General features: G+C 36.0%; 5 protein-coding genes across 7 annotated transcripts; 3 read left to right on the top strand and 2 right to left on the bottom strand.

The window, feature by feature from the left end:
* Positions 1-56,359: 56,359 nt before the first annotated feature.
* Positions 56,360-66,912, bottom strand: LOC127166671 (regulator of G-protein signaling protein-like). Its single transcript, XM_051112131.1, has 20 exons — positions 66,821-66,912; positions 66,609-66,691; positions 66,443-66,517; positions 66,230-66,356; positions 65,214-65,315; positions 64,855-65,025; positions 62,904-63,751; positions 61,946-62,008; positions 61,656-61,866; positions 61,517-61,576; positions 61,270-61,366; positions 60,139-60,326; positions 59,707-59,824; positions 59,365-59,452; positions 59,130-59,262; positions 58,582-58,729; positions 58,314-58,452; positions 56,788-56,912; positions 56,561-56,694; positions 56,360-56,469 (listed from the first exon to the last, which is right to left on the bottom strand). Exons 1-20 carry the CDS (start codon positions 66,861-66,863, stop codon positions 56,360-56,362), a joined length of 3,063 nt encoding a protein of 1,020 aa, XP_050968088.1. The 5' UTR covers positions 66,864-66,912.
* A 223-nt stretch (positions 66,913-67,135) lies between these two features.
* Positions 67,136-75,529, top strand: prkag1 (protein kinase, AMP-activated, gamma 1 non-catalytic subunit). Of its 2 annotated transcripts, XM_051111989.1 has the most exons (13): positions 67,136-67,311; positions 68,603-68,654; positions 68,929-69,029; positions 70,370-70,451; positions 70,617-70,675; positions 70,786-70,831; positions 70,912-70,966; positions 71,044-71,170; positions 71,405-71,570; positions 71,667-71,704; positions 72,644-72,790; positions 73,056-73,155; positions 73,988-75,529. In XM_051111989.1, exons 1-13 carry the CDS (start codon positions 67,303-67,305, stop codon positions 73,996-73,998), a joined length of 993 nt encoding a protein of 330 aa, XP_050967946.1. In that variant the 5' UTR covers positions 67,136-67,302; the 3' UTR covers positions 73,999-75,529. The 2 variants fall into 2 exon arrangements, with proteins under 2 accessions (XP_050967946.1, XP_050967945.1); XM_051111988.1 differs by lacking the exon at positions 73,988-75,529 and having other exon boundaries at positions 73,056-73,172.
* Positions 75,530-75,991: 462 nt separating this feature from the next.
* On the bottom strand, positions 75,992-95,678 carry acvr1bb (activin A receptor type 1Bb). Its single transcript, XM_051111987.1, has 9 exons — positions 95,548-95,678; positions 85,999-86,244; positions 85,658-85,906; positions 82,005-82,235; positions 81,743-81,910; positions 80,176-80,332; positions 79,901-80,025; positions 79,672-79,802; positions 75,992-78,572 (listed from the first exon to the last, which is right to left on the bottom strand). The coding sequence occupies exons 1-9, from the start codon at positions 95,609-95,611 to the stop codon at positions 78,447-78,449; spliced, it is 1,497 nt and encodes a 498-aa protein (XP_050967944.1). The 5' UTR covers positions 95,612-95,678; the 3' UTR covers positions 75,992-78,446.
* Positions 95,679-100,827: 5,149 nt separating this feature from the next.
* Positions 100,828-113,711, top strand: pxmp4 (peroxisomal membrane protein 4). Of its 2 annotated transcripts, none has more exons than XM_051113471.1 (4): positions 100,828-100,976; positions 101,284-101,346; positions 104,553-104,751; positions 112,365-113,711. In XM_051113471.1, the coding sequence occupies exons 1-4, from the start codon at positions 100,864-100,866 to the stop codon at positions 112,623-112,625; spliced, it is 636 nt and encodes a 211-aa protein (XP_050969428.1). In that variant the 5' UTR covers positions 100,828-100,863; the 3' UTR covers positions 112,626-113,711. The 2 variants fall into 2 exon arrangements, with proteins under 2 accessions (XP_050969428.1, XP_050969430.1); XM_051113473.1 differs by lacking the exon at positions 112,365-113,711 and adding an exon at positions 105,257-105,505.
* Positions 113,712-115,863: 2,152 nt separating this feature from the next.
* On the top strand, positions 115,864-131,681 carry LOC127166670 (protein-glutamine gamma-glutamyltransferase 5-like). Its single transcript, XM_051112130.1, is given in 16 exon segments — positions 115,864-115,954; positions 116,240-116,419; positions 117,513-117,755; positions 118,219-118,337; positions 118,422-118,550; positions 118,647-118,824; positions 118,947-119,082; positions 121,912-122,015; positions 126,979-127,218; positions 127,944-127,994; positions 128,084-128,290; positions 129,091-129,254; positions 129,398-129,466; positions 129,468-129,499; positions 129,501-129,546; positions 131,084-131,681. Coding segments are annotated over 16 exon segments (2,091 nt in total). The 5' UTR covers positions 115,864-115,899; the 3' UTR covers positions 131,222-131,681.
* The last annotated feature ends 12,498 nt before the right edge of the window (positions 131,682-144,179 follow it).

Genomic DNA, 144,179 nt, shown 5'->3' with positions numbered 1-144,179 from the left:
GAATATGGCTTGATTAATTTGTGTTTGAGGGATCTGATCGATAGGTGTGCGGTCAGCTGCCAATACTGCGCTGACTGAGTAATTAGCCAATGGGCTGCTGCGATCGTTGGCAGAGCCGACAGCCAGAACGGAGTCCCGCCCACTGTGGAGGAAAATCCCGTGACTGTCCTTCCAATAAAGCGATGAAAATCAACCTCATGTGAAAATGCAAACTGCAAGAATGACTCTGCTAGACAAAACAACATCATAGACAATATTCAGAGTAATGGCTGAACGATGAGGTTGCATTGTTAATGCATTTCTGAATGCTTGTGGCAACAATCAGATTTGCATGATTGATTCAACTGTTGCGTGATTTGCAATAATGCATCTACTAGTGTCGTAATGATTTCACCTGAAGCACTGCAGTACGGGAGGTTCAAAAAGCACCGAATATTCTCTGTGACTGACCGATAATAGCATCTTGGTTTCAAGCATTTTCTGCTCCAGGAATCACAAAAGATCCATTGTGGCTGCTGATTTGAGTCACAAAGAGAAAATTGAAACTTTCCCTCTTGTTTTCCTGCTCGATTTTCTCCAATTGTCACAAAATCGATAGAGCTGCCCGTCTCCTCAACAAACCCAACAAACAACCGCTGGCGTTTCATGCACAACCCGCTGAGTAAAGTACCAGGGTTAAATGATCGGTAGGCACGCACACAAACACAGTAGAGTATTCATGCACATTTTTACATCAGTTAAACTGGATATTTTGTTTGTATACAACTGACTTCTTCATGAACAAGAGCAGAATCTCTGCTGTAACATCATGAACCACCATAGTTATTGTTGCAGGGTTGTGCACCGTTTAGAATTAGATTTAGATTGACTTTTAAATTCCAGTTCAGTTTGTGAATTTGAAATGAGTGAGCAAACAGGATGCAGAATTTAAATTTGAATTTTTTGATTTGTTTGAAGTTTTTAAATTTGAAATCACATCTAACATTTAAATTCAAATACATTCAGTTCATTGTAATTTTAACTAGAAAAACAAAAGTTTAAAAAGTAATTTTAACTAGAAAAACAATTTTGAAATATTTTTACTACTTAAAATAACTTTTCTATTGGAGTATATGTTAAAATGTAATTTATTTCTGTGATTTCAAAGCTAAATTTTCAGCATCATTACACTGTAAAAAAAAAAAAAAATCCATAAAATTTACGGTAAAAAAACGGCAGCTGTGGTAGCAACATTTTACGGTTTTCACTTCAATTTACAGGTAAATACCGTAACTGATATAATGTTAATGTACAAGCCTATTGAAGTACTAAAATCTATTTTGTACCTTTGTAATACACTGATAACCACCAAAAGCAGGTGGTGATGTGAAAGTCACATGATGAACCAAAGTTCACAAACAGCTTTTAAATATAAACATATATGGAAGGTGCACAGTGTCATTCACACAAACACTAACACACATCAAACTGAAATAATGCAATAAACATTAATTTAACAACATTAGATGTAACATACAACCCTAATGTACAAAACTGCTAAGAAAATACAAAGAAGAAATGGTTAAAAAACATCAAGTTTTTAAAAAAAAAAAAAATGTAACATGAAATTCTGGGATGGTTTATTTACGGTTATTCACTGTAAATTATACAGTCTTTTACCCTTAACCATTTAACAGGTTTTTACTGTAGCATTTTTACAGTTTTTTACCGTTAAATTCACAGTCATTTTTTACAGTGTACTCTAGTCTTCAGTGTTACATGATCCTTCAGAAATCATTCTTATATGTTCAAGAAACATTTATTATTATTATTATTATTATTATTATCAATGTTTAAAACAGTTGAGTAATATTTTCAGGATTCTTTAATAAATAGAAAGATCCAAAGATCAGCATTTATCTGAAATAAAAAAGCTTTTGTAACATTATACACTTTACGATTTTAAAGCCTGGAGTCAGTGTAATTTTTATTTATTTATTTTAGGAAAGAAATTATAGAAATTATTACTTTTATTTAGCAAGGATGCTTTAAATCGATCAAAAGTGATGATAAAGACATTTATAATGTTAGAAAAGATTTATATTTCAAATAAATGCTGTTCTTCTGAACTTTCTATTCATCAAAGAAACCTAAAAAAAAATTTACTCAGCTGTTTTCAACCTTTACAATAATAATACATTTTGAGCAGCAAATCAAAATATTAGAATGATTTCTGAAAGATCATGCGACTGGAGTAATGATGCTAAAAAATCAGCTTTGAAATCACAGGAATAAATTACATTTTAAAATGTATTCAGATAGAAAACAGTTATTTTAAATAGTAAAAATGTTTCAAAATTGTACTGTTTTTGCTGTACTTTGGATTAAATAAATGCAGACTTGGTGAGCAGAAGAGACTTCTTAAAAAACATTAAAAAAACTTTTGACTGGTAGTATAGATAGATAGATAGATAGATAGATAGATAGATAGATAGATAGGGTTAGATAGAAAACAAAACATACATGTTTGGAAAGAGTAACTGATGACAGAATTTCTATTTAAAGCAAAGGTTTGTGATTTTTCATTGGTACGGTTTTGTCTGCTGTAGCTCGACGCATCAGCTCAAGTTAATGCACTCAGGCAGAGAGTGGAGAGCAGTGCTGTTTGGCTAAGTATGGAGCAATTACATGAGCAGGTGATTTAGAGAGAGCCAACGTCCAGCCGCTGGGAATGAAAATGGCTTCTGTAATGGCAGGGGCGACGCACGTCCACTCTGAAAGGACAGACCATTACAGCATGTCAACACAGGGAAGAAAAAGATGAAAACTATGAGTGCTACAATTAAGGAGCGCCGGAGGAACGGCTGAAAGACGGCAGAGGAACCGAAGAGGCCAGAGGACGAGACGGACGGCTTACGTAGGGATTTATGGTCGATTTCACGAACGACCCGCCGCGTGCCGCAGGTTCACGCGTGTAGCGTTAATGGCATCGCTAACCTTAATGAGGTCACTATGAATGTCATTGTGTCAGCGGAGACGTTCATGACCATTACAGTCCGACCTGCTCGGTGACAGTGACCAGCAGGAGAAGAAAACCTCTTAACCTTTGACCTTTAATCATCATGCACACTTTACACAATTACATACGTTCATCTGTTACTGTAAAACCAGAGATCATTTCTTGAAACAAAGACTGCAGTGCAAAATGATGGTAAATGAATACAGCAGGAAAGATCTATAAAAACATAATATATAGAATATAGAAATATAGAAACAAAACAGGGACTGAAAATGATATCTTTATTATTATTATTATTATTGTTTCCACCATGGAATAAAAAATAAAAAAGGTAAATGTGACTTTTTTTCTTGAAATGCTGAGATGGAAAGTCAAAATTGTGAGATAATCTTGCATTCTTTTTTTTTTTTTATTATAATTAATTTTTTATTAAAAATACATATTTATAAATATATTTTTTAGAAAGTCAGGGATTTATATCTTGTGATTCTGGCTTTTTTTCTCAGAATTGTGAGTTTATTTAGCAAATTTATGTTTATATCTCAACTGAATTTATTCAATTTAAATTGTTTGTCACAGAATAAAAATTCAACTGCAAGAAAGTAAGTCAAAATTGTGAAATAAATAAATTGTTATAACCTTTTTTATATTTTTATTCTGTGACAAACTTAAAAAAAACAGAATCGCAAAACGTAAACTCGGATCTGTGAGAAAAGAGAAAATTATAAATATTTATTTTTTAGAAAGTCAGGGATTTGGGTTTTGTGATTCTGGCTTTTTTTCTCAGAATTTTATGTTTATATCTCAATTTATTTTATTCAATTTAAATTGTTTGTCACAGAATAAAAAAAAACAAAACACATAATTTACTTTTGTTTTTTTAGAACTGTGAGAATTATGAGAAAGTTCTCTTTACATTTTTTATTCCATGGTGGAAACAGGCTTCCATACATATTACATAGGTGAAATTTGTGGCTCTAATGTTTAAAACCAAATTCTATCCAAATTATGGATTCAATTTATGAATTTTAACTGAATTTGAATTGCGGTAGCAAACAGAATGCAGAATTAAAAATTAAAAGTAAACTGAAATTAATATCCAGAGAAATTCATATAATTGTAATTACATGAAAAATACTTACAAAAATATTGTTTGTCAAGAAACACATTGAATGTTGGCTTGACTTTGACCTTGAAAGTTTTGCAAAAACATTATTTAAAAAGATTTCTCTCTATATGAGCATCTAATGTTTAAAGAAAAATAGGCCGCCACATAGGATCAAAAATAAATTGCAACCGTAATACTGATCTGTCCTACCCCAGTTTGAGATTGTTTGCACTGATGCTCAGTACAGCGGCAGCTGCGGCATGAGCGTAACTGTAAGCAGTGCAGTGATTTGTGTAATAAATGTAATTTGTGCCCATCCGGCTCTGGGCGACGGGACGCACCTCCAGCCTTCAGCTCAGTCTGCCTCTCATTACCACGCTTGCATCTGAATGCTTTCTGAAAATGAGCCACAGCAATTAGCACAGGATTAATTGGAGTCTTTATCTCATTAGCGCCGATGAGATGTGAGCGTGATTAGGTTTGTGTAGCCTGCCGTTTGTTTAAGCGGAATGCAGTAATTGGTGTCATTATTACGGGCTCTTTAGCGCGCCGTGCGCTGCGGCGTGGGCCTCGTAAACCCCAACGGCGTGTCGTTGGGCTGGGTTTGGTTAACCTTGAGAAAGAGTCCCGTGCCGCGGTCATGAACCGGCAGCTATTAACCCTACCAACAACCCCTCGCCAACGTAAACCCATTAACACGGGCCCACCCCTCAACAACCTGCTTCTGTGATCTGAACTAACTGCTGCTCCGCCTACCCATTAACAAACTTTACAAGTTCTAGTGACTAATCTGATGCTTTCTAAACACCCTGGACATCCATGCGTCATTTACATTTATGCATTTAGCAGACACTTCTATTCAAAGCGACTGACACAAAATGAGACTTAATGCACAACAGATTTCTATAGAGATTGAAGGTAGCATATTTTAAGGCTAACAATAATCTAATAAACATAAATGTGACCCTGTACCACAAAACCAGTCATAAGGGTCAATTTTTTGAAATTTAGATTTATATATCATCCAAAAGCTGAATAAATAAGTGTTCCATTAATGCATCTTTTGCAAGGACAATATTTGTCTGAGATACAACTATTTGAACATCTGAAATCTGAGGATGCAAAAATATTAGAATATTGAGAAAATCGCCTTTAAAGTTGTCTAAACGCATTTCTTAGCAATGCATATTACCAATCAAACATTGAGTTTTGATATACAGTATTTACGGTGCAAAATGTACAAAGTATCTTCATGGAACATGATCTTTACTTAATATCCTAATGATTTTTGGCATAAAAGAAAAAGCGATACTTATGACCCCTACAATGTATTGCTGCCTTTGCTACAAATGTTTTTTGGTCCAGGGTCACAAATATGCATATCCCAGCTAACTTTGGCTAACTGTTTGGTAAGGTTATCTCTAAGTTATGAACAAACATTCTTCCAGGAATGTTCATTCAGAGTCTTATTATTAATTAAATCCATGTTCTTACTGTATGGTTAGGGTTAGGATTAAGGTTTGGCTTATAGGGTTACCTGCATGTAATTATGCATAATTAATTGTTATTATAATGGTAAATACATGTAACATGTAACAAGAACACCTTTAAATAAAGTGTTTATTTTTAAATCATTGTAGCTGGACGTTCATTTATCATTTTTTAAATGTTACAACTTATTTCAGAATGTTCAGAGAACATTCAAAAGTAACATTCCATAATGTTTTCAAAATGAAACAATGGAATGTTTCCTTAACGGTTGCATAACCAATGAGAATTATTTTTAAAAATATTTAAAAACCTGTGTGTTCAGGGAACATTTAGCAATAATGTTTTCATAACTTAATTACAAAATTTTCATTCTTAGAATGCATTGTTGTTAGGTAGGCTGTTGGATGAAGTCAAAGAGAAGTAACATACTTCCTGATATCTCTTTAAATGGGCAAACATGCATACAAATATATAATAAATATTTAAAAAATAAGCTTTTTATATAAAGAAGGATATACTCACACACTGTAAAAAACAATTTGTTGAGTCAACTTAAAATAATTTGTTACCTGGCTGCCTTAAAATTTTAAGTTCAGTCAAAAAGAAAAAAGTTTAGTCAACTTGAAATGTTAACTTAGATATTTGAGTTGATTCAACTAAAAACTTTAAGGCAGCTGGGTAACAAACCCAGATTTTAAGTTGAACAAAGCAAATTTTAGTTTAGTTTGCTCAAATATCTGTTTTCACTTAGTACAGCTTAACATTTCAAGTTGACTAAACTTATTTGAGTTGACTAAACTTAAAATTTTAAGGCAGCAGGGTAACAAATTATTTTAAGTTGACTCAACAAATTGTGTGTGTGTGTTTATATATATATATATATATATATGTGTGTGTGTGTGTGTGTGTGTGTGTGTGTGTGTGTGTGTGATATGGGTGATATATATTATATAGCAAATCTCAACTGCATGATTGCTTGTATCACAAAATGTAAACTATATTGCCCAGCTCTCATCTATTAAATGCAAATATAAGGCATGAGAATATTAAGATATTATGAACATTAAGTTCATGATTTTCATCATGCAACATCATGTAATGCTCTTTTGTGAAACAATATTGTGAAAGGTACTGTGCAAATAAATTTGACTTGAATTTGAATGCAGAAAAGTGTATATTTTTCCCGTCATTTATTAAATTTCTCAGTATGTATCAATTTCATCATGCAATTTTGAGAGAAAATTATTTTCCCCAAAAATGTCTCTAGTGTTGAATAGCACAAAAGAAAGTCATTAAATTAATAATTATTTTGGTAAAATCAATAAAAAAACCCAAAAAACATCTGGAATTACACCATTAGATACTGCTGATTTAAAAAATGTCACTTAAGTTAATTTAATACTGTTCCAAATGTTTTCTCTGCTCAGCTTGTTTTTTAGACATGCCTGCCAATTCAATTTGACTTTAAATTCAATATATAATAAAACTACAGCTTTAGCTTGATCATTAAATATCCATTTTACTGTCCTATTTGAATTTAAGTATAGTAGATGATACAAATTGCATCAAGGCCCTTGAAGGTCAAGTGTTGTTAGCGTTAAAGCCTTAAAATGGCTATTGGCTTTAAAACGCATAAACAATATTCTTTAAGTTGAATTAAAATGAGCATGCCGTCTTTGCGACTACATTTGCGTTAGTCAGGAACTATTTGTACTTCAAAAATAAACATGAAAAAACATACAGACCGACAATTATAAAACAGCGCAGACAAAAATAAAAAATAAAAATATACTGTGTTGACAGTCTCTAACAAAATTCCCTTCACATATATTTGGTGATCTCATTTTTAATTTGCACAGACAGAGCGTCGTGGAGCCGCGCCACAGTAAACACCTGCTTCACCCCATTAAACATAATGTCACGACTTTGCAGCATAAAAACACTCTTCCCTTCACGAGCGATCTCTCTCTGGCGAGGAGACTCCTCTTTATGACAGCTTGTGAGCATCTCTGTTAAGAAAACGAGAAAGCCACAGTCATATAAATTGCACGAGAAACACGAAGCCATTAATCCTGCGGTGGACGAGCTTCTCGCAGACCTTTGTCTTCTCTAAGGGGGACCATCAAGTTTTATATTCTCGTAACTATTTCAGCCCCTTTAGAGTTAACAACTGGACACTGACTAAATGGCAGTGGTTAAACGAGAGCCCTGAGGGGTTCTTGGCAGGCTAAATGGCGAGCGATGGACATCCACACGGCTTTGCAGCACAATAACAGAATAATCCAGGCCTCTAAAACACAGATTTTTGCTAGCTCTTTCCCTGACGTCCTGTCAGCGCGCAGATTTACTGCGTCTGCAGGGGTCAATAGGCCCTGAAGGACTCGCTCCAGGATATTACACAATGGCCGAGGGAACCGTATGTGTGCTGCGCTGACAGGCATCCATCTCGCCTGCTGTTTCCATAGAGCGAGTCCTTTGTCTCAGAGCGGAGGCTTACAGTAGCCTAGCTGGTGTTCGTGGGAATTGTGCAGCAGCAGGAGTTAATAGACATCCTCAGTCGGAACTGTACGTGCGTATCTGATTTGCCTCAAAAATGTTGTCATGAAAAAAGAGAATGATTTTAAAGGTTGTTTACTGGCAGAAACAATATATCTTCTTCGACTGCACGACTTAATCCATTCTAAATTTCACTGCAGTGCAAAATAATATCATTAAAAAAACAGCTATTTTGAATTTCAGTATTTCACAATATGACTGTTTTACTGTATTTTTGATCAAATAAATAAATGCAGCCTTGATGAGCATAGGAAACTTATCTTACAAACCCTAAATCTATATATACACACCCACAACCATATATGTGACCCTTGACCACAAAACCAGTCATAAGGGTCATTTTTTTCAAAATTGAGATTTATACATCATCCGAAAGCTGAATAAATAAGATTTCCATTGATTTCCATTGATTTATTTTGTTAGGACAGAACAATATTTGGCTGAGATACAGCTATTTGAATATCCGGAATCTGAGGGTGCAAAAAAATCAAAATACTGAGAAAATCGCCTTTAAAGTTGTCCAAATAAAGTTATTAATAATGTATATTACTAATAAAAAATTAAGTTCTGGTATATTTACAAAATATCTTCAAGGAACATGATCTTTAATTAATTTCCTATGATATTTGGCATAAAAGAAAAATCAATAATTTGACTCTTACAATGTATTTTTGGCTATTGCTATAAATATACCCCAGCGACTTAAGACTTGTTTTGTGGTTCAGGGTCACATACTATATATGCACTATATGCATACATTATTTTGGCTTAATTTATTGGATTAATAATACAGTAAAAACAGTTTACAATTTAAAAGAACTGTTTTCCATTGTAATATATATATATAAAATATAATTCATTTCTGAGATTAAATCTGAATTTTCAACATTATTACTCTTCATCAGCCTTCAGAAATCATTCTAATATGCTGATTTGCTGCTCGAGAAACATTTCTGATTATTATCAATGTTGAAAATAGTTGTGCTGCTTCATATTTTTGTGGAAACTGTGGTACATTTTATTTTTCAGAATTCTTTGATGAATAGAAAGTTCAAAAGAACAGTGTTTATTTAAAATAGAAATCTTTTGAAACATTATCAATGTCTTTACTGTCACTTTTAATCAATTTGAATTAATCCTTGATGAATCTAAGTATTAATTTGTTTTTCAAATATCAAAGAAATGAAATAAAATACAACTAAATAAGCACATAGCTGCCAAATTACAACAGTTACTTGTTAAAACAGTAAAACTGTGATCATTTGCACCACTCAAGTTTTTTTTTATAAAATGTAATTTAGCATTTTAGCACTCACTACAGTTACCATGGTATATTCTGGCAAGGATATACTTTGTGAAACACAGCATTGATCATCCACAGCACTACAAGATCTAGCAGAAATATTCATGTCGGCGGCCAGCTAGTCGAGAGCCACGCTGCAGCAAAACAAACCCAGAACTGTAAGAATGAGAACAAGAACTTTAGCGATGCTTATAGAATCCAGTCTCTGCTTTCTGCAGCGTTTGAAGTCTCATCTCTGTCACTCTCTGCGTCTTCCTTTCTCATTTATTCAAAGACACAAAGCCATGCAAACGCACTCAGAAGCAATTGCACACACATAAATGCATGTTAACACGCTATACTGTCCCAAACACACACACGCATTTGGCTTTGATTTCGGCCCTCATCTCTTCTATCAGCCCTTTTCTCACAATCTCGCACTATTTCACTGCCTTCTGCTTTTCTCATACACTATTTATCTATTATTTATAAAGAGGAACCGAGCTTCGGCCGCAGCCTCATACATGTAGAACAGCCTGCAGTTTCTTTAAATTTATTTCTATTATTTATGCCGTGCAGCAGCGAACTGACTGCCTGAATAATTCTGCCTGTAAATACTGGAACATTTTATTATACACCAAACCATACTTTGTGATAACGTATGTAGCTCATTGGATAGAATTCATATAGAATGTACAAAAACAATGCATTTGAAATTCATCTCCACAGAAAGCGCAGTGAATGCCGGAGTCTCTCTTTAAAGGCTCGTCTGGGCCTCAGGCCGTCCGTCACTCTACACATGTGAATCATGCAAATGTCAAGTGCAAAGGTCACCAAGGCAACAGGGCTGAGACGACACAACAGACACCAGGAAGATTCAAAGACACACCATCAGACTGAAAAGCAGCATGATAAAGGCATAAGGAGGGTTCATATCCTCCACTGAGTCAGATATTTAAAGAAATAGTTCATCCAAAAGTGAACATTTTCCAAGACGTAGATGAGTTTGTTTATTCATCAGATTTGGAGAAACGTAGCATCACTTGCTCACTATGGATCCTCTGCAGTGATTGGGTGCCATCAGAATGAGAGTCCAAACAGCAGATAAAAGCATCACAATAATCCACAAGTAATCCACACCACTCCAGTCCATCAATTAACATCATAGGAAGTGAAAAACTGCATGTTTGTGAGAAACAAATCCATCAATAAGGCGTTCTAACTAGTGGCGTCAATCGATTTAAAAAAAAACGTAACTAATTAATCGCACATTTTTTCTGAAATTTATCACGATTAATCCTACCTAACATTACAATTTTTAATTATGCTTTTATATTGCAATAATTTTACATTCAATCTTTAAATTAATGTAGAAACAACATAAAGGAAGTATATTTTTGATATTTGTTTAAGCCATCTTTTTTATGACCAAAGGCAAGTATCACTGATACCAACTGATGTCTATTTAACCATTGACTATAGCCATTCAACATCACAGTATAATTGAGAGCTTTCAATTAAACCTTTATTAGACTTGTAATTTAACTGAACTTAAAGGAGAAGTCCACTTCCAAAACAAAGATTCACATATAATGTACTCACCACCGTGTCATCCAAGATGTTCATGTCTTTCTTTCTTAAAGAAATTATGTTTTTTGAGGAAAACATTTCAGCATTTTTCTTCATATAATGGACTGATATGGTGTCCTGATTTTGAACTCCCAAAATGCAGTTTAAATACAGCTTCAAACGATACCAATGCGGTTGTAAACGATCCAAGCCGAGGAAGAAGGGTCTTGTCTAGCGAAACGATCGGTTATTTTCATAAACAAAATACAATTTAAATACTTTTTATTCTCAAACGTTCGTCTTGCCTTGCTCTCGTTGAACTCTGTGTATTCTGGCTCAAGACAGTTAGGGCATGTTGAAAAACTCCAATCGTATTTTCTCCCTCAACTTCAAAAATCATTCGAAAGCATCCTACATCGCTGCAGAAGTACCGGCCCAGTCTTTGCAAAGGGAACATGCAAAGAAGATCAAACACCCCTAATAAAAAAGGTAAAACAGCGATATAGGATGATTTTGAAGTTGAGGGAGAACATGAGATGGGAGTTTTTCGACATACCCTAACTGTCACGAACCGGAACAAAAACAGTTTAGGCAGAGTAAGACAAGACGAGCGTTTGAGATTAAAAAGTATATACATTGTATTATTTTTATGAAAATAACCGATCGTTATGCTAGATAAGATCCTTATTTCTCAGCTGGGATCGTTTACAACCACATTTGGGATCGTTTGAAGCCGCATTTAAACTGCATTTTCAAAAAACATAATTTCTTTAGAACTGAAGAAAGAAAGACATGAACATCTTGGATGACAATGGGGTGAGTACATTATATGTGAGTCTTTGTTTTGGAAGTGGACCTCCTTTAAAACACATCTTCACATAAACCCATTATAATAACATATATAATGTTTATAGTATATATGTATATAGTCATATAGCTACCTGTGCCCTTCAGCAAGAAAACGTAGCCAAATTATTAAAGTTGTCAAACACTAAAATCTAAATTAATTTTGTTCGTTGATTAACAGACATCACAGCAGCTGGTTATTAGGATATTTTAGCTGCTGTTACTTTAAAAGCTGCCGCTGCTGAACTTGAAGCGGATCTGACACTGCTTTAAATGTGACTCTTAAATAAGAAATTTCTCTCCTGTTTCAGATCAGATTAATTTTTCACTGGAGAAAGCAATATTATGGACAGAGAACTCATATTTTAGCTGGAAGCCAAAATGTTTATTACAAACAACTGTCTTAACATATCATTAATTGATGGACTGGAGTGGTGTGGATTACTTATGGATTATTGTGTTTTTATCAGCTGTTTGGACTCTTATTCTGACGGCACCCATTCACTACAGAGGACCCATTGGTGGGCAAGTGATGGAATGCTACAGTTCTCCAAACCTGATGTATAAACAAACTCATCTACATCTTGGATGGCCTGGGGATGAGTACATTTTCATTAAATTTTCATTTTTGCTTTAACTATTTCTTTAAAACAGATAATATTCAATCATTTGAGAGGTTGAGAGTTGTCCTGATCCTGCATCAGGTCTTTCATAAATGTCTCATGAAAAGGAAGAAAATAAAAACCTAATAATAACTACTCCTTGATGGACAATCTAGAACAGATAAGCCAGATCTTCTTCATTTATCACAGCGAGTATACCTTCAGGATTCAATTCACAGGTGCAATTAAATTAAATGCACAGGAGATAACAGAATGACACGTAATAATAATGGATTTAATATAGCCCATTATGCTATTGTGATCCAGCGTCCCTTATACACGCATGGAGAAGCCATTGTGAGCAGCCCCTATATAAGATGTGATTAAATTACTGTTAATGGGATGCTATTTTTATACCCCGACACACTTAAACCCTCCTCGCCTTGTGTGGATGAAGATCCGTGAGCATCGGTGACAGGTTTCATGCTCGCTTATTCAAAGAAAGATGAAAGAAATTCATAGAGAGACATTATGAAGATGGAGAGGTTTGAGCAGGGGCCAAAAATAACACTCGCCAAACAACAAATGTGAATCAAATTGGCTGGTGACTTCAGGAACTGCAATATAATAAAAGGTTTAAATCAAATTGTGAGAAGATGAACCTCACGAATGTAAGTGGCATGGCATCTGATTCTAATTCCAATTCTAAGGGGAAAATATTATATATTATATATTTTAAAGATATACCATTAAAAAGATTTTTTATGTTTTTGAAAGAAGTCTTTTTCCTGCTCCCCGAGGCTGCATTTATTGGATTAAAATTGCAGTAAAAACAGGAATATTATGAAATATTATTACAGTTTAAGAAAACTCTTTTCAATGTGAATACGATATAAAATGTAATTTATTTTTTGTGACCAAAGCTGAATTTTCAGCATCATTACTCCAGTCTTCACTGTCACATGATCCCTCAGAAATCATTCTAATATGCTGATTTGCTGCTCAAGAACATTTCTGATTACCATCATTGTTGAAGACAGTTGTGTTGCTTCATATTTTTTGTGGATTTCAAATGGAAAGTTCAAAGCAGAGCAGAGTTTGTTTTATATATAACAACAGAAAAGCCTTTACTGTCACATTTAATCAATTTAATCTGTCCTTGCTGAATAAAATTTAATTTCTTTTGAAAAAACAACAACAAGACTCGTTGGCAGCTGTAGTGTTTTTTCTTATTCAACAAAACAAAAACAAGCTAGATTTTATAATTCAGCTCATTTGTGGATAAAACGATTAAACGGCGGGGATCTTCAGACATTTGTCGAAAAGAAGCACGGAACTCTTTAGCCCGTCCTAAAATATCACAGTTCTTATTGAGTCTAACACGCATTCACTCAATTTGAGAGATGATTATCTTCATTTGCCGTTTGCCATCAGAACGAGTTCTCCCATGTCATAAAATAAGCCAAATCACACGCTGCTGCTCCTGTTGAGATGCTGTGATGACTGCTGGTGAGATGAACGACTTCTGACACTCACACAGCGAGACCTACCGGTGCAAACATCTTCTGCTTGTTGCTTCATGGCGAATATCTGTAACTCCCTCTGCAGTGACGTGAACGATTGAGAGTTCATGTTGTGCTGCACGATCTATAACCACGACTCCTGCTAGGATTTGCTTGTGTGAACTAGCATTCAATAACAAGCTTTGAGTTTATTTTCTTGTGATTTTTATGAAAACGTCTATTTTAGCTTCCCTTTTCCCTTTTGTTATATTAGGTTGACAAAAGATATTGTAAACTTTATACTTTCACAGATTTTATGTACATTTGTTGTCCCAGACTTTCAGTCTTTAAATATGAAAATTAATCATGAAAATGTTGGTAATTCTTTAAAATAAGGTCCTATTTGTCCCATTAACTAAAAATGAGCAATACACTCAAATGTTGTTTCTTCACATACTTTCGTGTTTAAGGACAACACATTTTGTGTTACATTTAACTCCTGCTAATTTTCTACACACTAATGTGTTATAGTTACATAGGTGCACAAAATGACACAAAACGTGTTAAAATAGTAAACACAAAAAAATGTGTTAAATATTAACACACCCTTTTTGAGAGTGTACATTTGTTACAGTAATATTTGTTAACATTAGTAACTGTTCATTGTTGCTTTGTGATCGCTCAGCTCCCTTAAAAAATATTAACAAATGCAACTTTTGATTAGTAAATGCCAAAATTATATCCAAAATAAAAATGTATACATACTATTTGTGTGTGTACTGTGTATATTTATTATATATTTACACACACATACATGTATATATTAAGGTAAACTATGTTACATTTATATATAAAATATTTATATTTATATGCAATCTAAATTATTAGATTGCATAGATTATTAGATTATTAGAAGTACAAATGTATATACATTTAAATATTGCTTAAAATATATATATATATGTGTGTGCACTTTCATATGCATAATTAATATACACAGTAAACACACATATACTACGTAAACATAAACTTTTATTTTGGATGTGATTAATCGCAATTAATCCGAAATGAACAATAATGTTTTGAAGTATTTTTAGTTCATGTTAACTAATGTTAACAAATGCAACCTTATTGTAAAGTGTTATCAAAATATCACAAACATGATAAACTAAACAAATCATTTAAATATTTATTTATTTTTTAAAAATAGTTTTATAAGAAAAAGTTTTAATTATTTGTTTTAAAAATCAAGATAAATATCACGTGTGATATATTATAAATATTATTGATATTATTTATGAATAGTATGTATTTAAGATACATAAAATAGGCACTTTGACAGCAGTTAAACATATTTTAGTAAGACAAAGGAGCCAAACTTTTTTATTCCACTAATGTTTAAAGCATTTCCACCACAGAATGAAATAAGCCAAATGCAATTTGAGATGTGGTGAAAATTACATTTATTTATGTGTAAAAGGGGGAAAACTGACAGAATTCAATTGTGTGACGCATGTATATCCACAACTGCACACTGGCAGATTAAACAAACCAGTAAAAGTGTATTTTAAGGGTTTCATTTTATGTCCCAAAAACTAAAATAGCCCAAGAAACACCATAGACGGTCAGAGCCGGAGTTGGCGTGCTAGCGTGTCAAACTTCTAGATCACGACAACATGAGTTTACGTCTTCCCAACTTGATCCGCGACAGCTTGCGAGCCAGAGGAAAGGTACGGTACACTTCAGCAGCTATGAGCGTCTTTCCAACAGATGGATCAAAGATGTGTAGTACACAGAAAATCTGGAGATCTTAATAATTCAGCAACTTCTTGTGTGACATGGAGTGTAGTTCAGCTCTCTCTCAAACAGGGCACATATGGAGAAGCAGACGCGCCTCTCGCAGAAAAACGCTAAACTAACAGGAGAAGTCCCCGAAGAGAGGAGCGAGAACGCGAGAGAGGTAAGGATGGACAGAATGCGACTCAACCCCCCTGAGGCCATGCGAGACTTCTACTTTAGCGTGTGCGAGTGTGTGTGTGCAGATGTGAACAGCTTGATACTGTGCACCAAATGCTGTAGGGAGAAATTCCTCCTGTTTCGCACCTTAATTTGTGCCGAAATTAGCCACCAGACTGAAATCTGCCATTCTTCAAATGATTGATTAAACTCACCAAGTTTATCAACTTCACAGAAACTAATCTGTTTTACCCACATCCAGGGAAGTAATTCGAACATGTATGGATTTATTTTGCGATATTAACCGTCATTTTCACCATTTTCACTCACTAAATAAGTATATACGATATAAGTGGACATTAAATATTGAACTTAAAGGAGAACTGAAGAGTTCAGATGCAAAACCAGCCAGTCTTTCTTTAAAAAATGCATTTTTATCAGGCTCAGATGTATAGGTTTCTATGTAAGTACTGGTACTTCTAACTGGGCTGAGGTTGGTATTTTAACGAGCTTGAGGAAAAAGTATTTGATGGACGTATAATATGTGTCAAGAGCATTCACTCAGTATCATTATCTCAATTTTGACCGAGATGGCTTTTAGCTGGTTTTGCATCTTAACTCTTCAACTCCACAATTTACAAAAAATGTACTCACCCCCTTATCATCCAAGATGTTCATGTCTTTCTGTCTTCAGTCGTGAAGAAATTATGGCTTTTGAGAAAAGCATTTAAGGATTTTTCTCAATATAATGGTTATAAATTGGTGCCCCGATTTTGAACTTCCAAAATGTAGTTTAAATGCAGCTTCAAATGGATCTAAACGATCCCATCCGAGGAAGAAGGGTCTTATCTCATGAAACGATCAGTCATTTTTTTTGGAAAATAAAAATTTGTATACTTTTTAAGCACAAAAGCTCGTGTAGCACAGGCTCTGGGATGCACGTTAACGTACTATTGAATCGAACGTGAAGACTAAAAAAGTGCAAGTAGGTCAAACACTGTTTACAAACCAAAAGGAACAACGATGTTGGACGATTCTGAACTTGCAGGAGAAAATAACATGGAGTTTTTCGACATACTCTACCTTTTTCAGCTGGAGTACATAGACAATGAACTTGTGGTGATTCGAATACGTGATTCGTAGTAGTGATGGGAAGTTCGGATCATTTGACCGATTTGGAAAAAACAAACTAATCTTTTTTCGAGTCATTTCGTTCATTTTAGCAAAATCAGCATCATGTGACAGCCCCATAAGATGAATGAATGACTCGAAAAACCCGAAGACTCAAAACAGGTGAACTAGTTCTAGTACAGAACCTAATAGGATGTTGCGCATATGCAACTGAATGAATCACTCCCCCGAGACGACTCGTTCTTCTGAGTCACATTAAAGATTTGTTCAAAATGAACGAAACGTTCAAGGACGACCCGTCGGCGCACATCGCAGAGCCTGTGTTACATGAGTTTTGTGCTGAAAAAGTATACAATTTTTTTTTTCGAAAGCAATGACTGATCATTTCGCTAAATAAGGAAAAACCTCAGCTGGGATCGTTTAGAGCCCTTTGAAGCTGCATTTAAACTACATTTTGGAAGTTCAAATTCGGGGCACCAATGAAGTCCATTATATGCAGAAAAATCCTGAAATACTTTCCTCAAAAACTATAATTTCTTTACGACTGAAGACAGAAAGACATGAACATCTTGGATGACAAGGGGGTGAGTAAATTATTTGTAATTTGTTCTGGAAGTGGACTTCTCCTTTAATCTGTTTTAGAATCTTACCTGTATTCACCTTTTCTTACGCCCCATGATGCTTTGCGAACATGACGAGAGTAACTTTGGTTAACCTGTAACGTTTAACGATCAGCCAAAAGTTTGCTGTGTGAACTCAATAATAAGCATTTTCAAAAACTCGACACAATGGAGTAACATTATCCTACTCATCCTTCAATTATTGAACGTTAAAAGGAAATTTAAAAGTGTAAAAGCATTAACAAATTACTTTAAACATACCACAACCGCTAAGGTTAGGAAATTTAGGAAATTAGGTTTCCACAACAAAACTAACCCCTTTGCTACTTGTTTCAGAGGGTGTGTCCCAGTAAAAATCATATTTAGAGGGTCAAAATACACGTTTTTGGCGGGTTTCTGGTTAAATTTGCAATCCAGGGGCAAATATCATCTTACTGAAGTCGCGAACATGAAAAACAACCTACAACAACAGTGTTAAAGCAGCACAATTCTGCAGAAAAAAACCGCAGATTTGTCAACGCTGTTGCGGGATGACACGATTGATCAATCAGAATCAAATATTCGAGAAAGCAGTGTAATAATATGCAGTAAATTATTAATTGAAATATATATATTTTTAAATCTGGTTATACTATTATTTTACAAAGTAATAAAGCCTAACTACATTTTTATCAAGCCCACTCTCTTTGTATTGCAATAAAATATAGCAATGTTTGACTCTTGTAATATAATATAGATTTTATTATGGTTAAAACATGGTGCAGAGTGGTTACCACCCTCCAGCATGGTACAATAACTTATTGCCTTATGCAGTTTTTTTGCTTTTGTAAGATGGTGATTAAACATTAAACATTGTTTTGGAATATATCTGCTAAATAATATATTTTTTTAAGCTGTTCTCTGTTTATGGTTGATAGCAATTTGGTGCATTAATAGTCTATAGAATTCTATTGATATGTGAGTACATATTGATTATTAAAAAAAAAAGATTCAGCTGACCAGAACTTGGATCCAAAAACAGAATATTTCACATTGCATCTCATTTAAATGTTATTCCCCTTCTGCAGTCGGTGCTGCTTCTTGTTTCTGTTGTCGATCGATACTGCTGTGGGCACAGTGAGATTCTTCATCGCTAGTTGGCATGAATCTCTCAAACGTGTGCCACTGACTCACACAAACACACAGCGATGTCTTCAGGCTCAGCTAGTTAGGTGGGCTGCATTCTTAGGCTCATGGTCTGTCCTCAGGCACACAGTTAGTGTTTAAGAGTAGAGCTGCTGGAGTGAGAGACCGTCTCATTACCTACACACTGGTGCACACACACATGCAAAAAAAACACCAGTGACTGAGCTAATAAGATTTTCTATTTCTGACCCATGAACAGTTTTATATTTTCATTAATGTTTTTTTTTTTTTTTGGTCCCCAAAAAGATAACAAAATCTGATCCACACAAACATATTTTATCATGGTTCAAACCACTCAGTGACTTCTTAAACTGAGCCTAATTATTAAGACTGACTAGATGTTTGATATGTGAAATGAAACATTTTGTTTTATTTTACAATGTAGCTTTTTGAACCAAATGATGTAATGTGATGGATAATTCTTTCTATGTTCATGTGTGATGGGCCACTCTGGAAATTGTGTGGACATCAGAAAGGTCAGGGAATGAAGTTTGCCGCATTGCCTTTTCCTCAGGCTCCATCATATCACTGATCATTAGGCCCAATCCAGAGATTTTTCACGCTCATTTAGCTTCATCTGCTCGATCAGAGTCAAAGACTTTCTCCAACAGCCTCACTACAATCTTACACCAATTTCATGCTGTTTTGTGAAACTTTCCAGACATTTTTTATTAATAACTAACTTAATCAGAGACAACTTTGTCTGACACTGTGTCCTAACCAGACACGATGCCAGAACATGTGATAAAAGGTACTGCTGAAGTCAGAATCTGCAAAATGTTAATTATTTTACCAAAATAAAAGGGATCATACAAAACGCATGTTATTTTTTATTTAGTGCTGACCTGTATAAGATATTTCATATAAATACGTTTACATAGTCCACTAGAAAATAATATTCAAATTTATAAAAATGACCCCGTTTAAAAGTTTACATACACTTGTTTCTTAATACTGTGTTGTTACCTGAAGGATCCACAGCTGTGTTTTTTGTTTGTGATAGTGATAGTTGTTTGTTTGTCCTGAACAGGTAAACTGCCTGCTGTTCTTCAGAAAAAACCTTCAGGTCCCACAAATTCTTTGTTTTTTTAGTTTTTTGTCCATTTGAACCCTTTCCAACAATGACACTATGATTTTGAGACCCATGTTTTCAGACAGAGGACAACTAAGGGGCTCATATGCAACTATTACATAAGGTTCAAAAGCTCACTGATGCTCCAGAAGGGAAATGATGCATTAAGAGCTGGGGTGTAAACTAAAATTAAAAATTATTTTTTCTTCTCGGAAGCATGTAAGTATCTTCTGTAGCTTCTGAAGGGCAGTACTAAATGAAAAAAGAAAAAAGAAAAATAAGAAAAATGAACACACCATTATTTTTGACAATAGGATCATTTTTCAACTCCCCTAGAGTTGAACAGTTGAGTTTTAACTGGTTTTCGAATCCAATCAGTCGATCTCCGGGTCTGGCGGTAGCACTTTTAGCATAGCTTAGCATAGATCATTGAATCTGATTAGACCGTTAGCATCTCACTAAAAAATGACCAAAGAGTTTTGATGTTTTTTCTATTTAAAACTTGACTCTTCTGTAGTGACACATTTTCAAAAATAGTGGTGTGTTCCTTTAATGCATTGTTTTTACATCTGAAGCATCAGTGACCATTTGAATCTTCTGTAATAGTTGTATATGAGTCCCTCAGTTGTCCTCAGTCCTCAAAGAATTTGTGGGACCTGAATGATTTTTTCTGAAGAACAGCAGGCAGTTTAACTGTTCAGGGAAAATAAGGGGCTCATGAACAACTATCACAAAAAAAAAAGAACAGAATCAAGTGTGTGTAAACTTTCGAATGGGGTCAGTTTTATAAATTCAACTATTATTTTCTCTAGTGGACTATATGTAAATGTCTTTTATGTGAAATATCTTATTCAGGTCGGTACTAAATAAAAATAAATAGCATTTTGTATGATCCCTCTTATTTTACTAACAGAATTAACATTTTGCAGATTCTGCAAGGTGTATGTAAACTTTTGACCTCAGCTGTATCTTTTCCATGTTGATCAGAGTTTTTGGGCAAACCAGCCACAACATCAAGATTTTGTTTTAAAAATGGTTTCTATTTCTGCAGTGTCACATGAAGAACAACAATATACAAGTTATGACAATGATGATCTCAGGTACTGATTATGTGCTTTATGTAGTGTTGAAAGGGTCTAATGTGAGTTTGAATATGGATGGTGCACCTCAGAACTTAAAAAAAGGACTCGTAAACGTTAAAACTGTGAACTCAATGTGAACCAAGTTGTGTATTCCATGACAAAAATTGTTATCAGTCACTCAGTGAGTAATTTTAATAATGTTAAAATGGTTTAATCTTGATGTTTTAGATTGTGTAGCTACTTATCCATTTCATTGCAATTGCTTCGAGAGACCCCACCCACACACTCTTCTGATTGGCTGTGATTTTTGATTGACTTTGTCAATCGTCGCATAGCCGTGTCGCCTCTGGAATGGACAGACACATTTCATGTCACTGCAATCTTATATTGTGTCTGGTTAGGACATGTGTCAGATGTTTAATTAGGAGATACAAAATGCTTGTTAATAGCAGCTCTGATCATTCGGTCTTGGAAGAAGTTAATGAGAAATGTTTGTGTTGAGATCTCGCAGACTTTAGTTTCTGGGAAAATCCTTCTCCTTTGAAACTCCTTTTTGTCAGGAGAACATCAAGCAAAAGTCTCCATTACTTTCCATTTCTCATTACTGTCTTGGAGGAGCAACTGAGATTCTAAAGAGATCGAAATGTTTATTGCTCTGCATCTGAAATGACTTTTCAGATGATCTCGCCAAGCACTTTTACTTTTTAACCCCGCCCACTTTTCATGACCCAGTCGATTTCAAATGTATAATGGATGTTTTTCTCATCAAATATCCTGATTCTGTTGGAAGTCGTCAGATTAGGCAAATCCAGCGCATTGCGAATGGCGTTTGATATTGATTTTAATGTCACCGCTGTCCAAGAGAAATAATTGACACATTAAGGGGATTTCGTTTGTAATTTTTCCTGTCTTTATTGTTTCAGGCAGTTCGATTTTGCAGTGCCGCCACTCCATTTGAGCTAAATGCCACGGCAGCAATGCGACGGCGCCGCCTGGTACACAGATCTGCCGTAGAGTCTCCGGTGAACGCTCTCGCTGGCGTGACACAGTCATGTTCTAGTGTTTTATTTACTGCTCCTCGCCGAGCACGACACGCACATACATCACTTTCACATCTGCTGACATCTCTGTGACTGACAGGTGCGTTTGATAAGACACGCTTTTCTCCATTTCGGCGTGTGAGCTGATGACTGTGGGAGCGTACACGTGTAGAGTTAATACCGCCACTGCCGCCCTGCACCGCTGCACAGTAATACTCTCTGATCGCAGAGACGCGCCGAATGTCTCTGTGTCCCCGTGTCGTTCGGGCCTCACACACACACACACACACACACACACACGCGGTCCCGGTGCAGAATGGCTCGGCTCCAGGAATAATTGAATGGTTGGATTCTTCTCTGCGCGCTGGTGCTGAGAGGTTGAGAGAGAGAGTTGGAGAGGGACTGACAGGATTCGGGAACTCATATCAACACCGTGTCTCCGGAATAATGCAGCCATGACAGTCAGCACCTCTGCTGTCAGATTAGCTGATCTCTGTGAGTGAGCAGCACAGACTTATGGGAAACATGGTTTTTAATGAGGGTTTACTCTGGATTATGACTTGCACAGCTGGGGCCTTCTGATGAAACTTCAGGCTAACATTATACTAGGTGATATGCAAAAAAGATTAGTGGGCTGAAAGTTGACCGTTATCATTTTTTTAATGCAGAAATCCTTTTTTAATAACCCTGTCGTGTTTTCCAGTAAAATATCTTTAAATATCACAAAAACACATTTTTATTTTATTTTAAATGAATGCTGTTCTTTTAAATTCATCAAATGTATCATGGTTTCTACAAAAATATGAAACCATGAGCAGCAAATCAGCATATTAGAATGATTTCTGAAGAATCATGCGGCAGACTGGAGTAATGATGCTGAAAATTCAACTTTGCGTCACAGGAATAAATTACATCTGAAAATGATAATAATTTTTTATAATATTTCTGTTTTTTTTTTCTACATTTTTGATCAAATAAATGCAACTTTGGTGAGCGTTAGAGCGCAAGAAACTTTTGAAAAGTAGTGTTTCTGATGCCATTTCTCAGGTAAATAAAACAAGTAATTAAGTAAATATATGCAATGAATTAATTGCATTCTTTGCTGAATAAATGTGACCCTGGACCACAAAACCAGTCTCAAGGGTAAATTCTTGAAATTTAGATGTATACATCTTTGAAAGCTGAAATAAATATGCTTTCTGTTGATGTATGGTTTGTTAGGATAGGACAATATTTGGCTGAGATGCTATAAACTATAAAACTGTAAAAATCACCTTTAAAGTTCTTAGCAATGCATATTACTAATCAAAAATTAAGTTTTGATATATTTATGGTAGGAAATTTACAAAATATCTTCATGGAACATGATCTTTACTTAATATCCTAATGATTTTTGACATAAAAGAAAAATCTATAATTTTGACCCATACAATGTATTATTGGCTATTGCTACAAATATACCTGTGTTTCTTTTGTGGTCCAGGGTCACAAAATAATTGCATATATCAAGTTTTTGCACAGAAAGGACCATAAATGAAGATATTTCAAAATTACTGTGGTAGAGAAGTTGCTGTAGAAGTCAGTATGTTGTATTACAGTATTACTCAACATTATACCACAAATTAACATAACTCAAAGACATCAATATATTATTTGTTGTATTTTAGTCTCATTTGTCAGGAGTCTATCACTGGCCTACGGTCCGTTCTGTTAAATTTAAACATTTTTATTTTAAAACCATTAATTGTGCTCAATAAACATGTTAAAATTAGGGCTGTCAGTTTAACGTGTTAAATTAATTAATAAGTTATAAAAAAGTAACGCAATTAAGATATATTAGCGCAGTTAACCCGCTAGCCCTGCCCCCAGACCTGTACATCATCTTATATTTCAATACAGTTGACTATTGACAAATATGATGCAGCAACAACTCCACAAATGCAGTCATGCCCTAAAATTCAGGATATTGGTGCAAAAAATGCCACTGTATTTGTTTTGTCTCATATTTATATATATATTACATATCACACAATATCACACTGGCAGCGAGAGCAATATGACACGAGTGCTGATTTTGTCCCGATCTATCACAGGCCCGTAACACAACAGTTCCGTAAATACGAAGTTGATATTGTGTTGTTTTAAACACTATATTATGTGTTTTGCTTAATTTTGCAGAGAGCATATTACCTTTGAAACCACAGCAGAATTGTCCTGCGTTTTGAATGAGTCATGTATCAATGATTCAAAGGCCCATTCATAAAGAGAGCCATTTACTCCATTTCTTGAATGAATCAGCCGTTTGAACGAACTGAATCGAATCAAATGAATGAATGACTCATAAAGACATTTACCGCTACCTGCTGGCAGATTTAGTCTCTTTTTTAGAGTATCATTTCATTAAAAATAAATAAATAAATTCTGTCATTATTTACTCACCCTCATATCATTTCAAACCTTTCTTTTGTGTAACATAAAAACTTTCATTGTATGAACAAAAAATACTGAGGTGTTTCTCAAATGATCTTCTTTTATGTTCCAGAGTTTACCGTAGGCCGTTGCAGTCTAAATGTTTAGCCTATGTGTAACAAATTTTATGTTGAATCAAATAAAATGTACCTTTCTAAAGCTACAATTTATAATGTCTACTTAATACTTTCTCATTTAACACAAAAATAGCTTTAAAAAAGGGTATTTTTTGTGGGTATTTCCACAGTCAAATTTATTATGTGATTAATTACATTAATTAATCGACGCATTGTGTAATTAATTAGATTAAAAAATGTAATCGACAGACAGCCCTAGTTAAAATTGACAACCCGAGTTAAGTATTTTCATATTTTGATGCAGTTCTGAAACACTTTTTGTACAATCTTTCTCTTCCTCTATGCTTTATCTGTTCCACTTTGCGGTGATATATGTCTCAAGTATTTTTACAGCCAGTTCGATTCCATGCTGTCAATCAGTTTTATCAGATAGCCGCTTTCTCTTTCTCTCCTGCAGGTGCTAAAAGTGCGCAGAAGACAAGAGCCAGACAGATGGCTATGGAACAAATGTAAGCTTCTTCTTGATCACAGTAGGACAAACAAACAAATATCCACATGCATTCATCCGACATATGGGAAAAGATCCAGCTGCAGTCTCGAAATTCAGGCAGTTTCATCTAATCCACTGATAATCTGTTCCGCAGAGACGTGAGCTAGAAATAGCAGCGAAATCCAGGCGAAAAAAGCAGAGTCAAGCATATTTTTCACTCACCCTGCTGACAAGACATCAGGAAGATTGTAAAAAAAAATGACAACAAACTTGAAGAAAAGGCTTGCTGTGCTCGCATTTATCAAACAGGAGGCCTGTCTTACACTGTTTGACATTCAAATAGGGACACACAACTCATGTCCTTAGTCATTCTGACTCTGTAATAAATGCAACTGCTGTAATTGTAAAAAAAGACTTGGATGCAAACAACAAACTGCCTTAAAGTTGCTCCACACAGCTGGTGGGGGGGTAAACAAAAGCACATAAACGTGTAAGAAAACAGCAAAGAGTGTGCGATTAAGTTTGAGCGTGTGTTGGGAGCGGAGGGGTTTGGTAATGTGGCAGTTGGCTGCTCCCCGTGGAGTCGCCCACCTTCACACCAAACTCCTACATAAACAAGGTCGACTCATTTAAAAACAGCTCCGGCCACAAACGAGGCCCCATTATTCAAATTCTATTCAGCCAAAGTTTGTTGCATTGGCAAGGCCATGCAGATTATGCACACCATTGTTGAATAAATTCACCTTTCAAATCTGGTGTGAATATTTTAAGACATGAATTCCAAAAGAAGGACATGAAGCTTTTTAGGGCGCCGAGACTCATGCGACTTTCCAAGTTTTAGTCATTATGATAAATTTGAGTGAGGAATTATCCCTTTTCGCAAAGCTCTGAAATCTTATTTGTGTCTGCGCCAAATTGTTTATGCATCTCATCAGATTTGACATCATTAATTTCAATGTGAGTGCTAAACCAATGTGGCATGCCAGCTCGTACTTTTGGTGTTTTTTTGCTTTTTTTTTTTGACAGGCATGGTCACTGCTGAAAAGAGCTGCTAGTAGTTGCTAGGGTGTTCTGGAAGGTTATTAATTGTAGGTAATAGCTAAGGTGTCTACCCAGGTTACAAATTTAGGTTAGAAGTACGTTGTGGGAAAATTATTTGGAAATGTTTATAAAACTGAAATGTCCAGTTTTGTTGTTGTGATTAGAATATTACTTAAAGATTACAAAAACATTTCTTAAAGCGTTCACCCAAAACACAATGTTGTTTGAACATTTATTTTTAGTATTCAAGAACATTAAAACGTCCATTTTTTTGGTTGTGATTAGAATGTTATGTAAAGCTGAAAAACATTTCTTAAACATTCTACTAATTTTATTTTAACCACATTATAACATCATATTTGTCAATATTTGTAATTTTTATATTCTAAAAATGTTAAAATGACCTTTTTTGTTGTCGTTGTGATTTGAATATTATTTAAAGATTTCAAAACATCTCTTACAACATTCTACTAACTTTATTTTCACCCAAAACATAATGTTATTTGTTACTAAGAACGTTAAAAAATGGCTAGCTTTTTTGTTGTGACTAGAATGTTATGTAACCCTAGTAAAAAAGTAATAGATTTAAAATGCATTTATTTTATACTAAGCATAGTTCAAGTCTGTTAACATATTTACTGACATATCGCTCGAGAACTATTGATATAAAAACTGTAATTCAACTTTATTTGGAGTACTGCTTGTGCACAATGTACATTTCTTAATATTAAGCCTAAAATATGTTTTAATGTCACTATTGATGAGTATTGTATGATCTTTAAATATTATCAGTTTTTAAATGCAAAATATTTAAAGTGTACCTGAAGTATACTTACAATAGTTCCACTTTAGCTCAATCAGATATACTTAATTATATCTTTAGTTGGACGTCAGCACTACTTCCACACAATTAAAGTACAAAATTAGTTATCACAATATAGCAGACCAGTTTAGTATACTAAAAGTACAATTACAAGGTATTTTGATTAAGTCCATAATACGTAAATGTATTTGTAGTATACTTAGTATAAAATAAATGTTTTTAAAATGCATTTTAGTATATTTATTTTTCACTAGGGAAAGATTGCAAAAATTGTTCTTACAACTTTCTACTTTTGTCACCCAAAATATGTTGTCTGAACATTTCTTTTTAATTTTCAAGAACATTGTATTTTAACCAAAATATAGCATTATTTGAACGTTTATTTTTAGTATTCTAAGAATGTTAAAATGTCCAGTTGTAATTCGAACAGTATTTAAAGGTTACAAAAACGTTTCTTAGAACATTCGTCAAGTACAAATAACATCATCAGGAGCTTCTGAGAATGTTGATCTCAGAACATTTTTTCAATGTTTTAAGAACATTCATCAAGTAACAATAACATTATAAGAATGTTCAGAGAATTATGTACTAAAAATGTTTTCTCTCAATGTTATGAGAATGTATATCAAATATTAATAAAGTTTTAAGAATGTCCCTTAAACAAAAATGTTTTGTCTTAACATTTCTATAACTTTTAAAAAACATGATTGTGTTTTTTTTTTTCTCTCCCTCTCTCTCTCTCTCTCCAGTTTATTTTGGAAAAGAACTGCATATGGGAATGATATGAGGGTTAGTAAATCATAACATATTTTTTTATTTCTGAATGAACTATTCCTCAAGATGCAGATTTTTATAGACGGAATATTCTATATTCTTCCTGTTGTAGTTCCGGTTCCTCTCACAGGATACAGGGGAAAACAACAGGAAACATATTGACAAAAGAGCTAATTCTGTTTTTGTTTCATTCTTTTTTTTCTGTACACCTCTTGATGGTGTATTTTCATTTGTTGCTTTATAAATGTTAGCTATACAAACAGTTTAGAGTGTGATTTATCTCCTGAAAGTTTTAGTGCTTAGAACTTCTGGTTTGAACCTGTGACTTGAAGAGAACAGTACAGAAGACTGTGACAAATCTGAAAAATTTTCAAAAAATAAATATGCTTCAATGTCCATGCTGCCTCCATTTCTCTTGATTTGAATATTTTCCATCACTGTTTATTAATGGAAATCGCATGGATTCTTTTCGTGAGAAATTGCATACTGCACAAAGTTAACGTGGTTTGGGCTGAAGTGAATTCAAGTGAATAAACTTTGTGTGTGTGTGTGTGTGTGCTCACAGGCCAAAATAAGCAGCAGAAGTGCACTTCTATTTCCTCTAACTCGGAGTGCAGGGGTGAAAAGTCAGGCGAAGGACAGTATGACAGATCGAGGGAAGGTAAAATAGAGGTCAACGTCGCAGCGGCCATTTCCTGCCTGATCCCTATCTCGCTCTCCATTTCACTACACAACACCTGGGAGAACTACACACACACATTCACACACACATACATACAGCTGTCACGACACAATCAACACATGGAAAACTCCTTACACGCCTGTAAAAATGTCTTCATGTACCTCAGTGCGCCAAATAAAACAGTACATCAATGAAAAATAGTTTTACTTTTTTTAAAATTAAAATTCTGTCATCATTTACTCACACTTATGACATTTCAGACCTGTATGACGTTCTTTTATGAAATACAAAAGTACAAACATACTGTCAAGACATACTGTCTTTTTCAGACTGAATTGACTAGTTTTCATATTTTCATTGTTATCTTGTGTCTAGGACTTTGCTAGATGGTTGCTGTGTTATGTGGGTGGCTGTTAGGCTGTTGCTAGGAGGTTACTTTGCAGTTGTTATATTGTTGCGAGTGACACTAGATCAGGGTGGTTGCTAGTGTTTGGGTGGTTGTTAGGACTTTGCTAGATGGTTTCTGTGTTGTGAGTGATTTCTGGGGTGTTTCTAGGTGGTTGCTACAGTATTTTTGGTGGTATCTAGGGCTTTGCTAGATGGTTGTGGTTTTGTTGTGGGTGGTTGCTAGGCTTGCAGTTGTTATATTGTTGTGTTATATTGTTGTGAGTGGTTAGCATGGTGTTACTAGATGGTTGCTAGTGTTTGGGTGTTTGTTAGGACTTTGCTGGATGGTTGCTGTTTTGTGAGTGATTTCTAGGGTGTTGCTATGGTATTTTGGGTGGTTACTAGGACTTTGCTTGATGGTTGCATTGGTGTTGTGGCTGGTTGCTAAAATGTTCTTTAATATTACTTTTGTAGCTAAGATGTTTGGTTGCCAGGTTGTTTTTGGTGGTGTCTAGGGCTTTGCTAGATGGTTGTGGTTTTGTTGTGGGTGGTTGCCAGGTGGTTACTCTGCATTTATTACAGTATATTGTTGTGGTTGCTAGAGTTGTTTTGGGAGGTTGTTCGGACTTCGCTACATGGTCACTGTGTTGTTGTGGATGATTGCTAGGTTGTTGCTAGGTGGTTACTCTGTAGTTGTAGTATTGTTGTGAGTGGTCACTAGGATGTTTCTAGGCAGTTGCCAGGCTGTTTTGGTGTTTAGGGTTTCAGTACATGGTATTTTGGGATGTTGCTAGGACTCTGCTAGATTGTTGCCATGGTGTTGTGCCTAGTTACTAAGCCATTGCTAAGTAGATGCTATGGTGTTTTGGAAGGCCACTATTGTAGGTAGTCGCTCGGGTGTTCTGAGTTGTTGTCAGGGTGTTTTGGACTTTGCTAGATGGTTGCTAGGTGGTTTGCTTAGTAGTACTCTTGTAACTTACAACAGTATAGCTGTTGTAAGTGATTACTAGGGTGGTTGTTATGGTGTTTTGGAAGGTTACTCTTGTAGGTAGTACTAAGGTGTAGGGATTTGTTATACGGTTGCTGTGTTGTTGTGGGTGGTTACTAGGCTGTTGCTAGTTGATTACTCTGCAGTTGAAGTATTGTTGTGAGTGATTACTAGATTGTTCCTAGGGTGTTTTAGGTGGTGTCTAGGATTGCTAGCCATTGCTAGGTGGTTGCAGCATTGTTGTGAGTGGTTACTAGGGTGGTTCAAGGTAGTTGCCAGGTGTTTAGGGTTTCAGTACATGGTATTTTGGGTTGTTGCTTGGACTTTGCTAGATTGCAAGGCGTCGCTAAGTAATTGCTATGGTGTTTTGGAAGGTCACTACTGTAGGTAGTTGCTAGGGTGGTTGTCAGGTTGTTGTGGGTGGTTGGTAGGTGGTTTGCTTAGTGGATGCTATATTGTTGTGAGTGGTTACTAGGGTGTTCCTATGTAGTTGCTTGGGCGTTTTGTGGTTGTTAGGACTTTGTTAGATAGTTACTGTGGTGTTGTGTCTGGTTGCTAAGGCATTGCTAAATAGTTGCTAGGGTGTTCTGGAAGGTTTCTATGGTGGTTTCCAGTCGGTGTCTGTGTTTTTGTTCATCCATTAGCAAACGCACCTAATAAATTTAAAGTGATTTAAGTCACTCTGTAGAAGAACAGCACTGTTAGCACCCAACAGCCTCTCTCAGCTTCAAACGTGTGTGATTTTTGTCTTTCATAACCTTCATCTGATTGTGTTTTTTCCTGCGGTTTAATCAGAACGGCACAGACAGATTCAATTATCCCGGACACCTGAACACACAAAGCAGCTCGGCCGTGAGCGTGCTCTATTGTTGGTCTAAGCATCAGCCACGCTAATGGGAAATATTGATTCAAATCTTCTCTGGCTTTCGCTTTGGTCCAGAGTTAGCAGATTTGTCTCTCTCACGGCTCGGCTGCTGGTAATAGGCCGATTGGATCTGAATCAGACGTGGAAGGCCGTTATTTCATCCCTGTTTATTTCCCCTGAGACCAAGCAGAGATGGTCTCCGAATGTGATGTTACGATAAAGATGTAAATCAAGCAGCGATTTACAGACTGCGATACACACTTCAAACATTTCACTACTCGTGCGGTTTGGTGTATATGTGAGAAGTGTTTGCTGAGGTGTTTATTGGCATGTTAATGTTGATTATGTATCATCATGAATCTTGGACGCACTGTTAAACAATTCAGATGTAAACAAATGATAGACTCTCTCTCTTTTTCTGTCTCTCTCCCTGTCATTTCAGTTCAGCTGTGCTTGGGTTGACAAAAGCTAAAGTGAATTTCCAAAACATTTGTTAGGACCATAAAGAATTAAACCGTCTCTCTCTCCCGAGTGTGTGTAGATGGCAGTGCAGTATGCGGGCGTCCAGCCAGAGAGAAGTGCAGTAGATTCATCATGATCTTGCCGTGCGCTGTACAGTGTCCACGCAAACGACTGCGGCTCAGATCACTACATAAATCTGCTCTGACTCACTTAATGAAGCTCAATTTCCCCGGACCGACCGAGGCAGCCAGATTTACATGAGCGTTATGACACTCCAAAAGTGTTATCTGTCCCTCTCTCATATCTGTCTGTACAGACATCTTATTCTTCCCTCAACAGGATGGGTTTATCAGCTTTGCCGTCTCTGTTTCTCTCCCAGATCACATCCTGCCAAAGCGAACACTTTTAAATGTTTGTAATTAAGCTATAAGGTTTGAGAAGTCATGTTTTAGTTGATTTATGATGTACAGTCACTCCAGCCATTACTGTTTTCACAATACAGCAGTTTTTCTACAGGCTACATTTTTACACTAGTAGGTGGCAACCTTTATGAGTGATTAATTGACTCATTCAGTCAACCAATTCGCTCAGAAATGATTCACAAAAGAAACAAGTGAGTCATTGAATCATTAATTCAACTGATTTGTTTAGAAAGACTGATTTATTCAGGCACAGTACAAGCTGCCCTCAAATAAATCATTCATTCAACCAGTTTGTTCAAAAACATTGATTCATTCAGAAAGGAAAAAGTAACACTTTATGAGTGAGTCATTAAATCATTAATTCAACTGATTTGTTTAAAAACCTGATACATTTAGGAATAATAAGAATGAGACATTTGAATTGTTCATTCAACCAATTTGTTAAAAACATTGATTCATTCATGAATGAAAAAGTGACAGATGTTATGAGTGAGTCACTGAATCATTACTTCAACTGATTTTTTTAAAAGGCTGATTCATTTAGGAATAATAAGAGTTACTGTACAGTGAGTCATTTGAATCATTCATTCAACCAGTTTGTTCAAAAACATTGATTCATTCAGGATTGAATCAGGTGACTCTTTATGAATGACTCATTAAGTTATCCATTCTGTGGAACATAAACAAATCGTTGTGTTGAGAAATGTCTCAGTGCTACGACCATACAATGGAAATCAATGGTAACCAAAATGGTTTGGTTGCCAACATTTTCCAAAATGTCTTATTTTATGTTCCAGAGAAGAACAAAAGTCACAAACAACATGAGAGTGAGAAAATATAAAAAAATTGGGTGAACTAACATTTTAAATATTCAATACAGAGTTACTTAAATCATTTGGGATGCATTATTAAAAAGTGAAAAAAAAAAGTCATAAAAAAGGTTTTAAAAAGTTTTATATTTTATGAAATAAAGAACCTTCAGAGTTTAAGTCAAAAACATGGACTTTCTCCCCAAAAGTCCCACTTTTTATTACATTTTCTCTATTTTATCTATGTCTTTCACTGTTCTGTTTTATTACACAGCAGGATGTTTCCTGGGATTTTCATGTTTTTGCTGTCCCAGATATTGCTTTCATTTTTTTTAAAGCATAAAAAATCATTCTCTCTTAAATGAAAGGTTCAGCGCAAGTTATGTTTATGTAAGCAAGGTTACCATTACTATTATATTAAAAAAATGTTACATGTTCAACACAACCTACTATTCATTGAAAATTGGCTTGCAATCTAAAAATGATTTAAGTGCTTAAATATTTGCCATCTTTTACATGTCCAGTGTTTACGTACTAAGTCTCTCTCTCTCTCTCTCTCTTTCTGTTCAGCGAAGCGTGCAGTGCCGTCATACCTGCCTCTCCCGTCGAGTCCCATACGGAGAGGGAGAGGTATCTGTGATCTCCCATCATGCATCAGGACAGCCGGTGTAAGATTGATGACACTCTTCGGAAGCAACAGAAGACGGGCCGCCCGTGAGCAGCCGCTTATGAGACCTGATAGACTCGTCTCTTAATAAACAGCACTGATATGTCAGCCACGCCGTGTTTCACCCAAAGCAGCGATGCAGACGAGAGAGAACAAGAAATTGAGTGAAAGAGAGAGAGAGAGAAATAGAGAGGAAAAAAATCTCAGCAGTCTCCCACTGGAGCCGTTTCAGGCACCATGTTATGACCAATGAGCTGCACACCTATACATTAGACACAACATCAATATTCAAATTAAAAACACCATTAGCTTCAGTCAGAGTGCTTGATATAGTGCACAACTAAATGGAGGAACATTGCAATCAGAAGCATTTTGTGTGCAGTATGATGTGAGTGCAAAACGCAATGGTGCTCAATAGCTACTGGCTTGAATCAAAAGATTTTCTATCAGGACAAACTCTAAAGTTGCTTAAAATAATGACCAGGGCTTGTGAACTAAATCTGAAACCATAAAAATATAATTCATGGAATAAAATAAACATTTTAAGCAAAAATCTGACATCACAATCTGATCTAGTTATGACATTTTGATTCTATGATTCAAGGTCAAAATGTTTAGAAAAAATGAACTGATCAGCTGTTCAGAATAAAGTTTATAATATGCATTTGGAATGAATTTTCATTTTACCGACTTTAATAATTAGGCTTTTTTCAAATCTCTAACCATCAGCATGAAAAATAGTTATAGCAGAGACTATAAATACCAAGATGGTTTACTCATATTAGTATGAACTGGAGAAAATGCAATGTACAATACTAAATAAAAGAGCCAGTGACAATTGGTGAAGTTGTTGTGTCACTGGTTGCCATAGAAAAATGCTGAGGCTTGGGACTTTATATGCGCATAGGTTAGACCAACTTTAAATATACACATTTTGAGTGCTACACTCTAAAAAATGCTTAGTTATTTTTTTAACCCAAATGCTGGGTAATTTTATCAGGCTATTTTTACTTTTTTTTTTTTTGCTGGGTAGTTTTTCTGTAACTAATTTGCTGGGTTATGTTTAACGCTGGGTTATTTTTTTCTACCCGACCACTGGGTTGAGCAGTGTTGGGCTACTTTTACATTGTTGCCGTGGGTTGTTTTTCATGTCCATGGGTTGAAGCGACCCCAATAAAATAATATTTAACCCCTGGGATGTGTCAGGATTGTGTTCTGTTTTGTCTTGTTTTTCCTAGTGTTTTTCCCTTGTGTTTCTTGTGTATTTGGTTGTGTCCAGGTTCCCCCCCCTTAGGTTTTAGTTCATTTGGTTTAGTCATGCCCATATTTGTACTTCCCCTCATTATCTCGTTTGTGACCACTCCCCTGTTTTTGTATATTTAAGGTTTGTTTGTTCCACAAGGTCTTGTTGGTGATTATATTGTCTTCACAGTGTTTGTTTGTCGTGGTTGTGGGTTCCCTGTGTTTCCTTGAGTTTGTTCTTTTGGACTGTTTGAAATTAAACGTGCATTGAATGGATCTCCGCTCTCCTGCGTTTCGTTCCCGCACACAACGCACAATCCTGACAGAAATCACCGACCCAGACAACAACATGGATGCCGAGGAGAGGATAATGAACATTCGGCAGGGAATGAGGCCGTTGGAGCGCTATGTGGAGGAATTCTTGGATGTTTGTCATCTGGTGAGTTGGAGTGATGCCATGATTAATACGTGTTTTCTAATGGGGCTAAATGATTCCCAGTTGCTAAGTTCCATACCCTATGAGGATCGCTACAAACCGGTTGCTGAATTTATCAACCATGTCCTCACCCTCAGTCATTCCAATTTCTACGTTGATGTGAAAGATTCCAATCTTTCCCCCATTAGAGAACACGTTGCCGCTCCAGCCCACCATCAGCCAGCTTCCTCCACATACCGTCCCAACCGGCCCGCTCCCTCTGGTCTTCCTGCGCTTCCTCCTGTTCGTTATCCCTCCTCTCTCATCGTCAGTCCGGAGATCGCGACCAGCCCTCCGAGGTCATGGCCAACCTTGATGGCTAGTGTGCTGGACCCACCACTAATGTCAGTATGGGCAGCGAATATCTGAGTGTTAGCCCCAGCGGGCACCCTAGAACCAGAGCCTACACGCAAGATGGCCGCCACGCCAGAGTCTGCTCACAAGATGGCCGCCACGCCAGAGTCTGCTCGCAAGGTGGCCTCCGTTCCTGAGCCCCCGGCCAAGGTGGCCTCCGTTCCTGAGCCCCCGGCCAAGGTGGCCTCCGTTCCTGAGCCCCCGGCCAAGGTGGCCTCCGTTCCTGAGCCCCCGGCCAAGGTGGCCTCCGTTCCTGAGCCCCCGGCCAAGGTGGCCTCCGTTCCTGAGCCCCCGGCCAAGGTGGCCTCCGTTCCTGAGACCCCGGCCAAGGTGGCCTCCGTAACCGAGCTCACTGACCCGCCAGAGCGCCCTCAAGCGACCGCGCCGCCAGAGCGCCCTCAAGCGACCGCACGCTTTGAGCCAAGTCAAGACACCGTGTCACTACCCGACTCAAGCCTAAACACAGCCCCATTTCCTGAGACTCAGTCAAGTCACGTCACAGCCACTGTTCCAGAAGAGTCTAGTCACGTCACTACTGCTGTTCCTGCCCAGTCAAGTTACGTCACAGCTGCCGTTCCCGCAAGGTCAAGTCACGTCACTGAGGTTGTTCCGGCTGAGTCAAGTCAAGCCAAGTTGCAGCTGCGGTTCCTGAGCCAAGTTACACTGCAGCTGCGTCGGCTGAGTCAAGTCAAGTTCCTGGTGCGTCTCATGAGCCAAGACAAGTTCTAGCGCGCACCCTAGAGCCTGAGCATCCTCTAGCGCACCCTCCAGAGGCAGAGCTCACGTCTGCTGTCAAGGCCGATCCAGAGACCACATCTGCCGGAGAAGCTGCGCCTATGCCCCCAGAGGTGTCAGCTCCGGCTGTAGAACCTCCTATGGGGGCGGCGTTCTCCCTTAAATTCTCTGCTTCTCCCTCCTTTTCTGTCCCCTTCTATCCCTGCTCTCCCCAGGTCCCAGGCCGTGACGCAGTTGCCCGCGCTGCCCTGGAAGGCTTCAGCTCATCCTCCAGAGTCTGCGCTGGAGGAGGAGCGCGCGCAGACTCTGGAGGGCGCGCGGGAGGAGGAGCGCGCGCAGACTCTGGAGGGCGCCCTCCAGAGTCGGCTCCTCCTCCAGCGCGCCCTCCAGAGTCGGCTCCTCCTCCAGCGCGCCCTCCAGAGTCGGCTCCTCCTCCAGCGCGCCCTCCAGAGTCGGCTCCTCCTCCAGCGCGCCCTCCAGAGTCGGCTCCTCCTCCAGCGCGCCCTCCTGAGTCGGCTCCTCCTCCAGCGCGCCCTCCTGAGCCAGCACCTCATCCAGCGTTTCCTAGGGCTGGCAGAACCATAAATTCCCCCAAGAAAATTTTGAGGGGGGGCTACTCCCCTGTTCAGCCATGGCCTCCTGAACTGTTTACCCGGCCATGGCTTCCCGAACCCCCGGACCCGCCATGGCCACAAGGACTGTGTGCTTGGCCATGGCTCCCTGAATCCCCAGACCCGCCAAGGCCCTCTGAGCTCCCTGATCTGCCCTGGAGGCCGTCCCTATATCCGGTGTCTCCTGTGTCCCTGCCTACCGGCCTCCAGAGCGCCCACCCTCCCACCCCAGTGTGTGTTACGGCGCGAGTCGTGCCTTGTAAGAGGGGGGGGTAATGTCAGGATTGTGTTCTGTTTTTGTCTTGTTTTTCCCTTGTGTTTCTTGTGTATTTGGTTGTGTCCAGGTTTCCCCCCCTTAGGTTTTAGTTCATTTGGTTTAGTCATGCCCATATTTGTACTTCCCCTCATTATCTCGTTTGTGACCACTCCCCTGTTTTTGTATATTTAAGGTTTGTTTGTTCGTTCCACAAGGTCTTGTCGGTGATTTATATTGTCTTCGCAGTGTTTGTTTGTCGTGGTTGTGGGTTCCCTGTGTTTCCTTGAGTTTGTTCTTTTGGACTGTTTGAAATTAAACGTGCATTGAATGGATCTCCGCTCTCCTGCATTTCGTTCCCGCACACAACGCACAATCCTGACAGGATGCTAATTTGACAAGGGAATTCTCGCCAAAAACGTGTATTTTACCCCCCTGGAATTTTTAACGGAGGACCCCCCTCAATTTAGGGCTAGTTTTGAGTAGCAATTGGGCAGGTTTTGTTGTGAAGACTGACAACTGGTAACAAAACAACCTAGCTTCTGAGTTACAGTCAGTCAGAGCGCTGGCTTTTTGAGACCTCTACATGAGAGACGGTTTATAGCACAGCTGATTTGCACTTCTTCAGCGAAATAAAGGTTTAAATTAATTTATAAATTGTATTATTTTATGCAATACAATATAAGGATGAGATGTCAGTCAGCTGCGTTAGTAGCGGTTGTTTCACAGGATGGAAACACCTTTTGCCTTGCATAAAACAAATAGATTTTATTTGTTATTGTGCTTAGTTTAATCTTGAAATATGTTCTCTAATGTCAGTACTGTTTGTTTGTGGGCAGTTTTTGGAGTCAGTCATGGCATCTTCAGCTATGAGTGTAATGCGAGGCCGTGGTTTGAAGTTCGCAGCTAACCCGGCGCACAGCAGCCCTTCGCCGGCTCAGATTTCCGCAACACACCAGCAGGAGAATTAGCGCAATTTTGTTAAAAAGCGATTACAGAGACTGGTTGTATTCACTAAAATTAAAATTCTGCTTTTAAATCTTACATATTTTATGTCTAAAATGCTTGTTAAATGAGTTTAAGTGTATGTAATATTGTAAATTATGCTGTATTCACACAAATAAATTCGTATTGTATTTTGTCCATGTGTTCTTGCTCAATAAATGTTCATCTTTTGATTATTGCTGTTGCCTTTAATAATTCTGTGTGTGTTTTTATAAGTTCCAGTCTATTTTGAACCAGCAATATAATAAACAATAGTTGACTTAAATAAAATAACCCAGCATGTTTGGTAAAAACATTTAACCCAACAAGCGGGGTCAAAGTAACCCAGCAATATGTACCCAGTGCTGGGTTGCCAAATAACCCAGGTTGGGTTGTTTTTAACGCAGAATTTTTTAGAGTGTATTTGAGCATAATAAACAAATTTATGGGGCAGTTCATGTCAGATTTTTTGTGCTGATTTACATGTATTTATTTAGCAGACACTTTTATCCAAATTACATGTTATTTAAATGTGTGTCTGGACAGCCGTTTTTGAGATTTTAGTATTTCTGCATTCAAGTTGATACGTGTTGGTCTTGCATGCTCAAAATAACTGTGTGGAGGCGTTACGAATATGGTTGCTCAGTGAACAGGCATTCCTCGAAAGGGATTTTGGTGATAGTGGTGCTTAAATAACCAATCTTCAGTATTTCAAATCTTCAAAAGATATGGTATAAAATTAGATGACATACTAATTTGTGAGGATATCTGACTCCAACCTGTTTTAAAAGGAAATAAGTCAACATAGTATAAAAAATACATTCGTTGAAACAATTTCATGGGATCAGGCTGAAATTATCAAGGGACCTTGTTAAGGATAGCCTAAATTCCAGCTTGTTTCTTCAGCTTTACTTGAATCTTCCTCCTCTGCTGGATCCTGCTTCCTTCTTATTACCACACCATGACTGGAAATGCCTAGTTTCTGAACACCAAATGTGTGCGAATGTGTACAGATGTATTTATTCACCATCAGATGTTTGAAGCTGTGGAAGCTGATCAAATAAAAATGATTAATCACGTGATCAGTGAAATATCTGTTTGCAAACTCATCGGAGAAGATCAAGACGAGGCGTCAGACAGTAAAGTGCTCATTTCAAAGAAGTAAAACACGAAAGGAACCATAAGAGCCAGCCAATAACCAATATTGTTTCATGCTGCACAGAGGAAGCGGAGCATCCAAACAGCCAACAAAAGACAGAAAGCTCTGCCACGTTTATGGAGTCTGCTATTTACAATATTCTATATTTTCACGGTAAAAAATGTTGTATCTGTCACAATTCTATCTCCTCGACTCGCCCTCTACAGTGTATAACGCCTTGTTAAAGTCAGTCGTGTGTGAAATGGTGTTTTGAAATAAATGAAACCGACCAGGAAGCACGGGAGAAGCCGAATATTGCGTTGTCAGGCTGACAGGCAGGCAGTGAAAATGTAACAAGAGCCATCATCTAACGGAGAAAACGGGTTAAATAAAAACCCGCCGCATCTCCCGCGCTCATATTGACACGCCGGTGGCGGGGGGCATTTTTCATTGTCTCATCAAGACAAAGCATTATAGGAGATCAATCCAGCTGCGCATCAGATAGGCGGCAGCGGCGCAAAGTGCTAGTTGCACGTTTTCCCATTCTCCTGCTGTATTCTGGAGGAGAGAGTAGGCCTAGCTGTCAGCCGCAGTTTGAAAAGAGAGTTTGTGGAGACTTTCTCTTATGTGAAACGGTATCGAACCTCGCTAAGATGTCTTTTCCGCGGCTGACCTCGAGACCTCCGTATTGTTAATCAGTTAAATTCGTCGATGGCGCCGCCGAAGCTGTGATCAGCGTTTTAGCGGAGCCCTTTGAAGGCGAGCGCCGCTCTTGACACGCCGTTAAATATCACACCGCAGCTAAATGTGACAGTATTGTGAATCAATGCCACGAGAGACAGAATAATTGGACTTCTTCTGTTCAAAAGCCCCTTGAATTGTGGAAATAATTCATTTTCTCCGCCGCACAAAGCCGCCGCGACCATTTTGTCTTTCCTGAAGGAGCTTTCCAACGCGCGGCCTCGTAAGAAACACTAGACTACAAAAACACAATCTCACATTATTCTCGTCATGCAGGGGGAACGGTGGAAGCTGCTCGGCTAAAGGTAATTACCAGAGAAAAATCATATATCACGCCTTTAACCTGGAGAGCTTGTATATCTTTAGGGGTCGTTAATTTTAAAAGAGCGCCATTAACCTGGGGTGAGATGGTAATGACAGACAGAGAGGGCAGCCTTTATAAAACAAACTCATGCAGATGTGACCACAAGGGGAAAGGACTGGTGTGTGTGTGTGTGTGTGTGTGTGTGTGTGTGTGTGTGTATGAGAGACGGAGAGAGGCCTAAAACCCTCATAATAAGCTTTGCAGTAAAAAACATCATCACTGTGGAAAACTGTGGCTTGAACAATCTTTAAAATATTACATTTTATGTTCAGTAAAAGTCATACAGGCTGGTTTTGTCTGTTTTCTGCAGCTCAAGTCTCTTAAAAATGTAGGGTAGCCATTATTTAGACTTATGGGGTGTGAGAAAAAGTGTGCCGGGATCAACAACATCACACCAACGGATCAAATGTGACTCTTTCACTTGCATAAACAAAACCAGCCATGCAAAATGAGACGAGCCGAATGGATACTAAAGAATGTAAAGCTCAGTGGTTCAGAACAATGCAAGCACTAATAGTGACAGTAATTTCAGCTGTGAATGCACTTACAATGGATGTCTATGGACGTTTCTGATCACCAAATGTGGCCGAATGTGTATAAATGTATTCGTTCGCCATCAGATGCCACCACAAAACCAGTCATAAGGGTCGGTTTTATGAAATTGAGATGTATGCATCATATGTAAGCTGAATAAATATGCTTTCCGTTGATGTATGTTTTGTCTGTAATCTGAGGGTGCAAAAAAATCAAAAATTGCTTTTAAAGTTGTCCAATTGAAGTTCTTAGCTATGCATATTACTAATCAAAAATTAGGTTTTGATATATTTACAGTAGGACATTTACAAAATATCTTCATGGAACATGATCTTTACTTAATATCCTAATGATTTTTGGCATAAAAGAAAAATCGATAATTTTGACCCATATAATGTATTGTTGGCTATTGCTACAAATATACCTGTGCTACTTATGACTGGGTCACATTTAGTAGCTCATGGACAAGTGGGAAGTTTTGGGTTCTGAAACATACATGCTTGTGCTTGAAGTGAGCAAATGAAAATGTGATTTTTCACAAACAAAACTAGCCATTCAAAATGAGACGAGCTGAATGGATACTAAACAATGTAAAGCTCAATGGTTCAGAACAATGCAAGCACTAATAGTGAGTAATTAGAGTTTAATAGTGAAATTAGAGTAATTTCAGCTGTGCTTACATGAATGTACTTACAGTGGACGTCTATGGACGTTTCTGTTCACCAAATATGGCCGAATGTGTATAAATGTATTTGTTCGCAATCAGATGTTTGAAGCTGTGGAAGTTCGGACTGATTTGTGACCCTGGACCACAAAACCAGTCATAAGGGTCAGTTTTATGAAATTGAGATTTATCTATCATATGTAAGCTGAATAAATAAGCTTCCCATTGATGTATGGTTTGTCAGGATAGGACAATATTTGGAAGAGATACAATTTAATTAACTGTAATCTGAGGGTGCAAAAAAATCAAAATACTGAGAAAATCGCCTTTAAAGTTGTCTAAATGAAGTTCTTAGCAATGCATATTACTAATCAAAAATTAAGTTTTGATATATTTATGGTAGTAAATGAACAAAAATCTTCATGGAACATGATCTTTACTTAATATCCTAATGATTTCTGGCATAAAAGAAAAATCGATAATTTTGACCCATACAATGTATTGTTGGCTATTATATATACCCGTGTTACTTATGACTGGTTTTGTGGTCCAGGGTCACATATGCTGCTTTGCTGCTCAAGAAACATTTCTGATTATTATCCATGTTGAAAACAGTTGTGCTGCTTTATATTTTTGTGACAGTAAAATATTTTTTACTGTCGTTTTTGATTGGGTTTTGATTAAGTTTTCTTTCGAAAAAAAGTTGTTTAACTCTAGTGCATGACATTTATCCCATGCACATTCATTAATGCCATTTTTGTTTCGAATTCAAAATTGTTGTCTTTGCCAATGCATTGAACCCAGAACATTCTGTTAATGCAACATGTCCGATGCGATGTCTTCACACCAAATCAAGTCTGTTTTTTGAGTAAGTATCATGATAGGAAATGATATGTGCTGAAAGGTTTGGCCACAAACACTGTTCTCAGAGAGAGTCCGGCTCACTGCTTTGTTTCTCTGAGAATATAAATATTTCCCTCTCTGTCCCGTTTCAGCGAGCATGTGGTCTGATTTTTCCCCGGAGTCCCGGGCCCTTTTGCCCAGTGGTGTAAACCATATAGCCCCTCGGGGGAGTTGGCTGAGGGGGCGACACGGAGGCCCTGTTGATTTCTGTTTGGCCTTTCTCTTCCTCAGGCCAGAGCGGCGTGTCACATTAGAAAGGTTTATTTTCCTACATCAGAGCAAAGCACATCATTCTTCACTCGCTGTGCCGAGCAGAACCTGAGAGAAAAACAGAGAGAGAGACTGTGACCGAATGACTCCACAAGCAAAACACCCGCTGCCATCATTCAACGTGAGCACGGCCTCAGATCTGAGCCTTCATGCAAATTACTCTTAGTAACCTAGTAATCTGAAATTTTTATGTGCGAGATGTTTTTTCTTAATTGCAGTTACCATATCAATTTTTACATTACATAAAAAGCCAATTGTGTTTTTTTGGGTGAAATATTGATTTTAATGTTGGGTTTTGTCATCTGTGTATGCCCAAAAATCACTTAAGATCCATTTAATACCACAGTTGCTTTTCCTTGACGGCACTGAGATTAGATGCAGAGCAAATAGAATTTTTTTTGCTGAAGTCTTCTGGTTCTCAGATGTTTCTCAGGTTTAATCTCACATACGTCTCCCCTAGAGTTTCACATGAGATCTCAATGTCTCAATCTGTGCTCAGATTTACCAAGAAATGTATGCAAAATCCAATACCAGTCAACTCAATATGAGCTCAAAAATTTCTCATCAAATTCACATTATTTTTAAAGTTCTACACCACCCTTCAAAGGGTTGTGTTCAGTATTTTTTTTTTTTTTTTTTTTTTTTTTTGATTGCATCTGGCAGTCAAGAAATAATTTAGTATAATTTTTCAAAATATTTCTATTTCTAATAAATGCTGTTCTTTTGATGTTTCTTGAAAAGAAAATCAACATATTAGATGTTACACTAAAGACTGGAATAATGATGGTGAAAATTCAGCTTTGATCACAAGAATAAATTACATTTTAAACTATATTCACATTTCAAATAGCACTTTTGAAATTGTAATAATATTTCAGATTTTTATAGATTTTACTGTATTTTTGATCAAATAAATGCAGCCTCGGTGAGCAGAAGAGACTTCTTTTAAAAGAACAGCCTCTGAGCAATAAGATTTTCCTCGGGGTGAAGAGTGTTTTTGTTGTGCGTTAATATCGTGCTCTTTATTGCTGCGGTCATATCGGGCCGGTGTCTGAGCACACAGTGACCCAGCGGTGGTCTGAGAGGATGGAGTTGTTTGAGGGCCGCGGCCCCTGACTGAACGGCTCTCTGACCACAAATAAACAGAGATCTGGACTGCAGCTCCCTGAGCACAGCGAACACACACTCCGCTAAAGAACAACATCAATCACTGCAGCAGCCAATACACACACACACAGATGCAAAATATCACACACACACAAAGAGATGATACCCTATACACAGCACTATCTCTTCATTCACAGACTATGAATGAGGCACAAACAAAAACAAAAGAGCGCTAATTAGAAAGTAATTAGAAACTTTGTAGATGCAAATGCAAGTAAGAGTAACTCTGCATTACATACAGTATATGTGGTAAATGTGTCAATTTACCACCAACAAAAATATCTAATCTTTTTATTGTGCATATGTAATGGGCATATAAATCACTGTTACTGGACAGATTTATATGATTCTGATGGCTGATCCAGTGCTGTTGGCCACTGTCCTCAATTTCCACTTTGAATTTCACTGTATCAGTTTTCACAGCAACACTGACCCCTGCTGACAGGGCAAAGTAGCAAACCTTCAGATCACATCCATTAACTATTAAATCATTTTTAGCACTAAAAATTGCATTTACACATGTCTAAAGCAGAGCATAGTAACAATGATGATAATAACAACAACAAATAAGTCTTTGGAGGTTTGTATCATGGTTTTTTAGATGCTAGATGCTTTTATCCAAAGTAACTTAGAAATGAGAATAATTTCATCATAGCAGTGTAATTTTAGTATCCATTGAGATACTTTTTACTAATATTATGAAAATACTGTATTCTTATATTTTGTGTTTTCATTTTAATTTTAGTAAAAGCTTTAGTTATTTTGTGATTTTTTCTATATTATTTTTTATTATTGTTAGTAATTTTTATTAATATTTTATTTTTTATTTTAATAGTATTAGTAATTTTAGAACCTCAAATTAAATTGAATAAAAATAAGTATTGTTTTGTTTGTTTGTTTTAATATTTGAATTTATTCAAGTTGTAGTTTATTTTTATTTCAAGTAACACATTTTTTAATAGTTTTAGTTAAAAATAATAACCCTGCATGATAGGAGGCAACAATATTCACAGTACTGAAATGCTCACTTCAGATGATAAAAATAGAGGAGTTGTGTACTATTGCACATATTAAAGAAAATAAACAGAATTGCCGTTAAATGGCAAATTCAGCGCTGTAAATGCACAGCAAAGTCTTGAAACTGCTGAATATTCTGCTTTATTCAGCACTAAATAAACTTGCTGACTTCAACTGACAGCTGTCAATCAGTCAGCTGACAGATCTTCAGGAGCATGACTTGCATGATCTGAAAGAAGAAAATGTAACCATTTATTTTCAACATCACTAAATACAGAAGCACATTCAGTTTCAGAATTCTGAAAAAAGAAACATTTGAAAAAAAAAAGTTGCAAAATAAGTATTTAAAATGCAAGATTTAAAATAAGTATTTAAGTATTTAAAATAAGATTTAAAGATGCAGTGGGTAACTTAGATAAGACAATAAATAAAGCATAAATGTGATGGTGATGATGGAGAATGTGGAATAAATTCTGTAAATTAAAATACTAATAAGAGTGTGCCGCACTGTACAATAGATTGGTTATTAAATTTTCTTTGTTAAATATCAAAATAGCCATAGCACTTTGTCAAAGAGTCATTTTGTGTGACAGTAGACATGGTGTGTTTGACCTAGAAACTGTGAATTGGTAATTAACCCGCAAATGAAAACTGGTTGGAATGCATTAATTAGACTCTCCCCTGCCCGTCTCACGATGAAGAAGCGCTTTGAAAGCTTTCCGTGTAATTGATATTGAGAGAGATCATAAAGTCAGTCTAAATCAAATGAAAACGGCTAATTGGCAGAGTTATTACATTCAGAGTCCATCATTACCAACTACATTCAATAAAAACTCTTTACACTTTCCCTTTCACACAGTAATTGGATTCTTGATGAAGAATGAAGTTTGTAGAAATGGTCTTTTTTTCAATCAGAGCCCTTTAATTGAAAGTAAATCTTTTTTCTCCATCAAAGGGTTCGTATATACATCCCCGCGTAAAGAAATAGGACAGACGTGACATAAAGAGTCGACACGTGTCAAACAAATCATCGTCAGAGTTGGAGAATCACTACTGTTATACAATTTATTGTGTTGTGCATAATTTGATATGAAAGGCATTCAAACTGAACCTGTCAAACCGGCAATGAGATTAAATGGAGCTCAAATGGAGACTTTCCTCAAAAGTTTCCTGCTTCTCAGATGTTTTGGAGATCTCAAAATGAACTCAAACATGTCTCACCCAATTCTCCCAAGCCCATATGGCAAGTAAGCACATAAATAAATATTCAAATGTGGGTGGAATAGCATATATTAAAAATGTATAATTTATAAAATGTATAAAAATTAAAAAAATATATATTATATAAAAAATTAAAAAAAAAAAAAATATATATATATATATATATATATACATATATATAATTTATAATTATAATTATAATATATATATATATATATATATATATATATATAATTTATAATTACTTAATTATGTTTTATATATATATATTGTATTTTGTTTTTACATGGTAAAGTATGTTCCTTGCTGATTTTGATGGGTTTTTCATCAAATGTGACATTTTCTTGGACTGTAATGCATGAAGGGCAAAATACCTTTTTAAATGCTTTTTAAAAATATATTTATATTTTTAAAAATATTGTCAAATATATATATTATATTTGAAAATATATACATATTTTTTTTAAATATTTTTTTTGTCGTATGACGTTATTTAAGCTACTCTGCATTATCTACATTCATTCAACTCTATACTGTACATCAACAAATATCTTTTTTTTTTCTAGATCATTTTAATGTAACATTGATGATGTCATTTTGCACTGGTGGGCGTGTCTAAATTAATATCCAATGAAATGCTGTCTAGAAAGTGAAAACACCGAGTAAATCATGTTAAACACATCAGCTTTATGAAACTAAACACACTGTACTCTGTGTCTCAGGCTGTTTTTTTTTTTGCGTGCGTCTGGTGATCTTTCTGTCCTTGGCAGTGATCTGAGGAAAATCACATCTCAGACCTTCCACAGCGAGTCTCTATTAGCTGGAAGGCTAATAACTGCTCATGGACAAGGCCAGGTGTCACAGCACGCAACAACACGAGCTCAAGATGCGTGATAGAGAGAGACGCGCCACGTCTCACTGAAAAACGCTTCCTCATTTATATCCAAAACAGAGCTTTTTATTTTATATGATAATCAGGGTATAATCACATAAATATGGGTAGTTTGTAGTGGTGTCTGTTACTCACTTAGAAGATGAATTATTGTGCACAAGTCATGTGGTTTATGTTATCTTTTCAGAGCTGGGAAAGAGCAGCATGAATATTTTTCAGAACATATTTTTTGGTTCGCTGTACAAAGAAAATAAAGGTTCCAAAAGGGTGTTTTTGAAGTGATTCCATAGAAGAACCATTTTTGTTACCCAAAGAACCTTTCAGTGAACAGTTCCTAAAATAACCGTTTTGAAGAACATTTAAAAAAATCTAAAGAACCTTTTTTGACTATAAAGAACCTTTTTGTATTTGAACGGTTCCATGGATGCTCGAGGTTCTGCATAGAACCTTTGAAACATTGAAAGAAGTATCACTTTTGGTCTCTTTTTGCATGTGACATAAAGCTTGCATGCATTTTTAAAGACTTATGGCACACTTGACATCTAATCAGGACCATTTTAGTAAGATTCCTTAGAAAGGACAGTAAACACATTTATAATGTTAAAGGGGTCATCGGGTGCTAAGTTGACTTTTTCATGTTGTTTGAACATTAATGTGTGTTGGCAGTGTATGTACACATCTACCCTATAATGATAAAAATCCATGCAGTGGTTTTTAATTAATCTGTAAAAATAATATCCCCTCTTTCAAATCGATCTGTTCTCAGATGCCTGTCGGTGTGCCGTCACACCCACAGAGGCCACTCCCACGATAGTTGATTGACATGAGCGTCTTACCTCAGATCAGCTGTCACAGTCCAGTAACTTTCCATGTTTTGATGCCGGAGCAGGGATGTAAGTTAGACAAGAATATCTCTGATTGAGTGACTGAGGTGTTGTGTTGCTGGATGTAATAATGAACGTAGTGGTCGTCATTTACTCCCGACATCTGAGCCGTTGAAGATGCAGTAGATTACATTTGTTTGTGAATGGAATGCGCCTCCCGATCTACATATATCTGTCTATGTTCACGCGAATCATTCATGATCCAGCTTCACTTACAGCAGAAGTGAGTATAAGCCTTTTTTTATGAATCTTTGCGATCGCCTTTCCCTTTAACGTGGTAGTTAGGAAGTTTAACGGCTAAACGCGGCTAAATGCGGCTAAAGTAAACAAGATGGTCTTTCCACAGAGAGAAGAGAGGGGCGGGGCGAACAGAGCTCATTTGCATTTAAAGGAACAACTCCTTAGAATGAGATGATTTTTGCAGAGCTGATTTTGGCAAGGTCAAAAGGGTGTTGTTTTACAAAACCATTGAGAATTTTTAATCAAAGTATATTAGAGACTTTTTTTATTAAGACCCTAAAGAATCATATCAACTTGTGGAAAATGGGCATCCGATGACCCCTTTAAAAAGAATTTCTATTTCATTAAATGCTGTTCTTTTGAACTTTCTATTCTTCAAAGAATCCTGGAAAATAAAATGTATCATGTTTTCCACAAAAATATGAAGCAACTGTTTTCAACACTCGCAATAATCAGAAGTGTTTCTTGAGCAGAAAATCAGCATATTAGAATGATTTCTGAAGAATCATGAGACACTGAGGACTGGAGTAATGATGCTGAAAATTCAGCTTTGCATCACAGAAATAAATTACATTTTAAAGTATATTACAATACAAAACAGTTTTTTCAAATTGTAATAATTTTCACAATTTTATTGTTTCTTTCAAAACTTTTAAAAAGAGTACTGTAAAAAAAAATTCCTTAAAATTTACTGTAAAAACTGGCAGCTGTGGTTGCTAGAATTTTACCGTAAAAAAATTGGTAGCAACATTAGGTTAGGTTTTACGGATTTAACTTAAATTTGCATTTAAATACTATTAACTGATGTAATATTTAAATATCACCCTATGGAATCTTTGGTCCCTTAAAATGTGAGCGAAAAAGTTATCTTAAAAGGCAGTGCATTCTTGCTGTACATTACAGAACAGCCTTTGCGTGCCTTTGATGCTTAAAATACACATATAGGCGGGTTTTGACTTTAATTTAGTCAATAAACCAAAAACACATTCTTCAGAACGACACAGATATGAAACAAGAAGAGATGTTTCCACTGCACAATAAGCACACAGTCCGCGGGGAACAGCGCAGCTGTAACGCATTGCCGGCGCTGTAACAGAATCACTTTAATAAAGGGTCCGCGATCGGGCCCCTCCGCGGGATTCTGTCAACCTGAGGGCCAAAGCTCCCGCGCAGAGCCGAGGAAGAGTGACAGCATGCAAACGGCAGCAGATAATCACTGCAGAAGGGGGGGACGTAACGAAACAGCCCCCGAAACACGCGGAGCACTTGCATCTGATGCGACATGACTTCTGCTATTCTTAACCGCGTGCTCCTGTGGCGTGTGCCTGTGTGTGTGTGCGTGCGTGCGCGCGGACTGCTGGCGGTGACGTGACGAAGGCATGTCTGACATCGCGTCTTGCTCTCTGATGCGCTCCTGGCTGTGTGAAAGCAAATCTGAGCATCTTCTTCACCCACAGCTGCTTGCAGTGCCGCACCGGCCGTAAACAACGACTTCGCACGGCCAACAGCCTCCCGCGCGCGCTAACATTAGCACGATTCTCACCGCTAACATTAACACTGCTCAGCTCTAGTTAGAGTGAATTGCAGGCGGTTTCGTTTGGTTTGGTGGTAGTGGGTAAGTGTAGCGTATTTATGAGTGCTGGTGTGCGTGTGTGTGTGTGTAGGGTGACAGACAGCTGGAGGTTCCTGAGGGCCACCGGACCCGATGAGTCCCGAAATGTGACAAAACCTCAGGCCTCATGCTGCTAATGTGAGAAAAACGTTATGAGCTAAAACTATAAAAATTCTGTTAATTCAAATGAAGCTGAAACAAAATGCAAGAGCTATATGAAGAAGTAAACTTTAAAGACGTAAAAAAAAAAAAAAAAAAGCAATGTTGCCTTGGATTCTATAAAATATATAATATATAAAAATATAAAATATAATAATAAATGATAAATGATAATCCAAAATATGAATAAATTTTAGCCTGTAATAGTATTAAATACTAAAATAACACGGATTAAGATGAATTCGTGCATCCCAAGCTTTAAATTAAAGGCTTTACAAATAACATGAAAAAAAAAAAAAACAAGTTTTTTATTATATATATATATATATATATATATATATATATATTATATAAATTAAATATATAATTAGTGCTATGCAACCATTAATCGCATCAAAATAAAAGTTTTTGTTTACATAATATATGTGTGTGGCCTGTGTATTTTTATTATGTATACAAATACACACAGTATATATGCACAGTACACAGTATATATTTCGCAAATATTTACATGTATATATTTTTATTGATGTAATTAATATTATATATAAATTTTGTAATATATAAACAACATCGTTTTACATCGTTATATACATAATATACACAGTATACACATACATTATGTAAACAAAAACATTTATTTTAATCTAATCTAATCTAATATAATATAATGTTTCCTTCAAAATATTTGAACACTTAAAAATGTATTATTCTAATTTATGTATTTTATTTTATTTTTTGCATTATGTAACTTACTTTTGCATAATGTAATTTACTCAGATTTTTTTTTTTTTTTTCTCAGAACTGACATCAATTTCTGGGCCATTTTTGCAGTGACTTTTAAATAATAGCACATGCATATTCATCTTTAAATGGTTGCATTACAGAATCTCGCTTTATTATTTATTTTGTTGATTTATAGACATTTGTTATATTTGTTTCACAAACTGGCAGAATGACAGACTTCCTCAGAAAACTCACGTTATAGTCTCACTAATTTTCCACAGTGAGACGCAAAGATGTTGTTTGTGTGAAGAATTCTTGAATCCTTGGAGAATAGTGATGTAAAGGCGTCACATATGTCAGGCAGCTGTTAACCAGATACAGTAAGTCGAGCTGTCGGATGAAAGTCTCGTTAGGCGTGTCGGCAGACAGATGCAGATGATGCTGTGATGGCTCGTTTCAGCAGTGGACACATGGACAAATTACTGTGTGAATTTGGACTTAACACTTCCATCGCTGTATTTAAAGACAAAATTAGTGCGACATTATGTTTGTTTGTGGATAGTCGAACAAGCTGATAGTTAAAAAAAACAGTTCACCAAAAATGGAAATTTGCTGAAAATGTCCTCACTCTCAGGCCATCCAAGATGTAGATGAATTGTGTCTTCATCAAATTTGGAGAAATGTAGCATTACATCACTTGCACACCAATGGATCCTCTGGAGTGAATGGGTGCCATCAGAGTCCAAAGAGCTGATAAAAACATCACAGTAATCCACACACAATCCACACCACTCCAGCCCATCACTTAACATCTTGTGAAACCAAAAGCTGTGTGTTTGTAATAAACAAATCCATCATTAAGACATTTTAACTTTAAAGAGTCACTTGAAGATACTTAAATTTGTAATTGGCAGAGACACAAACCAAGTAACACCACAAAACAGGACAGAATGATAATGGTATTAGTGTTAATATGTATATTTATATTTAATATGACTTAAAATAGTTTAATATTTTATTTAATATAATAAAGCCTAAAAATGTACAAATGAGCTGTGACACATGAAGTGTCTTTTGTATTTATGTTAAGGTCAGTAAATGATCATTTTACTGTTAAAGGTATGAACTCAGAGCGGAGTAAAAAACCTCTGAACTGCAGTTTGTGTGTGTGTGTGTGTGTGTGTGTGTGTGTGTGTGAGCAGAGGTCGGTTCACCCGCGGCTCTGTGAACAGTAATGAACTCCTTCACATGTGGGAATTCTGACACTAGTTCTCGCTCACCATTTTTCAGGACCATTTGTTTAATTAAAAGAGCACTTTTTCGAGAAATTAATTGTCGGCTTCTGCCTCTGGCTCCGCTCTCACACGGGCTGTGCTGTGATGACATTCAGCCCACGGCTCTCTGCGTGTGTGTGTGTGTGTGTGTGTGTGTGTGTGTGAAGCTCAAATCTCTTCTTACAGTGAATTTCAGTGCTGCTGATGTCTAGGATCAGTGATTGTTCGTCCTCTGACCTATGATCCTTCTCTAGCAAAATGAGATTTTGACAGAATCATTCAATGAGCAGCACAAAAATTAAACATGGCAACTGAACAAAATTACAGCATTAAAACATACTTTAATAGTGAAGAGTGAAGTGTTTAAAGCTGAAGTGCTTTTGAACACTTTCTCCTAGTGTGTGTGTGTGTATATATATATATTTATATATGACCCTTAAGTGGTCCATAAATGGGTCAAAATGATTAATTTTTCTTTTATGCTAAAAATCAGATATTAAGTAAAGATCATGTTCCATGAAGATATTTTGTAAATTTTCTACTGTAAATATATTAAAACTTAATTTTTGATTAGTAATATGCATTGTTAGGAACTTCATTTGGACAACTTTAAAGGCAATTTTCTCAATACTACTTTTTTTTTTATTTTTTTTGCATCCTAAGATTTTCAAATAGTTGTATCTCAGCTAAATATTGTCCTTTCCTAACAAACCATACATCAATTTAAAAAATGGACCTTTATGACTGGTTTTGTGGTCCAGGGTCACATACTGTATAATGACTATAATTATATATATATATTATATATAATAAATATAAATAATCCTTTCATAAGATTCATGGAAACCTGTAAGAAAACATTTTTACATTTGATGACACACACTTCAGCTTTGTGTGTGAATAAAAGCCTTTATTCACATGGCTTTAACATTAAAAACAACACACAAGTCGGTGCACTTGTGTGTTGTTTTTAATGTTAAACCCATGTGAATAAAGGTTTATTTTTCCACAATACTTTCGAGTGCCTTGGACTGATGAGTTTTTTTTTTAAACTATGATATTCTTTGAAGATTGAAGTAAATAGTATGGTATATGGATATGATAATCACTCAGAATCATGGTATATGTTAAATTATGTTTAAGATAATACCATATTTTTCAACCATTTTAGGGTAGACTACTATGTAAATACCGTGGTAATTTAATTTGGTAATCATACAGTACCATGTTTTTCAGTAGACTCGGACACTTATTTTACTTACGCAAAAAACAATCCTGACTTTACATAAAACGCACACTGAATGCAAACATTACAAACGCTATTTGCAAACCTGTAATAATGCAATAGTATAACAACTGTCTCCACAATTTTTATCAGCTTTGAAAATTTTAAATGAAAACAATCATTAAAAACAACAGACAGGCTATTAAATAGCACATCATGTGACCTTTTGAAATATATGTCAAATTCCAGTGATTAAATGTTAAATTCAATATTCATACATATGTATTTGTGAAAATTTGATTACTAAATTTGTTCCAGTGATGAATTCTGTCTACTTTCATGGCATATGAATATTTTTAATCATTTAGTGATATAGGTAGTAATTTCTTATTTACTTTTGATTTTGGGATGAAATAAGGCCTGGATCTGTTCTTGACCTGTTCTTTCATTGTTTTTTCCTCCTTGCAGAGCTGCAGTGTGAGTGACGCTGAAGGACAGAAAACACTCTCACTTCATTTTAATTGCTTTTGCCGTGTTTGACAATAGAGTAATTTCAGAATGAACCTCCACACACACAGACGATCCTCCACTGACCTGTCCTACTTATCCCGCCTTACAGAAAGTTGAATTCAAATTACCAGTGTAAATTAATTTTTTGATATGTAAAGCATTGTCCTGCATACTAATATGATATTATATTTTTATACAATAAAGAAAGTTCTTGATACAGTAACTGAAGGGGCCTACCTTCTTTTAATATACAGGGGCATGTAGATGTAATCATGCTTTCTGTACAATAGAGGGAATCATCAGAACTAAAATGCATTAATGGCCTCTTGTTTTTACATATGCCACATTTTACCCTTTATTACTTGAAAAAAAAAAAAAAAAGATTGAAGGTATTGTTGACTAATGGTCTTCTTTTGCTTTTTCTTTCCATTTTTCACTGACTATAAGATCAACAACATCACACAGGTATTTTTTAAAGCAAAACCAGAATAACAAAATGGTTTCTGCATTAATAAATGTGTGGTGCTCAAAATATGTTTTTGAAATACATTTTGTCAATGCTGTCAACTGGCAACATGAAATTATTGATCGAGGTCAAAATTAGTTTAAAAGCATCCTACATGTTCAACTCATTCAGTAAGGTTTGATAATATTAAAAATAAAGATTATTTTAAAAAGGCCATAATATTTTACTATGTGAAGGTGTCAACAACTATTGAGTGATGGACAAGGAGTTCAGTGAGAAAATAAAAGAAACAGGAGATGCACACAAACACCTCTGAACATGCTGAAGCAATTCATCTAAAATAATTATTTTGCACTTCTGTAGTGCAATTAATAGTGCAGTTTCACATGTTAATCACATATGTGCACATGTTAAATTCACATGCCTTTGTTTAATCACATGGAAATAATGTGAAACACTGAGAGCGCATGTGTGGCTTTATTGGGACTTAGCAGAACTAATGGAAATTCCTCTAATGTTACACTGTCATCTAGAGGCAGCAGACAGAACTACAACAGTAAGAAGAACACTTGACTTAAAGGGACAGCTCTTCTAAAAATGAACCATCTGTCATTATTTACTCTAAAGCTGTGTGACTTTTGTTCATACAATGAAAGTAAAATTAAGTTTTTTATTGGCATTCCACCTTTTTTGTGTTCCAGAGAATAAAGCCACACAGATTTGAAACAAAACAGATTTTTTAAATGAACTCTTCCTATATATAAAAAACTGAGTGTGGCTTCTTTAATAAGTTCTGCAGCTTCACCTGTAATTCTTTTACAACAGCATATTTTGACGTGGTCATTAACACATTCCCCAGGTGCCGCAGTGTGAACGAGTGCTAAGGCCTCTGTTTTGCACTTCATACGACTCTTATATTTCATACCATTTTATTTCTCATCATTGCAGGTGAAAGTGTGAAAACAAAACAAGTGGATTCTGTGATTCACTCCACCAAGAGCTGCTGCTCCACATGATGAACATTAGAGGAATCAGACATCTCAATATATGCCATTCCTTACAGAACAATGTTATTTTAGTATCATTCATGCAGTATACTATTATGCTTTTTATTAATAATGTGAATTAGTTTTATTTTTATATTTTCTGTTTTAATTTTCATTTTAGTTACAGTCTGAGTAATTATATTGTTTTCGTCAAAAAGTTCACCAAAAAATAAAAAAATTGCTGAAAATGTCCTCAACCCTCAAGCTATTCAAGATGTAGATGAGTTTGTAGAAATGCTCAGATTTGTAGAAATGTATCATTCCATCACTGTCTCACCGAAGGAGTTCAAACAGCTGATAAAAAAACATCACAATAATCCACAAGTAATCCACACCACTCCAACCCATCAGTTAACTTGAAAAGCCAAAACAAACAAATTCATCATTAAAGGGGTCATCGGATGCCCATTTTCCACAAGTTGGTATGATTCTTTAGGGTCTTAATGAAAAGTCTATAACATGCTTTGGTTAAAATTTCTCAATGGTTTTGTAAAACAACACCCATTTTACCTTTTACCTCTGAAAAAAATCAACCTGTTCTGGTCGAGGTTGCTTTAAATGTTAATGAGCTCTGCTAGCCCCGCCCCTCTCTTCTCTCTGTGGAGTTACAAGCCTGTTTACTTTACCTGCATTTAGCCGCAAAACTTGCTGACTACCACGTTATTAGGAAAGGCGATTGCAAAGATTCATTAAAAAAAACCCTTATACTCACTTCTGCTGTAAGTGAAGCTGGATCACGAATGATTCGCATTTATGTAGATCAGGAGGTGCATTTCCTTCACAAACAAAAGTCATCCACTGCGTCTTCAGATGTCGGGAGAAAAATGATGACTACTATGTTCATTATCACATCCAACAACAGAACATCTCAATTGCTTAGGAGCCATTCTTGTCTACATCCCTGTTGGTTGTGTGTACACACACTGCTAACACACATTTACACACAACATGTAAAAGTGAACTTTGCATCCAATGACCTCTTAAAGACATTTTTAAATTCAAACCGTTGCTTCCAGCTAAAATACAGTCCATAATGCATAATAACACTTCCTCCAGTGAAAAAAAACATCTCCTGCTGTCTCTCACATCAAATCCACCCACATTTGTTCAGAACTGTATTAGCTTCTAAACAGTACTTGATCAGATTTCACTCCTGATTCGGACCAGACCACTTTTTCACTAGAGTAAGTGTTATTATGGATTATGGACTTGTATTTTAGCCAAAAGCAACAGTTTGAATTTAAAATGTCTTAATGATGGATTTGTTTCTTACAAACATCCAGCTTTCAGCTTTACAATACTTTACCTAATAGACTGGAGGGGTGTGGATTATTTGTGGACTATTGTAATGTTTTTATTAGCTGTTTGGAAACTCATTCTGACGGCACCCATTCACTGGAGAGGATCTATTGGTGAGCAAGTGATGGAATGCTACATTTCTCCAAATCTGATAAAGAAACAAACTCGTCCACATCTTTGAGGGCCAGAGGGTATATTTTCAGCGAATTTTCAGTATTATTTTTTTCCATTTTCAGTTTTAGTTAACAATAATAACCCTGCTATGGAGAAACAGCATTATAGCAGAGTCGGGTTCATGGAGTAACTGTCACACAAAAACAAACACAACAACCGTCAGTCTAAAAGTTGTTTTAATGTTTATCTGGCTGAGGGCTGCTGGGAAGGAGTAATGCTGTGGCTGTGTGGCGTCTGCGGCAGCAGCAGTGTGAGGCCGTGTTGGGTGGAGAAACGCAGGATGGCATCTTTAACTAGTCAAACACATGAATACGGGTTAAACCATTCAAACAAAGAAAATGACCGCTCACGGTTTAATACATAATGTTTGATCTCACTGCCCACCTTCATTAGATCTGATCGTCTTAATCTCCTGCAGGATGTTTAAAGGACGCAGTTCCTGCAGATGAGAGGACACTTTCTGATTCCTCAGTGCTTCAGTGGGGTACAGACGCTTCATCACCGTCAGACTACAAAATCTGTCAAAGGGAAGATGCAGTTATTATATATACACTACAGTTATTGTTATATACACTACAATATGTGTGTGTGAAATCACAAGATCTCAGCACTTTTTCCAGCAGAAGACGAGAACTGGAAACACGTCCATCATAGCCGGATAGAAGAGAGTTCGGTCAACCTTCCCAGAGGCAAAGCGCTGCAGTATGGCATCTTTCTGAGCCTCACTGGTGTTGATCTACACACACACACACACACACATGTCTGGTTTATTATCCTTGTGGGGACTCTCCATAGGTGCAATGGTTTTTATACTCTCCACACTGTATTTTCTATCCCCTTACCCTAACCCTACCCCTAAACCTAACCCTTACAGAAAACTTTCTGCATTTTTACTTTCTCAAAAAAACTCATTCTGTATGATTTATAAGCTTTTGTACCCATGGGGACCTCAATTTAGGTCCCCACGGTGACACTAGTCCCCATGAGTCTGTGTGTATTCAGGTTTAGGTCCCCACAAGGATAAAAAAAACAAGTCCACACACACACACACACACACACACACATGAAAATACACACAAACACACAAAAGAGATGCTAATAAATACTGCTGGAGTGATTCAGATTAAAGGTATTGATTGCTCCATGTAACATGAAAGTGTATTATAGTAATATGTTCCAGTGTTAAAAAATTTTAGACTTAAAGAAATGGCCAAAAATTTATAGTATGGTATTATTTGTTCATGCATGAACTAGCAATGAACAATATATTATTTACAGCATTTCACTGATTTATGCTCATTTTAGTTCATAAAAATATAACTATTAATTGTTTATCTATGTTCGCTCACAGTGCATTAATGGATACAACTTTAAAATCAAAAAGTGAAATAAACTTAGATTAAATGCTGTAGAAGCATTGTTAGTTCATGTCAATTAACAAATGAAACCATATCTTAAAGCATTATCAAGAAACTTTCTTTTACTTTCGACAAATTTGATTAAATTATCATATCAATATTTATGGGGGGAAAAAAGCAAACAAAAAACAAAACACAATATTTGCCACATCTGTCCCAGCAATGTCAGTATAAAATGCAATTCCACTGTCATATCAGCCAGAAAAACATAAACAAAACTACTTTATAACAAAAGCTTTTCAAAATCATAATAAAAATTAATGTAAAATAAAACAAAAAAAACCCCATTAAACTAACTAAAAATAATATTGGATAAAAAGAAAAATACGTAAATAAGTAAATAAACAAATAATCAAACAAACAAATAAATAAATTGCAAAACATATATAAATACACCTAACAATACAGTATTGTAGTTTGTAGAAAAAAAAAGTAATTGTCTAATTAATATAATTACATAATGTAATTACCTTATGTAACTAAATATTTCCTAAATAATATTTTAGACATATTTATAATCTTTTTTTTTTTTTTTTTAACAATTTTTAATAATTACATATTTCTAATATATACTGTATTAGAATTTGGGTCTCATACATGAAAATATATAGTTACTTATATATAGCTTTAGGATGGTAGCCCTTCAAATGAGGATGATCATATTTGTAATATAAAAGACTGAAAACCCCTGCCTTTAACAACATTTAAAACAGCTTTACCATGAGCTTTGGAGTGAGATTTGAGTGGAGAAATATGTTGATGATCAGCTCAGCCTTCTGGTGAAGCATGGCATAATCATTCTCGCTATACATGCCTTCTGATGCCATTATATCGCCTGCGTCTGCCAAATGCCTGAACCTACAAACCCAGAACAGATCAATACCACATCCTCAATTTCAGATGCTGCTTTTATAGACACAAACAGAAGATCTTTGTCCTGCAGCTGAATGGTGAATGTAGCACGCCCTCTGCTGGACAGTCCCTGACCTCTCACACTCCATGTAGAAGGAAAGATCATTGACTAAGAACTCCACTGTAACTGTTTTGTTGATAATGCTTCGTATCTTGGGTTTAAACTTCTCTCCATCGCTGCTGATATCGGAGGACTGCTGGGCTTTGGAGCGAACAGTGCAAGCTGGGGAAAAACAACTAATTTTAGACTTTTTAAGACCAAGTAAAGAAAATGTAAGGCATGAATTGCATTGAACACGTCAATATGGTCTCTAAATGTAGATGTCTTGTATCAGCAGTGCTTCAAAGTTTGAACATAGATCTCCAATACTTCTTAATTCATTTTACCAAAAAAAAAAAAAAAAAACATATACATTTTTTGTAGTGCATGCAACATTTAATGCCATGACTTTAATTTTGTATTTAAGACTTTCTGCTCTGATTTAAGACCTTTTAAGGCCTGAATTTGTGAAAATTTGAAATAAGTCTTTTTAAGAGCTGCAGAAACCCTGAAATGGGTTTTGCGTGTGCTGCACTGATCTGATGACATCTGCAGTGAACGGATGGACCGTAGAGAGACTCACGCTGCGAGAAATGCTTGTAGTTGTGTATCAGATAGTCTTCAAACTCATTCCTGAAGTCACGGTCCTCTAGTGCGGATAGAAACTTCGTCACACTGCGGATGAAGCGGCTGAAAACTGTCCACGCATTTGTCTTCTGAAGAAACACAAGAATGAAATGAGCTCAACACTTGTTAAAAAAGGTCTGAAAAGGGTTTTTAATTTATTGTACCATTTTTAATTCTTTAATATATTTTACCAGTTTGTCCAGCAGCAGAGGACCTTTCACATTCGATTCAGATGAAACGGGGGAACAAAAATAAAATGTTTCCTGATACAGTTTGAACCTGTTTGAGATAAAAAAAAAAAAAAAAAAAAAAAAATGTGCAAAGCTGCTTGTGAGAATGCAGTAGGTACTGATATGTACACTTTAGATACCAATATGTACTTTTAATGTACTAATATGTACCGTTTAGGGATAAATAAGGAACAAAGAAGTACTGACACAGTGACAGCTTTGCACTTTTTTTTTTTTTTGCTGAGAGTGCATGAAATAGCAACCTCTGAGCAATTACATTTTCCCATAAGTTTATCACAATACCATGTGGCTTCCAGTGACTTGGCAACCAGGTGCTGAATGGTGAAGATGATTTCTTGAGGAACCACGTCCATCTGCGTCACACTGCTGATGATGTCAGCGCTGCACTGCAGGTACTCCACTGCAGGGGGAGACACCAGAAAATAATGTTATTTCCTTTAATTTTTTAAAGCATTCAATACAAATGCTAATGTTTAAGAAACAGAATCATTTATTCACCCTCGTGTCATTTTTTTTTCTCCATGCAATGCACTTTTATTGTTCTTTTTTGTCAGTTTGAATCTTATATGCTGTAAGGATGCACTGACATTCAGCCAAACATCTTCTCAGTAAGACAATGTGAGGGTGAGTAAATGATGAAAGGTGGTTAATTTTCTGGGTGAACTTTTCCTTTAATATTGAATTTAAAGTGAAATAGCATCACAACAGCAGTACTGGGATCTTGTCGCCTAAAGAATTTGTCTACAATGGCACGGATTTTCGCCTTCTGTCGTTTGGGTTCGACGGTGCGCAAAGATTCTGCTTCCTGTATGAAGAGCAGCGCTCCGTCTGCATTGTGCTCCTGCAGGAATTGTCTGAAATGACCAGTGTACTGAGAAGTTGTGAGGACCTCTTCAAATGACCTGAAATTCAACAGAAGATCCAGACAATTTAGTCTCAGCTTCAGAAATCATTTATCCTGAGATAGCTAGTATGCTTTTAGAAATATCCTTCCCACAAATGTATCTTAGACACATATTTCCAAATCAGAACCTCAGCCAAGACATAGTTTACCCAAAAATAAAAATTTACGCAGGACTTCCAAGATTTGGAGAAATGTGTCATTCCATTACTTGCTCAGCGATAAAACCTTTGCAGTGAATGGGTGCCATCAGAATGAGGGTCCAAACAGCTGATAAAAACATCACAATTAATCCACACCACTCCAGTCCATGATTTAACATCTTGTGAAGTGAAAAGCTGCATGTTTGTAAAAAATATTCCATCATTAAGATGTTTTTAACTTTAAACGGTTGCTTCTGGCAAAAAAAAATGAGTTCTCTATGCAAAAAGTAATCTAGACTGAATCAGGAGAGAAATATGCACAGATCAAGCACTGTTTACAAGTGAATACAGTCAATAATGGTTGAAAACAAATATGTGGGTGAATTTTAATGTGAGAGGACAACCGGCGATAGACATTTTACTGGAGGAAGCGTTATAAATATGGATTACACACTCATATTAGGTACGGAAGCAATGGTTTGACATTAAAAAATCTTAATGATGGATTTGTTTCTTGCAAGCATGCAGCTTTTGGCTTCTCAAGACATTAATTGATGCACTGGAGTGGTGTGGATTACTTGTAGATTACTGTGATATTTTTTGGACTCTCATTCTGACGGCACCCATTCACTACAGAGGATCCATTGGTGAGCAAGTGATGGAATACTACAGTTCTCCAAATCTCATGAAGAAACAAACTATTCTTTATCTTGAATGGCCTGAGGGTGAGTGCATTTTCAGCGAATGTAATTTTAGGGTGAGCTATTCCTTCATTGTCAAGTAATGGAAACATGGGTGAACCTGGGTTTTGTAGATGGCTTTTCAAAAATAATGCTGTCCTTCTTAAGAGTTTTCATCTGGAGATTATCAGGACATTTGGCTTTAGACATGGGCACATCTGGAAGTAAAGCATACAGTGAAGTACTGTACATTTGTATAGTCTGCAAAAACAAACATACACAGCTTAAAAATAAAACGCCATTGAGAACACTATTTAAGAAGCCTTAGTTTGTTCAAGTAATGATGAAATGTTTAACATATACAGTACCTTGAGTGAGGGGTGCTGTAGTATCACTCTCTGTTGTGATCTTTGGCTCCTCAGACGCATCTGCCCAATACAAGCCAGAGAAAGTGAGTCATTTTGAGATGAAACACTCAAGAGAGGCCTGTTTACTGTGTGTTCTCACCTGTGTTGTACTTGTGCAGCAGTGATCCTCCTCTCCGCAGGTCTTGCAGGCCCACTAAAGCCCAGCTGTCCTGAGCCAGAGCGTCGGGGTCGAGACGACTGCAGCATCCTCCACACAACACTAATGCCTCCGTCTGAGTGAAGCAAGCTTCTGTTTCTGTCTCAAAACCACAGAAAATCAGCTGTTCTTCAGACTCCTCACTGTGTGAACTCTGAAAGACATGGGAAATAGTTCCTGAAAACCGCAGTGAAAGCATCCACTGGTTTGAAGCTTTAGTTTAGGTCACTCACCAGGTGAGATACTAGAGCTTTATCCTCTGCATCTAAAAATGAGTCATAAACATCTTGTAGTTCCTGCAAAAAGAACATACGCCAGATCTCATCAATTACCAAACTCACTACTGCTTAAAAGTTTGAAACAAGTCTATTCTGCTTACCAAGGCTGCATTTATTTGATCAAAGATGCAATCAAATTCTGAAATATTAATATAATTTAAAATTGCTGTTTTCTATGTGAATATCTGTTAAAATGTAATTTATTTCTGTGATCAAATCTGAATTTTCAGCATCATTACTCATAAATCATTCTAATATGCTGATTTGCTGCTCAACAAACATTCCTGATTTTTATCAGTGGTGAAAACAGTTGTGCTGCTTCATACTTTTGTGCAGACTGTGATACGTTTTATTTTTCAGGATTCTTTGATGAATGGAAAGTTCACAAGAACAGCATTTATTTTAAATGTTTTCTAACATTATATACATATACTGTAATTTTTTTTTAGCAATCTATTCTTCTTGCTGTTGTTCTTGCTGAATAAAAAGTATTAATTTCTTTCTAAATAAAATGTTACAGAAATTATTTTGAATGGACAATTCATTTTACAATGAAAACGAATGGTGAGCAGTGGCTGTTAAAAGGATTAAGGGAAGATCCTAGAGAATGCATGAATTTAAAAAAAAGAAAAAAAAATTAATGCATTGTAAGATAATTTGGATTAAAATGATCTGTCAAATATAAATGTAAAGTCTTAAGGGATCTTTAGACTTATCTCTATGACAGGTGAGAGATTGGTGACATTTGCCAAGTTTTAAATTGATCCATTTTGATGAATACTTACCACAAACACTTTGGAATAATGTGCACTGATGAATCATACATAATAAAACCAAGAACTTCTTTTAAGATAGTAAATTTTGATTTTATGTTGACTCCTAAGCAAAAACAACTTATTTAACTGACGTTTACCTTGCATATTTCATATTTAGCCCTGTAAATCCATGGAACAGCTGCAGTGGATGGTAAAAGCGAACGCAGATGGTGGCTGGTGTTTGAATCCAGTCCATAGCATGGCATGTTCTCTTTCAGGTACGTCTCTGTTATCCGCTGGGCCATGGTCTGTCTCTGTGTGCAGACTGGATCTTCTCCTTGTGCTTTCAGAACCAGCAGGAGGAAAAAGTCCAGATCCTCCAACAGATCCAGCATCCGCTGCTTTTCCACCAGGTTTTGGGCTCTTAGATAAGACCTAAAAGGACCTCCAGCCAAGGCCTCGGCAGACAGTGCCGGCTGCAGATAGCAGTGAACATCTGATGGTGGAGTATGAACGCTCACGCAGCGGGGAATCTGACACGCCGGGGTTTGGACACATGTGTGATGGACAATAGCTTGGACAGAGGTTTCTGTATGTGCTATATTTGAACACTGGGAACCCTTTAGATCCTCCTGCCTGGTTGGTGGAAGCCACAAGCAGATGCTGTTGGGCTGCGAACGGACTGTGTTTGGTTTATATGAACTCCAAAGGTGCCATTTGCTGTGTTTACTGCAGTAGGATTTAGCAGGGCTTGGTGTGGGATTCGTCTTGCACTGCTCACGCTTACGCGAAGAGTGAGATGGAGCAGGAGGACAAGAAAAGGAAGTGTATTTCTCGACAATGCGCTGACATTCAGGCACACGCCACAGCCAGGATTTACAGCAGTGTAAGAACTGAGGAAGCCAATACGACTGCAGTCGACACAGAACTTTCTTTCTCATGTCCACCAAAACACGCTTCTGGGAACTAAGTGAGCACTCTTTGGACAAGAGCTCAGTCATGTCATCTAAAAAAAAATTGTAATCTGATGAAATATGTAATAAGTACTACAAAAAAATAAAGCATTTAAGAGACATGCACACTCAAAAATTTAAAGAAAAAAAAATAATTTACAGTACCATTCAAAAGCCTGGAGTCAGTAAGAGGGTTTTTTTTTTTTTTTTTTGATCAACTTTTTATTCGGTTTTAACACAAAATATACAATTTACTTTTGTCATATGGCAAGTAGAAGTCAGAATTGAAAAAAAAAAAAAAAACTTTTAGTCATCAAGGATGCATTAAATTGATCAAAAGTGACAGCAATAACATTTATAATGTTACAAAAGATTTCCATTTCAATAAATGGTGTTCTTTTAAAGTCTTTATTCATCAAAGTATCCTAAAAAATAAAATGTATCACATTTTCCTCAAAAATATGAAACAGCACAACTGTTCTCAACATTTATAATTAAAAGAAACTATTAAACTATTAACTATTAAATTATTACAAATATTTTTGTTAACTGAAATAAAGTTTACATAAAATGTTATTAGATTAAACACTAACTAAAAAAAACAAGAAAAGTGTAAGTTAAAGCACTAAAATTACTAACTGGAAAAGAAAACAAAAGAAAACAAAAATAAAAATAAATAAACCTAAAATAGTAATATTAAAAAGGACAAATTCATTAAATTACTAAAAATTAAACAAAAATTTAAATAAAAACCAAAAATATAAAAAAGCTAGTTCTAAATATTAATAAAATATATAATAGTATATAAATAATACTGAAATAACACTGGCAGCAAATCAACATATTAGAATGATTTCTGAAGAATCATGTGACACTGAAGACTGGAGCAATGATGCTGAAAATTCAGCTTTGATCACAAAAATAAATTACATTTCAAAATATATTACAATAGACACTGTTATTTAAATTCTAATAATATTTCACAATATTACTATTTTTCTGTATTTTTTATCAGCCTTGGTGAGCAGAAGAGAACATATTAAAAAATCTTACCAAACCCACACTTTTGAATAGTAGTGTAATCTGACAAACAGAAGAATAGAAATAGTGTGTTATTTAATAAGGGAAGAGGAGAGAAACACATGCACTGCCTCACCTGTGTGTATATGGCAGACAGACAGGATGGCAGAGGCTTCGCTCAGGTGAAAGAGTCTGATCGCTGTCTGAAGTGCTTGAAGATTTAAAGTCTGATACTCATGTTCATTTTCTTCTTCTTTTATACTGAACAACATGGACACTCTCACACAGAACAGAAGAAGCTCCTCCTCTGTTCGAAAACACATTACACCGCATTGGCAAAACTGAGATTTCAATTATTTTGCCATTTGTTCCTACACTCAAATGGGCTCTACTAGCGTAAAATCTAATATCTAAAAGCTGAATTGGAGGCCTTGACAAATTAAACTGATTTGAATACAAAATAAATTTAAAAGGAAAATTAATGCAATCTCACACCAGCAGTGGCCTTGAGAAAAGAACGAAATCTCTGAATTCCCCTCACGCTGCCGAGACATTTTCTTAACAGCCACTGATCCGCCGGAGTCCATTTCAAGTCCTCTGAAAACAGCATCATCAAAAACAAAAACTAATACAACATATTAAAAGTATTGTTCACCCAAAAAATTCTGAACATTTAAATCCAAGGTGCGGATGAGTTTGTTTCTTTATCAGGTTTGGAGAAATGTAGCATTACATCACTTGCTCACCAATGGATTCTTTGCAGTGAATGGGTGCCGTCAGAATGAGAGTCCAAACAGCTGACAAAAACATCACAATAATCCATAAGTAATCCACACCACTCCAGTCCACCAGTTAACGTCTTGTGAAGTCAAAAGCTGCGTGTTTATGAGAAACAAATCCATCATTAAGACATTTTTAACTTCAAATCAGTGCTTCCAGCTAAAATATGGGTCCTCTGTCCATAATATTGCTTTCTCCAGTGAAAAAGTCATCTGGTCTGAATCTGGCGAGGAAAACATGCACAGAACAAGAACCCTTCGCAACAGTGCAAAACAGTTCTATTTTGATTTGAGAGGAAAACTGACTTTTTCTAATTATGGATTGGATTATGGACTTTGTTTATTTTAGCAGGAAGTTTAAATTTCTTAATGATGGATTTGTTTCTTACAAACACAGCTTTTGGCTTCACAATAGGTTAATTAATGGACTGGAGTGGTGTGGATTAGTTGTGGATTATTGTGATGTTTTTATCAGCTGTTTGGTCTCTCACTCTGACGGCACCCATTCACTGCACAGCAGCCATTGGTGAGCAAGTGATGGAATTCTACATTTCTCCAAATCTGATGAAGAAACAAACTCATTCTGAATGACCTGATGTGCACATTTCCAGCAAATTTCTATTTTTGGGTGAAATATTTCTTCAGTGTGACACACTCCAGACAACTTTCATACAAGAGGAGTACAATTACAGCACCACAAATCACTGTCAAATGAATGCAATACTGTATTACCTGTGGATTTAGAGGATACAAAGTCAAGAATCTCTGTGCAGAGAACAAAATTGTGATAGAGCTCTGTTTGTTTGAAGAAAATCAACCGATGTGTTTCTAACCATTTCAGAAATGCTCCAGTGTTCACCTGACAGTAAATATATTTACAGATATTAAATGTTTTGGCCAACAGCTATAGTGGTCTGGTTAATATTCTCATAAATACCATCCTACCCGAGCAAATGGCACATTTGGCCACATTAACCACTTGTTTTCATTGAGCATGTGGAGAGGGGTTTGCCCAAACACCTAAAAACAGGACAAACACGTATGATCGTTCTAGCACAACCAGTACATTAAAGGTATAGAAATGAAAAGCAGATGTAAGATTTCATCTTACTGGAAGGCTTAGAAATGTATTGAAGAAATCCACAAAAACTTCATCTTTCAGAAGAAACTTGAGCTCCATGTTGATGGCTTTCTCTGCAGATGTGCAGATAAACACATAAATCATTTTTTATACGTTTACAATGTATTCAAGGCTTGCTAGTTTGCTAGTTATGTTTAATAAATGTTATTATAGCTGTTCACTGGGTTTTGGTTTGTTCTTACCCTGCTGATAACCATGTTTTTTGCTGATGTGCCGTGTTTTCATTTCTAACCTCGTTTTGTGTTGCCTTGACAACAGTATTGTTTACTTTTCGTCTGTCAAATTAAACAAATACAAATATAAATACGTTTATCTACAACACTTAGGCTCTCACTACTGTGGTCAAGATATGTTTTAGAACATAGTGTTGTTATATAATTCATATGTAATCTATTTTATAACAAGGTTGCCAACAAAATTAATTATTACATACAATTTATGTATTGTTTTTATTATTATGGAGATGCGCGCACACGTGTGTGTCGTCACATCCGGTCGCGGCCTCCGCAGCAGTCTTCCTCATCCTAGAAGGAGTCAGTCAGCGAGCGGTGGGACCAGAAACGAATTACCCATCATTTCAGCTACTGGAGACCGAATTAAACTACGTTTTTGCACTTTGAATTCGAAGTAAACATTAATAGTGCTTTCACACTGTGGATGGATCATGGAGTGTGTAAGTAGTTCGAGTTTAAACTGAGGCGGAGTTGATCTGACAGACTCGGTGTAACTGAATGACGACGAGCGGCAGTTAAACTAACGGCGGGTTTTGTTTATTATTGTGTTATAATATGTAAAATTGGTTGAAATGTTAAGATAGAGCGATTAGTGTTGTTAGAAGAGTGACTGTTGTGTTGTGTTGTGTTGTGTCATGTCATGTAGTGTTTCTCATTCATTTGAAGCCAGTTACACTTAGCCTGAGGTTACGTTAGTGTTGCTAGTTAGTGTACGTTAGTGTTGCTGTTACACTAGTATTGAGTTTACAGCACTAGTCTACGGCAGTTACAGTAATGCTGCACAAATTATACTGCTACTTGGTGAATTTTCTGCCGTAGCATTTGCTGTTGATACTCTAGTACAGTTGTCTTTACACTAGTAGTGCTTTAGTTTGCTATTGTTAGTACAGTATGTCAATTATTGTCACTGGCGGTGTTTATCTTGACATAATGTTCGAGCTAGTAAACTGTCAAGTTTCTCACATCACCTCACTAATATTTGTCAACTTTCTCAGTTACTGATCAATGAGCAGGCAAAACAGACTATTTTCTAAAAAAATAGGAAAATTAGTTAAAAATAGTTAATGTATAACTAACAACTTTAGTACTTTTAAGCCATCAGAACTGTCCTGTTGTTAGCTCCACTGGCTAATATGTATTTACTAGACACATTTTAGCCTTTGGTTGGTTTAGTCTAACAACTCGAATTCAGCTTCTTGTTAACCCTCTCCTAACTCTACTGTATTATATTTGATATAAACATTTCTAAGGCCTCTAAATGAGCAACATGATCAAAACTTTGCTGAAAGTCCTGTTGTGCTTAATCTATGACATGCATTCTGTCGTCTGATTTATAGTTTTTTAGCAAGTAAAAGGTATTTAAGTATCATTGTACAAAGTCCACCTACAGGTTTTTGCTGTAAAATCTTTACTGATTTTTATGTAATACATGTAAAAATAGCTGATATTGTTCGTAATATTTCAAAATAAACACTTACTGGACTAATCCAAGCAACTTACTGTGAGTTTACGCAGTACAAGCTTTTCCAATTATTTAAAAAAAAAAAAATCAATAAGTATCAAATGTGATCATCAGGCTTTTGAGGACTTTATGTTTTGTCTAAAGGTTCAATAAGCTGTTCCCTTCAAAAATGTGATTTTACAAGAACTTGTATCAGATGAATTCTCACATTTAAAATAGAAAAACAAAAGTAAGCTTTGAATGTTGACACCTTGACATCTGTTTTTCAGGTTCCTGCTGTTCTAGATGAGTTGGATGGTAAAAAGGAGGTGCACATAGAGGGTAAGAATGTGAATAAATAAAAATGAGACCGTAGCCCTGCGATGACCTGCAGCTTGTGTGCGAGATATGAAAGCAGAGCCTAGCAGGGGTTTGACTTCAGTGTTTGTAGTGAAATCTGAGACTAAAGTGACAACAGAAATATGATCTAGGCACACTTCTCAGACACTTTTTCTCTCATATTTTCGTTGGGTGTTTTTAAAGCTTGTTCATGATTTAGTGTTTTAAATTAAATAGCAAATTATTCCTTTTTGTTTTTTCCCTTTCTTTCAACCAGATCCTGAGTATAATGTCTATACACGCTTCATGAAATCCCACCGCTGCTATGATCTGGTGCCCACTAGCTCGAAGTTAGTGGTGTTTGACACTTCTCTACAGGTGGGTACTCAGAAAAAAACAGATGTTTTTAAATGTGCAACCTTGTTTACAACCCACCTACTTCCATAATGTCTCATATTTCTGTGTGAAACAAAAAAACATTCAGCAGAACTTGATTCATCATTAAAGGAATAGTTCACCCAAAAATAAGAAAGTTTGCTTAAAATGTACTCACTCTCAGGCCATCCAAGATGTAGATGAGTTTGTTTCTTCATCAGATTTGGTGAAATGTAGCATTTCATCACTTGCTCACTAATGGATGCTCTGCAGTGAATGGGAGTCCAAACAGCTGATAAAAACATCACAATAATCCACAAGCAATCCACACCACTTCAGTCCTTCAATTAACACCTTGAGAAAAAAGCTGCGTGTTTTTAAGAAACAAATCCATCAAGATGTCATCAGATGTTTGGACTCTCATTCTCACAGCACCCATTCACTGCAGAGGATCCATTGGTGAGCAAGTGATGTAATGCTACATTTCTTCAAATCTGTTTCCACAAAAAAACAAACTCATCTACATCTTGGATGACCTGAGGATGAGGACATTTTCATGTTTGGATGGATAAAACCATGGCTAAATAGTATTTTGACTTTTTTTTAATTAATTTATTTATTTTTTTACATTATTTATATGTGACCATGGTTCACAAAACCAGTCGTAAGGGTCATTTTTTTAAAATTTAGATTTATACATCATATGAAAGGTGAATAAATAAGCTTTTTATTGATATATAGTTTTATTTGTTAGGATAGGACAATATTTGGCCGAGATACAGCTATGTAAAATCAGGAATCTGAGGGTGCAAAAAATCCAGAATATTGAGAAAATCACCTTTAAAGTTCTTCAAATAATGTTCTTAACAATGTATATTACTAATCAAAAATTAAGTTTTCATACATTTACAGTAGGAATTTTACAAAATATCTTCATGGAACATGATCTTTACTTAATTTCCTAATGTTTTTGCCATAAAAGAAAAATCAGTAATTTTGACCCATACAATGTATTTTTGGCTGTTGCTACAAATAAACCCCAGCGACTTAAGACTGGTTTTGTGGTCCAGGGTCACATACAACAAATGATGTTAGCAGGAAAGGTGAGTTGTTTAAGATAAAGAACACATAATAACTTTTTGATAAAAGATAATTAACACACACACACACACACACATACAATATTTGGAATGATTGATATTAGGATCAGGAACATGGGGTCAGTATTGATTTCATGGTGACTTTTGGGGTGGGATATATTTGCTCCGTACTCTGTGTCAACATTCATGAAAATGAAACTGTCCGAATGCTCGCTGGTTAATTTATGGTTGTATGGTTACCAGGTGAAGAAGGCATTCTTTGCCCTAGTGTCTAATGGGGTGAGAGCAGCGCCTCTCTGGGACAGCAAGAAGCAATGCTTTGTTGGTAAGCAAGCTTTTTTTTATTTTTTATTTTTTGAAATTTAAATGTATAGGTTGTTTCAAAAAGAAATAAACAGCATTCACATTATAATAATGACTTCACAGTAAAAGTATTAAACTAATTCTGATTTATGTATTGCTTTTTTAATTTAAATGTTTTCTATTGTAGGTATGCTGACCATCACAGATTTCATCAATATACTTCATCGCTATTACAAGTCTCCTCTGGTAAAATTCCTTCTTGTCCACATTAAGACTGTTATTCTCCTACTGAAGTTTTCACTTATGATTTTTTTTGAGTCATATTTACAGACTTAATGCATTTTTGTCTGTTTTAGGTCCAGATATATGAGTTAGAAGAACACAAAATAGAAACATGGAGAGGTGAGAATGATGTTCATTTGTATTCATGATGTAAACGCTCTGATGTATGAGCCTATGACTGATCTGTTTTTTTCTTACAGAGGTCTACTTACAAGACTCCTTCAAACCTCTCGTTAGCATATCGCCCAATGCCAGGTAAAGATTTGTGAGTGCATATTGAATGGTTTTGTTGGAGACTTGTTGATTACGTCTGATGTTTTTCTCTCTTTCAGCCTATATGATGCAGTTTCATCTCTACTGAAGCATAAAATCCACAGGTTACCCGTCATTGATCCTCTAACAGGAAACACACTCTACATCCTGACACACAAGAGGATCCTCAAATTCCTGAAACTCTTTGTAAGCTTCCTGCCCTGTGATCACTCCCTAAATGTTTTCTCTGACACCATAAATTAAGCATAGACATTCATTTATGTGGTGATGGTCTCTCTTAGAGCATTTGCTGTAATTCTGTCACAACTTTTTAAGCAACTATTGCTAAATTTCCTGAGTACTTCTCTATTGGCACAACTTGGATTTTGTTTTCTTTCTAGAAACAGTCTTCATGTTTATGTCAACGTTCTCTCCCCCCAGATATCTGAGATGCCCAAACCTGCGTTTCTGTCTCAGACGCTGGAGGAGTTGAACATCGGAACGTTTGACAACATCGCAGTGGTTCACGCCGATACGCCGCTCTATGCCGCACTCGGCATCTTCGTGGATCAGAGAGTGTCCGCCCTTCCTGTGGTGGATGAAAATGGTGAGTGGAAAGTAATATATTCATTTTTTAATATTATAAATTAAAGTCTGTGGATGAATTTGTTTTCATGTTTGTCCCTCTCGTTTCTTCCGACAGGACGTGTGGTCGACATTTACTCCAAGTTTGATGTTATAGTAAGTTTTGTGTGTTTGTGTCTGTTGTTTCTAACTAGAGTGGTGCACATTGATCTGCGCTGGTGGTGTTAGATTATTGAATGTGTGTGTGATGGTGTTTGTTTCCATTGGACTCCGTGTGTGTTTAAAGCCTCTGGTGTTTGTCGTATTGATCAGCTTGCATGAATGCAGCCACTACAGTAAATGATCTTTTTTTTGGCTTTTTTATGCACTTAATTCAAAATCTTAAAGGAATAGTTCACCTAAAAATTCTGATCCAAGATCAATCCAAGATGTAGGTGAGTTTGTGTCTTCATCAGATTTGGATAAATGTAGCATTCAGATCCTTTAGAGTCAATGGGTGCCATCAGAATGAGAGTCCAAACAGTTGACTAAAAACATCACAAAAATCCATCAAGACGTTTTACCTTCAAACCGTTGTTTTTGGCTAAAATAAAAGTCCTTCCTCTAGTGGAAAAGTCCTGTTGTTTTTCCACATCAAAATCCACCCACATATGTGACCCTAGACCACAAAACCAGTCATGAGGTTTTTTTTTTTTTATTAAGGTTTATACATAATCTGAAAGCTGAATAAATAAGCTTTCCATTGATGTATGGTTTGATAGGACAATATAAGATACAACTGTTCGAAAATCTGGAATCTGAGGGTGCAAAAAAATCAAAATATTGAGAAATTGCCTTTAAAGTTGTCCAAATGAAGTTCTTAGCAATGCATATTACTAATCAATAATTAAGTTTTGATATATTTGCAGTAGGAAATTTACAAAATATCTTGATGGAACATGATCTTTACTTAATATCCTAATGATTTTTGGCATAAAAGAAAAATCAATCATTTTGACCAATACAATGTATTTTTAGCTATCAAAGTCAAAGTCATTTTTTTTTTTTTTATCTCTCTGCATATGTTTGTGTCTCAATCTGGTTTTCATCTCACAGAATCTGGCAGCTGAGAAGACGTACAATAACCTGGACATCACTGTGACTAAAGCCCTCCAGCATCGCTCGCAGTATTTTGAGGGTGTGCTCACCTGCCGAGCCAATGAGACGCTACAGGCCATTATCAACCGACTGGTGGAGGCTGAGGTAAGGAGCACACATGGGAATATATCGGTTCACCAAGGCAACATTTATTTGATTAAAAATACAGGAAAAACTGTAAAAATGTGAAATATTATTGCAATTTAAAATAGATGTTTTCTATGTGAATATGTTGTAAAATGTAATTTATTTCTGTGATGAAAAGCTGAATTTTCAGCACCATTACTCCAGTCTTCAGTGTCGCATGATCCTTCAGAAATCATTCTAATATGCTGATTTGCTCATATTGCTGATGTGTGTGATTTTTCAGGTTCACAGGTTAGTGATTGTGGATGAGCAGGAGGTTGTGAAAGGCATCGTGTCTCTGTCTGATATCTTACAGGCGCTGGTGCTCACCAATGGTGATGACGGTAAGACTACATTATGATAAAGTGAAACTTTAATGCACATATTGTGGTAACGTTTCAGTGGGGCACAAAAGAATCTTCATACAACCTTCGTAAAGGAGAAGTCCACTTACAAAACAAAGATTCACATATAATGTACTCACCACCTTGTCATCCAAGATGTTCATGTCTTTCTTTCTTCAGTCGTAAAGAAATTATGTTTTTTGAGGAAAACATTTCAGCATTTTTCTCCATATAATGGACTGATATGGTGCCCTGATTTTGAACTTACAAAATGCAGTTTAAATGCAGTTTTTGTTAAGGGTGTTTGATCTTCTTTGCACAAACTGGGTTGGTACTTCTGCAGCAATGTAGGATGATTTTGAAATGATTTTTGAAGTTGAGGGAGAAAATACGAGTTTTAATTGTCATAAGCCAGAATACACAGAGTTCAGGGAGCAAGGCAAGACGAGTGTGTGAGATAAGTATTTCATTTGTTTTTCTTTTTCTTTCTTTTTTTTTAATGAAAATTACCAATCGTTTTGCTAGATAAGACCCCTCTTTGTCGGCTGGAATCATTTACAACTGCATTTGGGATCGTTTGAAGCCGCATTTAAACTGCATTTTGGAAACTCAAAATCGGGGCACCATATCAGTCCATTATATGGTATAGTGGAAGTATAATTTGGAAGTGGACTTCTCCTTTAATATGACAGTTCAGTGTCTGTCAAACTCCAAAAAACACAAAAATGTGCCTTTATAGTTGATCGTATTTAAATCCGACAGCTATTGTTAGAGCTATTTTTTTAGGATTGATAATTTTGATCTATTGACAGCCTTGTTTTTTCCTCTTTAGGAAGTGCTTGATGGAAGTAAAGACAACAGGACATCTCTGTATTCCCTCATCTCTCAATAAGTCGGAAGACGTTTCAGAAAAAGGATTGATAGAGATGTCAATGACACAACCATCCCAAACACAGGAGCTAATAAAGCACAGCCGAATGATCAGAGTGAAGAAAGAGATGCTCAGAAAAGACATTGACTCTTTTAATAGAACAGACACTTTCTGTACCACTTCAGGGAGTCAACAAGGAAATTGCATAATTTTAATTGGACAGAATTCAAATGATTTTATTAATGTCACTCAGTGCACTGTTTTTGCTGACGTGACATCTATCTTTCATATTAACACCCTCACTGAAGGAAAACAGATGGAAATGCAGATGAGATTTTTGTGCAGGTGTTGAAGTGTCAGTGGAGAAGAAACAGAGTACGTGAATTCATGCTGACAGACTGAAACATTCCGTTATTGATCTGGACGTGGTTTTGCAGGGTAACGTAGCGTGTTTATCTATCATGTGGGCATTTGATATTGCAGGGTTTCGGACTGTTTCCACACTACACAGTCACTCCGGCAGTATTCAGAGGAAGTTTCATTGGTTTATTCGGATCCAGTTTCTTTGAACGTCAAACCAGTTCAGCACTACGAGCCATTTTAACTTCCTCTATAATGTGAACATGGAGTGACTTGCTAAATGTTTTGATATTAACAATTGAATATTTATAGCATCGGAAAAAACAATTACAGCTCCAAAATATTATCATCATGTATTTTTTTTAGTATATTATCACAGATCATTTTTAGTTTATCTTATTTTCCCTGTTGATTGGGCCTGCACAGACAGTTTTTATGCCTGATGCAGACATGTTTTACTTCTAGTTGCTCTTAACATGTTGCTACTGATTTTATTTTGCTTCAGTTGTTTTAGCCCCGTGATCTCAATGAATTTGATCAGTGTTTTGACATGTGAAGAGGAAGCGCAGCATGTTTTTATAGATATAACATCAGACAGCCACTGTTCTCCTGTCAGCTCTGTGTTGTGGGTAAATTATCATGTCATTTCAGTTGGATGTGCTTCCACAGTTAGCTGTTTGATATAATTTGACAAATGTACCGTAGGGTCCATTAGTGAATTTCATACATTTTTATAATCCATTATGAGAAACATCAGATCAGCTCTGAGCAACTCGCACTTTTCTTGTTTTTAGTGTAGCTTGTTTTGCTATGAGAAAGATCATTCCATCATTTTATTGTAATATATATTTGCTGGTATTTTTCTCTCTGTAATCATTTTTATGCCACACATGATGGACCTGTAAATGCACCTGAACTGTTTTCTAATTCTCTCATGTCAAAGATGTTTTATTCATGGCACACGCAAAATAAAATTTATTCAGTTTATCAGTTTGTATGTTGGAGGTAAACAGAACTTTTGTGGAAACGATACTTTATTCCCCAAAATTCTAAATTCAAAAATAGCACTATTTTCAAATAGAATTGTTTTTAACTGACACTCTTGATCAGTTGTATCCTTAGCTGAATAAAAGTGTGAATTTACTTTAGCAGTCACTATCATTACTGTTATAATAATTGCACTAATTAATTTCCAGTGTGGAAAGCCAGTTTTCTTGCAGCAGAATTTCCCAGAAGCCTCATTCATTTACAGTAAACATTTCTGTGAAGCTTATGAAAGATTTTAGTGAAAACTGAAGTCTTTAAAAGGCAAACATAATGGCTTTTATATTTTTAAACTGGAATTTTATGAGAATCTGGAAATGTTTCAAGAGCTTATTTTTATTTTTGACTGCATTTGGCTCTAAAAATGTCAAACTTAAAAACAAAATCACTGTCATAACTGCTAAAGCTGCATTCATATTACTAATTTACCGCTGTTTTTAATAAACATCTAAGCAAAGGTTTCGTGTAAGTGTCAACATAAACAAACAAATCATTGAATAACACGCCATACTTGCATTGCATCACAAGGTTCTGAAGCAAAAATAAACACAACATGACAAATGTAGGAAAATCTGTATTTATTACCATTTAATAATTACCCATGTAAATGATTGGAAACTGAAATTCCTGAAAAGTCTCTCCTTGTAGATTTGGGAAATACACTCCGATTATACAGGTTGGCTGAGAGGTCAGAGGATCTGGGAAACTTCCTTATGCTAAACCGGGACTAAGACCGTTTGCACAGTTAATCACACCGTCGCCATCGTTTAGCCGTTATAATTAGCCAGGCGACGAGCGTCTCCACTACAGCCAGTGGATGAAAGAGAGCAGACGTTTATATGAAGTCCAAATCTGCCAGCAGCGTCACGCTTTCTGGAAACTATAAATATATGTACAAGCTGAACTCAACAGTAGAAACAAATACAGATCAAACCCTTACTCTTATTACTCTTAGAAAAATTTCTCAGTCAGCAGCCGATGTGCCAGTGTCATCTCTTATATAGTTCTCAGTAGTGTCGTGACTCAATCCAGTGTTACAAACACATTTCACATGGTAGCTTGTCATTTTGCATCTAAATAACAGAAATAACATAATATAAAGAAAGCATTAACATGTTCTTCCAACTATAGCAAGCATTTTTGGCTTTCTCCGAAGACATTTTAATAGATTAAGGTGACTGAATTGTTGCAAATGGACGAACAACAGCACTTATTTAGATTGTCAAAACACAAACTCTAGACATCAGTCCTGAAACATGTGAGCGAATCTGGGAGATAAAATTAAACAAAATGAAAGACCACAGACCAAAAACCCTGTACAGCTGCTTCAAAACCTACTGTTAAAAGCGCTATACAAATAAACCTGAATTAAAACAGAGTCACATTAAAAAACAAACCACAAAACAGATAAATACAGCGAGCTACGATCACACTATTGTCTACTGAATCAAATCGGATTAATAAAAAAGGTCATACATTATAGAAACTATATTTACATCTTGCATATTAAGCAGAGAGGGACAGAAGGGCAGTAGTATTTATCCATGGAGTAGGAGAGAGAGAGACGTAACGTCTGTCAGGAGTCATAAATACAGTGTAGTAGGAGTAAAGCGGTGCGCTTCAAGTCAAGTTACATTTTCAAGTCGTTCTTCCCATTACAGACCCAGTGCATGAATAATAATCAGATCGATTTCCTAAAATCACGTTGTAATGTCACTTGCAGCAGGAGCTGCTGGAGTTAATGCAATAATCCTGTCATTATTCGCCCTCATGCTGCTCCAAACCTGCAAAGGTTCATGCGACCCTTTGCCTTATAACTAAATTGCATCAATAAAGTATCACAGATGTAGTTCATATGAATTCAGATGACAGCATAAAGTCATACTGATCATTTATTGTGATTTTAGTCATTTTTGGAGTGCAGCTTGTGCATTCTGCTCAATATCTCCTTTTGAGTTTTACAATAAAAACTCCGTCATACGGGTTTGGAGCGACACAAGGATGATAAATGATGAGCATTCTTATGTCTGCATGAATTATTCCTTAAAAACGAGCTTAGAGTCCATACAAAACAGTCCCAACACTCCTCAGCTAATAAAATGTGCATCATTTTAGTGTCATTTAATGCTACAGTGAAAAGCAACAAACAAGTTTAGCTATGAAAAACAAAAGCCTGTACTTTAGCCGCCACTGACCCGTACAGCTTCACATCTCTGCTGTTCCTGGACGATCAAACCTTTAGCTTAGTCAAAGGACTTGGAAATTAAAAAAAGGGAAAGCTATTTACATTTCCATACTTTTAAAAAATATACTATGTACAGTAGCTTTGTTTGCCCATGGAGGAGAGGAGGAACTCTAACGGCGATAAAAAAATAAGGACAATATGAAGGATCTACGAGCTAAAATAAATAGATATCTCCGTACCATTCAGTAGTAAGAATAGACGCGTGTGCCAGTGTGCGATTCCAAAACCAAGATGGCTATAATCCACTTCATGCTCACAAAACCTCCAGAATAAAGTGCAAATAAGGTTGTTTTGCTAACAGCTTTGACGTGGTTATGAAACACCGGCGAATAAAAGGAATCGGCTGATCTAGCAGTGCCATCTCGCACCAATTCACCAGCTTAACCCGCCCGTTATCGCCTCTAGTTAGTTAACCGAGGTAGTCTGCTAGACTGATCTAGTTGAATGCAATATTGAATATGAGTGGCCCTGGTTGGAAAAAAATGATCTTTGGGGCAAAACTGATTTGAAGAGAATCGATAAAGTCACGTGTCCGTTTTGATTTGCGAGCTGGGCGGTAGCAGTAGTAGTAGATGTAGTAGAGAAGAGGAGGAGAGCACAGAGGGCTGTTGGGTACCGTAGGTTCAGTAGTTTTGGCGGTGGGGTGAGGTAGGCCCCGTCCCGACTTGGTGGACGGAAATACTTTTAAACTGGCAGGATAGTTTAAAGTGGTCGCATGTCTGTACACGTTCTCTTTCCTAGGAGTGTTTCTGGCTGAAGGTAGTGTTTCACTCAAATTTTGATGTCTTCGTCCACGCTGAGCTGAGACAGGGTTTTCTTAATGCGGAGAGCCGTCAGTCGTGCGGCGCCGTTAGCGTACCAGCACTCCCGCATGATCTTCCCCATCACACGCAACGCCTGTAAGAACAAGACAGAAGTTACCATGCGAGTTCATATCATGGCATATTGTTTTTTTGTCGTTGCTCTCTTACAATAGTGTTCCATGTAACAATGTAACACTTCTGACATACAGGGTGTCACATTCCTTTAAGTCACTATGTGCAAAAGCAAAATAAAATATCTATTGTAAAACAAATAAGCAGCAATAATTTTCTTTTCTTGATTAGGTTTTCTAAATCAAATGTCAAACTCATTCAACCCTACAACTGTTACTTTAGGAAAAATGTAAAAATATTATTAAAACTATAATATATATATATATATATATATACATACATATACATATACACATATATATATCTATATACACATACATAAAACACTCAAGTTTTAAAACAGTAAAATTTTGTTTAAAGAAGTCTCTTCTGTTCATCAAGCAAGCAAAACAGTACAGCAAAAACTATTTTGCTATTTAAAAGAACTGTTTTCTATTTGAATATATTATAAAATGTAATTTTTCTTCTGCGATCAAAGCTACATTTACAGCATCATTACAGTGTCAAATGATTCTTCAGAAATCATTTTAATATGCTGATCTGCTGTTCAAGAAAAATGTATAATAATAATAATAATAATAACAATAATAAACAGTTGAGTACATTTTTTTCAGGATTCTTTGATGAATAGAAAGATCCAAAGATCAGCATTTATCTGAGATAAAAAGCTTTCGTAACATTATACACTACACCATTCAAATGGATATATGGATATATAAATATGTACAATTAAACATTTTATATTATTTTAAAATATGCATACTTATTTGTATTGTTTATTTATAATAAAAATAAATCATGCAAAAATAAAAGCACTCATATAACATTTAATTATTATTCTTTTAATTAATGAAAGCACCTTATTTTACTAAAATTTTGTTGCAAGATCAAACGTTTGAAGATAAATAAATAAATAGAAATCTTTCAGAAATCAACAAATACTTCCTAGTGACACACAGGGCATGTATTTTACATGGACCTCAAGAAAAAATGAAAATGATGAGACCATTATAATAGTTGTAGGAGAATAACTGTTGTTGTGATCTCTCTCTCTCTCTCACCTCATAGCTCTGCCACCAGTTGGGGATGTTGGGTCGTAACCTTTGATCACACACCACTTTCCTCATTTCCTCTATGGATGGGTCAGAGGGCACCAGGTCATAGTAGGGCAGCTGGTACTCTTCATGAATACCTGAATGCAAACAGAACATAAATAAGTACAAAAATGGTTTTCAACTGCTTTTTTGTGCAATGTGTCTTTTGAAAAATGGGTTTGATTCATTTCAGCACCTCCAGCATTGCAGCGGCGAGCGATTTCCCAGTACACGAGTCCTAGAGCATAGATGTCAGCGCATTTAAATGAATCAAAGTGACGCATGTTAATAGTCTCTTCCAGAACCTCAGGCGCCATGTACCTGAAACACACACAAGAACATGATTACTGAAAGCAGAAAACACAAACCACTGATCGTATGAGCAGACATTTTAGATCAGATTATTGTGACATGAATGTTTATGTATACGTTTTTCTTGGTTGTTAGTTCTGTCAGTATTTTGAGCCATACCTCTTAGTGCCGACACGCTGGTTGGGGGCGATATCGATGGTGTCAGTGACGGACTCGTGACGAACCGCCAGGCCGAGATCAGCGATTGCACACGTGCAGTTTTTCTTCACCAGGATGTTCTTGGACTTCAGGTCACGGTGAGCGATGCCAGGCTTACCTGATGACCAAAACAAAACCATTACAGCTACACACGCGCACACACACACATCTGATAAAAACTCTCTGACCAGAGAAGAAAAGTTTTGCACACCCTCATGAGCGCCCACATACACAACATTTTTAGGCATCACGACTGTTTCAAAGTGGGCTGCTAAATAACACAGCCAAAGTCACCATAACACGTACTCTTAAAAGAGTTAACTTTCCCAGAATGCAGTCAAGATGGCAGACAGCGTTCAAGTGGAAATTTTAGTTTTGTGCTCTGTATGTTTGTGTTTATTAGAGTCGCTAACGTCAGACTCTCCTGGATTCAACAGTGAGTGTTCAGTAAACTTTTAGTTTTAAATACCTTCCAACCACTAAAATATGGAAATAACTTGCTGCAAAAAAGTGACATTCCTCAGTATTTTTGTCATTTTCTAGCAAAATGACATAGGATAGTAAGTTTTGACCCAAACTGACTAAAGAACAAACATCTATCAATGGGTTTAGAAAATTCAACTTATTTCAAAGAGAAAAGTTTTTATTCATTCAGATATTTGTTCTTGTTTTAAGCATAAACTCACGTAATTTTGTTACATTTTTCACGATTTCAAGATTTTTATATTTGCATCTTGAGTAAATGCATTTGATTTAAGATGATATTTGAGACCCTGGACCACAAACCCAGTCATAAGGGTCTAAATAAATAAATAATCTTTTCATTGGTGTATGGTTTGTTAGGATAAGACAATATTTGGCTGAGATACAGCTACTTGAAAATCTGGAATCTGAAGGTGCAAAAAAATTTAAATATTGAGAAAATCTTTAAAACCTTTAAAGTTGTCCAAATAAAGTTCTTAGCAATGCATTAAGTATTGATATATTTACAGTAGGAAATTTACAAAATATCTTCATGGAACATGATCTTTACTTAAAATCCTAATGATTTTTGGCCTAAAAATCAAATCATTTTGACCCATGCTATGTATTTTTGGTTACTGCTTCAAATATACCCATGCTACTTAAGACTGGTTTTGTAGTCCAAGGTTACATTTGTATTGGAAAACAAAAATGTCACTTTTTGAAATGCATGCAGCAAGACATTTTAAGACCTTCATGACCCACAGAAACCCTGAATAAAGGAAAACGGTTGGCTTATTAAGCAGAATCAGGCTCCTTTAACGTTTTTATCAAATCACACCGCGTTGCATGTCTTATGTTTTTTTGTTTGTTAGTAATTTAATAACATGCCAAATTACAGTAATTTTCATTACAAATAACAGGTTAAAAAAAAAAAGAAAAAAAAAAAAAAAAAAAGGCAGCACTTTTGTTAGAAGTTGGAAGTTAGCTGTCTATGTAGACAACAAACTGGCTCACTGGGTATTGAAATGAAACTAATTTAATCAAACAACCCTGACGCACTCACCCTGAGTGCCCAGTATCTCCATGTGCAGATGCGCTAGGCCGCTGGCAGCCGACAGCGCCAGTTTGATCATTCCCTCGATAGTGACTGAATATCGGTTCAGATAGTCAAACAGGGATCCATTCTCATGATAGTCTGACACCAGCCACAACTGAGTCCATGTGCCATTATCTGTGACAGAGAAAATTAAACATTATTACACCTTGATGACAATAATATGCATACTATAAAATAGCTCAGTAAAGTGCAAGGCATATTCATTTACCCTTGTTGTCAGCAGCAATGAAGCCCAGGATGTTCTCGTGGCGGAGCATGATGGTCTGGTAGATTTCAGCTTCACGAAACCAGGAGCGTTCCTCACGAGAGGAGAAGATCTTCACGGCAACGTCTCCTCCTCTCCACTTCCCCCTCCACACCTCGCCAAAGCGGCCTTTACCAATGATCTCCTGCAGCACTATGGTACGAGCCACCGTCCTCTGGACAAACAGCGGTAGACCTGCAGCAGAGAACCAATGAGAGAAAAACACTATCAAATCACTGATGACAGTAAGTTAATAGTGAACTACTAAAATGTCAAACTGTTCTTCACACAAATCATCACACAAATCTGGAATGAATAAAGGCCACGAGCAGGGCTATCACTGTTAAATAAAAGAGAGAAAATTAGGATAAAATAAAATAATATATAAAAATTAGATATAAAAGTTTAATTAAAAAAAAAAAAAAAAAAAAAAACAGAAATATTGCCTTGGCAGCTATATGAAATATGTTTACATTAAAGCACTAAAATTAATTTCTGGAAACAAAAACTATAACTGAGAAAAAACAAAACAAAAAACAAATTAAACAAATTGTAATGTTTAATAAAATAAATAAATAAACCAAAAAATGGGGGGAAAAAAGCACATAAAATTACTACTATCACAACTGAAACTAAAATGAAAAATAAATAAATAAATAAATAAAAGCTAAATTGGAGTATACAATAGTACAATATATTTTACAATATAACTGTAAAAAGTAAAAAAGTAAAATAATAATAATAAAAAAAATACTAAAACTAACTAAAACGGAAAAAAAAAGTGATTTATGCATGTTACATAAGGGTTATTAGTGATCAGTTAATTCAAATAAAGCTGGAAAAAAATAGATGAATAACTAGAAAACCAAATGAGGAGATATTCCAACTAACTAAAAAAAAAAAAAAAAGTGTAAGCTGAATAACTAAAATTACTTACTGGAAAAATGTAACTTGACCCTAACCCTAACCTGAAATAAAAATCCTAAACCTAAATAAATAGCATTGATTTAGAAAACAACAACGCTTAAGTACATTTAAAAAAAAAAAAAAAAAAAACAACTGAACTAAAATTAAAATTAAAACTTTACAAAGAAAGTTACAAATATGATAAAAAACTAAACTATAATCAAAAAGTTTGAGATCAGTAAGACTTGTGATGATTTTAAAGAAGTCTATTATGCTTTTCAAAGCTGCATTTATTTGATCAAAAATACAGAAACAAACGGTACAGTACTTACAAGTGAGGTAACAAAGACTGGTCTATAACCTGTCATGTCTTTAGGACAATTATTTTTTGCTACTGGAATAAAAACAGACTGTTTCCAAAGTGAAGGTACATAATGAATCTCAAAAGACCAATTAAAAGTATAATTAAAAATGGACCCAGTTCTTCTGCACACTGCTTTAACACCCTACCACTTATTCCATCCGGACCAGCACTCTATTGTGTGTATCATTTATTTTACATTGTTTAAAAAGATTGACTACACTTTCCACATTTAAAGAAACAGGTAAGCTTCCATCTTGAGAAGAGTTATAAAACTTCTTTCATTGTGCTCCCATTCTGTCCTTCAAATTTAGCATAAAACGTATTAAAATCCCCAGCAAGGGCACTATATAACTCATAACTGATAACTTTCACTCGTTTTCTACATCCGTTATTTTGTCCCATCATTTATTTAAGACTATCCCATATATAGTTTGCTCTTAATTTAATCTCCACTCTTTCTCTCTTAATTTCTCATCTAATCAATTTCTGTACATTTTTAACTTCAACCAAATCCCCTCGCTGAAATGCAGTTCTTTTCTTCATCAACAAACCCTTAAGATTCCTGCTCACCCATGGCTTACTATTTGGATATATCTTATTTTTTTTTCAGGGACAATAGAGTCAACACAATACGTTACCCAGGAACTGACAACATCATTAAGCTCATCAATATCAGCAGATGAATCCATAAAAGCATTCCTTAAAGTACAAACAAAACATCCTCATAAACTAGCATCATCAGTCCAAGATTTCACAGTTTTTGTTTCAACTTTTCCCCTCTTCATTTCAGTAATATATCATGGAATTAGATTAATACAATTATGATCTGACAAACTCAAAGAAGGAAGCAAAACTTTGTATGCTTCCTTGATAAGAGCCATAGAATTGGTCCAAATTCCTTTTATGCCTAGTTGGACATGTGACATACCCGTACATGTTCTTTACACATTTTTCCAATACACAATTACTAAAATCACCATAATGAAAATTGGAGCATTCTGAGATGGTATTTCATAAAACTCTTCTCAATATAGTCCATAGGCAAGTTCACATTCGCCTTTGGGTGAATATATACCACAGACACAAATATTTGGGCAAACTCTCTAGGCAGATAATGTGGCCGAAGGGATACCACAAGCATCTCAATGTCCTTGGTGCATAACTTCTCTCTCACGACAACAGTCATGCACCAGTGCTTGTTCACATAACACATCCCTTACCTCACGTCTTACAAGTTATCCCCGAGTTGCAGTCGACTCGAAATGAACCACTAAATCCATCAACTGACAACTCTTTCTCAGAGTCCAATTTCGATAGCCAAGTCTCCGAGATTGCAAGCAAACAACTGTCAGTGCAAAATGTTCTAAACAGCATTTAAGGTTGTGTTCATACTTGTAGTTCGGTTCGTTTGGTTCATTTTGATACACTGCTTGTTCCCTGCATGAAGTCATCTCACATAGCGTCGCATCTTGTCATTACTTCTTATTTTTGGTTATTTAGAAGTCTTTGGTCCGTGTCGCGTTCATATTTCATTCGAACCGCACCAGAGTTCGTTTGGAAGCAGACCGAGACCCATCTTTTTAGCAGTCTTGGTCCGTCTGTTTGGTGCGCGCCAGGGTTTGGATGGCAGTGTTCACACTTGCTCAAATGAACCGCACTAAGAGAGCAATCGCACCAGAGTTTTTTTTTTTAATCGAACCAAACTTGACAAGTGTGAACACACCCTAAATTGTCTGTTAACCAAAATAAAATTAATGCAAGCATAATAGTCCATCTCCACTCCACAATTCTATTAAAAATTAAATACATAAAAACAACATAAAATGCCAGTACACTCAACGCTACTGCACTACCACGCTGCTGGTCACTCCACGAGCATGCACCCTAAATATTTTCTAACGATGCAAATCTCTGCTGTCACTTATTGTTATTTAACACATCCTTGGTGAATAAAAGTAATAATTTCTTTCAAAAAAGAAAGAATAAAATTTTTCTGACGCTAAACTTTTAAATAGTAGTGTATATTGTTATAAATATTAAGCAGCACAACTGTTTCCAGCACTGATAATAAATCAGTATATTGGAATATTTACTGATTTATACAGTATATTAATATATAAAAACATTGTTTTACATTGTAATAATATTTCACAACATAACATTTTTTCTGTATTTTTGATCAAAACACAGCCTTGATGAGCATAAGAAACATCTTTAAAAACCTTACTGAGCAGCAGTGTACCAAATATATAAAAAATATACTATTAAAAATGTACTACAATAACACTGTTGCATACATGCTTAGACAATTCTACAAATCATAAACCTTCTCTCCTGCGATACTAACCCGAGCCTGATCCTGAGGTGGAGAGGTCGTAGATAAGGTCCTGTAAGGTCTTGTCCTTAGCCAGGAACATGTGTTCAGAGCTGGGATCCTCCACCTCCAGCCTCTGCCGGTGACCGTAGGCCCGCTGATGGTGCTGGAACAGGAAGAGACCCAGCAGAACCAGCACACACAACACAAAGACCGGCCCTGCCACCACTGCAGTGAGCTCCACTGGCCCCCAGTCCTGCCCAGAACCCGGTCCGTTCGTCACTGACAGAGAACATGCTGCATTAGTTCCTCGTCTGGAATTCACTAATTGTTTTTGGTGTTGACTATAGCTGATATAATGTATTGATGCTCACCGGTTGGTAGTCTGAGGTCGATGCTGTTGCAGTAATCAGAGTAGCAACAGTGTGTGTTCATCAGTCCCTCGGCGCTGAGGCAGTAGAACGGCTGGCCTGGAGGAACCAGCTTCTCTTTCTGGATGCAAAGCCGCACATGCTGCTCCTGTCCTTCAATGACTGAGGTGGAGGCTACACATGCCCCGTTGGTCTCGCACTTATACCCATTTTTCTCACACTCTGGTGTGGTGCAGTTACAGAACAGAGCTGCAGAGAGAATCAAAAACATGCACTTATTAAATGAACTATTGTTTACATTAATATACTATATTATAGCTTCTGAACATCACAGTGAATGGACCAGCAGACGTGTCTTTTCAACAGCAGGGGGTGACAGAGATCAGTAGACTTATATACTGTAAATTCAGGAGCATTGTGACTGTTTTTGTAGAGAAACACCATAAAAGAACACATTTAAACCAGCATTTATAAATGATATTTTTTGAGCATGTGAACTTAACATATAAAAGTAGTGCCTTTTTTCAACTTGTAATCACAATGACTGACTAAAGTGACCTCTGAATAAAGGCCAAGATGAGCTATTTATTTATTTATTTATTTAAACAAATTGGTCAATATCAAAAGAAATGTAATAAATTCTATATATTATAATATTTTTTGTAGGATGCCATTAAATAGATTGCATATTGTAAATATTATTAGCTGTAAATATTACTAGTTTTTGGACATTAAGATTTTAAGTCTTTTCTGCTCCAAGACTGCAAAAACAGCACAATTTTTAAATATTTTTACTATTTAAAATAACTGTTTTCTATTTGAATATATTTTAAAATGTAATTTATTCCTGTGATTTCAAAGGTGAAGTTTTAGCATCATTACTCCAGTCACATGATCCTTCAGAAATCATTCTAATATCCTGATTCACTGTTTAAAAAAAAAAAAAAAAAAAAAAAACATTTATTATTATTATGTTGAAAACATTTGAGTAGATTTTTCTTTGATGAACAGAAAGTTCAGAAGAACAGCATTTATCTGAAATAGTAATATTTTGTAACATTATACATGTCTTTATTATAATTTTTGATGAATTTAAAGCATCCTTGCTAAATAAAAGTATATTTCTAACATTTTTTTCCCCAAAAACAAAAAATAATAATAAATAAAAAACTCCAAGCTAAGTCAGCTTAAATAGTGTAGTGTATAATGTTACGCTTTTTATTTCAGCTAAATGCTGATTGCTGTTTTTTTTTTTTTTTTTTTCAAAGAATCTTAAAAAAATGTACTTAACTGTTTTAAATATTGATAATAATGATAAAAAAAAAAATGTTTCAGCATATTAGAATGATTTCTGAAGGATCATGTGACCTTGAAGACTGGAGTGATGATGCTGAAAATTCAGCTTTGATCACAGGAATAAATTACATTTTACAATATATTCAAATAGAAAACAGTTTTTAAATAGTAAAATATTTCAAAATGCTACTGTTTTTGCTGCACTTTGGATCAAGTAAATGCAGGCTTGGTGAGCAGAAGAGACTTAAAAAAATCTTACTGTTCAAAAACGTTTGACTGGTAGTGCATATTATTTATAAATAATCCAATTTATAACATTTATTTATATTTTTAATAAAATGGTATAAAATAAGTTTTCATGGCTGTGAGATCAGAGGTCTATACTATCTCAAGCCCAGCTGAAGGCAACTTCAAAAAGACAAAAGCAACATGTAAAAATGTTCATTCATCTTAATGACTCTAAAACAACTTCATTTTCGGCCGCCATCAAGGCAAGACAGAAAGTTCCAAAGGGTGATCATGTTATGGAAAACACTTAGTTTTCATGATCTAATAATCTCTTGATTGATTAAAGAAAGTCTGACATTCGTCTTCTTGTTAGAATACCTCAACAACATAAAACTACTTCAAATTTTCCTCCCCTCCATATAATTTTTTCATAGTTAAAGACTCATTCATCAGTTCTGTCCACTAAGAGCAGCCAGACAGAGATGATTCAATCAAACTGGGACCAGAGCACTTGTAAATGGAGGTTGTAGACGGTCAAAAGTGAAGAACAGCAGACATCACTCACCTGCAGTGCACACAGACTTAACTGAGCCGCAGAATACAATGAGAGATTCTAGATCTAGTATTCTTTTAGTTTGCTTAAACTAAAGAACTATTGTTGTTGTTGTTCATAAGAGAGTGTCAAGACATGTTTTCCAAAACAGACTACTTTTAACTTGACATTTCATCCTTTAAAAAAAGTGGAAGATGCCTTGGGAAAAAGAAAACACAACCAACAACAATAAAAAAAAAAACAAGACAGCGTGCAAAAGAGGTCTGTCTGCAGTGTAAAGGGAGTTGACTTTAGATATGCAGCTTCTTGAAGATGGTTTTTAATGTGTTTCAGGGTAAAATCATCTCCAAGAAGTTAAATGAATCCCTTTTAACTATCATGAAAGCTAAAGATAAAAATACTTACTCACTGACCTCACTGACCACCTCAACCCATCCTTGGATCCTTTCTGCTACGCATATAGTGGATTTTTAAATCGACCACCGACATTTACATAACAACTAATTTCAGCATCTCTGCCTGCCCTGATAAATAACTGTGTGAACTACGCCAATACACTGATCCAATAACATAGTTACATTTAGAGCTGCATACAGAAATCTACTGCAGTACTGCAGCATCAGCCTTAAAAAAATCATTTTTTTTGGTACAGGAAACCATGACTAACTGACATGACTACAGATTTCATTGGAAACAGCTTCACTAATTACTGGCAGTCCTATAAGTCATGTAACAAGTTGTGTAAAGGAGTTACGCAACAGCTGCGCGTCTCTAAAGAGCAACATTCGCTTGCCGCTTGATTCATTCTCTGGTAAGGCTCCTACACAATGTCATTATTGAGATATTTTTCACGGCATATGGATAATTAGAAAGTGTGAACTGAAATTTGAAAAAAAGCTTCTGCGATTGTGTCCAAAACATTCTCTGTTTTCACAGCGCAGAATGCAGGCTGCGGCGTGTTGCGTTTGTGGCGTGACTGAACACAGCTCTGGTTCATGCCAACAGGACACGACTCAAGCCAAAAACGCAGAGTGATTAAACAAATTAAGCCTGTGATCAATTCACATTAAGAGGATCTGATTTTACGGTATACTCTTGCAGTATTGGCCAGGGTGTTTCTACATTTTCTGCTTTCAGCAACAGACAAGCACAGAACTTCTGCTTTACTAATCAAAGTATTTGCATGTATGTAGGTCATTGCAGAATGTTTAATTTTAGCATGTGAGCTTGGTTTTCCACTGAACTTGTTTCATTATTACATGTACAGTCCGATTAGTTAAAATACAGGATTTCCTGTTATTTACACCCATTCACACAATATGACGTAAAGAGATGCCCTATCATCATCGGAGCTTCCTCTTAAGGCTACGAACTGAACGAAACTACTTGAGGACAGATGTTATGACGCTGTTGTTTGTGGTTGCCGATGCAGTTGAAGGCAGAGATTTAACTGATAAGTCTTATCTGTTAGCAACAGAAGGAAAAAACAAACATTTCGTTCTAAATGCCAATTAAAAAAAAAATAATTACTTACTCACAATCATGCTTTTGGGATTGCTAAATAATTAGGCTTACCAACAGGAAGAAAACACATCCCACATCGCTTTGTTGTCAAATTTGAAGGAATCAAATTCTGCAACATTTTGCAACTATAAAAATATACCTTTGCAAATCGATTGCAATTTCATTTTGCTTACTTCCATTCTGTCTAGACCAATTAAAAAATAACATAAAAAACACACACCAAACCCCATTAAGCAAGTAATACTGATAGTAAATGATACTGCATAATACAATAGCATTGCTAAGCAAAACAGAAGCTAAAACTCATGAGAATATGATCTCACTACTAAATGCAGGCTTCACAACACCATACCCTCATACTGACATGAACATGTCCGTGCTTGCACAAGTACACAGGTAAAGTGCTGATAAATTTCCAAAATAAAGTTCCTGACACCTTATTTGATAAGTCAAGATGTTAAGCCAAGATTAACAACGAACCTTTTTGCTAGACTAGATGTCACTTGCTGAATTAAACATGCACCTTAGTGGAAACAATGCAGCATACTGCTGTTTGAAAGGTTTTATATACCACATATATTATTTAATAAAAACAGTAGATAGTATACACTGTATATTGTGCATTAAACACAGTCCATATATTCACTCACTAATAAATTGCAATCCATCTCTGCCATCCATTAATGGACCACACACACACAAACCCACTGATTAGTGTGCATAATACTTCTTTAGAAACTTGGCTTTTTCACAAGGAACACCGACATCATAAAATTGCAACATGGACATGTCAAAACGCATAATTGTTTTACAGTCTACTGTGAGTGGAAAAATGTCAAGCAGGTCCAATGGCCATTACATCTCGTATTGAAAGACCAGTGCTGCTCACAAAGAACTGCTAACACGTAGATACAACAAAACACCCATAAACAACATGTTGAGCAAATATGAGACACTATGACTCAGTGTTAGTAATTTAAAGTCATGTGTGCAGGTCTTGTGTCCTCCTCTACACAGTTGAATACAAAACGTGTTTGTTAATTGTTTCCTGAATTACATTAAATCATTTGCAGCGAATAAAGTCCTTGGTCCTCCTCTACAGATTTTGCTCTAACTGCATAACTAAATATGATGCAATACCATTTGGCAATGCGGAAAACATCATCGGGACTCTACAGCTTGATAACAGGAAGCCATTGGAATCCAGATGGAAATATTAGTCAGTCTAATTTCTAGCTGTTCTTTAATCATACGACCCTTGAGGGAATAATAAGGAACTTTAGAGGTAGTGAACTTGGACTTGTCTGATTCTCGTGTACAGGTCCTGATCTCTCAGAAGTTTTGTGCATCCTGATGTACAGACCCAAGCAAACTCAGAGTCTTAATTTTCTATTCAAAGGACAATTCAATAATTTGGCATTTCCCTGCGTTCCAAGCAAACACCCACACATGTGCAAAACACAGCGAGACTCGCAGGCCTGTCTGAGCGCTGTCACAAACAGCTTGGGACAGAACACATACAGGACATACAGGAAAGATGTAAGAAACATCCACTCGCATTCATGTAAAGTTACAGATGATTGATAAAAAAAAATGATTCTAGATCAACAATGTGGTTACTCACACTGTGAACAAACTGCAAGCATGTCCATGTAAAGCAAGACAAGTCACACTGTTTCTATACTATACCAGACATATATATCACATGCCGTCATATGACTGTTTTCTAAACTAAGTTCAGGCTTTTACTCTAAAGAACACAGCTATAACATTTCACAATGGGCTCCTTTCAGCTCAAGGTATGATTGACGAGCATGAAAAAGGTATGACTACGATACTAACATGAAGTCGAAAGCCATTCAGAATGCTTGTGACTTTGAAGCTACAAGCCGCATATTGTCAACCTAATTCTGGTTAACAATGAATCAGTTTTTATGCCACATAAATTGCACCAGTGCATAATGCATCATATAAATGTTCAATTGACTAAATGTGAACTCATTGGTCTCAATGCCTGCTATGCTGCCCAAGTCCTGAGACAGTAACTCTGGCCTAAACACACTTTACTATTGGGATTCTGGTGCAACCGAGCAGTGTTTGATTAAGCAAGAAGTGTTGCCCTTTTTATCTAAAAAGCATCATTCTCAGCAGAGCTGTGAAACATGCAGGTGGTCTCAAGCAAACAGACATGCAGTAATGCTTCTTATTTTTGTAGAAAAGTGGTTTTCTCTGTAGTAACCACCCTGAGAATCACTCTTACTAAGCATTTTCATGACAGTAAAAAATCTAGCCCAGTTCCGGACATTTCCGCCAAAGAAAGGCTGTTCTGGACCAGTCAAACTGGATCTGCTCTGGCACCTTTAAACCTGCTTATCTGCAACCAGCTAATGGCAGTGGCTGGCGAGCTCAGATAATGTCATCCACACAACGTTTTCAGAATAACAACTTTGGTTAGAGTGATGCAAAGCAAAAATAATGATTTGTTCTCATAAAAAAAAAAAGTGCTTGACGCAACCGTAATGTGACAAGCATTCAGTCAAAGATTCTTTGCTTATTTTTATCCTTCTGCAAAACAATCAGCCACTTTATTTTCCTTGTGCAACTGATATAACTGATTTTTATTAACAAAAAATGTGAATGAATAAATAGTCTGATATCTGAAGTGTGTTTGTCACTGTCGCACTATCAGTGATGACATTTGTTTTTTTATAACATCAGAGACTGAAACTTGAATGACATTCATGTGACCACATCTTCCTGCTTCTGCCAACGATAGTTTCGAACGGACTAACCCTTACTTATTTGGCAACCGTTTGACGTAAATTACACACCTGAGTCTCAATCCGATACACAATTAAGAGAAAGCTGGAATCTCTCAACTATGAAGAGTATATATAAACTGGCAAACTTCCTGTAAAACACAACTGAAACTAAAATAATCATTACCCAACCATGTTTCTGTTTAACTAAAGGTATACCCGAAAACGTCACTTCTTCAAAGAGTATTTTACAAAGACATTTGGTAAAGTTACAATAATATGATGTAAGGAATCATATACATTTAAAAAGAAATGTCAAATATATCTTTAAGACGTATTTTAAGCCATTTAGCCATTAAGACATGGCCCAAAATGAACTATAAACATGACAAAAGTGAGTAACAATTGAGTAAATAAAACTTGCTAGCTGGCTAATGATTTTATTAGGAACTACAACATAATCATTACTTGGAATAAAATAAAAAATTAACTGCTTGCCAAGACAACATCTCATTTTCAGTTCTTTTAAGATGGAAAACCGAATAAAAACTACATAAACATAAAAAAAACATTAAAAAACGACAAAAAATGCAACAAAATGACTAAAACTTTAGCTAAAATGATATGAAAACCAAAAATATTAAAAGTAAAATCTATTTCTAAATATTAACAACAATTATAATAGTATATTAAAGGTGCTAAAATAAGTGGTTTCAACAAACCCCTTAAATTAACCCATTAAAAAAATGATTTCTTTTTATTTCAGGGGTTTTTTTTCCCCCCGGACCCACACTCTCACTGATGTAAGTGATATTAGCAATTCAACAAATCATCACTTACTAATGAAAACATCAGTGACTGTCGTGAGTCCGTCAATAACAACTTCTCTGTTGAAAACTAATTCCCAGAAGTTTAACTAACATATCAGGAGTTTCTTCTCAAGAACTCCATGTGGTGACAGACATGGGATTTTCATCAAAACGAAAACCACTTGGTGTAGCAATGAGACACAGATCGCTTCATCTTGTATATGACGCTGTAAATGACATGATGACCAATGCTGTAGCACAAAACAAGGATAAAACTGCTAAATAGTGACATTTTTCATATGCATATTTAAAAAAAATGCTAGTTGTATTATGAATATTCAGAATATTCAATTCACTTCCATCGGCAGATGTGCCAAAGTGATTCTGTACCTTGCATATTTTGAGATTTGCACATTAATGCCTTGTATCTGAAGCGGAGTAATCCCTCACACGCTTCAGTCGTGTGTTCAGATAAGCTTTTCACTTCTCTCATTAAATATAATACACAATCTCTGTTTACTCTGTTGTAAGTCAAGGTGGGAAAAGCATTAGCTGCTATTTTAGGATTACTAATGTTATCCATGCTGTTGCAAAACTGAGTGAGGTGAATTCACTGAAATAAATTTGGTTTAATTGTAAATTTCACAATTAATTACAAAGAGATGGCAAGTAACACATTGAATTAAATGTAAAATTTAAAAATAGAAGGACCAAGATTTTTAGAATAATTTTATTTGCGATAGGAAAAAAAAAAAAAAAAAACAGTTAAAGCTTTATAAACTTAACTATAAACAAATATATGTATAACCCAATATATTAAATACCATCGAAAGACTGAGTATATTAGCTGTATCACACAAGCGCAGCGCTATAATTTTGTCCCGGTTCAGAATCTAAAAGACTGCCAAGTATCAGCATCATTATCATACATTTTAAAGCATTTAAATTTATTACATATTAATACATTTTAAAGTATTATGCTTTTAAAGATCATTAGAGAACACAATGAACTTATTCTTCCTTGCTGGGCATATTGATCAACAGATCAACAGACAAATGCACTTTATTGAACCTTAAGGGGAAACACAGAGCTCTTAAACTAGTGTGCATGTCCAAGCCTGCCAGCTTTTAATATGCAAAAAACATTAAGGGCCTTTTTGCAGCGGGTTTAGAAGAAACCTTAACAGTAATAAAGAAAACCCCCTGGCTATGAGTTACCCCATATCAAACCAAACACAGACAAAGACAAGCTGTGTTTCTATACGATGCGGAGAGAAAGAATCAGACAGGCATATCGGGGTCACTTTTTGGTCATATCCTTATTTTTTTCCCTTCTTCACAAAGAACTGAGATTTAACGCACACAACACCCAACCATTATCATAACCAGCGCTCAGAAGCTACTCAAAACCATATCATCACTCAAAGGAAAGCTGCAGACCTATACTTCAACCTGCAGACCACACACCCTCCTTTTGTCCTGACATTAACATGTCATTTCATACTGAGAGCAACCATTTACTTGATTTTCCACTGCACTTATAGTGAGAGCTTGTCTCTACAGCTTGGCTAAATACAACATGTGAACCTAACATTAATAACAAAATAACAACAGACATCTGGGGAAAATTACACCTGTGTTAATGAGCAACAGGTCCGTCAAGATGAGTGTTTACATAGGCTATTCTGGCTTTTAAAAATCATATTCAGATTAAAATAAACAAGTTTAAATAACAAAATAAAGCCATTTTCGTTTACTGTATCTGCGTTTGTTTACTGTAACTGATACGATGTAAACTATAAAGCCTCTCATATTGCTTCCTAGACAGAAAAACAAACACACAAAATTATAAACATACACAAACACAGGGGGAAAAAAGTGAAAGCAGTTTTTAAACAATTAATCGCTACTGAATGTGACAAATATGACAATTCAGAGTATATAAACTCTTTTAACATTGCCAATTTAAGACTCATATGAACTTAAATACAGGGGATTTGATCCCACGAGCTGAATTTAGTTTCTCAGAAGTTTTTATTCGAAATTACAGCCACATATTAACTAAGTTAGCCTGTTAGCATGCTAGCCCTTAACCTTTTCAGTTTCTATCATAAACAGGATCATCCTGCTTTATTATGGTTATTTAAACAGCACATATATAAAATATAACTTCAAGCACATCAGATATTCAAGTTTCTGACGGAGAAAAAGAGAAAGTCAGTGAAAGGACAGAGAGTTTATGGGGCCAGTCGTTAAATCCCAGCGCCATGTTGTTGTTGTATTAAACGCCAAACGTTCAGCGACTAAAACACAATAAACGAACCAAAACGACACACAGCGGTAAACAAAACATTTCAGAAATAAACAAACACTTCGTTCTCACCTTCACACGCTCCATTCAATCCCGATAAAACGATCAGGAGTCGCAGGATTTGCCGTGTGTCCATCCTCACAGGACTCCCATTGCACTGAGAATGCGCGTGAACACAGCCGCCGCTCGCGCGTCAATGGCTAGCCGAGTGCGCGCATACCGAACACGCGAAACGCCCAGACAGACAGACAGACAGACAGACAGACAGACAGACAGACAGACAGACAGACAGATAGATAGATAGATAGATAGATAGATAGATAGATAGATAGATAGATAGATAGATGCAACTATAGAACATGCAGAATAGTAATTATCAATAAAAAATATTCTTGTCATGTTAAAAAAGCAAACCAAAACAAATAAATAAATATGTATTAATTTATGAATATATTTTTTTTAATTATAAATATTTATATAAATATAAATACATTTTAAAGTTAAACGTAAAAGTTTGTGTCCGTTTTGACCCTGAAAGAGACACATTTGAAAAATTCAAGAATACGTTGGGACCCTCAAAACACACACCATTTTTAACATTTATTATTAAAATAGTCTTTTTAATTAATTAATTAATTAATTTTAATTAATCAATTAATTTGTTGTTTGTTTGTTTTAAGATTTAAAAATAAATAAATAAAGATGTTTTAAAAAACATTGTTAATATGTCATTTTGGACTTGGGTGTGTGTGTGAAGTACCATTAGGGGTCAAACTTAATTAATCAATTAATTTGTTTTTTGCTTGTTTTAAGATTTAAAAATAAATAAATAAAGTTTTTTTTTTTTTTTTTAATTGTTACAGTTTTTCTCAGTCACTTTGGTGCATTTCTCAGATCAGAAATGAAATTCTCAAAACTACTTGTTCAACCTCCACATCATCTAGTCACTTGTGCACATCATAATAGCAGTTTCTCATTTATTTGAACAAGTTGCGATTGCTTTGGTACATTCATGCAATGGTTTTTGTACATTTGTCTGCGTTTTCCTACATTATCAGTTGCTAATGTCATGTTGCTCAAAATGTATTATATAGTTCTCTGTGCAATAGTCTTACCCCTAAAAATATCTAGTCATTAGTTCATCGTATAAGTCATTAAATGCAAAATGGTTGATATAGTTGTCATAAACTGTGAAGTATATTTTCTACACATTCCTGTTAGTCTATTTATAAATTTGCCATGCATTGTGCAGGTGAATCTTGACTTTCACTAATAAGGGAATGTAGATTAAACAATAACAAACCAGTTCTCTGAAATTCCTCATAGAGTGCTGCATGCAAAAGCGAAGTTCTGCCTAAGGGGTGATTCCTGTGTTTGCCTTTCTAATTTTGTATTTTCGCTTTTGTGCGTCTGTCATGTACAAACATCTGACAGACATCTGTAAGATGTCACTTTTACATACACTCTAAATCATAAACATCTTACAGTAAAGACATCTAATAAAAGTCTATTTGACACCTGGTAGGAAACGTGCAGATGAGCGAACACTCTAAAAAATAAATCTTGCAGATGTAAATGTACACGTGAAATAGACGTCTTAGTGATGTACGTGTACTATCAGGGATATTTCCTTTTCTTGTCTATCACAATGACTCTGTAATGTGTTTTTTCTTTTCTTTTTTCTTTTTTTTTTGTCCTATCCAGTCTCTTTCAATCAATATCTCACATACATTCCAATACAGTAACTGTCATGCAAACGATTGCTATAGTTTACATCAGGTAATGCTAATAGAATACACTGTTAGATTGACAACATGACTAAGCATTTTGACTATCTTGTTTGAACAATGACACAAGGACTTTTCATTCTGATGGCACTGATATGTTCATCGACATGCATAATTACTTTTGATAGATGAACTAAAGATTTTGAGTAAGTTACAGACTTTTGCAGGTAATCCATTGTGTTGTGCTGTTTGTACGAATTGTTTTGAGAAATGCACATACTTCTTTGCAAATGTTAAGGATGATTTGAGAAATGCACCAAAGCGACTGAGAAAAACTGTAATATGTCATTTTGGACTTGGGTGTGTGTGTGAAGTACCATTAGGGGTCAAACTTGTGTAAAATTATTGTATTATATTAGAGTCTTTTCCTCATATCAGATACACATTTGCCATTGAATTTTGTTGTTACACATGAAAATATAAGAACCATTGCAGTATGAAAAATAGATAGATAGATAGATAGATAGATAGATAGATAGATAGATAGATAGATAGATAGATAGATAGATAGATAGATAGATAGATAGATAGATAGATAGATAGATAGATAGATAGATAGATAGATAGATAGATAGATAGATAGATAGATAGATAGATAGATAGATAGACAGATAGATAGACAGATAGATAGATAGATAGATAGATAGATAGATAGATAGATAGATAGATAGATAGATAGATAGATAGATAGATAGATAGATAGATAGACAGATAGATAGATAGATAGATAGATAGATAGATAGATAGATAGATAGATAGACAGATAGATAGATAGATAGATAGATAGATAGATAGATAGATAGATAGATAGATAGATAGATAGATAGATAGATAGATAGATAGATAGATAGATAGATAGATAGATAGATAGATAGATAGATAGATAGATAGATAGATAGATAGATAGATAGATAGATAGATAGATAGATAGATAGATAGATAGATAGATAGATAGATAGATAGATAGATAGATAGATAGATAGATAGATAGATAGACAGATAGATAGATAGATAGATAGATAGACAGATAGATAGATAGATAGATAGACAGATCGATAGACAGATAGATAGATAGACAGATAGATAGATAGATAGATAGATAGACAGATAGATAGATAGATAGATAGATAGATAGATAGATAGATAGATAGATAGATAGATAGATAGATAGACAGATAGACAGATAGATAGATAGACAGATAGATAGACAGATCGATATACAGATAGATAGATAGACAGATAGATAGATAGATAGATAGACAGATAGACAGATAGATAGACAGATCGATAGACAGACAGATAGATAGATAGATAGATAGATAGATAGATAGATAGATAGATAGATAGATAGATAGATAGATAGACAGAGAGACAGATAGATAGATAGATAGATAGATAGACAGATAGATAGATAGACAGATAGACAGATAGACAGATAGATAGACAGATAGATAGACAGACAGATAAACAGATAGATAGATAGATAGATAGATAGACAGATAGACAGACAGATAGATAGATTGATAGACAGATAGACAGATAGATAGATAGACAGATAGATAGACAGATCGATATACAGATAGATAGATAGACAGATAGATAGATAGATAGATAGATAGACAGATAGACAGATAGATAGACAGATCGATAGACAGACAGATAGATAGATAGATAGATAGATAGATAGATAGATAGATAGATAGATAGACAGAGAGACAGATAGATAGATAGACAGATCGATAGACAGATAGATAGATAGATAGACAGATAGACAGATAGATAGACAGACAGATAAACAGATAGATAGATAGATAGACAGATAGACAGACAGATAGATAGATAGATAGATAGATGCAACTATAGAACATGCAGAATAGTAATTATCAATAAAAAATATTCTTGCCATGTTAAAAAAGCAAAGCAAAACAAATAAATAAATATTTATAAATTTATGAATATATTTTTTTTAATTATAAATATTTATATAAATATAAATACATTTTAAAGTTAAACGTAAAAGTTTGTGTCCGTTTTGACCCTGAAAGAGACACATTTGAAAAATTCAAGAATACGTTGGGACCCTCAAAACACACACCATTTTTAACATTTATTATTAAAATAGTCTTTTTAATTAATTAATTAATTAATTTTAATTAATCAATTAATTTGTTGTTTGTTTGTTTTAAGATTTAAAAATAAATAAATAAAGATGTTTTAAAAAACATTGTTAATATGTCATTTTGGACTATGTCATTTTGGTGTGTGTGTGAAGTACCATTAGGGGTCAAACTTGTGTAAAATTATTGTATTATATTTGAGTCTTTTCCTCATTTCAGAATATAAATAAATAAATAAACTCCTTAAATAATAACTGTTAAAAATTGTGTGTTTTGAGGGTCCCAGTGCATTCTTAAATGTTTAAAATGTGTCTCTTTCGGGTTTTTAACTTTAAAAATGTAAAATTGTAAAAAAAATTGGGCATTGAATTTTGTTGCTAAACATGAAAATATACCATTGCGGTATGAAAAGTGTATCACTATTTCACCTGAAATAGAATGTTTATGCAAGTAAAATTAATGTATTTTCAAAGAAAAAAAAAAATTGTTTTGTTTGAAATTTGTATCATAAAGTGATTTCTACAAATATGAGCAATTGTATTATTCAAATAGCTGTTCATGTGTAAATTAAGATTTCAAAGAATTTCTGAATGTTTTAATAAATAAAAGGGTAAAAGCAGTAATAACATAGTAATAACATGGTAACATTCAAATCTTTATTATTAATAAGAAGTTGCTGGTCAGATACAATATGTGACCTGGACCACATATTTTTCTTTTATACCAAAAATCATTAGGATATCAAATAAAGATAATGTTCCATGAAGACAGTTTGTAAATTTCCTACTGTAAATATATCAAAACTTAATTTCTGATTAGTAGTATGCATTGCTAAGAACTTCATTTGGACAACTTTAAAGGCGATTTTCTAAAATTTTTTTTTTTTTTTTTTTTGCACCCTCAAATTCCAGATATATAAATAGCTGTATCTCGGCCAAGTATTGTCCTATCCTGACAAACCATAAATGGAAAGCTTATTTATTCAGCTGTATAAATCTCAATTTCACAAAATTTGACCCTTATGACTGGTTTTGGAATTGAAAAATATTAAGTTATGACTGTTTTTTAAAATAACAATTCTTCGGAGCTAAACGGAACCGGAAAACATGCCATACATTTTTTAAAATGAGGGTGAAAGGTGAACTTGAGGAATGACTGACAGGTGTGACTAAACAAACATAAATCGTGCAGCAGCGCCCTCTCATGCTGAACCTCGATAATGACAGCAGGCTATCTGACCTTATTGGAATAGAAGCACTTATAAACTCCTTCTAAACTTTAGATTAAATTTGTTAAGACGTTAAAAATCCTACCTGATACTGATATTTATTTTTATACATGTATTTTTAATAAAAGTGTGTATATTTCATGTAATTGTTGTTTACGTCATTTTAAGCGGAACCGTTTGGAGCAGGAATGTTTCCGTGTGAAGAAATGCCGCACGCGTGTGTTACAGCGTGAAGTGTCCGTCTTAAAGGAGAGTCATGGCATCCTCAGACCTCTTTAAAACTTTATTATACACAGTCAACAATCTCCTGCAACAACAGAAATATAAAACTGCCCTAGCAGTCGTCAAAGGCTTCAGGAATGGAGCTGTGTGAGTTACAATAATCGTTTCAACAGCGTTTTCATGCATGTTTGCTATTAATTGCATTTATGTTTCTGTAATTCTAATGTTGTTTACTTTTGGACATGAAGCACTTTTTAATTATATTTCATTTTGCGTTTAGAAATGATATAGATTATTTCCTTTTTTTCTTATTTGGGCGTATTAAATAGTTAAAGTTGAAGTAATAGGTTTGCATATTGCTAATTTTAGACATACGACTAACTGTAAACATGCGATTATATGTGGTTCATATGAAGAGGGTCTCATATTGCTTACTTATTATTTTATTTTTCAGATATGGGGCTAAAATTCGTGCCCCTCACGCCCTAGTGATGACGTTTCTGTTCAGAAGTGGCAGGTGAAGTGAACTTTGAACTCTCAGATAACTCCATGTCACTTTCATGTCAAAAATTTTAGTCTGGCGCACATCCTTATACTGCTGCTTTTACCTGTTGAAATATGAATATTATTATATGAGGGAAAAATAAGATGTGATGCTTTATGATTTACATTTTGCTTAAATATTACACTGGCTTGTTTATTTGTTTGCATTTAGAGTGAGTTTATCTGCAAAAACAGATAAGTCCAGTTTAACAGTTTTTAAAAATCATGTTTTTACATTGTGTATTCCAGTTAATCTCAGTTAAGCTGCAATTGGGTTATTCTGATTAAGTAAAAATAACAAAATAAAACAAAACAATACAATGCAGCTAACTAACACAATAAAACAACAAAAACATGATCGCATAATAAAAAACAAAATTTTCTGTTATCTGTTTTTGCAAATACACTCTTCACATATACCCTATATCTACCTATCTATCTATCTATCTATATATATATATATATATATTGCAATGTATTGTATAGCATAGTTGTGGTAGCTGTGGAAAATGCAATCTGATAAAATACAATGTATGATACTTATATAATACAATATACATTTATTACAGATACAGTGGGTACGGAAAGTATTCAGACCCCCTTAAATTTTTCACTTTTTGTTATATTGCAGCCATTTGCTAAAATCATTTAAGTTCATTTTTTTCCTCATTAATGTACACACAGCACCCCATATTGACAGAAAAACACAGAATTGTTGACATTTCTGCAGATTTATTAAAAAAGAAAAACTGAAATATCACATGGTCCTAAGTATTCAGACCCTTTGCTGTGACACTCATATATTTAACTCAGGTGCTGTCCATTTCTTCTGATCCTCCTTGAGATGGTTCTACACCTTCATTTGAGTCCAGCTGTGTTTGATTATACTGATTGGACTTGATTAGGAAAGCCACACACCTGTCTATATAAGATCTTACAGCTCACAGTGCATGTCAGAGCAAATGAGAATCATGAGGTCGAAGGAACTGCCTAAAGAGCTCAGAGACAGAATTGTGGCAAGGCACAGATCTGGCCATGGTTACAGAAAAATTTCTGCTGCACTTAAGGTTCCTAAAAGCACAGTGGCCTCCATAATCCTTAAATGGAAGACGTTTGGGACGACCAGAACCCTTCCTAGAGCTGGCCGTCCGGCCAAACTGAGCTATCGGGGGAGAAGAGCCTTGGTGAGAGAGGTAAAGAAGAACCCAAAGATCATCAAAGTCACATGCTGTGGGGTGTTTTTCAGCTGCAGGGGCAGGACGACTGGTTGCAATCGAGGGGAAGACGAATGCGGCCAAGTACAGGGATATCCTGGACGAAAACCTTCTCCAGAGTGCTCAGGACCTCAGACTGGGCCGAAGGTTTACCTTCCAACAAGACAATGACCCTAAGCACACAGCTAAAATAACGAAGGAGTGGCTTCACAACAACCCCTTGACTGTTCTTGAATGGCCCAGCCAGAGCCCTGACTTAAACACAATTGAGCATCTCTGGAGACACCTAAAAATGGCTGTCCACCAATGTTTGCCATCCAACCTGACAGAACTGGAGAGGATCTGCAAGGAGGAATGGCAGAGGATCCCCAAATCCAGGTGTGAAAAACTTGTTGCATCTTTCCCAAAAAGACTCATGGCTATATTAGATCAAAAGGGTGCTTCTACTAAATACTGAGCAAAGGGTCTGAATACTTAGGACCATGTGACATTTCAGTATTTATATTTTAATAAATCTGCAAAAAAATGTCAACAGTTGTGTTTTTCTGTCAATATGGGGTGCTGTGTGTACATTAATGAGGAAAAAAAAATGAACTTGAATGATTTTAGCAAATGGCTGCAATATAACAAGGAGTGAAAAATTTAAGGGGGTCTGAATACTTTCCATACCCACTGTATATTAACAACGTTGCATTGCATAGTCATGGGAGTTTTTTTTTTTTTTTTTATTGCTATTATACTCATGCTGTATGATGATTAGGGATGTGACGAGATCTCGTTACGATATCCTGGCAAAACATTTTGCAGTGTTTACATTAGAGCTGCACGATTCATCTTTAAAATATCGAGATCTCGATTCAAACACCCATGCGATCTTATTCCTGAATGGCAACGATTAAACTATGTCTATTAGGACTGTTTCACATCGCGAGTGTCAGTGGAGCGTGAGAAGCACGTTTTGTCGCTGCCCATGTTAATGAATCAGAGGGTCGGGGTAAATGTGAACGCAGAAAGAGAAACACAAACAGTCTTTTTAACCACAGTATAATCATTATTTCTGGGTTACAGACATTTAAATAATAGAAGTACTGGGACAAAAGTTTATAGGTTGTGTATAAACACTTATTGTCTACAGTAGCGATCAAAACGAAAGTATCTTAACACGTGTATGTATTGTAACGCTTATCCTATTTCACCAGGACTTGGAGACAACTCTCGTTTTAAAAAAGTATGTCATTGAATCATTCATTCAGGAGATTTCAATAGTGAAACAAATCTTAATGAAGTGCGACACTGACTCCTTCATTGAATGTGTTTTTTTTTTTTTTTTTTTTTTAATGAATATATGTATTATATGTATTAAACTTCCATTTTAATGAATTGTATGCAGAAATAAACAACATAATGTAATTTACTAGTTGTTCTGACAAACTTTTCATTGCTCAAGTCTGTGTAAAAGACTTGAGCAATGAACAGTTTGTCAGAACCACTAGTAAATTACGTTGTTTTGTTTAGTTTTCTAATCTTGTTTTCTAATCTTGTTTTCTAATCGAAAATCATGGTCTCCAATTTATTAAAGAACAACTGGGATTCTCAATTAATCCAGAATCGTGAAGCTCTTGTTTGAATGTTGTTTATTTCAGCATATAATTCATTAAAATGGAAGTTTAATTTCATAAAGTTCAAAATTAACCTACATTATTTTTTTTTTTTTTTTTTTTTTTTTTTTTTTTTTTTTTTTGCATTTTGTCTTTTTCAGTTGAATAAAAGACTATTTTCCCTATATATTTCTTCATTGAGTATTTCTTAAGAAAAGTTTAAATATCTCGTCTCATCTCGTTCTCGTGAACCCGGTCTCGTGTCTCAGGATAAGTGTCTTGTCACACCCCTAACGATGATCATCACGACCTGAAACATACAGTCAGTAAAATCTAATTTTTGCTTTATCTCTGCACATCATCATCAGTCTGAGAGAGAAGTTTAGGGCAATTGCTCAGGCCACATACACTCACTCCAGGAATCTAGCCTGCTTTGTGTTCACGTATAAAGGTCTGCAGGCTCTCCAGCAGCGCTTACAGGGGAAAACGCTGCAGTCTCACTCGTTTCTGGCTGCATGTGTTGGGGGCTGGCTGGTGTTTGGAGAAAATAACAACATCAACAGCCAGGTTAGTGGAATTCAGTGCATTATCATTTAATAACTTATTTTAGTCAAATGTTTTTAAACAGTAATGTGAAAGAAATCTCTTCTGCTCGCCAAGACTAAAAAAATATATGACAGTTTCAAATAGCTGTTTTCTGTGTGAACATGCGTTAAAATGTAATTTATTCCTGTGATGCAAAGCTGAATTTTCAGCATCATTACTCCAGTCTTCAGTGTCACATGATCCTTCAGAAATCATTCTAATATGCTGATTTGCTCCTCAAGAAACATTTCTGATTATTATCAATGATGAAAACGAAGTTGTGCGGCTTCATATTTTTGTGGAAACTGTGATACATTTTATTTTTCAGGACTCTTTAATGAATAGAAAGTTCAAAAGAACAGCATTTATATGAAATGGAAATCTTTACTGATCGGTTTAATGCGTTCTTGCTAAATAACAATAAATTTCTTTTTTAAGTCCTATTTGCCCTAAATTTCTGAATAGTAATGTGTCTTTGTTTTCACAGAAATATGAAGCAGCACAGCTGTTCTCAACATTGATAATAATCAAGGGCGTAGGTTTGATGTTGACACCAGAAACATTACAACAGGCATACTTTCATAACAGAAAAAACATTGACATATTCTGTATCAGCTACACTTAATCAATTCTGTAATGTTGTCATTCTGGGTTGTTCACTTACAACAAAGAGGAAGTTTAAGAGAGACTTAACTTTACTGTTCACAGTACTGTGCAAAAGTTTTAGGCCACTAGTATTTTCGCCAGCTAAAAAATGGTTTAAAGTAAGTTATTTCTATCTTTTGCTGTAGTGTGTCAGTAAAAAATATCGGTTTACATTTCCGAACATTCTGTTTGCCATTAATTGTAATAATCTAGTGAGGTTTGCACAAGGAGTCTGACAACAGCCAGTGCTCCACACTGATCTAATCTCATCATCATCCAGTCTGTCTGGAATGACATGAAGACACAGAACAAACTGAAACAGAGTAAATCCAGAAGAACTGTGGCAATGTCTCCAAGATGCTTCAAGAGACCTACCTGCAAAGCTACCTGAAAAATTTTGCACAAGTGCACCTAGGGCAAAAGCTGCTGTAAACGCAAAGAATGTTCACATAAAATGTTGATTTCATTTAGTTAATAGAAGGTAATTGATAAAGAAAATCTATTTATGACAGCATCCTCAATGTGCATCATTTTTACACAAGTGCCTAAAACTTTTAACAGTGCTGCAGCTTTGCAGGTAGGTTTCTTGAAGAATCCTGGAGACTTTGTCACAGTTCTTCTGGATTTAGTCTGTCTGAGTTTGTTCTGTTTCTTCATGTCATTCCAGACAGACTGGATGATGGTGAGATCAGATCTCTGTGCAGAGCACTCGCTGTTGTCAGACTTCTTGTGCAAACAAAAATCTCATTGGATTGTTTTAAAAAGTAATCCGATATTTCCTACTGACACACTACAGCAAAAGACCGACTTTAACTGACTTTAAACCATGCTGATGAAAATACTAGTGGCCTAAGACTTTTGCACAGTACTATATATATATATGTGTGTGTGTGTGTATGTATGTATGTGTATATATATATATATATATATATATATATATATAATTTTTATATTTATATATATATATATATATCATTTTTATATTTATATATGTATGTATATACAGTCATGTGAAAAAGTTAGGACACCCTATTGAATTCCATGGTTTTCCGTATCCGGATATCATAAAAAAAAACTAGTCCTTTGCTGATTTTGAAATTTAGAAAATAAAACCACAGACAAACAACAACACATGACAAATTGAACCGTGTCATTATTTACTGAACAAAAATAAAGCCAAAATAGAAAATACATGTGTGACAAAGTTAGGACACCCTTACTATTAACATTGGAATGAAGAGGGTAAATAACAGTCAAACACTGATAATTAAATACCTTTGATTAAATGATCATCAGCAAGTCTGAGCGCCTCTATAAAAGCATTGGCAGTTTGCTGGTCTGGAGCCTACAGGTGTGTGTTAACACAATGCCAAGGAGGTAAGACATCAGCAATTGTTGCTGCCATCAATCTGAGAAGAGTAATACGGCCATTTCCAAACAATTTAAAGGTTATTCACAAGTGGAAGACATTTAAAACAGACACCTCTCATTCCAGGAGTGGACGTCCCAGAATATTCACCCCAAGATCAGATGTGTAAAGCTCAGTGTAATGGCAGACAACCCAAGAACTACACTTCAGACTCTACAGCCCTCAGTTAATATGTTAAATGATAAAGTTCATGACAATACCATTAGAAAAATATGGGACAAAATGGCATGTTTGGAAGGGTGGGCAGAAGAAAGCCTCTTCTATCTTAAAAAAAAAAAAAAAAAAAAACATTGCAGCACAGTTTAGGTCTGCAAAGTGGCATCTGAACAAAACACAAGTCTTCTAGAATAATGTCCTTTGAACAGACGAGACCGAAGTGGAGATGTTTGGCCATAATGCGCAGCGCCAAGTTTGGTGAAAACAAATGAGCGTCTGTGACGGCAGAATTTGAGTTGTAGAGAACAGCCACACATGTAATAGTACATTTGAAGTCACAGACAAAGGTTGCAAACTTGTAGATTTTTTTTTTTCTTTCCACAAACACAACACAACAGTTACACCTTCTTGAATCCTTCATTGCAGGTACACAAATCCTATTCTACGAATTACAAATCAAGAAACTCGTACGCTCGCATGTTTTGCTGCTATTACACCTGCATTAAATATGTTAAGTCACAGACGAATTTTGTACATCCGCAAATCAGTATGCGAATTCTTGTAATGAGATTTGCACACTTGTAGAATGTTTTCTTACATATATATTTTTTTCTTAAATGCTTTTTCTAGCACAAACACAAGTGCATTACGACAACGGCGCAAATCTGTTGCTACAAGTCTCAAATGCCATTTTATTTTCTTGCAATTGACAAGTTTCGCGCAGTCGACTTTTGCACCACATATCTGTTTGAAATATAAAGCAAAAGTGATTTGTGCATCTGTAGAGGCAACAGCGGGCACTCTTCACAGATCAGAGAAGTTTGGCCAATCAGAAAAGACAGTTTGGGCGCCTATCAGCAGGGAGGAAAAAACGAGTTGCGTGAGTATCCTCTGGAACTTTATTTTTCTAAAATCACCTCACCGTTATACTGTACATTTGTTTTTAGTTTAAATATTAAATTAGTTTATCTCCAACCCTGATAAAACTAATCTACCTGTAGCCTTCTAGTAATCTTAATTAAAGTTTAAACTAGCTTGTTGAGGTGTGTTTGGCTAAAGCTAAACACTCAGGACAATGGCCCGCCACTTCCAAGTTTGCCCATCCCTGCTTTAAATTACAAAGAGGCTTTATAAAAGATTGATGAATCCGTTAATAATATAATTGTCATTGTCACACCCCTGTGGACCGTTTATGTTGGTTTCTCCTTCTTGTGCCCATATTTGGTTGTTCCTGTTCCTGTTCCTGTTCCTGTCATCATTAGATAACCTTGTGTCACCTGTGTCTTAAGTCATCGTATTCACCTGTCTTTATAAGCTGCATTCAGTTCAGCGTTTGTGGTCTGGTACAGTCACGTCAGTGTATGCGTGGTTTTACCCTCCTGTTGTGGATTTACCTGTTTTGGAATTACCTGTGGATTATAATAAAGACTTTATCTTTGACCTTCGTCTTCGTTCGCCCCTTCCTCACACGATACATGACAGTCATATACAAAATGATTAAATATATCTGTTAATATATGTAAATAATTAACAGGTGTACAGTACAACAGTGAGTGATTTCAGAAAAAGAAAGAAAATGTACTTTTATTGGTATTTGCTGCTGTCAGCTCCGGAAGATACTCGCAGCTCGCAAACGATTTTATTATTGTTTTATTTTTCCCCTGGTTCTTTTGGGTGCCAACTGACAGGCACCTAAACTGCGCTGTAAAAAGATTGCTGTAAGTTTTACTTGTTTTTCTTGATGTATTTACTGTATTTTCATTTTAAAGCATTGTCAGTATTAGTACTGTTCAGTTTATTTTCATTTTTTATAAAACAATCCAATCGTGGTACAATACTGTATACCACATACCCATAAAAAATCACAATAACTCATTAGCATTTGTCTTTATAATATTCTTTTTAATTGTTGAACATTTTCTCTTTAAAATGATAAATCTTCATCTCTAGCATGCACTAGCTAAATCTGTAGCATAGCAAAACAGGCTTACAGAAATAAAATACAGTAAAAATTAGTTTGTGGTGTTGTGTTAAATTTCAGTCATTTTGGCAAAGTTGACAAGCTCTCTGATGAGAAACACCATGAGGGGATTCAGGCTGCTGCTTTTTCTTTGCACCCTCTTTCCAGAATTTCATCTGATCTGTGAATCTCAATGGCATTTGGTGCCACCAGAGTTGATTGTTGGAATAAACCTGCAAGCACAAGAAAAAAAAAAAAATATTGTTTACAATGTCTGTTTAAATAATGTTTCACGAGTTCGCCTGCCCATCCAGTCCTGTTGGGCAATGGTAAACAAACTTAGCTTGCTGTCCTTAATGGAGGCTCAAACCTAAGGCTCGGCTTGAGTGCAGAGTTCGACTCGTTTTAAGTTGATTCAACTCAAATATCCAAGTTGTCACTTAGTATAATTTAACATTTCAAGTTGAATAAATTTTTGAGTTGACTGAACTTAAAATTTTAAGGCAGCCAGGTTACAAATTATTTTAAGTTGACTCAACAAATTGTTTTTTACAGTGTACAAGGAAGATGCATAATAGTTGATAATCCATCACAAATCATTTAAGCTCCATTCCTTAAAATGCATACTTAAACCGTAGAGCCGAGTCAAGTCAAGTCACCATTATTTATATAGCGCTTTTTACAATGCAGTTTGTGTCAAAGCACCTTTACAGTATTAAACAGGGAAATAGTGTGTCGTTCTCTTCTGGCCAGACCAAACCAGCAATTTAATTCTAGGCTGCAAGAAAGTCCAATTGTGCAGAGGACTCATCTGGTTCCTGTGGTCTTGTGCCAGTGGCTGTCTATGTGACGAGGTCTTCACTGGGGATCTGTCTCTGGGGCTCATCTAGTTGAAGTGGTCTCCGCCGACATTCATGTCTGTAGAGGTCATCTCCAGGTGCTGATCCACCATCTGATCTGGGTACAGACTGGATCTGGTGGCTACGGTGTCCTTGCAATAAGAACAAGACGGACTAATATTAGCGTAGCTGCCATTCTTCTTACGAAGTACATCAGGTGTTATGGGAAGTGTTTTCGGTTCTGATTGATTTAATTAATGCAGCCTAACAATTCTTTAACATGTTTGAAATATAGAAATGTGTTAGTGTTTTATATGTAAGCCAGGTTAAAGAGATGGGTCTTTAATCTAGATTTAAACTGACAGAGTGTGTCTGACTCCCGAACAGTGTTAGGTAGATTGTTCCAGAGTTTGGGTGCTAAATAAGAAAATGATCTGCCGCCTGCAGTTGATTTTGATATTCTAGGTATTATCAAATTGCCAGAGTTTTGAGAACACAGCAGACGTTGAGGACTATAATATAATAAGAGCTCACTCAAGTACTGAAATGCTAAACCATTCAGGGCTTTGTAAGTAATTAGCACGATTTAAAAATCTATACAATTATTAATAGGGAGCCAGTGCAGTGTTGACAGAACCGGGGCCAATATGGTCAAAATTCCTAATTTTAGTAAGAACTCTAGCTGCTGCATTTTGGACTAGCTGGAGTTTGTTTATTATGTGCGCAGAGCAACCACCCAGTAAAGCATCATGACATCTAACTTTGAGGTCATGAACACATGAATTAACGTTTATGCATTTGCCATTGAGAGCTAGTGTCATATTGCTGAAATAATAGGGTTGAGATTTGAATGCAATGGTTACCTCTCATTTTAAATGTCTACAGAACGTTTGCCCTGCAATAGAACAAAAACCATCTTGTTCACGTAGTCATATTTTCATTCTATCTTATCTCTTGCCTAATAAAACATAACAATGCGGCCTTTCTGCAGAACTGGTAGTACCAAGTACAGACTCAATTCAGTACTCGCTGATAGGCGGGAGCACAGAGGTGTGTAAGTTACAGCAGTCAAAATCCAATCATTTTTCACTTTTAAAACAACACTTAATTGAAAATATTTAAAGGATGCATGCCAATATTTTCAAATAATTTTCTTTAATATTATTTTTAGCATAATGAACTGATTTATTTTGCTATGGTACTGAAATTGGTTCTGAAAATCATTTGCTGTAATGCATAATAAAGAGCTGATTTTATAGTTGAATCATGGCCATAAACAGTATGTTATTAAAGACTTGTCAAGAAAGGACTGTATTACTTTAGGGCAGGGGTGCTCAGCCCTGGTCCTGGAGATCGACTTTCCTGCAGAGTTCAGCTCCAACCCTGACCAAACACACCTGAACCAGCTAATTAGGATCTGAAGGAGCGCTTGATAATTACAGACAGGTGTGTTTGATTAGGGTTGGAGCTGAACTCTGCAGGAAAGTCGATCTCCAGGACCAGGGTTGAGCACCCCTGCTTTAGGGCATTCTCCTTGTCTTTTGTTTCTGCCATGATTAAAATGTCCTGTAAATATCCTGGAGAGTGATGACTGAGCTCTTTATTTGTGACCCTGGACCACAGAATTAGTCATAAAGGGGAACATTTTTAAAAAATGGAAGTTATTTATCAGCGTCCAAACTGAATACATAAGCTTTTCATTGATGTATGGTTTGTTAGGATAGGACAATATTTGGCTGATTTGAAAACTATTTGAAAATCTGGAATCTGAGGGTGCAAAAAAATCTAAATATCTAGAAAATCACCTTTAAAGTCCAAATGAAGTTCTTGGCAGTGCATATTGCTAATCAAAAATTAAGTTTCGATAGATTTACTGTAGGAAGTTTTACAAAATATTTTCATGGAACATGATCTTTACGTAATATCCTAATGATTTTTGGCATAAAATAAAAATGGATAATTTTGACCTATACAGTGTATTTTTGGTTATTGCTACAAATGTACCAGGGGTATATACAGTATAGCACCATAACTGCTATTATCAGTTCTCTCTTATTTATTTATTTCTTTATTTATTTGAGTGTTTAATTATTATTAGTTGTATTTTAACCCTTCTTCTCAGTGTGTCTTCCTCTGTAATGTTTATAAATAAATCATAAAAAGTTAAAGTAGGCCTAAACACGTTATGTTCTTTGCCCATTCTTGCATTAAATGCACATCCTTGAAAGAGCACAGTTTTCCAGCACATTTGCTTTAACTTTTGAGGTAATGTCAGTGGCCTAAGTGGCAACAGCAATGGGTACATATGCATATATTTAATTATTATACATTTAAAAATTATTGCTACGGTCACTTTAGTCGCTAGATATTGGTACAGACATGGCCCTAGCATCCCTAGTAAATTCTGTGCCTTTGATAATAATCCTAAATGTTTCTTAAGCAGCAAATCAGCATATTAGAATGATTTTCGAAGTCATATGATCCTGATAATTGATAAATGATATTTCATTTTAATCAGTACTGTAATCTCTTTTTTGATTTCTGTCATTTTGGTCTGTTCCCCTAGATAAATATGTACCTGCTGTCCAGGATTCTCTTTGCTTTGTCTCGACTGGGCGTGGAAAAAGGCTTCATCCCGCAGCCCAAGAAAGACCCGTTCCCGCTGTTTGCCACACTGGTGTGGGGAATCGTGCTCTGGCTGTTTGAGTATCATCCTCATACGCTCCAGCCGTCCCTCCAGTCCTCCATGAACTACCTCTACCACGACAGCAACACATGGCATGACATTTCAGACTTTCTCATCTATAACAAGCCAAAAACCAACTGAGGTACTGACAAGTTTAAGCTCTCGCGTTAAACCATAGAATCTAGCAAAATAAGAGACCACTAGTTTTAGTTTCCTTTTACGTTTGTTGTATTGAAGGGTTTAATTACTCTACCTTTATTTGTAACAAATACAGAAATCAGAGATGTCTAACCTTCTCAAAACTGTGTTGCCTTATGTGTTACAGGTCGCACTAAATGACTTATTTGCACATTGTCTAGACTGTAACAGATTATATTCGCTCCATCGTAAATAAGATGAACTCTCATCTGTACTTACACTTCATCATAACTTTGTTAAATTATCAAGAACAGAAATAGAACATGATTATAAATCTCTCAAAACAATTTCGGGCCACATTTTTTTCTAAAACAATTAAAAGTAATTATTTTGCTTGAAGCATTATGTTTTGTATAAGGAAAATGATTGCTTTTAGGACCATGTTAGTGTTTCTAAGAGATGATGCATAAATACTAAACATATGCTTTTCTGCATCATGCTCATGAGAATTGTGAATCATGAAACCTGTCAAAACTGCATTTCCTGTGTAAAGTTTAAATTCCCTGTTTGTTTGTTTGTTTGTTTTTGGGGTGAAATATGACCTGTACATGTTTTGGTGAGATTCTGCAGTCAGTCGATGGTGTTTTTGCCGTTACTGCATTAAATGTCTGTACTGTATGTTAATGGATGTAGATATGGCAGATCTGACTACTGTTTGGTACAGCACTTTTTGGTATCACATTACATTATAAAGTAACCTAACAATCACAACCATCAAACAGAATGACTAGCATCATGTATTCTGTTGATTAATGTTTTATTACAATTAATTGTGGTCATGAGGGTCCATAGTTTATTCTGGTTTCTCACCACAGCATTGCTAAATTGGGTAAGAGCTTAAAATATTTTATTCTTTTGCTGATTGCAAAACTTGTATTAATCAAAATGCACTGGCCAACTTAAAAACAATTCGGTACGTTGTAATACAAAAGTAATTTTGTGCCATTATGTTCACGAGTAATTTGTTCATGTGTTATGTGTGGATTTGATGTAAAAATGTATGTATTCATTAATTAATTAAATACAGAACCAGAACGTTTGGTTGAGTCATTAATATTGCTTGAAATATATTTATTATGCTTAGACTTCACTGAACTGTGAAATGTAGTTACAGTATGTCTATAACAGGACTCAAAGGTGTAAAAGAACATATTCAAACTGTGGGAAAGTATTCAAGTTTTTTTTTGTTTGTTTGTTTTTGTTTCTTAGCTTTAGAAATACTAGTAGTTCATTCAAGAATAATCTGGGGCCCTAAATCAAATCCCAGGGGCATTTTAGGAGGGCATATATGTTAAATAAAGAAGCCTTATAAACATTTTAAAACAATATCAAGGGCATGTTATAGTCCAGATTAAAATGTAATTTAAAAAAAAAAAAAAACAGTTGATGGGAAGCACATTCTTTAAATGCATTCACATATCTGAATAATTCTTAATAAATAATTATTTTAAAGTGCCTATGATAACAATACCGTGCCTGTTCATGATATATCGTGTTACCAACTACTATGTCTACTTCAGATCACATGATAAGTATAAATACATGTTTAGAATTTATTCATGCAGACATCTGCTGTACTTACAACTTTAAAAAATGCATTCACTTTTTAGCAAGTATTTCTTTTCACCTAGTAAGTGCAGATGTTGTCATGCATCTCAAATGCAGTGTTTTGTAATCCTACAAAAGTGAGAGTGTCGTAATTAGATTTCTTCAGAAAATAGGCAGAAGTCCAGAAGTGACCTGGGTGTCACCCAGCATGAAACACAAAGCTGTGGCGCAAACATTACATTGGGTGGTGGTGGTCTAATAAATTTGTTAAGCCGTGTGTATATACATAATAACAACATTCACATTCAAATTAGTGTTAAAAGGTCAAAAGTAATTTAAAAATAGTCTTAAAACAATATCTAATAATCTAATAGTTATCTACAATTTTTGACATGTATTTGTAATGAATGATGCCCAGAACATATATTTTATCTTATTAAATGAACAAAAAAGAACATTTACTTTAGCTTGAAGGATTTCATTGTTTGTTTATAGCAAATGAAATTGAGCACAGATTTGCTAAGTGTGACTTTATGAAGATGGAGGTCCTGTATTATAATGATGTCACCCCTAATTTTGACTAATTATTAGGGGTGACTAGGGGTAACTAATTATATTTAGGGGCCAAGCACTGAAGGTGCGATTGCACTTATTGTATCTGTTAGCGTTCTTTTTTTTCTTCTTCTTCCGCTCTGGAAGTCTATGGCAGCCCATTTAACCGTTTGCGGGAAAGATGTGAAATTTGGCACACTGATAGAGGACGGTCTCAACATAAACCACAGCAAATTTGGAGTCTCTTACTCAAACTCTCTAGCACCACCACTTTTCATAAATTTCACCCATGTTTATGCTAATAAGTTTTAAACCATAAGGCACAGAAGCAAAATACTTTTTCAATTCCGTCCTAGACAGTTTGTCTGCTTTTCACCAAAATGGGCTCAGATCATCATCAGATCATGCTGGCAAAAAGTAATGGAATTCAAGTTGATTTGTCAAACCGTTTTTGAGTAACACGCAAACCAATTTGACGAACAGCACGCACAAATGGATATGAGGCTATATGTCCGCAATGGTTCGCCGTATTGAGTCCAAACTTGGTGTGTGTTATAACAAGCATGACCTGAGTCTACCTGCAATGTTTTGGTGCAGTGCCACCTATTGGTATGAAAAAGCCATTTGGACTGAAATCATCTTAAAATGGTTTTAATTACTCAGTGCTGCAGTTGGTCTGATGTTCCATGCCATGCTTAGCTCCTCATTTAGCCTCTTTAGTGCTGGGCCCCATAATTGCTGGGTTTAACTGCTGGTGCTATAACTCACTGATGGTCACAACACTCCTCACAGTGTTCACTATTACAGGGAAAGAGCATCATGTTGCTGTGATTTTGTTTAAACTTTTGTATATGCACAGAGGGACAAAGCTGTGCACTTTTGCATTGTCCCACTGAAAGCGGATAGACACAGTATTATTCATTCTGTGCTGTACATACTGTATGCACCCACTGAAAAAAAAACCAAAAAAAAAAAAACCCACAGACCGCTTGCATATGTGCAACTGAGTCATTTTTATGAGGTGTTGGTTTCAGTTGACTGTAACTTCACATGAATATGATCTGGCAACTTTAGTGGAACAGGAGGGGCAGGAAGATGCTGTATAAATGCACAGTAAATGAAGAATCTGAATCAAACACCAAAAACCACAACAAAGCCGCATATCATGAACGGTAAGCTTCATGTTTTTATTATCATTATTTGTATCGGTTTACTACCTTTTACAAAAACATATTTAATTTATTTTCATATTTATAGCTTTTTTAAAAACAAATTGCATTCATCTTTTTTATTGCATATAATCTTTTTAGATGTCAGATTATTTTATGCAACAATTATTTAGAATAGTTGATCATAAATGAAACTATTTTAAAACTTCAAATTAGTTCTATCTATCTATCTATCTATCTATCTATTAAAATAATGAAAAATAACATCACATTTGCTCATGTTTACAGAGTTCAGGGTTCGTAGTATCAGCCTGCAACAGGTGCAGAATCAGACCAGACACAAGACCGAAGGTCTGAGTTCCACCACTGTGGTTCTGCGGAGAGGACAGGCCTTCACAGTGGCTATCAACTATGATGGACGACCATTTGATCCACTGAAGGAAAAAATGATCTTCAGCATTACTTTAGGTATGTTTGTGTGTTTGAGTGATGGGTGTGTGAATTAAAAATGCTACTTCCTACTTCATCTTTTATCACTCTCCCTCTGTTATGATGAAATTCATTGGTAAACATTTGATAGTCAGGTCCAGAGAACTTGCCATATATTTTTACAACAGGAAAATGAACAACTCATCCCGTGAAGCACTGTAACTGATGTAATTATTTGCAATACTTTAAAAAAAGACTATAAAAAACGAAACAAACAATATATTTTATGTTTATTCCAATATATGCAATTGTAAAAGTAGTTTGCATAATATTTTAGTATTATTGATATACTATTATAATATTTGTTTAAATTTGTTGTGTTTTTGTCATTTTTATTACTATTATTATTTTTTTTTTTTTTTTGTAAATGTGTCTATTTTTTGTTTATTAGTTTTATACACTTTAATTTTTTTTTTTTTTTTTTTTATTTCAGTTTATTATTACATTTAGTTAAAGTGACAAGATTCTTTATGGTTAGTTCACTATAGCCTAACTAATGAATAGCCCTGGTATAAACTAAATACATTAAAAGTTACCTATAAAATCAGTGCTTTACAGAGAAAATGAAAAGAATTTAACGCCCAAAAACCTATTTGTGACCCTGGACCACAAAACCAGTCAGAAGTGTCCATTTTTGAAAATTGAGATTTCTGCATCATCTGAAAGCTGAATAAATAAGCGTTCCATTGATTTGTTGGTTTGTTAGAATATTTGTCTGAGATACAACTATTTGAAAATCTGGAATATGAGGGTGCAAAAAAATCTAAATATTGAAAAAATCGCCTTTAAATTTGTCCAAATGAAGTTCTTAGCAATGCATATTACTAATCAAAAATTAAGTTTTGATATATTTACGGTAGGAAATTTACAAAATATCTTCATGGAACATGATCTTTACTTAATATCCTAATGATTTTGGCATAAAAGAAAAAAAGGATAATTTTGACCTATCAATGTATTTTTGGCTATTGCTAATAACAAATATAACTGTGCTACATAAGACTGGTTTTGTGGTGCAGGGTCACATTTTTGTGTTATTTTCCTAAACCCACTCCTCTTCTCCTCACCACAGGTCCACTGATTGTGGATGTCCCGGTCTCCAGGCTCGGACAACCCTCTCTGACTCAATGGACTGCCATTGTGGAGAGGAGTACTGCAGGCCCGACTGCCCCCCGTGTGCTATCTGTATCACTGTCCAGTCCTGCATCTGCTTCTATCGGTGTCTACACACTCCAGCTGAGAGTTGAGACCCGCCTGGGTGTGAAAACACACTCAGTCGGCCAGTTCACGCTCCTCTGCAACCCCTGGTCCCAAGGTGAGTGCTGTGTCTCCATACAAAACTACTAATGCTTTAGTAGGCTGTTAGTTGCCGGACTGAAAATTGGAGTGTGTTTTAACATGTTGCTATGTGATTGCTAGTCCAAATTACTCTACATCAAATCTGATCACCTAGAAAAGTAAATGAAGAAGCACCTCTTATTTTTTGAGAATAATACCTAATGTAAATAATACTCAAAAAATAAAAAATAATGTTAAAATTTTAAAATCAGCTGAATTTTCAGTCTTACAGTGTTCACATGATCCTTCCTTCAAAAGAAAGTTCAAAAGAGAAATAATTATTTTAAATAGAATCTTTTTATCATCATACATCCTTTACTGTCACCTTTGATCAGTTTAATGCATCCTTGCTGAATAAATGTACTAATAAAATAAATTGCTGAATAAAAGTAAAATAAAAAAAAAACACCTATAAAATAAATTGTTGTGTTTTTCTGCAGCTGATTCGGTGTACCTGCAGTCTGAGGATCTGAGGACTGAATATGTCAAGAGTGATAACGGCGTGCTGTTCATAGGAAGCGCCGGTAACGTCTTTGCCAGACCCTGGTCGTTCGATCAGGTGAGATGTTTGACCATTGACTGACAGCACAGCACTGAAAAACGGCTTCACATTAACTCCAGTCATGCATAAATGTGTTTTCAGTATGAAAAAGGAATACTGGACATCTGTATGAAATTGCTGCAGTTGAGTCCTCAATATCGAGCAGACATGAGAAAAGATCTGCAGAAATGCAGCAATCCGGTGTACATTGGCCGTGTGATCTCAGCGATGGTGAGGATCTGCTCTCATTCTCTCCATTCTGCTCTCTCTCTCTCTCTCTCTCTCTCTCTCCATGTATTAATACAGTCTCTCTGTCTTTCTAAACAGGTGAACTCTAATGATGATAAAGGAGTGTTAATGGGAAACTGGTCAGGTAACTACAGCGATGGCGTCAACCCCTCGATGTGGACCGGCAGCGCAGATATTCTCAAGAAGTGGGCAGAAACACAATTCAGGCCTGTGAAATACGGACAGTGCTGGGTGTTTGCTGCTGTCATGTGTACAGGTGGGACACGTGGGGTTGAAAGAGAAGATTTTTTATTGTTGGGTGAAATACTCCATTAATGGGTCATTGGTTATTTAATTGGTGCAGTTAATAAATTTCAAATGTGTTTGTTTGTGTGATAGTAATGAGAGCCCTTGGCATTCCGACTCGAGTCATCACCAACTTCAACTCCGCTCACGACACAGACAATAATATGGTGATTGAGGAATATTATGATGAGAATGGGAGAAAGCTGTCCATCGGCAATGATAGCATCTGGTGAGTTACACTAAAAAGAAAAAAGTCTCTGTAGTTACAGTGCTAAAACAAACATTAATGTTCAAAAGTTGGTAAGATTTTTGGTAAGAATCCTTTTCTGCTCAATCAAAACTACAGTAAAAACAGTAATATGGTGAAATATTATTACAAATTGGCAGCATCAGGTCAACTGCATCAATGAGCAATTAAAGATGTATTTATGATTTTAAGCAAAATGGCTGAAAAATCAAATACAGTCACTATTAATATGATTGAAAGATTTATCACTGTCGACCAGTAGGTTTTGCTGTTACAAAATTGATGTGGTGTGGTCAGTGTGAAGTGACAATGGCACAAATAAAGTTTGGTGTCAATATGTCAAAGCTTTGCAGAGATACAGCCTTAGAGTCATTTTAGCATCACACCTCACATTTGTTGCGGCCCTGTACAAATACGGTTTTGTCTATCGACATGAAATCCATAACTTTTTATCAGCACGGTCTGAAGATGACCTGACTCGATTTTGGTGAAAATCAGAAGAACGGTCTAGGACGAGTCAAAATGGCAGACAGGAAGTTCGACCGACTATGGAAAATTTGTATCTATGTTCTCGGCATGACTCAAGGAAAATTTTGAGACCGGTTTAATTGCAATAGGCTAATTCAGTCAAACGTTATTAGCATTTTTGTACATTTTATTATTAATGGTTAATGAATGGTTTATCACTCTTGACCAATAGGTGGCGCTGTTACCAAATTGATGTGGTGTGGTCAGTGTGAGGATGACAATTAAACATACATGTCAATATGTCAAAGCTTTGCAGAGATACAGCCTCGGACACAATTTGGTGAAAAAAATCAAACCAGCAGTCTAGGAGGAGTTAGAAAAAGGTTTTCAACATAAATCAAAATGGCGAATAGGAAGTTCGGTTGACTATGGCAAAATTAGTATCTAGGGCTGTATCTGAAATTGCCTGGATCACTATTCACTACATTAGTCCACTAATATAGTTCACTTGAAGGAGTGAATAAAACGAGTGAGTGAATTTGGACACTGAGTGCACCGGAAGGACAACCGCTTTTGCATAGTTTGTAATATTTTTTGTGCTGTTAAATAATGATTTTCAACTGGCAAACTGGCAGCTCCAGTAGTAAGATTAAAGCACTGAACTTGAACTCTCATGGAAATTTTGTATAAACTCTAGTTAAACAACTTAATAATCACATTGAATTTATACCTGTGTTGTATTATGCTCGTATGCGGTGGATGAGCGCGTTATAAAATGAATGGATGGATGATTCAGCTGCGGGCAACATCTTCTGGCGAGAAGCAGGAATGGACCTTTCTCACACTTCAGGGTTTCTCATAGCGGAAGCCATCATAGTTGGATAAAATCCGAGAACAGTGAATGGGAGAGTACCACAAATATATTTTTAGCATTCCCATTTGAACAAATAACAAAAGAAAACCTCCACAATAGTGTTGTCACGACTTTCAATCAAAGGATAAAAATAGAGAGAGACTGATATCAGCATTCAGAAGAGAGAACAACGTCAAATTAACCATCGTTCCCTTAAACGCAGCATTAGAAACACCCTCGCAAAGCGTTAACTAGTGTGTTTGTAACTTGATGAAAAGGTGATATAATACAATGTATAGTGTTATAAATGTACATACATTTCTTAAAAACAGAAATATGAAAAAAACTTCAAGGATTTATTATGATGATGACCGTTGAAACGCTTCATCACAATCTTGTGAAAAGATTGGTCCATTAATTTTGGCGCATAATTCTCACAGTGCATTCTCTAGCCGTTTTTTGCGGTGCATTGTGGGATTGAACGAGTGCACAGAGGTGCCACTATGGTTTCGGACACCACTACAAATGGCTGTGCCCTCAAATAGTGCCATATTTTGGGGTATGGGGGCGATTTCGGATACAGCCTAGGTTCTTTTGACCTTAAGGTGTCGCTGCCATGAAACATTTTGAGTACCATCAGGACATGGTGCCGAAGACACATAGCGAGTTTCGTAAAGATACAGCACTGCGTTCGCAAAAATATAGCATTTTATGACAAAATTCAAATTGGTTGACACCCAAAACACCGAATCTAAAGAGACCAGTTTTGTGATTTTTGGCCAAAGCATTCAAAAGTGACCACTAAGAGGCACAGCACCGAAAATGTTCATGTAGCCTCAGGTCAGGCTTGTTATAACACACTGTCCTTGTTATGTCCACACACTTCGGACTGTCCTCTATCAGTGTAAAAACTTTCCTGCAAGCGGTTCTATGGGCTGCCATAGACTCAAGAGCAGAAGAAAAAGAATAATAATAGGAAATCCAAGAGGTGCCTTCGCACCTTCGGTGCTTGGCGCCTAATAACAGATTTCTATGTGGAATATATTGAAAAATGTCATTTATTCCCGTGATCAAAGCTGAATTTGCAGCATCATTCCTCCAGTCTTCAGTGTCACATGATCCTTCAGAAATCATTCGAATGTGTTAATTTGCTGCTCAAGAAACATTTCTGATTATTAATGTTGAGCAGTTGTGCTGCTGAATATTCTTCTGAAAACCATGATGCATTATTTTCAGAATTCTTTGGTAAATGATGCCTTGACTGTCACTTTTGATCAATTTAATGCATCCTTGCTGAATAAATCTATTCATTTCTTCTTCTTAAAAAAAAATCCATAGTATGTTTTATTTGTGTTGAGTAAAAGCATCTTCACCATCTTTACGGTGCAGTATACAAAAAAACCTGAATGATTGTGGTGGAAAGCAATAATTCATTGTTTCAGCCCTTTTAATGTGTCAGAACATGAGTTAAATGTGTTTGGCCTTTTCAGGAACTTCCATGTGTGGGTGGAGAGTTGGATGAAGAGGCCTGATCTGGGTAAAGGTTATGATGGATGGCAGGTTCTCGACGCCACACCACAAGAGAGGAGCGGAGGTCAGTCATTGATTTTTCCCAAGGTTAATGCATGTAGAAAACTTGCTGAAAAGAACAATTTCATATAGGCTTGTTTATGCTGGTTAGTACTGGTCTGGTGGGCCAGTTTAGTTGTGGTGAGCTGCCTACACTTATATGTAGTAGTAGCTTGATGTACATATGGTAGAGATGTCTGGTAAAGGTCAATTAATGACGTAATCAAACAGACAAAGAACACTATAAATTTGTAGCAGAATTTGGTAGTGCTGTATGTTTTCAGGGTTGGCATCAGGGTTGGCATCATCTGAAGTCCTCTGAAGGGTTGGCATCATCTTTTCTTAAGTGTTCTGGATCCACACTGGAGCTTGTGAATTCCTAGTTACCATGGGATGTCAATCCCATGGCAAAAACAGAGAACAAATAGGAACATAATTAGCGTAGCTGCTGTTCAAACTAAGAAAAGGAAGGTTTGTTAAACCAGAGCTAAAAGATTAAAATGAACATTTGATCAGATATAGCTGCAGAAAAAGTTTATGAGATGCATTATTTGAATGCTTGGCTAAAAAGATGTGTCTTTAATCTAGATTTAAATAGAGAGAGTGTGTCTGAACCCCGAACGTTATCAGGAAGGCTGTTCCAGAGTTTGGGTGCCAAATGTGAAAAAGCTCTACCTCCTTTAGTGGACTTTGCTATCCTAGGTACTACCAACAGTCCAGAGTTTTGTGACCTTAGGGAGCGTGATGGATTGTAGCGTGGTAGAAGACTAGTTAGGTACGCAGGAGCTAAACCGTTAAGTGCCTTATAGGTAAGAAGTGCTATTTTGTAGCTGATGCGGAACCTAATAGGCAGCCAGTGCAGAGACTTTAAAATTGGGGTAATATGATCATATTTTCTTGACCTGGTAAGGACTCTAGCAGCTGCATTTTGGACTATCTGTAGCTTGTTTATTGAAGATGCAGGACAACCACCTAATAGTGCATTACAATAGTCCAGTCTAGAGGTCATGAATGCGTGAACTAGCTTTTCTGCATCAGAAACAGGTAACATGTTTCGCAGCTTGGCAATGTTTCTAAGATGGAAGAATGCTGTTTTTGTAACATGAGAAATATGATTTTCAAAAGACAAGTTGCTGTCTAATATAACACCCAGGCTTTTGACTGTAGTGGAAGTAACAGTAACAGTACATCCGTCTAGTTGTAAATTGTAAGTCAAAAGATTCTGTGTATTGTTTTTAGGTCCAATAAGTAATATCTCTGTCTTATCTGAATTTAATAGCAGAAAATTGTTGGTCATCCAATCTTTTACATTTTTAACGCACTCTGTTAACTTTGATAATTCAGAAGTTTCATCTGGTCTTGTTGAGATATATAGTTGAGTATCATCAGCATAACAATGGAAACTAATCCCGTGTTTTCTAATAATATTACCAAGGGGCAGCATGTATATTGAAAATAGTAGAGGACCTAGAACAGATCCTTGTGGCACTCCATACTTTACTGGTGATAACTGAGATGACTCCCCTCCCATTTAAATAAACAAAGTGGTAGCGATCAGACAGGTAGGATCTAAACCATTTTAAAGCCTGCCCTTGGATACCTGCATAATTTTGTAGTCGATCTATTAGTATGTCATGATCTATAGTGTCAAACGCAGCACTAAGATCAAGTAAAACTAGCAGTGAGATGCAGCCTTGGTCTGACGCAAGAAGCAAGTCATTAGTGATTTTAACAAGTGCAGTTTCTGTGCTGTGATGGGGCCTGAAGCCTGACTGAAATTCTTCATAGATATTATTTTTTTGCAAGAATGAGCACAGTTGAGCACATATAACTTTCTCTAAAATTTTAGACATAAATGGAAGATTAGAAATGGGTCTATAATTTGCCAGTTCACTAGGGTCTAGCTGTGGTTTCTTAATAAGAGGCTTAATAACCGCCAGCTTGAATGGTTTAGGGACGTGACCTAAAGATAACGATGAGTTGATAATATTGAGAAGCGGTTCTTCTGCCACAGGTAACAATTCTTTTAGTAATTTAGTGGGTACGGGATCTAATAGGCATGTTGTTGGTTTAGACACAGTGATGAGTTTATTTAACTCTTCCTGTCCTATAGCGGTAAAGTACTGCAGTTTTTCTTTGGGTGCGACGAAAAGAAGTTGACATATTAGATGCAGTATAATCTACATTGGTTATTGTATTTCTGATGTTATCTATTTTATCAGTGAAGAAATTCATAAAGTCATTGCTATTAAACTGTAAAGGAATATTTAGCTCAGGTGGTGTCTGGTTATTTGTTAATCTAGCCACTGTGCTAAATAAAAACCTTGGATTGTTTTGGTTATTTTCTATGAGTTCGCGGAAATGCTCAGCCCTAGCAGCTTTTAAAGCCTGTCTGTATCTGGACATACAGTTTTTCCATGCAATTCTAAAAACTTCCAAGTTAGTTTTTCTCCATTTGCGCTCAAGATTGCGAGTTTCTTTTTTGAGGGATGGGTATTACTATTGTACCATGGTGCAATACGTTTTCTCTAACTTTTTCAATTTGATGGGGGCAACAGCTTCTAACGTATCGGAGAAGATGGTGCCCATATTGCTAGTCATTTTGTCTAGATCCTGTGTATTAAGGGGTACACAGAGCAGTTGAGATAAATCAGGCAGGTTATTTGTGAATCTATCTTTGGTGGCTGGAACAATAGTTCTGCCAAGACGATAACGCGGAGCCCTACAGTTAATATCAGTGATACGCAGCATGCACGATACAAGGAAATGGTCAGAAACATCATCACTTTGAGGTACGATATCTATATCAGTAAGATCAATTCCATGCGATATAATTAAATCTAGCGTATGATTAAAACGATGAGTGGGCCCAGTGACATTTTGCTTAACTCCAAAAGAGTTTATTAGGTCAGTAAACGCAAGTCCTAACGCATCATTTGTATTATCAACGTGAATGTTAAAATCTCCGACAATTAGCACTTTATCAAAATTAACCAATAGTTCCGAAAGGAATTCTGCAAATTCTTTTAGGAAATCTGTATATGGCCCTGGCGGTCTATACACAGTAGCTAAAACAAGAGATAGGAGAGATTTCTTTTGCATATCTGGCAGAGTAACATTAAGCAAAAGTATTTCAAATGAATTAAACCTGTATCCTGTTTTCTGAGTAACATTGAAAATATCACTATATATTGTTGCAACACCACCACCACGACCACTCTGACGGGGCTCATGCTTATAGTAGTAGTTTAGTGGAGTAGACTCATTTAGACTAATATAATCATTAGGTTTTAGCCAGGTTTCAGTTAAGCAGAGTACATCAAAACTATTATCTGTGATCATTTCATTCACAATAACTGCTTTGGGTGCAAGTGATCTAATGTTTAGGAGCCCAAGCTTTAAAAATGGTTTCTGTTCGTGTATTTTGCTTTTTTCTGGTTTAATTACGATCAGATTTTTCTAGATCCTACATTAAATTTACGTTTTGACCTCACTATTCGAGGAACAGACACAGTCTTTATAGATTGGACAGTGCAACTACTATCATTTAAGCGTTCAGAACAAAAGCCATCGTAGCAATCATATAAGAATGTACTCACTAGTCAAATGGAGCGTAGCGTCCTGGAGATGTTGTCCGACAGCAGCTCCGCTCCGACTCTGCTGGGGTGCAGGCCATCAGCACGGAAAAGCCTAGGACGCTCCCAGAAAAGATTCCAATTATTAACAAAGAGCAGTTTCTGTTCTTTACACCATGTCAATAACCATTCATTTAGAGCAAGAAGTCTACTGAACCTTTCGTGCCCACGTCGATACGTGGGAAGGGGTCCTGACACGATGATCCTCGTCGTGGGCGACGTGCTGCGAACCGTCTCGATCAGGCTGCTGAAGTCCCTCTTCAGAACCTCCGTCTGCCGCAGCCTGGTGTCGTTCACCCCGCGTGCAGGACGATCGCGCCGACGCTCTCGCCGTCCTTCAGGATCGCGGGTATCTGCGCAGAAACATCGAGAACGCGAGCACCAGGAAAACAGTGGGTGTGGACTTTACCTTTAGCTAAAGTAGCACGTACGTACCGGACAATGGAGTCTCCGACGATCACAGCGTCGCGTTCCGTCTCGCGGAGGGGAGCGAAGCGGTTCCGGGTGGAGATCTCGAAGACCGGAGGCGGCGGAGGGGGCGAGGTCCTCGGCCGGGGCCTGGCTCGCGTCTTCCGCTGCTGCTGCACCCAGGGTCCGTGGTGTCCCGGCGCCGGAGTGAAGGACATCTGGGAAGATCGCGTCCAGGGTGCACGGGAGCTGTGCAGAGAAGCACACGGAGTAGAGGTGGTCAGAGTGTTAGTATCACGCTGTATACTCACCCGGGAGGACTCCAGAGCGGCCCTCCGCTCTCTCAGCTCCGTCTGCCGCACCAACAGCTCCTGGATCTGCTTCTCCACGGCCTCCAGCTCGAGCTGCAACGAGTGCAGCTCGAACGTGTCCTCACCTGCACTCAAAGGTGGACACAAATTCGCCATTAAAGCAAGTAACAGTGAGTAAACAATGGAAATGTGTGTAAGCAGTGTGTAAACAATGCAAGCAGGATTAGCGGCAACCACGCTGGTGCTGCTAACGGGCTATAAGCTAGCGACTCCGGAAATCAAAACAAAACTAGTGATAACAAAGCAATCCGGATGTTTTAGTTGTAGAATACAATAGGGGGTATATTCACACGTTATAAGAAACAAGAATGATTGTGTATAAAATTGATTTTGAATTGAAAAACAGACAATAAGAAATTAACTCGACGGAGCTCAAACTCTAAGCGTGCAACCGCAACAAAGTTTTAAGTTGAATGAACTCAAATACAGAAGTTGTCATTTAGTACGACTTAACATTTCAAGTTGACTAAACTTTGAGTTGACTGAACTGCTATTCATTTACTCCAAAGTATGCAATTTTTTTAATCTGGGATTTTAATGATAATCGTGCTTAAACATCAATATTTTGTCACAGGAATGTTCCGCTGTGGTCCTGCTTCTGTTAAAGCCGTTTATCAGCGGAAGGTGGAGGCGCAATATGATGTGCCGTTCGTTTACGCAGAAGTGAATGCGGATGTGCATGAAATGATCGTCAGAGATAGGAAGGTATTATCAAAAACAGTCGATAAACACAGAGTTGGAGCCCTGATCCTCACCAAACTTCCAGGATCCATGCGTAGGCAGGACGTCACATCTGAATACAAAAATGAGAGGGGTAAGAGAAAATAAAAACACAAAAATGTACTATTTAAAATGCTGTTAGTTTCATACAAAAATCTCCTTCTTTCACAAGCTGAAGTGCATTTGACAAAAAAAATCTGCTGGTGGTAAGTCATTCTAGCTTTCTAATGTTTAAAGTTGAATACAAAACCAAGCAAGAGAAAATGTGATAAAAAAAAACAACAAAAAAATGTACTGTTAAAATACTGTTAGTTTCATACAAAAATCTCCTTCTTTCACATTTAGGTGGCATGCCATTTCGTGCATCAAGCACTGCTGGTGGTAAGTCATTCTAGCTTTCTAATGTTTAAAGCTGAAGTGTGTAATTCATTTGACTAGTTTCAGCATCAACAAAATAAAAAAAATGAAAAGTTTTCTGTGTAGGATTACACTGACACTGTTTTCCTTCAGTAAATTTCTCAAATAATTACAAGGAAATTAACACATTGAATTAAAGGTGAAATGTACAGGTAGTAATACTGAAATAGTATTTTCTTATAAAACATACTCCAATAATCTTTGTTTTGCCTAAAAAAAAATTTTTTACAGTGCAGGTTTTTTGAACACTTTGAGGAAACATTTTAACATAGAAAAGACACATATGACAAACTGTTCAATGAACTCAATGCCAACTAAATCAATTTTTAGAATATTTTTATGTAAATATTTTTATGAATAAAGAGTTTTATGAATAAAGATGTTTTTTGTTATTCATCTAAGATGATGAAAGATACAGTTTTGGAGGTGATGAAGATATTGGGGCAAGGGAGGGTAAGTTCTAGCATTTGTTTTTCCTTAACACTGCTCTTTGTTTGAGTAATATAACTAAATGCAATGATCTAACATATCTTTTCTTGTAGCTTCTAAGGGTGTTACAGTTTCTCTCAAGCTTCTGAATCCCCCTGTAGTCGGAGAAAACATTTCTTTCAACGTCGTAATCACTAACAATGAGGCCGCTCCAAAACAGCTGAAAAAACATGTGAACGCTCAGAACAAGGAGTATAACCGCAATCCCACTGGAACCTTCTGGGAGGCTCATGATGACGTGAAGATCGGCCCGAATGAAAGTAAGTCCTGCAACATGCAAAAAATTCCTTAAAAACCAAAAAAAAAAATAAAAAAAAAAAAAAAAAATCACAACCTGCAGGTGTTTTATTATTTTTAATTATTTTTAATGTTGGTTTTTAAGAAACTAATTTTCCTGTTTAAAAAATAAAGCCATATAAGGTAATAAAACATAATAGAAAATGACAGACTGCTGATTTTGGGTTCAGATGAATGGATTTAAATCCATAACTTCTAAACTGATGCTAACATCTATTGTAGGCTGACAAATGTTGCATTTAGTAGATATGATGTAGCTTTGTGAAACTATACTACATAAAACGTATCTGCATATTTCTGACAACAAGTGGTGCTATTGCAACAGCTGTGATACAGCAATAAAATATAACTGTAAATGAATTATACAGAGGCAAAATGAGAAGGAGGAAAAAACATAAAAAGACAGTCAGCTCCCTTTAAACTCCCACCCCCAATTGTATCTTGATTCCTTTAACATCTCAACCATCTTGAATTGTCACTTTTTTTTTTTTATTTTATTTTCAACCGGTTCATGCATTGTTATGTGACCAAGATGTAGCATACTACTGTAAAATATTTATCATGAAATGCATACTGCATACTGTTTATTTTATAGTAGGCAGAGTAGTATTACATTGCACACAGCTGGTATTCATAACAAAATTTTCTGCTTGCAAGTAAAATCATCTATCTGGACCACATGATAACCACAAAACCACAGCAAAATGATTCATTAGGAATTGTGAAGTCATGTAACTGAATCCTGTTTACTGTATTCCACCAGCTGTGACTGCAAAACATGAGATCACCTTCAAGGAGTACATGTTGAAGGAGGCTGCGGATGTTTTTCTGGTTAACCTGGCTGTGGTTATTGAGGATGTGAAGTCTCAGGAGAAAGTGCTGGCATCAGAAGAGTTCAACATCCGCAACCCTACCCTCAATGTACAGGTATATGGTGGATTGTATGGTTTTGGTAACAATTTTTATCAGTAATGCAAAACAACAAGAAATTGTTTCAAAAAGAACTAAAATTATTTATGAAAATATATAATGCATTACAATGTACATTATGAATACCTTGTTTCTTCCAGATTCAAAATGAGTCATCGGTCAAAATTTACGCTGATCAAGTTGCCACAGTGACCTTTGTGAACCCGTTCTAACACTGCAGTGAGCGGAGAACTGACCATATCTTTCAGGACTCTTGGAGGAGAAGGCTAAAATGACTTTAAGCCTTAAAGTCTGTAATGCATTTTTTAAAGCTATTTTTGACATCATCAACTTGATTCACACAAATGACTGTTTTCAAACTGGTTTGCGCAATGCATTGTATGATTGGTGAATAATTGTGACCACATTTATAATGTTTATCAAATTGTTTATTGTTACACCTTGACAAGAATAACTTTCAAATGTATCTGCATTATTTGCATGTACTTTCTGATGCTTTAACATCCAAAAATGACTCACATCACTCTTATGTTTAATTTAATTATATTTTTTTTGAAAAATAAGTTATAATGACATTACAGATGTACATTATGAATATCCTTTAGAATGCATTACACATAATTAAATTCACAAGTAAAAAAAATATCTAATGCAATTTGTGTTTTCTTCCAGATTCAAAATGAGTCATCGGTCAAAATTTCAGCTTTTTCACAAGTTGCCATAGTGAAAGTTTTTGAACCCATTCAACACTTTAAATGCAGCGGAGAACTGATCCATATCTGGTTCAGGATCTTGGAGGAGAAACAACCAATCAATCTAAAATGATCAGTTATACGTTTTAAAAATGTTATATATTTTTAGTTTTTAAAGCTTGTCTTAGCATCATCAATTTTTTGTTCCGACACAAACACTTCAAAAACAATTTCATATTCTAAAAAATCACTAAATCGCTTTTTTTGCCAGTTAAAAATGTTTGATCTTCCCATGTTCCCTGCAAATGCACACAGTGATGTTGATGATTTTGTGATTTTTGCAGTGAGCAAAAAATGTTTTCCGGACAGTGTAACTGGCTTGAGTCTAAATACAGTTCAGGGAGAGAACAGAAACAGGCAAGAAGAATCATTTCAGATGTATCTTTATTGTTTTTTTGAAAATAACCAATCGTTTTTAAATCCATTACTGTCTCCTACATTTCTTAAATAGAAAATAATTTTGGCATTTTGGAAGTTCAGACTGACTTCTGCAAAAATATTCAGAGCTGGCTTACCATGTTTTCCTTAAAAAAAGTGTTAATTTCTTTAGTGAAGAAAAAAAGAAAAACATTATGAATCCAAATGTTTTACAACAATAAAGCACATTATACATTAAAATGTCAAGTTAAAAGTTAATAAGTCATTAATGTCAAAATAGATCCCATAATAAATTTAGTTCCTATACCTGATGAGTGAGTCTGATGGGTGTCAGACAGTCAAGCACACACAGTTTTAAATCTGTAAAGTGGGAGCGGTTGTTTCTGAGATTTTTGACATGATTATCTTTGACATCAGTTTCACTGCTACAGTGTCTATAAAAAGTGTCAGCACACACTTGTTAGTCAGCATTTCTGACGCACTTCTGTAATCGTATGCATATCACAGAAACCTGTGTGAGTTCTTTTGTGTGTTAAACCTGCAGATTTGCACCATTATATACACTGTAAACTCTTTTGTAAGTCACTAACGCTAAACATGAGCAGCAGTATTAGTGATGCTTGTAATAGTAAAAGTGATGCATGCCTGTTTTTGTTATAAATGGCCCTTGCTTTATATTTCAGGGTTACAATCCAGCCTCGAGAAACCATGAAGAAGCCCATCGATTTCACTCCCAGGATGGCAGGTTCCAAAATGCTTTCTGCTAATTTAGTGCTGACGAATCCTCCCACCATCCTGCACGGATTCACGACCATCAACGTTCAAAGATCTTAAGAGTCAAACAGCTTCAAAATGATTGTATACCCTCATGAAGTGCTACACTAGTGGTTGAAACACATTTAGAAATTATTGCTTTTTAATTACTATTTTAATGTCACTATGAAAACATTTTTGGCTTGATTTATTATTATGTAGGGACAAGCCTGAAAATAAAGTATTCTTCTTAACATGTCCATGTATTATGCTTGTTTGCAATCTGTTCACATGCTTTCTCCAGCAGAGGGCAGACTAATTATGTCATTTACAGCAGAGACTGTCAGTGAGTGCAAATATTTCAAATACTGACATGTTGAAAGACATTAGACACATTACAAATATTTTAGAAAAAGGCTGATAAATACCTGCTCAATAATAAAAATGACCACAAACTACATAAGTGATGCTTTAACTTTGGGCACTTTTGTGGGTTAATTTTTTGTAACATTTTGATTTAATAATGTTTATATATTTGCACTGGAAAACAATAAAATATCCTAAGTAAGAAAAACAGCAGACAGCAGATGTAACATTTGTTGATTTTTTGGTTCCACTTGATCTGGAAACAGTTCAATGCTGCTATTTTAATGGCAGATGCAACATTTATTGATCCGTCTAATGGTGGAGTAACTGGAAACAGTTCAGTGCAATTTTGCATATTTTTCGTGAACTTTGAACGTTATATTTATTTGCATGTATTTATTTATTTATTTGCAATTAAGTTAATAACGTTTCACAAGTGTGTAATTCGTCAGATTAGTCCAATAATATCCAAAAGACCAATGAATCGTATGATCAGGATGTTAAACAAAATAATCAGGTCCAGATATTGAACATTTATTTTTCTATTGCCCTTATGCTATTTCATTTTGGACTGGCTTTAAAATAGACATAAAGAAATTAAGCAAACCCCTTAATTTAGATTTTCATGATATTTTACTTTGTTTTCAAAACCCCTCTTTTTCTGATAAACAGGTTTATATTGTAAATCTCTTAATTATCTTAGCAAAGTTTTATATTTACAAGTTAAAAGTAAGTCAGAAGAAACCATTATCTCATTAACCTCTGAATTATGAGATCTCAAAATAAGAAGCTCATAAAAACAAAACAAATTTTAAAGCTTTTCAAATGTATGTAACTGCCCTGGAATTTACTTTTTCTTTCTTTCTTTCTTTCTTTCTTTCTTTCTTTCTTTTGGTATGTTTGTGTTCATTTTGGGTGTTTTCTCCATGCTGTTATTTATTTATTTATTTTTTTGCAGTTGAATTTGCAATTTGAAATGTTGCCTTGTTTTTTTGTTCTATGATGAAACGGAATAATAATAATAAATAAAATAAAATAATAATAATCACGTCTCAGCCGGGTCCGTCACTTTTTGAGGTCCCCCTGAAACATTTCCGTTGTGGTTCGTGCTATTTGCAGCGCGTTTCTGTGTTTGGTTGTGTTGTGAGAATTTGCAACGCGTTTCCGTATTTGTGTTTGCGTCGCGAGGATTTGCAGCGCCTGTGTTGTCAAACTGATGAAGATGTTTTCTTAATTTGTTGTCGCTTTTTTCTGTTTGCATGTGTTTTCTTAAGTTGCACCGCGTTGAGCTCTCTCGGCCACCGTAAGTCTGAGCCGGAAGGAGAATTGATTAGTTCATCTTTTGAGTCTTCGGGTTTGAGTCGTTCGTTCATCACGTGACAGCCCCATAAGGTGAACGAACGACTCTAAAACAGGTGAACTAATTCCAGTACAGAACCTAATAGGATGTTGCGCATGCGCGACTGAACGAATCACTCCCCGAGGCGACTCGTTCGTCCCGAGTCACATTAAAGATTCGTTCAAAATGAACGAATCGTTCAAGAACGACCCATCACTAACGACAGTTGCACGCGCACATAGCGCGCCCAGTGTATTCGACTTCATTAACAAATGACTCTTATGAACCGGTTCGTTTTGAGTCAGAAACACAAAGCGCGGCCCAGTTCACTAACGAATTGTTTTAAATTTGTTCGTGAATCAGATAATTACTGCTTCTCGGCTAACTCAGAAGTCCTCTGAGACATCTAATCCTGTCCGGATATGTCTGAGATTCATCGCGTAATTGTTTGGTGATCCGATTCTCTGACCGAACGCACCACGTTCATCATGGATATACTGTAGGCTTTTGCCGTATCCGACGAAACAATAATAGCATGAAATCAATAAGAAGATGCCAATCACGGAAACTAATAGCAGAGTTAGGGAAGCATCTGGTCGTGTTGCAGTTTTCTCGCTTGTTAACACATTGTAAGTGATGTTAGCTGACTTATATTTCCAAACCATTCATTCAGTGCTAAAAACAAAGACACATTTCTCAAAATGTTTAACAATAAGTAAGTTAAATATTAAGTAGCAAAACTGATTACACCCCAATCAGAATCTCTGCATCCAACAACGGAGAGGAGAGAAATGAACCAATCATTTACATGGGTATTATACTTACACACACAGTATAATTATAGTACAGTACCAGTACATTAGATGATGGAAATTTCACTATTCTATATGTACAGTAAACTGTAGTACATGTTGTACACCTTCAGACGTGTGACTGACAAATTTTATTTGTAACCATTTTTATGTGTAGCCTACTGCATTTTTGCAGAACTGAGAAATGACTACCCAGAGATATAGTCTTGTGTCAGGAGACCAGTTAGTACTGTATACTCTAATGAAATTTAGCCAAATGTGCAGAGGATGCTGAATTTAATCTTTAATTAAATTTTTTACTGTACTGTATTGTGGTGCATACCAAGTTCATATACAGTTCTTTGTTATTTGAACTTTTCTGGTGCTTTTCATCTGCTGCAAGATTACTTTACAGTAGTAAAGTGAAAATATTTTTTCCCAAAAGTTAATTGCTGAATTAGCAATCTGTAATTTAATTTATGTTGTGTACTGTAATAGGCATTGACTTAATTAATTCCTAATAAAAGTTTTTTTGTTTTTGTTATTGATCTCACGAATGTTCACTGGGCAGGAAAGTCATTGTTGTATTTGAATTGTGTGTAATCATTTAAAAATACATGTAGTAACTAGATTGAAACGTTTGAAAGACATATTTATGCTGGCTTGTCTTAAGACTTGTTTAAAAACAAATAGTTTCGTCAGTTACATGTTCTAGATGTTTGCTAATGTGTCGCTAGTTGGTTGCTAGGATATTCTGGGTGGTTGCTAGGCTCTTGCTATGCAGTTGCCGGGGTGTTGCTAGATTATATGGTTGATTGTGTGTTATGAGTGATTAAAGACATTCCCACCTCTGTTAATAACAGAAAATCAAACATTGTTTCCAAAACCAGTTTCAGTGCTTTGAAATTATTGTATTTTTTTCTAATGTTAGGAAATTAACATTAAATCATGACATTAACACATTAACACTTTAGTGATACAAGCTCAGAAACATTTACTGTATAACCTGTTGAAGTTTATATATATATATATATATATATATATTTGTTTATTGACTTGGTGCCATGATGGATATTGAAATGTTATTTATTTTTCATTTTAAACAGTATAGATGATTTCCTAATGGTAATGCAATATTTGTGAACACAACTGTGTATGTCAGACTATAAATCCCCAAAAACTATGCATGGGGGCTTTCTTTGGAGTTGCCACCCCTCATAGACCCCATGCCACCCCTTTGCCACCCTAAAAATTATTTTCTAGATCCGCCCCTGCTGACAAACCCTCTAGAAAGCATCAAAGAATATCATGAACAAGCTCACTGGTACAACAACACAGAGAGACCAATACGTAACGTGTTGGAGAGACATGTAGAGCTAAATTCAAACCATTTCAGTGTTGTACATACCATATAATTAATGTTATTGCTTAAGTCTAAGTTTCATGTTCACATTCAGTCCCACAGTTTGCATGCTACCCTAAGTATGTGGTGCATGACACAGACACACTGCTGAAATTAAACAATGATGTTAAATGATGTTTAGTAATAATGAGATCATTCAAACTAAACAGGATTGTATCTGAAGGTTGTATGCAGGGGTGTAATTTCCACTGGGAACAGTGAAACAGTTTTTCCCGGCATCTTCCCCTGCGTTTATTTTTCCGTTTTTTTTCCCTCAGTGTTTTTGTTTTTTGATTATTATTATTATGGATCCTACCGTTCTTCTCATCCTCCTGAAGCAGGGGGAACGCTCTTTTGAGGACCACACTTGTGATTACATCTTCCTGGCAGAACACTCCCACTTTACGGATAGCAGCCTATGCAAGTTCTACTACACTGGACTTAACACCACCACCAAGGCGCTGCTATCTGGGGAGGGTCCTCAAGAGAGCCTGCCGGAGTACATCGAGTGGGTGCTGGCGTCCTGTGGATCGTCGTGGACCATCGACATCATCGAGGAGGACGTCATCCCCACTCCAGACCCAGAACCCAGCCAACCATCACCCCAACAAGCGGAGTTTGAGCCCGAGCCCACCGCAGATGAAGAGCCAGAGCCAAAAGCGACAGAGCCAGAGCCTGACACATCTGACCAGGTGCGAGAGCCGGCCACTACATTCGTGACGGTGGAGTGCTGCGTGGAGCAAGAGAGGGCTATGGAGAGCCCTGCCCACTGCACCACCGCTGGGGGTGAGCTGGAAGAAAACTCTGGGGACTTAATTGATTTTTCTATGGAAGTTCTAGAAAATGACTCTGGGGATTTAATAGACTTCTTTACAGAAATATCTACCTGTCACGTTATGCATGCCTGTATGGAATCCCCACCCACCCTCCCTCTTCTGCCTATGTCAACGTCTGTCTGCTCACCGCTGTCCCCTGACAGCCCCTCTGCTCACCCTCAGCCCACCACCTGTGCAGTGGGCTCGCCGCGGGTCTGCCAGCTTCCATCGGTGTCAGGGCTGGAGGATCCCTCATCTCCGCCTCCAGCCTCAGAGTCCAGAACTCCGCCTCGGCCCTCCGACCCTGTGGCTCCACCACGGCTCTCAGCGCCCTCGTCTCCATCGTCGCCCATCGGTCCACCAGCTCCACCGGGCTCCCTCGTCTTTCCGGCTTCGCCCTGGTCAGTCGTCGTCCCTCCGTCACCTCAGGACTCTGTTCCTCCGGCTGCGCCTCGTCACTCCGTCCCACCGGCTCCTAAGGACTCCTCCCTCCCTCTGGCACAGCCTCCATCCTCTGTCGCTCCGGCTCCGCCGCGGACCTCCGGATCTCCGCCTACGCCTTGGTCGCCAGAGCCTAGGGCTCCGCCTTGGCCCTCCGGATCCTCGGTGTCGCCCTGGATCTTCGGCTCTCTGTCTCCGCCTCGGGCTCCTCCGCCAGCGGCTCCGCCTCCGTCGGTTGGCCCCATGGAGTCGTCAGCCCTTCTTCCACCATGGCTCCTCCCTCCATCGGCTTCACCGTGGGTCATCATGGCTGCGTTCTGGGTCCTGCTAGGTTCCTCCTGCTCTGGGTCCCTCCTGTTTCCTCCCTGGCTCCTCCCACCATCGTCACCGCCTTGGACTTTGTCTTTTGCCCTTATTTCTCTGTTTTTTGTCCCCCTCCCGGGGTTCCGTCCTCCGCCGAAGCCTCCTCCCACATGGACTCTGTCTTTCTGCTGTTTTTTCGCCCCTCTTGTCTGTTTTGTTTTTTTGTTTTCTACGGCGCGAGGACGCGCCTATTCGGAGGGGGGCGTAATGTCACAGTTCTGTCTGTTTGTATTCTTGGTTTCTCCCATTGTCTCCCCCCGTCGATCTGTCTACTTTGGTTTAGTCCTTGTTTACGTTATCTGGTTCACCTGTCTGTCATTATTAGTTTGCCTTTATAAATCTGTCTTTGTCATGAGTTCCCTGTCGGTCTTTATTGTTGATTTAGGTTTCAGTGTGTGTGGATATCGCTCTGTGTTCCTGCCTGTTCCTCTTGAAAGTAATTAAAATAAGATTTGTTTCGTACGTTGTATCCTGTCTTCCATCCAGCACCAGCAAACGTAACACATAAATTAGTTTGTTCATGCAATGCTGATTGTCTTATTTTGCTAATAGAAAAAGTCTTATCACAGCAACAGAAACAACAATTACTCTCCTTGAGGTAATGTATTTTTTGTATGTATAATTTTTTTGTTTATTTAGAAATGACAAACGGTGAATTGAATTAACGGATAACTTAGTCTAATATGTAGACAACATTGTCTTTGTTTGTAAAACATCTTGCAAGACAAACATATCCAGCAAACAGATATAAGTGTTTGAACATACTCCAGGCCCCAAAACTAAACACAAATCTCAAGTACGATTGCAATCAACAAAAGATGAGCTCTTTACATCACAGTGCAACAAATAACTAACTATAATGACAAAACAGCAAAAAAATTTAATTAAGTCAGCAAACAGCAAAATAATAATCCTATAACAGTAATTGCATAATTTATTCATGCTGCAATGCATGCTGGGAACTCCCAAATAGGGTTGCAAAAAGGTGGAAAAGTTCCAGTAAATTTCGGAAACTTTTAGAAGTTTGAAAACTTTCCGGGCTTTTTTTGGAATTTTCCTAGGATTTTTGGGATGTTTACGGAAATTTATCAGAAATTTTCCACCCCTTTGCAAGCCTATACTCACAAAGCCTTAACATTTCAACAACATGAAATTCTTTGTTCAGACAACTGTGTTTGACTAGTTGGGACAACATCTGAGGCATTTTTGTTCGTCTGATAATGGTTTTTATGTTGTTTCAAGAAAAGAACATTTTTTAGTATTTGAGACTCAAAATGGTTTGTAAACTGGAAAATATACATTTGCATTTTTTATAGTGTATCAAGGAAGGGGCTGTTGGTGCTGTTTTGATAGATTTAAAAAATGCCTTTGATACCATTAATCATGGAATTCTTTTACCTGAATATTGATATTATGGATTAGTGATACATTGGTTATTTTGTCTGAGAGTTGGATTGTGTATGTGTTTGAGAGAGATGGTTGATGATTGATCTGTTGGTTCTAGGTATAGTATAATTTTTAAGCGGATGTAAATTTTTTAGGAATGGTGTAAATTTTATATGTATTTTGAAGTATGTATTTATTATGTATTAATTAATCGTTTTATATTTTTAGGGTGACACTTTTACCATCAGTCCAAGGACTGCAGATGCAAAATAGCCTTCTGGCTCATTCTGGCACATTGAACATTTATGTATTATTGATGTGTATTGTCCCTGTCAAATAAACCTGAAAATAAATAAAATAAATTAACAAAATTCAGAAACATAAGAAAGATATATAAAACTATAAACACATAATCTGAAGTTAAACCTGCCTCCCGGTAGGTTTAATTTAAGCCTCAATTTAGTGCTGAAGTAGCTCTTGTCTTTCTCCAGGAAATCAGCCCATTCAATTCTGGACTAGACAAAGTCTAAGACTATTTAAAACCATAACAAAGAAAGCAGATTTCTTTTAATCTGGTTTAAAGGGCAATTATAGTCTAGGATTAGGCTTAATCTCTGTCCGAAAAACTGGCCCTAAAAGAAATGTTCATAGGTTTATGTTAGCTAATAAACTAATGTTCAAAAAAGGAGCCTTATTGTAAAGTGTGACCGAATAATAAAGAATTACAACATTTTTAAACAATGTCAAGGGCATGTTGTAGTCCAGATTTTTGAAAATAACCGGTTGATGGAAAACATATACTTTAAATGCATTCAAAAATCTGAATAATTTGTAATAAATAATTATTTTGAAGTGCCCATGCTAAAAAATATTGTGCCCGTTCATTCTATTACCGTGTTACCGAATACTAGCATATGTCTACTTCAGATCACATGATAAGTATAAATAAATGTTTAGAATTTATTTATGCAGACATCTGCTGTACTTACAACTTACAACAAAAGAATCATTCACTTTTTCGCATGTTTTTTTTTTACAGGTAAGTCATCGTTTGTTCAAGAGTTGTGAAATCTTCTCCACCACTGTAATGTTTTTCCTAGTAAGTGCAGATGTTGTCATATGTCAAACGCAGTGTTTTGTAATCCTGCTACTGAGGGAAAGTGTCATAATTAAATTTCTTCAGAAAATAGGCAGAGTACAGGAGTGGCATAAAACTCAGAGCAGTCCAGACCTGTTTATTTATAGCAGACGAAATTGAGCACAGATTTGACTTTATAAAGATGGAGGTCCTGTATTATAATGATGTCAGCCCTAATTCTGACTAAATATAAGGGGTGACTAGGGGTAACTAATTATATGTAGGGGCAAAGCACCAAAGGTGCGATGACACCTATTGTATCCGTTAGTGCTTGTGGGAAAGTTGTGAATTTTGGCACACTGCTTTGGCACTGTCAACTTTAACCACAGGAAATCTGCAATCTCTGACTTGTGTGCCACTACTTGTTCAAAGTATTATTTCATTTACTTGTTTCTATAAAATTTCACCCATTTTTATGCTAATAACTTTTGAACCATAAGGCACAGAAGCAAAATTCTTTTTTCCTCTGATTCATGAATGAACACCAACATTTAAAAATCATAAGGTTTAGGGTTTTTTTTTGCTATTTTTAATTGTTCGAAAAACCTACTTTTTTCTAACTCATCCTAGATGGTTTGTCTGCTTTTCACCAAAATTGGCTCAGATCATCATCAGACCATGCTGGCAAAAAGTTATGGAATTCAAGTTGATTAGTCAAACCGTTTTCGAATAACGCGCAAACGAATTTGACGAACAGCATGCAAAAATGGATGTGAGGCTATATCTCTGCAATGGTTCGGCGTATTGAGACCCAACTTGATGTGTGTGCTATAACAAGCATGACCTGAGTCTACCTGCAATGTTTTGGCGCAGTGCCACCTACTAGTCAGAAGATATAAAAATGGCTTTTTTTTGCTTAAAACTTCTCAATGGTTTTGTCAAAAATGGTCTCAAAACTGGTCTCTTTAGAGTCGGTGCATCATGCTGAGTCAAACCATACCGATAAGCCAATAAATGATATTACTAGTGGCTGTATTTATGATTTTTCAGCCAGTTGGACTAAAATCATCTTAAAATGGTTTTAATCACTCATTGCTGCAGTTGGTCTGATGCTCCATGCCATTCTTAGCTCCTCATTTAGCCTCTGTAGTGCTTGGCTCTGTAATTTCTGCTTGTAGCTATATTCTCATTTGTAATTATTGTGAGTATTTGTATAATATATCAGTAAAAGAAATAAATATAAAAAAATCTAGTTCAAAATAAATCAACAATCTTAGAATTATTTTCTTTGTATTCTCTCGCAAATCACGCATCACACACTGTAGGCGCATTTTGCCTTTGTCTGCTAACACGCTACTTTCCTTTTCTATTGGTCTCTGGAATTGCCAGTCTGCAGTAAACAAAGCAGATTTCTGATACAAATGAGACTATCACGGTTCCTCGGTTCCTGCCCTTGGACTTTATTCTCTCGTTGACTGATTATTGAATGATTGCCGCCTGCCCCGACCTTAAGCATGTTTTTGGATTACGATTTTCCTTGTCCATATTGTTGTGTTTGCTGGTGATTGACCCTGCCTTTACGACCATAATAAAACTGCAGATGGATCCTCACTCTGCTGACGCGTCGCTACAATTTCATTACATCTATTACTAGTCATACAAGACTAAACATCATGGCCCTGACAGAGACCTGGATTAAACCAGAGAACACTGCTGCACCTGCACACTTTTCCCACACCTCCACACCAGAGGTGGAGGTACTGGTCTACTTATCTCTAATGATTCAAAATGTATTCCTTTACCTTCTCTGGTAATTAACAACTCCTTTGAATCACATTCAGTCACTATTATCCACCCTTTCAAATCCATCTTGTAGTTGTTTATTGCCCTCTGGGACCACAAGGTAACTTCTTGGATGAATTAGATATGCTACTCTCAACCTTTCATGAGGATGGTACTCCTCTAGTTTTGCTTGGAGACTTCAAAATCCACCTAAATAAACCTCAGGCTGCAGACTTCCACACTCTGCTTGCCTCCTTTGGTCTCAAGAGAGTGTTACAGGCAACTTGTTGGACCTTATTTACACATGACACTGATCCACTGATCGTGTGCTGGTTACTTCACTGCACACCTCAGATCACTTCCTCCTCACTGTTAACCTCAACATGTTTCCTGACACAACACCCAAACACAAATCCCAGCTATCTACTATGGTTTCATCTTCGCTTCCAGTTCTCATCACTTGATGCTAACAGTGCTACTGATACTTTCTGCTCCACTCTTACATCTTGTTTAGACACTGTCTGTCCCCTGTCTTCCAGGCCAGCCTGTACCACCCCTTCTGCCCCTTGGCTGTCTGATGTTCTCCGCGAACATCATTCTAAGATCAGGGCTGCTGAAAGGTTATGGCGCAAATCAAAAAATCCTACTGACCTCAACATGTATCAGTCACTGCTCTCTTCCTTCTCTGCTAATGTCTCCACTGCTAAAAGGACATACTATCATAACAAAATTAGAAATTCGTCTAACTCTCACATGCTCTTTAAAACATTTTCCTCCCTCCTTTGTCCTCTTCCTCTTCCTCCTTTATCAACTTTAACAGCTGACGACTTTGCCACTTTCTTCATTGATAAAATCAAAAACATCAGTGCACAGTTTTCCATACCACAACCTGCCAAGCACATCTTACCAGCAAACATACACTCGTTCACATCCTTCTCTTCACTCTCTGAGGCAGAAGTCTCCAAACCCATCCTTTTAATCATCCTACTACTTGTCTTGTCTGTTGATGCTATTCCATCTCATCTCCTTCAAGCTATTGAACCTGCAGTTGTACCTGCACTCACTCACATCATTAACACATCCCTTCACACAGGTGTTTTTCCCTCTGCATTTTAACAAGCTTGTATAACCCCTCTGCTTAAGAAACCCACCCTTAACCCATCTCTGTTAGAGAAATACAGAAATTTGAAATTTGAAAAGAATTTTGACGAGTGAAGAAAAAGCACATAAAATGACTATTCCAATATTTAAGCTGGACTGTGTATTAATTGTAACACATTCAACAAACATATGTAAAAAAAAAAAAAAAAAAAAATAGAAATACAAGTGAGAGTAAATAGATACACATGAAACACAAATAAATAAAATATAAATGAAGTACACACAAAAACTAAATAAAATAAACAGCATAAACAAAATGAACATAGGCCTACTAATATTCATAAATGATGAGAAATGCAGGCTATTCTACTTGTTTTTAAGGATTGATTAATGATCTCAAGGAAAAATAAAAACTTTATTGCATTAGACACTGGATCCTGGTCTATAATTATTTAACGTAAAATGCTAAATGTGGCTCAATTTTCCTTATATGACAAGTCTGTCTATGATCATTGCCATCATTGTATGTTAAAAACAAGTACTACAGCGATAAATATTATGTATATAGCAAAACATCCTTTTTTTCCAGCTCCGGAAAGATATTGTTTGGATTCCATTTCTACCACAACTTCTCTTTAATCTCTCTATCATTCTTTCATTTCAAATAATTTAAAAATAGCATTAATGTGTAAAAAAACAACAACAACAAAAACAAAAAACAAAAAACAACTTCATTTCGAGAGACTATTCTGAGAGGCAATAATAAGTGATTTCCAAAATCTAAACCGTAACAGCAAAATCTGAACTGAAAGGTTTTCAGACTTTATTTACCAAAAATTCTGAAGAACACTGAGTTTGTTGTGCCTGTTTTTAGGGCTGCAAAATTTGGCCAAAATGTTGTTTTGATCAATATGACTAATTCTGATTATTGTTATTACTAAGTAAAAACATTAAACAAAACAATAATTATTGTTAATGATTATCAGTATATTTTACAGAAAACTGCAGCATGACCTGTTAACATACAGGAGGTCTAACAATAAATGTTTAGAAAGGTATAAGAATTTATTATAAAATAAATAATGATTAAAAAGCTTTGACAAACAAACAAACAAACAAAAAACATTTAAATAAAAATTTAAAATAATATTTTTTTGTCAGAAAAACTTCTCTACACCAGTGTTGGGGGTAATGCATTACAAGTAACGCGAGAATCAGCTAAAAACACATCTCTTCCATCTTATAACTCTAGCACTCTCTATTCTAATTCTATTCTTTATATTAAAAAAAAAAAAACATGCCTGTTACTACTTTTCTTAAAAATAAATAAATAAAAATAACTAACACTAGCTTCTCTGTTTTTTGTCTTAAATTTATTTTATATAAATTTTAATCAGTTTTTACTTTTTTTTTGTTTTATTGTTGTTTTTATGATTATTCTATTTCCTTTTTTGTGATTATTGTTTTTATGACTATTTTACTTCCTTTTATGTAAAGCACTGAATTACCTTTGTGTATAAAATGTGCTAATAAACTTCCCTTGCCTTGCCTTCCCTTGCCTTGCCTTCCCTTGCCTTGTATTCTATTTTTTCTCTTTATTATAGAATTAACAAAAAGCAAGAAAAAAGATGGGGGAAAAAAAGCAAAAGAAAAAAAAATTCAGATAAGCATCAAAACAATGCCCTACCGTATTGCACGCACCAAAGCAGTCAATACAGCGCAGTCAAGAATAACTTAAAGAGGTTTAATAAACTGTGGAAGAGCTTTTGACTCTTGGTTCTGGTTTGAATCTGGCGATGCTTCCCGTTTTAAGTGTCAGTTGATGGCCTTTCAGTTATAACCAGAAATGTACACGCTGCTTTTCTGATTTTTCATGTCTTTTTCCCATGTCACTTGAAATCCGTTTTGATTCGTTGTTACTAAAGGTGAAACACATGAGGAAAAAATGAACGATCAGTAGTGGGATTATTCTGTCAGAAATCGCATACCATTCAATCCTTAACTTTACCGTCCGTTACTGGCAATAAAATTAGGCTACTGGTTGATATGTCCCGGCAGAGCCCTGCAATTCAGCCCGAGCCCGACGGGCCTCGACTTTTTTACGCCCCTAGGGCCGGGCTTTGGGGCTGTTTTAAGCTTCTCCTTAGTTTTATATTTTAGACACCCACCGATTAT

Source organism: Labeo rohita, chromosome 6, assembly GCF_022985175.1.
Source record: "Labeo rohita strain BAU-BD-2019 chromosome 6, IGBB_LRoh.1.0, whole genome shotgun sequence".
Taxonomy (NCBI): domain Eukaryota; kingdom Metazoa; phylum Chordata; class Actinopteri; order Cypriniformes; family Cyprinidae; genus Labeo; species Labeo rohita.
This window is presented reverse-complemented; position numbering and strand designations above follow the sequence as displayed.

What these genes read in the sequence shown, in the direction of transcription:
- LOC127166671 (XM_051112131.1), bottom strand. Translation starts at nt 66,863, where the DNA reads ATGAAAACACGGCACATCAGCAAAAAACATGGTTATCAGCAGG. An exon ending in CAAATGTGCCATTTGCTCGG is followed by an intron (nt 66,357 to 66,442) that starts GTAGGATGGTAT and finishes ATTTACTGTCAG; the next exon opens with GTGAACACTGGAGCATTTCT. An exon ending in TGTCTGCCATATACACACAG is followed by an intron (nt 63,752 to 64,854) that starts GTGAGGCAGTGC and finishes ATTTTTTTTTAG; the next exon opens with ATGACATGACTGAGCTCTTG.
- prkag1 (XM_051111988.1), top strand. An exon ending in CAAAATAGAAACATGGAGAG is followed by an intron (nt 70,832 to 70,911) that starts GTGAGAATGATG and finishes TTTTTCTTACAG; the next exon opens with AGGTCTACTTACAAGACTCC. An exon ending in ACCGACTGGTGGAGGCTGAG is followed by an intron (nt 72,791 to 73,055) that starts GTAAGGAGCACA and finishes GTGATTTTTCAG; the next exon opens with GTTCACAGGTTAGTGATTGT.
- acvr1bb (XM_051111987.1), bottom strand. Translation starts at nt 95,611, where the DNA reads ATGGACACACGGCAAATCCTGCGACTCCTGATCGTTTTATCGGGATTG. An exon ending in ATTGAATGGAGCGTGTGAAG is followed by an intron (nt 86,245 to 95,547) that starts GTGAGAACGAAG and finishes TTCTCTCTGCAG; the next exon opens with CTCTGTTCTGTAACTGCACC. An exon ending in TCGCCGCTGCAATGCTGGAG is followed by an intron (nt 79,803 to 79,900) that starts GTGCTGAAATGA and finishes GTTTGCATTCAG; the next exon opens with GTATTCATGAAGAGTACCAG.
- pxmp4 (XM_051113471.1), top strand. Translation starts at nt 100,864, where the DNA reads ATGGCATCCTCAGACCTCTTTAAAACTTTATTATACACAGTCAACAAT. An exon ending in GGCTTCAGGAATGGAGCTGT is followed by an intron (nt 100,977 to 101,283) that starts GTGAGTTACAAT and finishes TTTATTTTTCAG; the next exon opens with ATATGGGGCTAAAATTCGTG. An exon ending in ATAACAACATCAACAGCCAG is followed by an intron (nt 104,752 to 112,364) that starts GTTAGTGGAATT and finishes CTGTTCCCCTAG; the next exon opens with ATAAATATGTACCTGCTGTC.